General features: G+C 41.5%; 2 protein-coding genes across 3 annotated transcripts; one reads left to right on the forward strand and one right to left on the reverse strand.

The window, feature by feature from the left end:
- Positions 1–5,882: 5,882 nt before the first annotated feature.
- Positions 5,883–22,208, reverse strand: LOC112103131 (trifunctional nucleotide phosphoesterase protein YfkN-like). The gene is made up of 9 exons (XM_024194750.1): positions 22,018–22,208; positions 14,943–15,094; positions 11,776–12,382; positions 10,611–10,680; positions 9,950–10,097; positions 7,795–7,960; positions 6,815–6,962; positions 6,046–6,229; positions 5,883–5,923 (listed from the first exon to the last, which is right to left on the reverse strand). The coding sequence occupies exons 1-9, from the start codon at positions 22,206–22,208 to the stop codon at positions 5,883–5,885; spliced, it is 1,707 nt and encodes a 568-aa protein (XP_024050518.1).
- A 19,469-nt stretch (positions 22,209–41,677) lies between these two features.
- Positions 41,678–121,375, forward strand: RGS7BP (regulator of G protein signaling 7 binding protein). 2 transcript variants are annotated; one of them, XM_024194756.1, is made up of 6 exons: positions 41,678–42,420; positions 45,133–45,299; positions 85,258–85,388; positions 111,171–111,318; positions 113,189–113,259; positions 120,402–121,375. In XM_024194756.1, the coding sequence occupies exons 1-6, from the start codon at positions 42,262–42,264 to the stop codon at positions 120,491–120,493; spliced, it is 768 nt and encodes a 255-aa protein (XP_024050524.1). In that variant the 5' UTR covers positions 41,678–42,261; the 3' UTR covers positions 120,494–121,375. The 2 variants fall into 2 exon arrangements, with proteins under 2 accessions (XP_024050524.1, XP_026504896.1); XM_026649111.1 differs by lacking the exon at positions 120,402–121,375 and having other exon boundaries at positions 113,191–113,263.
- Positions 121,376–127,131: the final 5,756 nt, after the last annotated feature.

Here is a 127,131-nt window from a genome sequence, read left to right on the forward strand (position 1 = left end):
AATGACGGCTTCCCCCATCTTGCCTTTTGGGTCCAATCTGGTAGGTGTGGTCAGAGCCCCTCTAAAACAGCCCAAGTAGGTGGTCGCATGCTTTCCACTTTTAGCTGGCTGGTTAGAGCGCTCATCCAGGATGTAGGCAGCAAGGGTCAATTCCCCCCTCTGCATGCTGTCAAGTAGAGCATTGAATTTAGCTCTCCCACCTCCCAGAACAGTGCCCTAACCATTGCTGGCACTGCTCAACTGTATCAATAGGTACATTTGGGCAGAAAGAGTGAGAATGACTGTATAACCTAGTGGTTAGGGCACTGCCCTAAGAAGTGGAATAGACAAGTTCCAGGGCCCTTGCTCCAATGGGCTAAAGATTATACATGGGACTCCTCCTCCCTGTTTATTTGTGAAAAACCACTACCTGGGCTTAAGCGCCTAACTTCAGGGAAGGGTTTGTGGTTGTGAATCCTAAGTGGAAAGAGAGGTGCCTTCCTTCCTCCTTCCAGCCGAGCAGTAGGTGCCTATCTCCTCACTTTGATAGCTGGAGCTTAGGTCACACCCTCTCCACCTTTGCATTTCCTATTTGGATAACTTAGCTGGCTCCCCAATTCAACTTCCTGGTTTTAGTGAATCCCATTTTTAGGCGCTTAACTGTTCTTCTGCATTATATGGGGAACTTGGGTGCTTAGGATTCACAAAGGTATTTAGGCACCTAAATCCCACTGAAGTCAGTCAGAGTTAGGTACCTAAATCCTTTTGTGAATCCCACCCTAGGCACCTCACGTGTGGTTGTGAATGCCACTAGGCAACAAGGCTTTAAAGTTCCAGATACAGAAGATGCTCAAATCCAAAGCCAGATCATTTCAAGTGTGACCAGCTAGTACACAAGCCCAGTCTAAAGTTAATTTGGGGAATTCTGGTTTTGTACAGACCAACAAATTAGATTTTACAGATTAGCCATAACAAATCCTGCAGCTTGGCAGGGGGTTAGATGACCCTTGTGGTCCCTTCCAACCCCATGGTTTATGAACAGACTACTCCTGAAATTCATATGAGCTTTATGAGTTGCCAAAATAGAAGGCCAGATAATTGGATGCACTGGAGCAGTGCTCGGTGCACCAGAGAAGTGGGTCCGGAAAAGCTGAATTCTTGTCATCTTGGGGCTAGCAAGGGTCAGTTCCACTATGCTGGCTTTATACCACCTTTTGCTGGCTTTATACCAGCCAAGGATACCCCTTGTTTAGGGAAATCACAGCTGGCTTTTTTAAGCTAACTTTCTGTTCCTTTGACTCTGTGGGAATGGCCACAGATGGAAGGCAGAAGTGGGTTGAGACTATGGCATTGGTTTTGGATGACTACATTTGATATTAAGAAAAGGGTAAAATTGCAACATTGGAGTAAAAGTTATATCTCACCAATGTTGTATGATCCTCAGCTGGTGTAAATCACTATAGCTGATTGACATTGTTAGTTCAGGCTGTGACCCATTATCGTGGGGAGAGACAGAGGCACAAATGGCAGTTAGACACGTAATTGTCCATGAAAGTCATTGGGAGTTAGGGCTTAACTTCCATTTGTGCCTTTGAAAAGCTCCCCCTTGATTTCTAAGAGAATGTGCTCTACATTGAGCATGTGTGACAGACGTCTCAGAACCTGCTAAACGGGAAATGTAGTTAAATGCATCTGAATAAAAAAGTCTCTTTTTATAATTAAAAACAATTAATGCATTAGAGAAACATCTCAATATGTTCATCACCCCTTTGTATAAGTTTTTATTGGTTTCACAGGCTTTACAGGTAGCATGGATAATCATAGTAAAATATCAGACAAGTTAGCAACATCAGTATATTAAGGAGGGTACACAGGTTCTTCTTTATTGGTTCTAAGTGGTGATCGTACAGGGAACAACGAATATTTGACATGACACTTTCCCATTTTGTGACATTTTAGTGGCCATGCAATAGTCAGCCAAGCAGTCTATCATCATCCTTTGACCATTACTATAATCTGAGTTTTACTGTGATGCGATGGAAGCATTTTCTCTATGAATGCATTAGTTAGGCTTATGTCAGTAGACAAAAATAACTTTCAGATTTAATACTGTAAATATCATATAGCTTCACTATAAGCTAGTACTTACGGGTAGTGGACATTATAATTACAAGTAGAGCTATATGTAAAATGGCAACAATATGAAAAACATCAGTTTAACAAAGGCAACCAGAAGTTATTTCCAAAATGAACAAACATTAGTTTGTAAAATAAAATATATTATTTTAAATAAAAGAAAATGGTTGTATTACATTTTTCTTAGAGAGAGATCTGATGAATGCAAGAACTATTTTAAATTATTTCAAATGAATAAACACTCAAACCAAGGGAACATTTTAAATACAATGGAAAGGAAAAGCTAAATAATTCTAATAAATATGCAGAATACATATAACAAATGAAGTAGCAGCTCATATGGTTTCAGGTACTATATCACTGATGACATTATTTATCACTTTCCGTCAGTCAGAGTCAGAATTCTCACAGTCTTTGCTAAGTGGGGGAAATGTGTTTAGCCCTTCTTCCCTTGCCATTCTTAGTTGTCGCAAGTGTTCCTTCATTTCCTTGGAAATGTGACAGATTCTTCCTTCTATGCCAGGCACTGCAACTACTGATGTGCTTGTATCTGTTCTTGTTTCAAAGGCTTGTGGTAAATTCATGAAATGTTAGTGCTAATTAAACTAAATTCTCTTCATGTAAACAACCTAAATGCGCATCTGACTAGACTGCGAATCAGCTATTAAAATAATTAACATACTAAAAACCTGCCTTATTTATGAGTAACTGGAATTTTCTGATTGGACCTTCATAAATTCACGCTCCACAAAGCTCACCATGAGTACTCCCTTTGCAGACCCAGAGAGCTATATTTTAATACCGTGTTTCCCCGAAAGTAAGACATCCCCCGAAAATAAGACCTACTTCCAGTTTTGCCTCTCGCTGTAATATAAGGCATCCCCCGAAAATAAGACCTCCCGGATAATAAGGCCACCCCGGAATATAAGGCCCCGAAGCTCCAGGAAAAATAAGAGCTCCCCTGAAAATAAGACCTAGCGCATCTTTGGGAGCAAAAATTAATATAAGACACTGTCTTATTTTCGGGGAAACAGGGTAGTGTTAGCTCAGACATCAACAAATAAGGTAAGCACCATTCTCTTACTTGTTGAAAATACTGTATGTCAGAATCCAGGAAATAATTTTTGCAGAATGTGGGCCAATCTGCCATTATAGCTTTCTAGGTTTAAAATATATAAATCTGAGGTCAATGACTGTTCAAGGGATTAATAATGGGATGACCTACTGCCTTTCACTTTTAGTTTCCTAGTTCAAATCTTACCCAGACTCGTGGAGATTGAATGCTGGAACTATTTAGCTATTTTAGATATTTTGAATGTATCCATCACTCAAATTAAGGCTAGCGTATGTTGTGCAAAAGGGACATCACACACTACCATTCTGATAGAAGACAAAGCTAAAAGTGTGAAAAGGGAATCAGTATAGGAGCAGGATTAGAAAGAGTAGAGAGAAAAAGGATAGGTGTATGTAGGAGCCTGTAGATAAGGAAGAACAGTTTGAATGTGATGTGATAAGAGACAGGAAGCCAACATGGAATTCAAAGAGGGCAAATAACATGGTTTGAGGTGAAGGTGAGGAAGATGACTTCAGCACTGCATTTTGGACACAAAAGAGAGTTGATTGGCTGCAAGGCCACACAAGGTAAGCACCTGACCAGCTAATGGACCTGTGTTTAGCCATGGATTTAGTAAAGAGAGTGGATTTTGACAATATTAAACAGAAATGTGGTTTAATGAGAGACTGGATATGTGGGAAGAAAAAAGAAAAAGAAAAATGGCCAGATTTTCTGATGCATTGAGATTCTGCTTGCTACAGCAGAAAGGAGCCTATCAGGTTATGGCTTCCTGATTCTCTCTCCTGGACCCAAGTAGAGCAATGTGGGGTCTGCTCTACATGCACCAGCTGATAATACCTCCCAGTTTTGGATAGCCTGAGTACAGCATGCTGAAGTCATGCCTCTTCTCTGCACCCAATGCAGCTATTGTGACAGGGATGGTGGGGAAAGGAGATTAGGGAGCCAGCTATGCCACCTTTATGCCCACAGCGAGGACCCCATGCAGGAGGTAGTCCCAAAAGGGAGATAAGGCCAGGTTTTCTCCCCTTTGTGCCACCAAAATGGTGCAAAGGAAAAAGTAGGCCAGGAGGCAAGGAAAGACAGGCAATGGAGAAGAGGGATGGAAGGGGAGGAAAGGGATTAGAAGAAAAGATAAGAGGTCAAGTTTTGGAAGGTGAATCTGAAATGGTAACTGGTCATCCAAGAGGAGACATTAACAAATGCTTTTGTCAAAATGCAGGTTTCTGTTCAAAGTAGTGTTATCTTGATACCTAAATTGTTGATTGCTAACAGTAGTTTTTTAGCTTGTGTTCCTGAACAGAGTATACAGTACTTAGGTAATACAAGAGAAGCCAGGTCAAATCCAGAGACAATATTCCCATTACAGAGTTTACAGATGCTTTGTGAGATTTGAGGTTAGAAATTAGTTTCGCAGTCTTACAAATAGGGCTAATGATGCATGGAGTTTTGAGTCAGACTTTTTAGGAAATTGTTTATACTTTTTGGCATATAACTCACAGGCACATATGACAGTCTGTCCTGTCCAATTTAGAGCTATGTGGATATTTTAAAGTCCAGTTATCTTCACATTCCACAAAGTTCCCAGGATTAGATGGACTGGACAAAAAAACATATAGCAGACTGCTTAACCACAGAATGTCAAGACCATCTTCTGGAAGAGATTAAAGCATACTTGACGTTGTACCTGCTGCAAAGAGATCTAGCTAACGCATATCCTGCTTCACAAAAATGCTCTGAATGTCCTGTCTATGGAACGCTGAAGGTTCTGAATGAAAATCTGCTCTGAAATATCGTGAGGTGAATTATTATGTGTAAATAAGGCAGATTCTGGTTTCTTGGAAATAGGGAAAACTGAAAAAGACTTAAGATAGAGATTGTTAGAGGATTACTTAACTTACTCCGTTATGGATAGAGACTTTTTCTGTGCTAGGATGAAATGTACTATGGATAATGCCATTCTTTCTGGAGACTGCATGTCCCTGGCTAAAGGAAAAGTCTATTTTAATGCAGAGCTCCCTGGATTACTGACAGGATTTTACTGACTGGGCAAAATTGCCAGAAGGGAATTATACCTTTTAGGTTTCTCTTCTATACTTCAACTTTATGTCTTTTTTACTGTTATGGAGGTAAGAAGAATTTAATATTTCATCCTATTAAAGTTGCTGAATGGATGCACAAGTGTCTGGCAGATAAGGTCTACAAGTTGGAGTGGAATCAATTGAGGATGTCTCAAAAACAATACCCTCTCCTTCAGACAAGTAATTAATATTCTTAAAGAAGGCAGCTTTTGCCTAATATTCATTTGGAAGAGATTGACACTAAAAAACTGGGGATTGTGGTAAAGGACTTTAAAGAACAAAATACTGGGTGGGATTTTCAGAACTACCTAGCTAAATTAGGAATACAAATCCCTGTGGTTAAACACAGGTCCATTAGCTTGTTTAGGTTGTTCCTTCATGTTAAGTCCTCCTACTGAAGACTGACAAAGGAGACCAGAATTTCATGCTAATTTAGGGGTTTAAGCTTTTGAAGTCTGTTATGTTCCTCCTCCATCCTTCCATCCCTTCAAAAATCTCCCTCCCTCAACTTCCCTGTGCAGCCTGCTACCCCTCCCTCTGCAGAAGACAACCTTCTGGGAGAAAGTGGTCAGTCCCATTCCCATACAATGGACCATATGCCCTGATTGCTACCTTTAGCGGATAAAGAGATTATTCTTTGGTAAATCACTAAATGCTGCACAACAAATTTAGAAAGTTAGGAACAAATGCACTTAATTATTTGTAATTGCAATGGTGCCCGAAGTCCACAGTAAGGATTGTAGCCCATTGTGCCTCATATGATATATTTTAAATTACCTGTTAGTGATGCTGATTTGGACTTGGTAATTAAACTCATTCGGTGACCGGAGATGCACTTTTTGATGTCATGCACAATCTTGATAGATTCAAAGTGATTAACAACAACTGTGGAAAATATCTGTGCAGTTTCTGTATCATACATTCTAGGACAATTCTGAAACATTACATAGCCATCCTTTCCCTGAAAAGTAATAATTATATTTAATGAAGAATATCTTTAAAATATGAGCACTTAATTGTCTATTTCTAAACCATTATAAATAAGTATACATATTTGTTAGAATAGTAGCTATGTTTGATTTGATTAAAAATATTGTATTCAGTAACAGAGTAAGATTGAATGTTAGGAGACAGACTTTCAAACAACTTCCAAATTGAACACACATACATTTTGCATGTAAGTACAGTAATTGGGTCTACTGGGTGACCTACCACTTGATTTAAATATGCAGAAACAATATTTGCATGTGCAAAATTCACCAGCAGAATTTTAGTGTGTGGTCTGAAAGTTAAAGCACACTCAGAAATCAGGTCTAATATTTTGCAAGGAATGAGAAGAAGGGTGGAGAATTATAGAAATTTGTATAAGAAATAAAGACAGATAGAAACTCTGGGGGTGGACGGAATGAACAACATCTACAATGGAGTCAAATTGCAATCCCTTACAGTGTCATAATTAAGCCATCAACATAAGTCAGTATTTCTTAAAAACAACACTCTTGAAGCATGAAAAGCATTCAAAATATTTAAACACATTAGAGCTTACATAAGCTAAGTACTCCTTAATGGCAAGTTGATAGACTTTGTTCTTCTTGAGATATTGTCCTTGAATCTTTACAGAGTCTCTTATAATTCGGTGCCTTGGTTCTGCATTTGGATCAAATCCAAATTCCATTCCTGCTACTTGAGGAAACCTGGTAGTTAAAAAAAATTTTTTTTGGTATGAAGAAAGAACCAACCAAAGTACTGACTCTTCCAGAATTCTGAACAAGTACACTTCAGTAAACTGCTACATCAACTCACAATAATTCATTCAGTGTTTGAGGTATGTTTGTAATACTATGTTTCCAAAGACAGGACTTTCACTGATTACTCTATGAAATACCACACTGAAAAGGCAGCTTTTACTCTTCTTACCAGTGGCCATTGGTCCCAGGGTTAAACATCTTGGCTACCGGATTACAGAGTGAAAGGTCTGAATTCTCCAATTCTTGCACCATTGTCACAATGGTTTCCAGGTTTCATTTTTAAGAGCCAAACTGAACTTTTGGACCAACTGCTAAATCCCAACCTGTCATACTGACCCAATTAATTCATATAACCTGAACGTTCAATTAATCAATCTATTATCTGTGGAATCAAGTTAGTTCCAGAATTTAATACCTATTAGCCAGCCATATAGAGGTTTCCTCATTTTTGTTATTTTCACTATAAAAAGTAAGCTCCAAATAAGAACCACATTTATTTTGTATACGTTTTCATACATGGTGTGTGACAAAGATTTATCTGTATCCATAGGTTTTATGTTTGTACTTATATTAGTCATTTGTCTTGCTTAGAGTGGTGTATTAATATGCCCAATACAGTTATCACATAGGCTTGTGAATTCATCATTATCATTACCTGGAGCATTTGAATGTTAGCATTAAAGTGGCTACTCATAGGGACAGTGTGGAGAATTTCCACAAATGTTCAGAACAATTGGCATTTTCATATAAAAAGGGGTTGGATAAATATTCTATGTACCTTCCATCAAGAGCTGGATATCTGTAGACTCCATTTTCGAGAGCTTCCAACAGTTGTCCTCCTGTAATTCTGACTACTAGAAGTGGGTCCACAATGGAAAGGATAGTTAAAAGATCGTGCATAGTAAAATCTCCTGCAGGATGTATATGGTTTGAACGAAGAGTACCTACAATCATCATAAAAGAAAATCAAGATACTCCCTGGTCCTTTTTCTACTGTGGGAAAACAACATGATTATCTAATAAAATGATACAAGTTTTAAGGTTTGTTTTCTTGATGAGAAAGGATTTATATTGTTGTTAATGATTATTTAAATGATGTCATGGGCCCTGGTACTGCAAAGATTTATATACATGTCTAACTTTATGTGCTGTAAATAGTCCTATTGATTTAAAAAAATAAGAAAGTATGCTAATTTTAGAGACTTCAATGGGACTATTCACACTGCATAAAATTAAGCATATGTGGAAGTCTTTACAGATTGTAGACTTATTTCTCAGGGAAACACAAAGTGCTTTGCAGCTATATTAGAGTGGATGCTGGATAGCACCTACTATAGTTAAGCTTACCGAAAAGTTTCCACGAAAATTCTCTGTTTATACATATTTTTAACTTTCCAAAACCTTTTGGCCTGAAAGTTTTAATTTTAGTTCTCTGCCAAAAAGGTGAGTTTTCCTGGAACAATAATTTCAATTTTAAATTAACAAAAACCTTTCTGACAACAAATCTTGCCATTTTAAAAATGAAAAACCATGACAAATCATTTCCTTCTTAAAAACAAAACAAAACCGACAAAAAGACTCCAGCTAGCACCATCATGTTTTCAATTTTAAGACATGCAAGCAACAACTCCCTTTTAGAATTAAAAAAAGGTACATTCAACATTTTCCCTTTAAAACAAACATACAGCAAGAACCAATCAAAAGCCTAATTCTACACTGAAGAACTACTATGCTGGCAACATTCTCTTTAAAAAAAAAAAACAAAACCAAGAAGATGACAAAAATCAGAACAGAAGTAGGCATATCTTTAGACCCTGATTGTGCAAATACTTACACATATGGGACTACTCACATATGTAAATTCTTCACAAGAATGCACAACATGTGTCTCGAGGATCAGTCTTCATTTTTAAACAGAAAAACCATGCTTGTAACAACAAATAATATGTCCAATTTAAAAATAAGACCATGCACCAAGCAAAATTTCTTGTTTTAAAGGGAAACTATTTATAAAAGAATAATTGCTTACTTAGGAAAAGAGTAGCAGAGTAAGGGGGATTTTAATCCAACCAAACTAACTTTGTCCATGAAGACTTGTGGAAGGTGTTTTTTAAACAAATTTTGGAATAGGTAATAAAGGGAAGCAAATTGTTCTTTGTACCAATGTGAAGTGTTTACATGTGGAAATGAAAGGGTTTTTAAAATGCATTATTATTCTTATTTTTTTTTTATTATTTGGGAAGGAGAGGGGGAAGAATTACAAAATGGGGCCAAGATTTCACCTTAGATATTTAGTCTCATTGCGATACTGTTGTACTATAACCCCTTTGAGTCTCATTTACTACTATTACTATCATTAGTTTGTTTCCAGCAATAGTACAAACACAATAGGCATGGTTCCTACCTTGGAGAGCATATGCTTTAAGAGATAAAAGAACTAGACAAAGATGGAGGGTAGAAAAGAGTTCAGTTTTCAAATAAGGTGGTAACACATTATATCCTGATAATATAATGCTTTAATACCATTTCCATTTGTTTTGGTATGGTATATAAACTTAGCATGTACTCCAAAACCTTACCAAAATCAGCCAGTTAGTTTACTTGTTTACTTTTATGACATCCTAATATTTTGGACACATGTTATAATTGTCACATTGTCTATGAACCAATCAAATGTACCTTAATTTGTTTTCCACTAAAAATTCTCTAGTTCCTGATTTCTTCAGGGGCTTTGATCAGTGAAAGGTAACTCATTTGACCTTTTCAAATCCCTTGACTTCTTGATGTACTCTGACTCAGATGAGTGGCTGGGACCACTCCTAATTAAGTAATTAAATAATATTCCAAACATTGCTACCGTCTTTAACAAGTAAATTAATGTTAAAACATTCCAAACATTTTGGATTACAATAAATGTTTTTTAAAAGGACAACCTGAATTGAGTAATGCTACATCAGCATGAGTAGCTTCTAACATTGCATTAGTTATCAGGTTTCCCAGGTTACTCTCTGATCTTCTTACAGTAGAAACACGACCGTCTAATTCTGTGTCGATGGGACAAAGAACTTCCTCTAAAAGAGGCTAAAAAAGAGAAGGGTTTATAGCAGACTCTATTTATTTGAAACAACTATGTCCTGAAAACTAAAGGATTACACTGTAAAAACGTTTAAAATTTTGAGCAGAAAAAAAAAAAGAAAGCCAAGCCATGGAAAAATATAGTCTCTTCTCAATCCCCTGTGAATCTGAATAGATGCACAGAAGGTGATTTATTCTGGCAATGGACAAATAGCAACAATTCCAAATCCACCTGGCTTCCATTATATACCTACACTGATGAGAACTTAATATTCCATACAGACCTACAAAAATACATTTCTCTTGAGTTTGACTAGGTAGGGGAAATCCCATTCTGTCATTTCTTGCTGTTATATTGTATACAGACAGAGTGCAGATAATAGTAATCAGCAAACAACAGCAGAGATCAAGAAACCCGTTCTGAGGTTTTAATCACCATTTTTGAAACAACTTTCTGAAAAACAGTTTGTTCTTGGCTACTCTTTCAGCTAGCCGTATTCAGCACAAGTTCAAGCGTACTGGTTGACGCTCATTGTCAGAAATGGATACTTTTCCTAGCATAGAGAATCTAAAGATAGATTCAGTCATCCTGGGATTACAAACAACGTTAGAGTCAAGCTGAGTTTAACAGTTTCAAAGTCCCCCTATAATGTGTGCTAGTTTTTAGAACCCCTGTGGATACAGACCATCCAATTAAAATGTCCTTGTGCGTTTTAGTCCCTTTAGGATTGTAGAATACAGTAGTTCATAGATGCACGCTCCCACACAGACTAAAGACTGCTGCACAGGAAGCTGCCATGGACTATCAATGGTATCAATATTGCATGTCAGAGGAACCAGCTTATTTGGCATTTTAACATTTTGTCAGAAATATTTTATTCTCAGTGGAAATGTCAACAGACATAAATGAAATGTACTTAAATATAAAGCTCTAGGTTCCCAGGTGCAACAGTAATACAAATAATAGACAATAGCTGTAATAATAAAAGAAGAAAAATTCTTAATTAAGGCCAGTGGCTTTCCATTGAAATGACCTCAGCACTCATAGAATGAAGGATTCTATCACTGCTTCGTTAATTCACACGTATATAGGCACTGCAATTCTTCAGATTCACTGACAGAGGGACTTTAATGGTGTTCTTTTTTGCCATGAGAGGTTTATTATATATTGTAGGGACTATGATACAAAATGGATAAAATTGTCTATTGTTCTGAGGCTTCTGTCCTTATACTTGATCTCAAAACTAAATTTGATAAGGTGGTGTCTTTTAATAGCAATCACTCATGGATTCACTACTTTAAAGTTTAACTTTCCATTAAAAAAAAGTAAGCTGAAGCCATTAAAATGTAATGGGCCAAATTTTTTCTCGGTATACTTCCACTGAAGTCAGTGGAGTTAATTCAAGAAGGAATTTTGCCCTCAGTTTCACCTTAATGGACCTGTCAATTTTGGTAGGCTTGAAATGAAACGAGTTCTTTTATATCTGTTTGCAAAATCAATTTAATTTGTATTTGTACAAGCACAGTAATTTCACTGACATCAGTGAAGGGTCTGTGTTCTATATCGTTGAATAGAATAGAGTGGCGTTAATCCAGATTTATGTCATAATTGAGATCAGAATTTGGCTCACTGTTATCAGTCTGATCAATTACAACAACAATTATTATCTTCTTTTCCTAGAACAAAATATTTAAGGAAGTTGTACCTACCTGCAGGTTTTGAGTATAATCATCCACCACTGATTTTATAAAAGAATCTTCTTCTAGGTTCCTCAAAATGTCAATCCTCTGAAATGTATACTGAAATGATGCACCAAACTTTCTTATATTTATTTTTGAGAAATTCCTGAAATCAGACCCACTTTTGACAATCCAAGTTACATTCACCTTTTTGATTCCATAATCATGGTCATGGCCCTCCAGAACCAGATCTATTCCTTGGGTGTTCTGGGCAAGTCTGATGTCATTAATCCATTGCATGTGTGTCATAGCAATTATAAGTCCTGCTCCCTCTGCTTTAAATTCTGAAGATATTTTATTACCTACTTTGACATAATCTATGTAGTTTAGGTTTGATTTGTTAATGGTAGGCAAGGTATCCAGCCAGTCTTCTTCTACTAATCCCATTAAACCAATTTTCGTATTATTCCATTTAACTACTTTTTTTACTGAGCCATGGCCTAGTGGTTTAGAGGTAACTCTGTCATATACATTGCTGAGGAGCCATGGAAATTTCATTTGTTGTATATAATCTTCCAGAACATCAACACCAAAATCAAATTCATGGTTTCCTAAAAATACAAAAGTCCAGAAGCTAGCTTGTTAAGGTTAACAACAAAAGGTGGTCATATGAGATAATTTTAGTTTTTATATTTCATTTAGAATAGCATTAGAGATATGAAATTTTTTCTTCAAACTAAAGGACCAAATTCCTCTTTTTTACAGCACTGAAAACCGTTAGTCATTCCATTTACTTCTGTAGTTACCCCAGCTTTATACTGTAGTAAAGGACAACAATGCTTTGCCCAAAATATCCATTTTTATGCATCTACTTCTTTTTGTACATAGATTATTTAAGTTTTAGCAAGCCCAATATTTATGGCTAGAAAAAAAAAACATATGTAATACCCAGGGCAAGATTCTTGAGAGAAAAATTAAGATACATCTCTCAGTTTATCATATCATGTCTTTGGTTGGCCTTTGAAATGTAATGGGGGAAAGAAAAAGGTGCTTTCTGGTACCATGCCAAAAGCTACCAGAGATTACAAAGGTGTGCGTAAATAATTAGGCCTATTTAAGAGAGACTTTTGGTACAGACAGGATAAAACAGGTCAGTGGATCAAGTCTTGGAGCTATTATTTGTAGTATTGTATCTGACTTTCAGGAACCCTATATCTACTGTGCATTATGCCAAACAATTCTGTACGCCAAACTGCTTGAGAGGACGGTCCAAACGTTAATGTACAAAAACCCACAGGCCTGGAACAAACTCTATTAACATGCAAAAGGGGACAATTTCATGCATGAGTGTCTGTTAATATGCGCAAATACAGGTTTTTATAAACATACACGTCTCTGAAAATATGGTCCTTTATCTAGTGCTACGGTCTATATAGTGCTATACAAATGTACACTGTATATTTAGAATAGGAAGACTAGGAAAACACAAAGTTGGTGATACAGAAGAGTTTTTTGCTTTTTTTTTACTATCTACTGAGTGGCTTTTGCGCTTTGCAAAGCAGTGACCAAAAAGTAGAAAGGAAAATAAAAGACTAGCTGACCTTGCTCGTCCACTCAAATAAGTTTGCATCGGAAAAGACATTTGAAAAACCCAATATAATGAAGAATAAGTAGCTGCTTTATACATTTCTCTTCCCCCTTTTTTGCCCAGGAAGCAGCCCTGGCACTGGGCAGAATGGCACCTCGAGTGCTACTCTCGCCTTAGCTATACATATATGTCTGATTAGATATTTACCTAAGAGAACTCTAGACCCAGCTAGAGTTTGTGTTTGTTTGATTTGTTATGGTTCATAGGAACACATTCTTCTACCTGAAAAGATCAGTCAGCTTAGCTGGTCTACTGGTGCTGACATTATTGGGCCGAGGTTATTCAGAGGAGTGGGCACTTGCTCCCAGAATCAAAAAGAAAGTTGGTTTCATGTGGAGATTATATTAATCTGTTTGCTAAGTGCTGTTCCTTTTCACAAACACATTAAACACGTGCTCTATCTTTCGCACAGGCTGCCTATTGGTTTGCAGGTTGATTATAAGACAAAAACCAAAATCTTATAAAACCCTAAATAGCCAGGGACTCTAAGAGGCCTCCTCTCTCCTGTGACATATGTCATCATACTCATGAATATCAGAGGCATCTGAATTAGAGCCTGATTGGTATATAAAGAAGAAGAGGCGGCTGCTGGCAGGACATTCTTTGTTATGAGCCCTTGCCTCTAGTATTTGCTTTCCCCTTTGGTCCCCTATTTATAAATGCAAATCCTGCCACCTCCTCTATAGCTGCAGAGGGCATCCTGCAAAGGGAACCAGTGAAGTTATGCTGCACAAAAAAAGGGTGGGTTTTGGAGGGTTCTGCAGGGTGTACCCACTCCCCTGTGCATTGTGAAGCCTTGCTCCACAGAAACTCCCTTGTGCAGTAACCTGCAGGGGCAAGGCCAAAGGAGCTGCCATTATACAGATCCTGTGGTGCTTGCTCCAATGGAAGAAAAGGCACATTGCATCTGCAGAGCACTTTTCAGCTCTCAGGCTCAGGTATCTTCTGCTGAAAGGCTCCCCACCTTCCTGAGGGAGGGGACAATTTCTCTCCCACACACTTCTGCTCATCCATCAAGGCCCTGCAGCTTTCAGACTAGTTGCTGGGTTGAAGATTTGATCCATCATGCAGCAACATAAATGGTGTTTTACAAGACATAAGAACACTAGGGACACACAATCTAAGGGCAGGTCTTCACTACGGGGGGGGTCGATTTAAGATACGCAAATTCAGCTACGCGAATAGCGTAGCTGAATTCGACGTATCGCAGCCAACTTACCCCACTGTAAGGACGGCGGCAAAATCGACCTCCGCGGTTTCCCGTCGACGGCGCTTACTCCCACCTCTGCTGGTGGAGTAAGAGCGTCGATTCGGGGATCGATTGTCGCGTCCCGACGAGACGCGATAATTCGATCCCCAAGAGGTCGATTTCTACCCGCCGATTCAGGCGGGTAGTGTAGACCTAGCCTGAGTCTTTTTGTCACTATAGAGCTTACAATCTAACTGTGGGTGCGCCTGTAAAAGGTAGCTGTAAATAAACTAACAGATATTATGAACTTCATCTGTAAATAACATTTACTTACCAAAGACTGCGAAGTGTACTCCCACTGCATTTAATATAGGAATCATATGTTTTCCTTTTGTTATTGAACTTAAAGCTGATGGATTTAAGCAGTCTCCACTAAATATTGTAAGTGAATCCAGGGAACTGAACTTTTTTATAGCTGCAGCAAATCTACAAGAAAAAACACAACTTTCAGCTTGCTTTATTAGATGGTTAGAGCTGTTGGACCATCTTTATAGCTTTCTTTTCTGGATGGAATTAATTCTGTTTTAGAGTTTGTCAACTGCTTCAAACTAGGAAAACATGCTTTGACACAAAAGAAAAGTGAGGGAGTGTTCACTCCATTCTTTGAGTTTTTATAGAAGAGAATCTCTGAACAGAAAGGGAGGAAAAGAAACAGGGAGAAGTTGGAGGCAGATAATAGCAACAGCATTTTCCCCTTGGCACTATGTTAACACAAATAATAAATAACAACAATATCCCTCCTGTCTTTTCCATTTCTTCATTTCAACTTTCACGCCCCCATGCCCTTCCTCTTCTATTTCCATCTTATCTGTTTTCTTCTTTTCCAAATATTGTCTCTTATCTTTTAGCCTTCTCCCCTGTCTTGGTTTTAAACACACATTTCTAGCCCTTTCCTTTCTTTCTTCCATATTACTCTATCCCCCTCATATTTAAAACATGTTCAAATTACTGGAATATTTCATCAATGCTGATGCTGCTGCCATTAAATCACTTTACCAGTGCTCTATGTCAATCCTTCTGAGAACAGCACTTCCTGAAGCAGATTGACAATAAAGGTTGCTTTTGGGAATATTGATTCTGCAAAGTGAAAAAAGTGTGGCAGGAATGGCAAATGCAGTGGGAGAAAAGGCTCAGTATCCAAGAGTTACATGACTAGTCATAATTGAAGTGGTGTTACCCTTAAATCTAAGGTTGATTTTAAGATTCTTGGATGCTAAACTAGATAACAATATTGTGAGTCATTACATTAAAATACAAAAGAATGTAAAAAAAAAACCCTGTGCAAGTCTGTGTGTAGACGAGTCCTATGGAACAAGGAGAAACCGGAAAGCAGAAACCAACTGAAGAATATGTTTTACAGTCAGTTTCTCCTTTCCTTTGGTTAGTTGCCTTTGTCCTGAACTAAAATGTTTTTTTAATGTAGAAAAATTTATCAATAGAGTTCTCCTGTAGCAGTGAGAGGCCATCTTAAGTCAGGAGAGGGTGTATGATTGGCCAGAATTTATTAGAGGTGGAGCTCAGGAACTATAAAGCCTGCTTCAGTGCAAAGGGCCTCACTCTAGTGTGCTAATCCATTTTAGGTGATCTCAAATCCTAAAGGTGTTGTTCCAGTTTGAAAGCTTAGTCTAGGTAGAAGCCTGTGGGTCTTAATCTGGTTGGAAGTTGGCTCATGTTTAAGGAGAGCAGGAGGCTTTGTGAAAGGATGCAATTAGAGATCTTTTATGGGAAAAAATTATAAAAGGGTATTTCTTATGAAGCTGTCATGGGAACTTTAGTGATTTGAATTCTTACTTCCTATGGTATCTTAAATTAAAGATATTTTAATGGACTCCTGAGCTTTTCTGTTCCTTTTCCCTTCATTACACTGAAGTCTATGACCCAAATGGAGGTGCACATTAGTCATAGTTTGCATGCGAAGAACTGATTTGGGCCCAATAACAAAGGTCATATGTTTATGTAACTCATTGTTTGTTCCTGAAGAAAACAGAATTGGTCTGACTCTTTTTGCTGTCCTTTAAATAGGCATCAGATTTGATAACACCAGCACATCCTACTACCATCTTACAAAGCACTGTCTCCTAGCTTCAAGTTTCAATCTTATGTCTTTTCAACTAGCTGTCCAACATTCTTTGTACTTCCTTGACAGCTGATTTTTCAGATTTACATATGGAGGCACTCAGAAGGGCATGGATACTTCATGTCTGGATCACCTTTTTTTTTATCCTGTCCATTTAAACATTCAGACTAAATACTTTATTTAATAGAATCTAACAAAGTACAGTACTTTCCCATGGGGCCTGGGTAATGTTAAACAGATGACTGCTTAATACGTTCAAGCCATCTAAAATACTTCTAGTTAATGAATATAATACCCTGACACACACATTAACACTTATCAGTACCATGCCTTTCTTACTAAAGTTAGGAGATTTGTTTACATTAGACCTCAGTACATTTAATTTAATCAATCCTGCTTAAATTTCAGTGTTACCTATACAAGAGTGTGTATTCCAGTTTGTGTCAGTCATTATAGACTGGCAGTGCTTTAATTCTTTCTCTTCCTACTTTGGGTTAGATCTTCAGGGGCATCAGGTACCTGAGTTCTGCTCAATGCACCTTCGGGGGCACATAGGTGACTTTCTCCCATATTTCCAGTGAGATTCCTCCTGCCTCAATCCTGGTGCAAGATCAAACATCTGCCAGCACAAAATCACTCCTGCAACTTTCTCTAGCATGCCCCACCTAGCCCCGACAATCCCCTATCCTAGAGCATGTGGCAATAGCTATAGCTATGCATACTATATGCAATCTTGGAATTCCCCACAGTAGGACAGCTCTTCAGCACAAAGGGGCTGGGGCATGGCTAAGAACCTGGCCCTTTATGTCTACCAACAGAATAGATTCTACACCTTGTGATCAAGTTGTCTCTAACTTTTTTTTTTTCCATTTATATGTACAGATAGTATTTTGGTCAAAATCAGCTCATCATGAATTCTTCAGGATGGTGTTTCATAATCTTATCAGCTTTAGCCCCAAAGCAAGGAAAAGATGATTGAATTCTATCTTATTTGCACATCAAACATCCTAGCTCCAAAACTATCATTCTAATTCTCACTTGGATACACAAGAAAACAGAGCAATGAACACGTCCACTTGGTCTGGAAAAATACAGGAAATATAGATCAGAAAGTGTGTGAAAAAGTGAATAATGAGAAAGGAGATGGGAAAAGGGCAGGACAAAAAGAAAAATGAAAATAGTAAAATTAGAACAGGAAGACAAGTGAAATATAAAAATAGAGGAACAGTAGGAAGTATACGAAGCAAACAATGAGGAAATAAAAGGAAAGAACAGGTGACAGAAGAACAAAGAAGATGAAGAAGGAAAAATGAGGAAGAATATGCAAATGAACAAAACATTTGAAATTAACCATCTATTTTTTGCTTTTAAACTATAATTCAAATCTACATTTTAAAAGAGAAAATCCTATATTCTGAAGAAAAAAATCACAATTTTTAACTCAACCTAGACAGGGAATAAGTAGCAGCAGCTATTGACAACAACACAATACTTGTGAATTTTAAAAGCTTGTTTTAATATAAGGACGTGCTACATCTTTTTGAATCTCTGCAGGATCTCCCCACCAGCTGTCTTCAATTTCTGAATCCAGCAATCATAAAAAATTTAAGCTGTTTTCTTAAAGTGGGGGTGTGATCCTCTGGTGAAAAGGTTGATGGAAGGCCAGTGTCTATAGGGGGTTGTATTAAGGTTCTGGTGCATGGTTTCTAGTGTATTGTGGTTGTGGGTGTGGTAACAGTAATGTGCCTGTGGATGGAAGAGAAGAAGGTATAAACTGTTAGGTGGCTTACTTTTTCATATTCTTGCTTTTGTGTGAGCATGTCAGCTGTGTTATGTGTGCAGTAATCATAACTGCTTCACAATGAATTTTCTGTGTATTAATTCCTAAGATTTTATAACATTTAAGTGGGGTTTGGGACTTGGTTGAGACAGGGTGGGGGTGAACCTGGCTCAGGGAAGAAGTGCAGCTGCTCGCAGAGAAAAGTTTAGTTTGCCAGCCACAGCACACAAAACCCTTCCTCTGTTATGCCCAGTGGCACATAAAACCCTTCCACACTGTAGCATAAAAATCTGAACAAAAAAGTATAGCTCCTAATGGAGAAGGTTTTATCTGACAGAGAAAGTTTCGTGTATGCACTGGCACACAGGTGTTTATGTGCCAGTTTATATACCAGCACACACAAAAAGTTTATGCATCTGTGCCGGCACATTAACATTCAGCTATAATGAATAACAATAAAAATGACCCTAAGTACAAATTTTAAAACACCCAAACAACTACACATTGTACCACATCTACTCAGAATTTACCTCTGCACCAAATTTGGCTAGCTAGACAATACTTTTCAAAAGATATCAGTCAACAATGAAAGGTTGGATTGCCAAGGACAAATTTCAGACAAAATCCAATTTCATAGACTACTAATGGAAAAATGTATAAAGAGGTACCAAACAAAAACTACTGAGAAAACTCAGAAGTACATAAAAACTAATTTCACACAATCAGCCACCTGCTTTTAGAGCAAAACAAGAATTTATGTCCCTTTTCAGAATACAAACATAACTATGGTTCACAACCAGGTGCCACCATAGTGAGTAATATTATACATTATAAGTGTAAGCTTTCTCAAATACTATACAGGCTTGTGGTGGTTGTTGCTGATTTCTGCATCTGTTTGCCCAACCTGGGAACCATGGGCCAAATCTTGCCTCCCTATCCCTTTCCTAATATAATGGAGACAGTGGTGTAAGGCCAGATTCCTTGGTTCCATCCTCTTCCATTATTACAATGGGATTGGAGGGATAAAAGGAGGGGGCGCTTCCCTGTTCTCATACTTTTCCTGGTGGTATCCTAGGTGGGAATTAAAGGGTGGAGAATTTCCTCAGAGCACTCCTTTTCCTGGTGTCACAAAATAGCCTGAAAGGAATGGTGCCTGGTGCCTCCCTTTCTCAGTATCCAAGAATAGTGTGTGTGACAATATCATGAGGTTGTCCCCTGATTCCCTTTGGGCCTTAACCAGAGCCCACTACCATATTTTATTGTATTTTATATTTACAGTGAGTCACTACCTTCCTCTTTTGCTTCAGGGGAAGGGTACTGTAGCAGCAGCCAGTCCTACCTATTTCTGCCTTCTGCCTGTTTTTCAATCAAAGTTCAAGTAATGTACACAGGTGGGGATTTGAGTGGCAGGATGCTGAGTGAGCTCTGGAGTCAGCACACCCTGTTACGTACAGATATAGCAATTTCCTGCAATATACCTGGGAAATCCGATTGAATTAGGCTTAAGTATCTTCAGGGTCCATTGTATTAAATGAAGGGTTTATGTATTATTGGGGGCCTGGATTGTATATAACCTCTCAAGGGGGCAGATGTGACAGATGTGATACCTGGGGGTTCAAAGGACTACACTGAACAATGTGCCAGAAAAGAATGGACTCTTAGAACAAAATGTGTTAAGTAGTTTTCCTGGGGAATATCTAGGGGAAAGTGAATGCAAATTCCCCACCTTTGATTATGCAAATACCCAGCCTTTTGAAGTTTTGCCCTGAGGAGTGAGCCATTGTCTGCTGATCACCTGTTACATGAGGCCAAGATCAAAGGCCCAAGCTATATAAAGGAAAAGACTGAACATTCTTGGAGGTTCTGGTTCTGAATCTGACAAAATTATAAACTTGTAACCACAGAGAAAACCCAGTTGTGGGTTTTGAACAACTGACACCTACCAGAGCCCAAGGTTGGAGTTGCAGAGAGGGGGTGACCTCTGGGAAGATGTTTAGCATATGTGTAGGTTCTTTTTTTTTTTTTTTAAGATGTTTTCTCTGTAATGCTTTCATCTGAAAAATAAATGTTTGCTTATAAAGAGTTGTTCTATAATTGTAGGCCATTAGGCTGTTCATAGTCTTCAAAGAGAATGCAAAGTGCAGACACTAGGCTGTTTAAGCAGTCTGACTTGCTGGGAATATCTTATTTAGGCAGGGAACTGTGCAGCCTGGAGACACCCCAGTCCAAAGGAAGGGAGACTGGGGTCTCTACCCAAGAGAGGTGATGGCTGATGAGCTGGTTGGTTAGGCTGGGTGCTGTTGGTGGACCACAGAGGGGGGCGTACAGGTGCAGTTGCCCTGAACTGTGAGAGGGGGTAGGGATGAAGTTACTTTCCCTTACAGTCCACCTCTCCCACAAACATTTTATGTCAGCATGGGAGGGTGCAGGGAGAGTTATTTCCTTAGTTCCCCATCTTTCCTGGTATAACGGGGGGGGGGGGGGGGGGAATGGATATTCTTTGCATCTCATATCCCAGAAAGAGAGCGGGGAAGGGAAAGGATATTTCCTGGCTTTTACCCACCCCTAACAGCTGCCAAACTTTGTGTAGTTCTGTGTGTGACATCTTGTGCAAATTATTTAATGAAATTATTTGCAAATAACCATAAGCTTCAGTTTAGGATCCACACTCTGACCAGAAGTCACACATGAAGTAGCACAAAACTAGGCAGCTGTGGCTGGGTGGGTTTCTGGATGTGTGGGAAGACGAGGGTGCCTAGGGGTGCGTGGTAGGTGGGTGGGTGCAGGAAGGTGTCTGGGAGTGCCTGGATCAGTGGGTACTTGAGGGTGTTGTTTTGGAGTGTCTGAAGGGTGCTGAGATTGCTGTAGTGCATGGGTGCTGGAGTATCTGGGCTGAGGGTAGGGATCTAGGGTGTTTGGGGTCTGGAGGGTACATGGGGTTACGTTGGGAGTGGGTGGGATAGAAGGATGAGTAGGGGGCTTTGGGGGATCCTGAGTGCTCGTGGTGTGCTGCCGGGAGGGTTACTAGGATCTGTGTGTGGGACTGCAGTCTTGTTGGGGACTAGTAGGGGCAGCCCATGGCCTGTACTAAGCCAGCTGGCCCCTGTAGCTACTGCCTGCTTCTCCCACCTGCCCTTACCCTGCTGGGATCCAGCGGAGGAAGCAGCAACAGGAAAGGCAGAGAGGCCACTTGTAGACCAGCTCATCAGGCCCCACAGGAGCCCTGTGTGGCAGAGAGGTGGAACTACAGCCTTATGCCGGCTGCCTTCCTTCAGCCCTGCAATGTGGTCGAGGCTCCAGCCAGGGAGCGGGAATGCACGGGGCTGTCGAACATGCTCGTGCCCTGTGAGACAGGGCAGCCATGCCTGCCCTCACGCACCCCAGGAGGGACAGGGTGTTTCTTTCCCTCCCTCCCTGGGAGGGGAGTGGGGAGTGCGATTCCCTCCCACCCACACATCTTAGTATCCGGGCTGGGCCAGGAGTGGCTCCTACCTGGCAGCGCCTCCTACCGGCTCCTCCTGCCTGGACTCCACCTCATACACGTCGTAGAAGTGGAGGATGACTAGGTCACTCTGGCTCTCGTCTAGGAGCTCTGAGCAGGGGCTGGGGCTGACCTTGTCCCCAGGCCCAGCTGCAGCGGAAAAGGGGGAGCCGCCCTGCTCCTGAAGTAACAAAGGCTCCATCCCCACATCCCCAGCAGGGCAAGGTGGCGCCTGAACACCCACTCCCAGAGGGGCGGGGGAGGGGGCAGACCAAGCCCACTAGAGGGGGAAGAGAAGCTGCTGTGGCTCTCACGGAACCCCTGGTGTTTTAGCTGGAGGGCCATGAACATCTCAGGGTGCCGCCCTCATGGTTCCCCCTCACTCCCACACTCAGCCAGGTGCCTATGTGTAGCACCTCACATGGACATTATTATCCCCGCCCTGCTTCACACACAATAATAGGGGCCCAGAATTGAAGGGCCCTTCACAATGCTGATCAGAGAAAGTAGGCAATCCTCTCCCAAGCCATGGCAGCTTGACAGGAAGCCCTACCCATCTACCATGAACTAGAGCTGTGTCCTCTCTGAAACACTAGTGTCAGCACTAAAGCAGAGTGAAGATTTGATTTTTCAATTCAGAGGTTGAACAACAACCAAAAAAAACCCCCCAACATTACATTTCAGGTCAACCCAGCATGGAAATTTTTCAATTTTTCTCCACTGAAACTGTCAAGGCTGTATCCCCACTTTGAACTTTAGGGTACAAATGTAGGGGCCTGCATGAAAACTTCTAAGCTTATCTACCAGCTTAGCTCTGGTCCGTTGCCACCATCTCAAGAATTCCCTCCCTGGGAAGCCTTGGGAAACCTTTCACCAAGTCCCTGTGAATACAGATCCAAACTCCTTGGATCTTAAACAAGGAGAAATCGACCCTTCCCCCCTCCTTCCTTTCACCAGCTCCTGGTGAATACAGATCCAAACCCCCCTTGGATTTTAAAACAAGGAGAAATCAATCAGGTTATTAAAAAAGAAGGCTTTTAATTAAAGAAAAAGGTAAAAATCATCTCTGTAAAATCAGTATGGAAAATAGCTTTACAGGGTAATCAAACTTAAAGAGCTCAGAGGACCCCCCTCTGTCTTAGGTTCAAAGTACAGCAAACAAAGATAAACACTCTGGTAAAAGGTACATTTACAAGTTGAGAAAACAAAGTAAATCTAAGACGCCTTGCCTGGCTTTTTACTTACAAGTTTGAAATAGGAGAGACTTGTTTAGAAAGATGGGGAGAACCTGGATTGATGTCTGGTCCCTCTCAGTCCCCAGAGCGAACCACCCCTTAAACAAAGGGCACACACACAAACCTTTCCCCCCCCCCAAGATTTGAAAGTATCTTGTCCCCTTATTGGTCCTTTGGGTCAGGTGTCAGCTAGGTTACCCGAGCTTCTTAACCCTTTACAGGTAAAAGGATTTTGGAGTCTCTGGCCAGGAGGGATTCCATAGCACTGTACACAGGAGAGCAGCCACCCTTCCCTTTATAGTTATGACAGAAACCAAAACTGAAAAGATTTAGTTTTGAGTTAAATAAAACATTTCATTCACCCCAGGACAAGTTGGGTTTTTTTGTTTAGTTTTTGGGGTGTTTTCAACCCTCTTTTGTTTTTTAAATAAATTTAGCTAACTTGCCAAATGAAACATCATTTCTAAACAAAAAGTCTCAGAAATGGCGAAACAAAACACTTTGACCTTTTCAAATTTATTTATTCCTTTTTTTCCCAGCCCAAATTTTTAGTTGAATTTGATCCAAACTCATGACTAGTTTCGGTTGACCCAAAACTGCATTTTTCACTGAATAAACTATTCATCCAAAAAAATGTGCAGCTTTTGTCAGCACCTATGTTACCAGATTGCTGAGATCTCAATGACATTTTACACAATGAAACTTGTTGCCTCTGCAGACTGCTGTTAGTACTAACAGCGAAGGTGGCACAGATTATTTATTACTCGTGGATGCAAGTTAGATCAGGATAATTTTACCTCTCAGGAGGTATTAAGAATTAGGCATGAATACATGGAACCACTTAAAAATATCCCATTAAAATAAGATATGGTAAATGTGACTGTGATGGGGTGATCCCCCATCACCTGCAAGGCAAGAGAAAGAACCCTGAATAGTCATGCTCCACACCTGGAAGGTGACTGAACTAATTGCCACCTGGCCAAAGGAGGCAGAGCTAGACTTTATAATGAGCTGAGGGAGCTCAGTTGAGGAGGAGGCTGGCTGGAAGGTTGAGTGGCTGAGTGCTGGCTGAGTTGGCTGGACTAAGGTGGAGGCTGTTGTGGTGGCTTAGAGAGGCTGCTGGTGACTAGGCTGACTGCAGCTGGTCCCCAGCTGAAAGGAGGCTGACCACTGAAACTGACGGGTAGGGGAAGTTGCCTTGGACTATGAAAGAGAAGCAGGGGATGAGGAACGATCTCAGATCAGCAAAAAGAAAAAAAGACTCGATATCAGGATTTGAAGAAGGAATGTGTAGAAATGAAGAATGAAAATAGGATTAAAGTCAAAATTTTATAATTGTCTAGTCAGTGACAGAAGCTGTGAAAATAGGAGATGTTAACTGCCAAAAATGGCAGAATGGATAAAGCAACGTGATGGTGACATACAAACAGCTAAAACAATGCAAGGTGGAGATCTACTGATAGAATGTATGCATAATGGCCGCTTTTCTCCTCTCTCTTACTAAGTAGCCATTCAACAAACAATACTTTATATTCACCTGTATTCTTTTTGATATCATCCTCAGACAATCCTAGTCGGACTCCACACATAACCCCGCTTACTTCCATCAGGAATTTAGGCATTTGACAAGTAACTTTTATTTTCCCTAAGGTCTTTCTTGCTGCATTTCCTTAAGGATACTAGATTGAGTGGGGCGGGGGGGAGAGAAGGGACTTGCCAAAAATGAATGAACAAAGTGGCAGTCAGAGCCTCGTATGGTGAGGCTGCTGCACCAAAAAAACAAAGATAGAGACAAAGTTGAGGAGGAGAGGTGAGCTAGGGAGAGGGAACTCTCTTGCAAAGGGCCTAGAGGAAGGGCCAGTATTTTAGGATTGTCTGTGGCCAGAAAGCATTGCTGCACGAGTAGGGTTAACTCTTGTGGCAGGGCCCTAGAGTGAAGGGGAGCCCTGGGCTAGGTCTGTGAGGCTCAGGGAATGAGATAGAAGCCCACAAGGGGCCAAAGGCCAGTTTGAGTGGACTCTCGTCAGGAAAAACCGGGGGGTCAGCACCCTGACATGATGAGGTATTGAAGTTGAGCCCCAGAGAGGTGAAGGACCTTTGGTTCAGAGTTGGGCCTCAGTGCGATGAGAGATCTTTTTTTTTATGCCAACTGGGACTCTGCTACCCCAAAAGGGGACTGAACAGTTAGGTGACTTACCTGGAGGGCTGAGCCACAGAAGACTCACTCCCAGTGAGGAGTTGGGGGAAGACGCTGGCTGGAACTGGTTATCATGGCCAAGAAAGTGGCCACCAGAGGGAGATGAGAGCGGTGAAGTCCCCTGCAATGCTATGTCTGGGCAGGAGGGTGCACCCTAAAGGTAAAATAACAGGCTGTTACAGTGACCTATTTTGATAGGCCTCCTATTTCAAAGGTCTTACTATCTAGAAGCATGAGAGGATTTCTGTCCTCTCCTCTCCCCTCCCCCACAACCAGTCCCTGCCAACTAGGTTAACAAAAGAACAGTTACATGACTTTCACCATGGCACTCTACAGCGTATCCTACAGCAAAATCCTGCAATGATTGCATTCACTTTCTTATGTGGCGTGAATCTAAATAATTTCACTACCGCTCTGTGTTTATGCCTGTAGAACAAAGGGTTAGACAGAGCCGATTAAAAGAATATTTAAGCCTTCATTAAATGGCAGTGATAGTATGAAAATGGCTGTTAAAATGACTTTTTGATAATCCATATGTATTGTTCCCCAATGATATGAATATCAAATTTGCTCAGTTTACAACTAAAACCAGAAGTTGTTTAACTATCAAAATTGCAACTGAGGACTACCTTTGTTTTGAGCTATCTTAATAAAAAAAAAAAAAAAAGGTAGTATAATAAGTGCATTACACACACATACAACTGAAAAATGGCTGAACACAAATGGTACTGATTTTCTCCAGAAAATTAATCTTACAGCAGAGACCAGGCATAGAACACTTTGGTCCAAAAATTATTTGAATAAATATGAATTTGTAGTACCAGTTTTATGGCTTCATTTTGCAGTAACGTTTATCATGACACTTGTAGCCATCTGGGAGTGTAAAAAAAGACAGGTTGGAGTGAGCTGTTGCAGCATGTTTGACATATTTTACTAGTTATTGCATACATGTTAGAACAAAGGCAAAAAAAGGTTAAATTGTAGATTGTTAATCTCTAGAAATCAGAAAAATCAAGGGATATCTCATTCATTTTCACAATTTGGATACAACCATAAGCAGATGATAGTACACAAAGAAATACAGAATATTTAAGTGAAATTTACATAAATTGTTTCCCCCTTGATCAAAACTTATAGGACTTGAGCAAATTTTCTCTCTTGCATTTTAAAAGTGTGAATTTTTAGTGTTTGTGAAAATGAGAGAGTTGATAGCCCAGAAGCATAAATTCCTCAATTTGTCCTAAGAAAAGGAATTTGGAATTGATCCTGAGAAATGGGAAATCTTGGCAAGTGATCGTAACTAGTGGTGCCATTATCTCCATCAGGGTATCAAAGTCCATGACAGGAGCTGGCTCCTACAGCTTGAAGAGAAAAGAGGCCGTAGGAAGCAAGCAGCTCCCAACCAAGCTACATACATTTGCAATAACTGCCAAAGATCATGCAAATCTCAGATTGGACTATTCAGTCACATGAGACATTGGAAACCATCTACATCATAGGCTGCGATTCTCACCGTCTCTCATAGATGAAGATGCCAACCGTCCTAAGAAAAGATACAGCATAGACACCAGCAGTGCATGATTTCCCAATGTTGACATTAAGAGTTGTATGCTTTCACTAGAACTACTCATGGTGGTAAAGTTTAGCATGTGTGTAAGTGTTTGCAGGATGGGAGCCCAAGCCTCTTTATAAGAAGTTCACGGAACACTTGACTCAGCCCACAAGACAGTCTCAATGTAGTAATCAGCAACGTTGCCTTTCCCACGTACAAAAGACAGATTGGGCTGGTATTTGTGGTGTGCTGTAGCGACACTTTTATGGAGGCCACATCAGTTTCTGCAGGATTTAAGTTTTTATTTAAAAAATAAAATTCTTTAGTCTTCATGGTTAAGAAAATAAACTTCTAAGTGTGAAAAATAATTGAGTGATCAGACTAACAGCCCAAAACAATAACTCTAAGAGGGATATGATCTGTTCTATTCATCTCAATGGAGTATTAACTCAGAAGCATACTAACAATTTATATGTAAACATTAACTCTATCTTATCTGATCATTTTAACAGAAATATACATTGGTATTGTGGGTAAAGCTTGTTTACAGTACCACTCATCTCCACTCGTAGCCAGTGTATAGCTAGCTAGTGTTTTTCACTGACTATATGCAGGAGAGCACAAATTTGATAAAGCCTCGACAGACAGATCCACAAAAGCCAAACTCAGTTGGCAGGCAGAGGAGGGTTCAGAATGGTTTCCAAAGCCTTGATGATACATGCAGGGGTGAAAGTAAGGCGGTACGGGCCAGCGTACCGGTAGAAAAGTGGCCGCCAGTACCAGCCCGTACCGCTGACTTTAAAGTCGCTGCCCCTTTTGCGCCCCCTCATCGACGGCCCTGCCAGGTCCCCCCAGCAATGACCTGGGCTGCGGTAGCAGCAGCAGCAGCCGGAGCCGTGGACCCTTTAAAGTGCCGCTGGAGCCGTGGGCGGCGCAGGCCAGGCAGCACAGATGGGCTGGCTGGGGGACGCTGACCCTAAGCCCTGCCCCTTCCACCCAAGGTCCCGCCCCTTCCGGGGGGGGGGCAGAGTCGGCCCCGTACCAGCTCAATTTTACTTTCATCCCTGGATACATGGTGACTTAATTAATTTTGAGATGTTCATTCATCTCCTTATCAGGAGAATGTAAAATTTTGTCAAAGCCTTTGCATCCTCTTTCTTGAGTTATTTCCCAGGTTACCTCCTGGTCACTACCTTTCAGTTTTCTTTTAAGTCTTCTTTACAATAGCAAAATCATATTTGCTTAACTACACTAAACACACTCTGTCACATTTCAATGTCCTTGATTTACTTTTGAGCCTGCCTTATCCTTTAGTAAACTTTGGCAAGGTTTACTGTAGCTTAGTTTATTTAAGACACAAATGTACAACTGAAATATTACATACATTCCCTCTCTAAATTATTATATAACATTCATATATGCATCAATGGTGTGAATGGCAATTCACAGAGAGATGTTTTTATCCCAGTACTTTGCAATATAAAATTCTTAGAAAAATAATTTGTTAGCAGGAATCAGCAGTAGGAACTTTAAAACATTTCTCTATTTTGTATAACAAAGTTTAATTACTTTTTTTAGTCTATTAGCTCACTTAAGCTGAATACCTTGTATTAAATTGTTAGTAAGGTCCATATCCATACAAGGAATTATGCACCTAAATCCCAGTTTTTGGCACCACTGCAACCCACAAAATCCCCTCTTGGCTGCTTCCTAACACTGTAGGAACCTAAATTGTTGCTGCAAAAGTTACCAAGGCACAATGCTTCCTCACTCTAAGCCCTATCTCCCACATAAACCTGAGCACAATACACAAACCAGGGAAAGATAGGTGGAGGAACACCTATCTCACCTATGGGGTCTGACCTGGTAGTTGTGCTCAATCGCTCCTGTTGAAGCTGTTCCACTGTGTATAAATAAGAGTCATTGGGCCAGAAAGAGAGAAAATGAGTGACTTTGTACCTGGGTGGTTAGGCCAGCATCTGGAAGGTAGGAGACTTGGGGCTTGTCTACACTTACCGGGGGACCAACGAGCGGCAATCAATGCATCAGTGGTCTATTTAGTGGGTCTAGTGAAGACCTGCTAAATTGACCATATATCGCTCTTCCATTGACTCCTGTACTCCACTGGATCAAGAAGAGTAGGGGGACTCGACAGGAGAGCATCTCCCGTCGATATCGCGTAGTGTGGACCCCGTGGTAAGTAGATCTAGTCATGTAACTCAAATTGTGTAGCTTTGATCAAATTTCCCCTGTAGTGTAGACAAGGCCTCAGAGTACATTCTTCCAGGTCCAACTCTTTAATTATTTATACACAGTGGAGCAGTTTCAACAGGAGAGATGGAGAGAGGCTCACATAAGAATATCCCATAGCTCAGTGGGCAGAACACCTCTCCTGAGAGATGAAAGACCCGTGTGCAACTCCTTTCTTTCCCTTTTCCTGAGCGGGGAATGGAGCCTAGGCGAGTGCTCGAATCACTGGCTTAAAACCTCTAAGGAAGGCACCAGCACCTCCTCCTCCACTCGTTTTGTGTGAAGGGGGTGTGGGGCAAGCTCATTCTCCCAAGAAACTACTTAGGTGTCTAGACTGCCTGATTCTAGGAGAGGGTTCCCAGCTGTGGCTCACAAGAAGAGACATATGCACCCAACTTTGAGAGGGGCAGAGCTCAGGACACAGCCCTTTCATGGGCATCTCCCATTGTCTAGTTCAGGCACCCTCTGCCTAGTTGCTGGCTTTTGGGAATCCCATTCTTAGGCACCTATCTCTCCCCATGCATTGTATAGGGAATCTAGGTGCCTAACTCAGGCTTTGTGGCTCCTATAGTTTTTCCTGTGATTTTCTAGGAACATACAAGTCAGGCTTGCAATGCTGATTGTTGCCATGCCTCATTCCCTTTGTGGCTCTGGGCCTAAGTCCATTTTCCTCATATGAGGAGGTTATGTTCCCACCTTGCTGTAACCAGTCTTTAATGCTATATAAGATCACACTTAGGCTACGTCCTCACTACGGGGGGAGGGGGGGTGTCGATTTAAGATACGCGAATTCAGCTACGTGACTAGCGTAGCTGAATTCGATGTATCCGAGCCGACTTATCCCGCTGTGAGGACGGCGGCAAATCGACCTCCGCGGCTCCCCCGTCGATGGCGCTTACTCCTACCTGCGCTGGTGGAGTACAAGCGTCGATTCGGGGATCGATTGTCACGTCCCTACGAGATGCGATAATTCGATCCCCGAGAGATCGATTTCTACCCGCCGATTCAGGCGGGTAGTGTAGACGTAGCCTTAGCTTTTCCTGGATTTTGGCTGCATTGGTAATTCATATATTAGCCAAACACAAATTTCAGCTTAAGCTTTTCCACAAGCCTGGCTCTTCTGAGGGATTTCTGAAGGATTCCCTTTTCTCTTTTTGTAGTTCCCTATGGTCAAGAGGATAATGCCCTCCTCTCATATCCTTGGCAAGTTAAGAAGCCACACTTGCCACAATCAGTGATCAGAACTTACTCAGCAATTTTGTGCAGAGTTCTACTTCTGTCGACAGGGTGGGTAAACACCAGAAGAGCCCTGAATGGCTCCTGCACATGCTGATGTATCTTGCTGCCTGTTAGACTTCTCCTTTAAGATTAAACTTGAGGGGGGAAATTAAACCCCAGTTTTAAAAAAAATTTCTAAATGTTTTCTTTCTTTACAAGTTCACTGTCAAAGGGTATGTTCACAGAGCTCCTTATAGATCCTTGGGCATCTGAATAGACTTTGTGTCAACAGCACTCATTCAACAGCTTTGGATTGCGTCTTTTCCCAGTCCATTTCCAAGTGCTATGGGATTTTCATGGCTTCATTTAGCAGTGGCTCCTACTTGGCATCTCTGGTCTGCAGATCTCAGCAGCACTGTTCCATTGTTGTCTATGTCAAAGCTAATGTGTCTTGAATCCTGGTTACTTGAGAGACCACCCCTCTCCATGAGTAGCCACTTCAATAGAAGACATTTGAAGCACTTAAACTAGCAATTCCTGGATTGTAACATCAAAGTATTGGTGCTTGGGTGTTCTCAGTGGAGGGCCTTTGACTCTGGAATTGCTTTCTTTGGCCTGGTCCACAATAACCCCCCACTTCGAACTAAGATACGCAACTTCAGCTACGTGAATAACGTAGCTGAAGTCGAACTACCTTAGTTCGAACTTACCGCGGGTCCAGACGCAGCAGGCAGGCTCCCCCGTCGACTCCGCATACTCCTCTCGCGGAGCAGGAGTACCGGCGTTGACGGCGAGCACTTCCGGGATCGATCCGGGATCGATTTATCGCGTCTAGACAAGACGCGATAAATCAATCCCAGAAGATCGATTGCTTACCGCCGGACCCGGAGGTAAGCATAGACGTACCCTTAGCTGGTTCAGAGCATAACCTTATTTTCCTTTAGGGTATAGTGCAAAGCCCACATCTTACCCCAGACATTTTTCTGAAAAGAGTAGGTGGGAGAAAGATTGGTTTGGGATTTAGACATTATTGTTTTGCTTCTGAAAAGTGGCAGGCTTGCATGTGTTTTTATAAATTAAGTACATGTACCCTGAACTGTACAGAGGGTGCAATTCATACCTGTAATACATAAAACTATTTACTCTAGATGGCCACCAAACAATCTGCCAGTACAACACAGCCAAAACACTGCATTCTCTGAGTAGGCTTCCATCAGTATGTTTAAAAAATATTAATTTAACAAACATTTTTTTGGCCAGAGCTGTATTCGCCCACACTTCTGTCCAACTGCTGCATCACAAAACCATCACTTTTCACACTTATTTCATTATTTGTTCTATTCTATTCAGATTCTTACACTGCTCTTGTTGATTCTGTTATTGCCCCTTTGAAAGTTTAATCATCGCTGCTCTGTAAGCAATGTACAGATTTATTGCACTGCCGTATTTCTTTTCATATTTTATTGACAACTACCCATGATTGCTTAAATGAAATATGTCACTAGATATATCAGTCATCAGGATCTGACAGAACCTAAAACTAACTAATTAATTGTTAGCTTTTAAAATGCGTCTAAGTCCTTAAACTGAAAATGAGATACATGAAAAACTATAGTTTGAAACCACTGGATTCTGTTTTTGTTCTGTGAATGTTATGAAATTCTTATATGTAAGGTCTAATTTTGCCAGATTGTATTATATATAAATTAACATGGAAGTTTATCTGTACTACATTTTAATTTTTATACACAGTTTTATTTTCTCTTTGATTAATTTTTTATCGTATAAAAGGGGAAGTAGTGATAAATTCATATCTAATTAGTGTAAGCACATGCAGTTCCATTGACTACTGTAGAGTTATACCTTGGGCTAAACTGGGCTCCTATGGTCTACTTTCCTCCCTGCTGATTATTTCATAATAAACTGATCTTGACAGAAATAATTTTCAATTTCTACTTTTTAAAGATTTGTAATGCTGGAACTTTTTTTCCCCCAACACTAGAAACTTCTGGATTTTTCCTTCTTTTGACCTCTCAGTGCACCATAATCAGTAAGTTTTGATGATGGTGCCGATTTTTGATAAATGAAATGGTCAAATTACATTTACACAGTTTGAAAGTAGAGAATATGTGGTTTTATTGCCATTTTCTGGGATTTCACTGATATTATAGAGTTCTATATGTTGATGGCCAAATTTTCAGAAGCTCGCAGACCTGCATACAACTCTACTTATGGGTGTTTATTTTGGGACACAAGGGAGAAATGGGAGGATATTGGAGGCTGGGTGTACCCACAGCCTGAGACCACCAAAGGATGGGTGTGCACAAACAGGCTGGCTTGAGGGTGGGTCACTAAAATAGACTTCCACAGCCTATCTTCAGAATCATGTGGGATTTGGCCAAGCCATCTTTGGTATATGCAGATTAATTGTGGTTCAATTAACTTGGAGGTACAAGACAATATGGTCTTCATTCAGTCCTCTCACGGCTCCTATACAAAAGTAGTAGCAGCTGCCAGGGAGGAAGTCAAGGAACAAGCAAAAAAGGTGAGATAGTGGATAATGCAGGAATCTATTGTGTGTTATTGTTCCCATCTGTTCTGGATCCAGTGGTTAGTATGCATGTTTTGCTGTGAGCACCCAGGATGCATAATGTGGCCTGCAAGAAAATAGGAAATCCACTCATTTTATGAGTATGGTGACTGGTTGCAGTGCCAGAAAGGTTTTTGCTGCTATGTGGACCTATTCCCAGGTTCCTGTCCTAACGCCTTAATCCTAGGACACTCAGAACTTTCCAGGGCTCTTTGTTGATGGTACGGTCCTGGTAGGTTGGCTGCTCCTTGAGGGCTGCCAAAGGCATGTTATACATAAATCTATATATATTGATATAATACCACAATGTGTAACAAGGGTAAAATCCTTTAATTTATAGTTTACCCAGGCACATCTGGCTCATGACCTCTGTAACCCATTCTCTGACTCTAGCGGAGAAGTAGTGCAACAAGATAAGTACCAGAAAGAGTCTTTGGCATCCTCAAGACATGACTGAGGTGTCTTTAACAGTCTCTTGAGAGACATTTACATAGCCTGGAAAGGGAAAGATGACATTTTTGCCAGCCTAAGCATGATGCTGCAAACTATCATGATCTGTACTGGGATGATTTCCATAGTCACTATCAATTTGCATATGCTAATATGACAGGTTAGCCAGCCTCAGTAATGACCACATTTTGAAAATATCAAGTGACTACAGTGGTGCATGAATTTCCACTATTGCAGCTTTTCCTACAACAAGCTTTCTATCTTCCACCTGTACTTTCTATCCTTTTACCTCTTTGCTCCATCACATGGGCATTAGCTTTGCTGAATACTCTTACTGATGTTAACCTCTGAGGATAGAAAAAGAAGCAATGGGCTTAAATTGCAGCAAGGGAGGTTTAGGTTGGACATTAGGAAAAACTTCCTAATTATCAGGGTGGTTAAGCACTGGAATAAATTACCTAGGGAGGTTGTGGAATCTCCATCATTGGAGATTTTTAAGATCAGGTTAGACAAACACCTATCAGGAATACTCTAAATCATACTTAGTCCTGCCATGAGTGCAGGGAACTGGACTAGATGACCTCTCAAGGTCCCTTCCAGTCCTATGAGTCTATGTTGCTCCTGTAGCTTCTCCATTACCCCCATCTAATATCTTTATACACAGTCAATGAGGCTTGGCCAAAGTTTGTTACAATTTCCATATGATTGTGGCCTGCTGCATCCTGCATAACATGTGCAAAGCTAAAAGTGAGTATTCTCACATGGAGTGGTCTCAAGATGCTGCTGATTTGCAGGCCTGGTACAGGCAACCATAAACTGCCTCTAGTATCACTCAGGCTGGGTCCAGGTGGGCATGGGAAATAAGGAATGCCCTGTGTGCCTGCATTCTTTGCATTCTGGGTGACATGCATGAGGAGATGTGATGCTGCAATAGCAGCCTGTAATGCAGTAATGGTTTGAACTGTATTAATCATTTTGTACTGATTGTAGCAAGACCCCCACTTCCAAAGCAACCCCAAATAGCAAGGGATGATGCTGCAGGTGCACACATACTCTTCAGTTCTGTCCTGAGTCTTCCTGTAATTTTCCACAGTCTAAATATTTAAAACATGATTCCCTTTCTGGGATCTAATTTGCTGAATCTTTAGATGATTTCCAGTGGCCCTCCAGGACCAAATCCTTCCCTCTTGGCTAAGGGATCACACAGAACCCCCTTTCCACAACTTGTGTTGTGCTTCTGCCTAATCCTTTAAATTGCCCTCTGCTGGTTCCAGCCAGGCAGGAAACAAAGCCTTTCAAGACACAGAACTTAAAACAAAACCTTCATAACAGTAGCCCTTCCTCCAGGGCATCTCTACTAGGCTGCAGTCTTCCAGCCTTCCCTATCTGGAGGCCAGGTCACATCACATCACCTCAGTCCTTTTTTCCACTAGACTGTCTCCTCTGGTGTCTTAGGGTTTCCTGCAGGAGCCTTTTTGCTCCCTGAAGCTCCTCTGGCTCAGACCTCTGCTCCTTCCTAAGTCTCTCCCAAGCCTTTCTTCCTTATCTACTCCAGAGGCCTGACTGGGTCATATGACCTTCATTTTCCCCATCTGGGTAGGAGAGTTGGCTGTATCACAGGTGGGGCTCAGACCCATCTCTCCTTCAAGGACCAGCCACCCTGTGACAAGACTGTATTATACTACTATACAACTGTCAGTTTGTTATAGGTTTTATGTGACTGTAGGTTTAATGTGATTTTTAGGATTTATGTGATTGTGAGATTTTGCAACATTATTAAAAGCTTAGGACACAACTTCCTGGCTCTTCATTCCTTTGCAAACTCCCACACAACAACCTATTGTACAACCAAACCAATCTGTTAACAACACCAACAGAACTAAAAGGGAAAAAAATGTTACAAAGCCATTACAGGCATACCAGCTGCTTATTCACAAATAAGAATTAACTAGTGTGTAGCGTGAACTAAAGTGTGTGTGTGTGTGTGTGTGTGTGTGTGTAAAACATTGAAAACCAGTGCAGAACAGTGAAACTATATGAACCCCAAACTCCAAGCTTCTGTCTGTCTGTCTCAATGGTAGTGGAAGACGATATCTGAAGTGCTCCTCCTGTTCACCTTCCCCCGGCAGAACAGGTTATTCTGTACAGTGTGTGCACGTTGTACTGGGGTGGAGTCCACAGAGCACACCTGTCCACTCCAGTTCATGGAGATGTCCATTGCCCAGCCAACCCCAGCATTTTCCAGTGCCTGCAGTACTTCAGATGGTCATCACTCCATATTGCCAAATATCTCAACCTTGGCTCTCATCCATTTCCTCCATTGATGGATAGTCCTGACCGTAGGAGTCTTGGATGTGGGGTAGGTCCATCTAAGACGGAAATGCTCCAAGACAATGAAAGCACGTATTTTTTTTGTCCTGGGGAGAAAAAGGAAAAAAATTCCCCACTCTACATTCTGCATCAACACAAGGACATAGTTTGATTTTTTTTTATCTTTCTGGAATGCTTTCATTACTCCTTTATGAATTGTTCTGTTCAGAATCTCCTGCTAACATTGGCACTCCACAGACATATTGTGGTAAGAACTATATATTCATTTCATTTAAAAAAATTAACAATTTGGATCTAGCAGAGGGAGGGTGAAGAGAAGTCTTAACAAGGGCAGCGTTACCATTATTTCAGGCGGGGAAAGCCCTAGAAGATATAAATCTCTTGGAAGTACCAGATGGGAAAAGGAAGTAGTTTCCTAGGCCAGTGGTGGAATTCCATCTATCCATGCAAAGGAGAATTTTTTTGGTGTCTGGTAACTGAACAGCACATCAGTGAGTGGAGAAGATTAGTAAGTTACCAGGGTGGTGCTAGCAAGTTTTCCCTGCCCAGAAATCTGACCAAATAAATATAGGTCCTGCAGCAAGAAAAATTGTCAAGCAGCACTTGCCAGGAGTGGATGAAAATGAGGGTGAACATTAACAGGATTCTGAACTAGGATGCAGAGGTTTACTAGCAATGGAATGGATTCTGCCCTCCTTTGCCCTGCTCAAGCCCAGGCAGCATGTCACAAACTGACAAAACAAGAAGGACAAGCACTGAGTCCCAAAAAGACTCTACCACTTTGAACAGCCCAGAGGATTTATAATCCATGCCATCAGGGACAATGCTTTGCTAGCCAAGTTCAAATATATAACATTACATCCATGTGACAGAGTTACTAAAGAGTACTCTTCGCAAAGATCCTTACCAAGTTTGTAACCCTGGTAACCCTGGGGGGTTTTTTTGGGGGGGGGGAAGGGAGGCTGCAAAGAATAATTGCAAAGGTCGTATAAAAAAGTCACTAGTTGTATGTTTAACTCCTCCTCCTAAGCACTATGGTAATACAAATAATAAACTAGAAGGCTGACACTTTGTAACTTCTGAAGTTTGAGCTCATTGTACACACCAGGGTCTTCTTGCATTCTTTCATCTATTTCAGGACTCCATATAACACCCTTAATGGGGTTCTGTACACCTCTCATTTCCTCCTCTTCCCATAACAAGGAAACATTTGTTTCTGTATAATTTCAGAAAAAACATGTTGCTGCAAATATACTTCCTTTACTCAGGAGACGATTTTGTTTCCTTTTGGTAGGAATTTCAAGTAGATCCTCGTTTTCTTTTATTCAGAGGCAGTCTTTGATCGTGTATTTTGGAATTCTTCCCCAAAGACTTTGAGAATCAAGAAGCTGTACAGAACTGACTGTTTTTTCTTCATTTCAGAATTACTTGTTCTCTGTCTTTCCTGCTACTCCTAAGTAACCTTTCTGATGTCATGAAATCCTGAACTTTCCACGATGATCTCAAAAGTCTGCTGCAAGGATAAACCAAGAAAAACTGACAATTGCAAAATCAGCATTTTTATACATGGCCAGAAAACAACAGAATTCATATACATTCCACAATGGGGACATTTTGAAAATATAAGCCATCAGGTACGAATGACTCATAGATTGTGGGGAGTTGAAGGTTGGGCCAAATATATGTTAAAATGTAAAGTCTCATTTGATTTATTACTTCAGTTTCATATGGTGAAAATTTCCATGAGTGAAATCCTGAGCCTATTGAAGTCAATGGGAGTTTTACCATTGACTTCAGTGGGGCCAGGATTTCACCCTATATACGAAATATACAATCAAACAAAAATGCACTCTTTCTTGGATTTGCTGTTATTATCATTATTTTGTTATTTGTGTTATGGCAGCTTCTAGACACTCCAAACAGGACTAGAGTACTTTGTGCTAGGTGATGTATGAACTAAGAGTAAAAGACAGTCCCTGTCTCAAAAAGTTAAAATATAATTTAAAACAAGATGCCAATTATTGGGTGCAACAAAAAATAGGAAGAAACAATAGAGGGAGGATGTGAGAAAGAGCAATAAAAACATGTGTTTGCATAAGCCAAATACGTGCATGCCTAGATGGTTATAAACTGGTAAATATTTTTTTTTAATTATGACAAATAAGATAAATATCAGAAGTCCCTGGCCATTTATCTAGCCACTATCTAGAATGTCATTTTGCATCAATTCAGTGGTTCAAATTCATCCTTGATGTAGTCCCGATGACATCAGTTGGTTTACACTAGGGGTTCATTTGGTCCAGTAAGTAGAACTCATTAATTTCTAATGATTTATTTACACTGGATATACCAACTTTTCAGACACGCAATTCCAATAGCTGAAACTAAGTTCCTTAGAAAAGATAAGTATTTTTTGTTCTGCAAGGGCAATGTAGGACGGTGTACCCATTGGTGAGTGAAAAATTAGTCATCTGTGCTTTGCCGGTGATATTGATCCGATTGAAACATTGCAAGAATAAGTGCAAAAATTGCTAGAAAGAGTAGTGGTGGAAGCAGAGAAGTTAGGTTCAAAGATAACGTTGACATCTTAGTCTGTTGAAAAGATATTCCTACCCAAATCTGAGGAGGCATTGGAGTGCACTGAGCACTTCAAATAGCTGGGTAGCATGACTACAAGGGATGCTAAACATCACTGAGAGATCTGAAATAGAACTGGATTTGCAAATACTGCTCTAGCAACACTGAGCCACATTTGGAGCAGTAAAGGTATTACTGTGACATGTAAAATGAAATTATGGCAGTCTCTTGCTATATGCATGTGAGGCATGGATGCTAAGGAAATAGGACATTAAGAGGCTTTCTGCCTTCGAATTGAAATGCCACAGGCAATTATTGTGCTTTAGCTATACGTTGCATGCAAATAATGAAGAGATAAGTGCACAAACTTACAACATAACCGGGATGATACCTGATATCATCTAGACCAGTGATTCTCAAACTTTTGTACTGGTGACCCCTTTCACATAGCAAGTCTCTGAGTGTGACCCCCCTTATAAATTAAAAACACTTTTTAATATACACCTCTACCCCGATATAACGTGACCCAATATAACATGAATTCGGATATAATGCGGTAAAGCAGTGCTCTGGGGGGGGCGGGGCTGCGCACTCCGGCGGATCAAAGCAAGTTCGATATAACGCGGTTTCACCTATAACGCAGTAAGATTTTTTGGCTCCCGAGGACAGCATTATTTCGGGGTAGAGGTGTATTTAACACCATTATAAATGCTGGATGCAAAGCGGGGTCTGGGGTTGGGGCTGACGGCTCATGACCCCCCATGTAGTAACCTCACGACCCCCTGAGGAGTCCCGACCCACAGTTTGAGAACCCCTGATCTAGACGACAAGAGGAAGAAAACTTGAGCTTGTGGGACAAGTGAGTCAGATGAGCAGAGGAAGAGTGACAAAGCAAGTTTTGCAGGCTCTGGTGCTGGGGCAAGGGGTACTCTCGGCAAGTGTGATTAGATGATGGGGCTGACTGGACAGGATGCGGTATGCTGCACTTCTCAAAGCTGCGTGAAGACTGTAAATTGTGTAGGAAGGCTGCTGGCCAGTGACTCCCAGGTGGTGTGTTTACTGTTCATTGTGATGTGATTTAATGGTGCTTTGTACTATGAAAGTGTAACAAATAAATAAATAAACAAACAATGACAGTGTGAGGAGAAATTGCCTTCATATCTTTGCTGTCTAGAGAAGAAGTGTAGTCCCATGGCTAAAGGCACAGAAGCCTGGACGTTTATGTTTTTTCTGGCTCTGCCCAATGAATCAATGTGTGGTCTTGAGCAAATCATTCACATCTTTCCAGGCTTCACTCTTCCCATCTGTAAAATGGTGATAAGGATATTTGCCCACTTCTGTAAAGCACTGAGATATACCAATGAAAAGCACTATAAGTACCAAGTACTGTATTATTATTATTATTACTACTACATAGGGGTTGAGCTATGGTACTTAAACTCCTGTGAAACATAAATTCATAGGCCTGCAACGCTGACTCAGCCCTGTATCCCCAGCAGTATATTATGCAGTTTACTGTGAAAAGGGAAATGGGCTGTCTTTCAAATGGCACTTGTAAATAGAGATCCTCTCGGCTCTGTCTGGCTGTTGAAGATCCCATGGCACTTCTTGTAAAAAAAAAAAGTAAGGTTTTGGCCCGGTGTCCTTGGCCAGTGGTTCGCTGCTGCCCTCCATCCTAGACCGTATCTACTTTAGAGTGGTTTCCCCCCCCCCTAAAAATTTTCCACCACTGCTGCAACTACTGCAACTCCACCAGTGATAGTAACATTGGTAGTGTGCCAAAATAGACTGGCCACCAGCATTATAATCACAATGTCATCAAACCCTGCTCAGAGCAGTGGCTACAACAATGGGGACCACTGATACCCAGTCTATACTAACACTTCCACTGTTGCTCCCACTGACAGGAGCACTGGTGGGAAGTTTTAAGAAAACAATCTGAATGTAGACAAGGTTATAAAGGTGTCTGCATTCCATTCTGTGTATCCTGGAAACAGGTCTGCAGTCTTGTCCCTTAGAGTGCTTGAATCTCCATGTGCATCTTCAGAGGCAGATTGAGCTCAGAGTTTGTAACGTGCGCCTTTGGTCTTAAAGATGCTATATATGTAAAATATCCCACATTGTACTATGAAAAATTCTCTGTTTCATGCTGTAGAGAAAGTTATCGTGCAATACCTCAAGTGAGGCAAATTCAGAAGTGACCATTACTGCATTACTACTAACAGGGATGGCGGGGCATAGATTTGTAGTCAGGCCCGGCACCTGAGGTATTGGGTTAGAGCAGTAGCCTGATGAATCAGGGATGTGCTATGTCTGACTAGACTTGGAGAAAGTGGCTGATGACTTGAGCCAATCTTACCACAGCATAGCAGTGTTCTCCTTCTGAGAAGGAAAGTGCATTCGCTCCCTGGGGTGTTTCATGCTTCACCCCATTGTACAGGAATATTATGGGATTCAAGAAGTGTAGAGGAAAGGAGAAGAAATGTATATATAATGCTTTCTACCCTCCAGGAAGAAGGTCTGTTGTGACTGTTGTTTGAGGGTTGAGTCTTTGTGTTGTGCACTGCAGAATCTCCCCTCCCTAACCTCAGATAAGAGCATTTTCTCTGATGTGCAAAATTCCATAAAAAGAATATTTGTTTTTGTATTCTAGGGACCCATTTTTGATCAAGGAATCAATGATTGTTTAAAAAGAAAAGCCCTTCCTCTAAATAAGTCATGTGATTGTTGATTAGCTCAGGAGCTTTGCAAAAAATCCGATGTGGAACTGCGCTAATTAAGGTAAAGGAGGATACTTTTGATAGTACTGTAATTGGCGTCAGTTAGCTCCAAGGAGCTATGCACTTACTACAATTCTATCAAAGGGAAAGGGATAACTTTTTGTGTAAGATTGCTCACCGTGCAAATTGCTCAGCGTTTGTAAGCTGTGACTCTTACAAGTTTTAAGGGAGTAGCTATTAAAGCTATCAAATTTTTGCCTCTGACCTGGACAACTAGACAATTCAGGTCATAAACACTTCGCTTGAAATATGGGCAGGGGGTAAGGGGTTCACTCTGACACTTCTGCTTTCTAATAATAGAGCCGATGAAGTAATACTGCAAGTGCTGCTCTTTGCGGATGGGATTGGGTTAATGTATACACTGTAGGGGGAGTTGCATGGATGGATCACATTAGTATTCCCGCCCTATCAATGTGCTATGTTGCTCACCACGTCAGTCTGCCCGATTCCCTACGTCTAACCAGTCCCACCAAAGGGTTCAGACGGGATCTTCAGCGAGGCGAGCCCTTGGAGACCGGATCAAGGCGAACGCTTAGAGTCCAGGGCGGCGCAGGTCCGCACGCACACACGCCGCCCTTCTCTCCCGGGGGATGAAGAAGCTGGCGCTGCTCTGGGAAGACACCAGGAGAGCCAGCCCCGGCAGCAGCGCAGGTTTTGAAGGCTGAATTCCCTCCTGAATGGCAGCTGCCAGCTGCCAGCCCCGGCTGCCTCTGCCCGACCTGCAAATCGATGCCGAAGGGAGGAGGGCTCAGCGCGCCAGCACGGGGCTCTTTCTGCAGGGGCTGACATGCTGCTGAGCCAGAGAAGTTGACGAGCCCGCTCCCCTGCCTGGCTGTAGTAGGAAGGATGCTGCCGGGCCCCGCGCTCGCTACCCCAGCCCTCCAGCACGCTGAAGGTGACCAGCCGCCGCTGCCGCATTGTAGTCTGTGACTGGAGAGGTGTGGGGAGAGAAAAGTGACTCTGGATCCCTCCTCGGACTCATCATCGCCGAGCTGCTGCCGCTGGTGGTGGGGGAAACATTGGCCCGCCCCTGCTGGAACCAGTGCAGCTGCTTTTGCTTGGTGGATGCGTATGCATGAGTTCTGCACCGAATGGGCGCAAGAAGCGCCCCAGGACCGCTGGCTCTATCTTCCAGATCAGCAAGCCGCCCCTGCCCGGCAGGGACGGGGAACGCCGGGGCAGCGGCTCTGAGAGCTCCTACAAAACCCAGAGAGCCCTGGAGGACTGCAAGATGGTGGGTAAAACAAAGGGCTTTTTTTCCCCCCAATGCATTTTTGTAGTTTGCGGTCGTGCCACTCCCCCTCCAGCTTGTCTATTCCGATCACGTGCAGCTGCACTATTTTTAAAACTGCAGCCCCCGGTTAAGTTGACACCCTTTCGCCCGGGTCGTAATGGCTAAAGACAGACCATGTGCCGCGAGAGGGGGGAAACTCCTGATGGAGCCTGCAGATTTTTGACCCTCAACCCCCCAAATTGTATTAGCAAAATAGAAAACAAGGGTAGCAGCGGCTAGTGCACCAAAATAATCCAGATCCATTGCAGCCCATTGCAAAAACCCGGCGCCGGCACTCTCCACTCCCCCCCACCCCAATCCAGCCCAATTTTGGTCCCACCCGCCCAAATTCTAATGCCTTGCCTAGAAAGATCACAAGTGTAGCTACTCCAACTGCACTAATAAAATCTGTATCCTGATTCATCTCAGCCTAGCAATCCTGCAAAAACCAGGATCTGGCACCTAGATTCTGCTGAATTCTGTCAATTTTGGCCCCCAACCCCTTAAAATCCACCATTTAAATAGATAACAAGTAGAGGTGCTTTTAGTATGCCAAAAATGTCTGGACTTCAACACACCTTAGCAGTGCAAAATACTAGATTAAAGCACCAGGATCTTACTGGATCCATCTAATTTTTGGCCCCCCAATGTAACAGCACACAATTTCTTCACTAAGGTAGTCACTTAGTTTAGCCCTAAATATTTGGACCCCAGCATGTTCCAGCAAAACAACAGCACAAAATCCCTGTCCCTGGCACCGGAATCCAGTTGGACCTCAGCCATATTGGGCCCCAACTCAGCAAATTAGAGACTCTAACTAGAAAACAGGTGGAGCTGATGCTATTTTTCATTCAAAATCTGAACCCTGAATATCAGCCCTCTATCATTAGAACATACACTGGGGTACCTGGATCCTGCCAGATCCTGCCAATTTTTGGCCCTAATACTCCAAATTCAACTGTCTAAATAGAGGGAGAAATGTAGCAGCTCCGAGTACACCAAAAAAGTCCGGACCCTATTGCAAGTTGTCACGGCGGCACTATAAATACATATATCTAGCAACATTTTTTCATTCTAATCCCCCAAATTTGAACAGCTTAATAGAGAAGAAGTGGAATTGGAGAAGCTGCACTGTTTAGCTGGTAAAATGTTTAGATTTGAGATTAAAAAAACAAAAGTTTGGGACCAAAAATTGCCAAGACCCAGCAGCATTCAGGTGCTGAATCCAGCTTTTTGTGCTCTTGCTGTTCCCAGATGCACAAGGGTCCAGATGTTTTGGTGGCATAGTAGCACTACCATTGTACTCTATTTAGGCAGTGGCTTTGGGGTGATAACTGCCAACATTTGGCTGTCTTCACCAGAATCCGGGTGCCAGATTTCAGATTTTTATGGAACTTTGCACTCCAATGGACTGAGGTCCAGATTTTTTTTTTATTATTATTATTTTGTGCACCAGCATCTACACTTGTTCTCCTTTTAGGCCATGGGACTTGGAGGCTTGAGGCCAAATTTAGCAGGATCCATATGCTGCATCTGTTTTTTAGCAGATGTATAAGGATGCATTAGGGTCTGGATTGTTTTGGTGCACTAGAAGCAGCTAAACCAGTTCTCTTATTAATGCTAGGGAATTTGGGGAGGAAGGGACAAAATTGTCAGGATCCAGGTACAGGAGCTGGGTTTTTACACAACCCTTGCACAGGGATGCATTGGGGCCCGACCCAGAATTTCTTGGTGCAATATGAGCAGCTACCCTTGCTCTCTATTTAGGCATTAGAATTTGAGGGTTGTCTCCAAAATTTGGCTGGATCTGGTAGGATCCAGGTAAATCCAGATTTTTATCTCCTTCTTCCCAACTACAAGTGGCCTTTATTCGTGCTTTTATCTCTTGCAGATCATGATTGCATTGAAAGTCAACATACATTTTGTTTCTTTAAAATAAAAAGAATGCACATTGTAGATTAATGGAACAAAATAATAATCTTTCCAATGTTGTGAATATAAAGATTTATCCAATAGTGTCCAAATGTGTCTGGTAGTGTGATGCCGGGTTGGAGTATTTCTGTGGCAAGGCTGAGAGGTTTATCTATTTCTTTGTTTGTTTATTTCTCACTGGCCAAAGGCTTTCTGGAATACTAAGTGGAAAGTGCCTTTCTAGTACATCTTATCAGCCAACAACTTCAGATCAATTTCAAGTCTGAAACCTGGGTTAGAGGCCAGTGACAGGAAGGAAATCATTACAAAATAAATTAGCAAAGGCTCCAGTGCATAAATGAATGGTACTTTCCACTCCCTAAATGTGTTGCTAATCAGAAACCAGAGGGAGTGAAGGAAATCATCTCTGGAGACATTTTCGTCTTTCATTATGATAAAAAATAATCTCGTGCTACCAGGAGAAGAAAAGCTGTTATTTATGTCTGCATAATATTTAAGATTAACTACCCAAACACATTCAGAGGTTTAGTTGGAATATTACTTTCCTGCAAGAGAATATTTATGGTACATATAAGGTAGCTCACATGAAGGCCCTACGTATTTACTATATGTTAAGGACTTGATCCCATTCTCTGTGAAGTCAATAGGAGCAGGCCTTGAAGTAGGAATGTTTTTATAAATGCCCCATTATTTTATCAGTGTACTTAAATGTTTCATGTAAGTAAACACTCTGTTTTTCAGCTTGTTCAGGAGTTCAATACCCTGGTGGCTCTATACCGGGAGTTAGTCATTTCCATTGGGGACGTCTCCGTCAATTGTCCGTCTCTACATGCTGAAATGCAAAAGACTAGAACCAAAGGATGTGAGATGGCCTATCAGGCGCACCAAAAACTAGCAGCGATCTCTGGGTAAGAGTCTTCTTGTATTTCTTCCATTCAAGCAAGTACATCATAATATTCAAGTTTCTGGTTGCTAAACAGTATTTCAAGGGAGCTTTGGGCAAAGGCACCAAACTATTATACTACCAGTCTATGCAGAAATCAGTGTTAGGATTTAAACTAAGAGATGTATGGTCTTGGATTTTACGGAGTGTACAAACCCTTATCACAGCATCATTTTGGGCCAAATCATGCTGCTGATAGGAATTTGGCACTGATGATAGTATCCTATTCATTTCATTGAGACTTTTCTGTAAAGTGAGAAGGGTATGGCCTTTAATTGGCAGTTACAATGCAAAATGATCAAAAGAATATAATCCGTGGTTGAGCTTCCAGGGTGAAATTCCATGGGCCTGATCCTGCAGTTCTAACACAATGCCCCATCAGTGGGAATATTACATGACTAAAGACTGCAGGAACGGGCCTTAAGATAATATGGTTTTATAAATAGCTAAATAGCCTGTGCAGGGAGAGAAATCACCAATTTGATCACTAAGCAGTTGCAATTTACATTTGTAAAATTTACACCTGCATCTGCTAATACTCTGCTTTACACCTACAGTTGATTTTGCATGTACAAAATAGGGAGACTAAACTTCTGCCCTTATGGCTATTTACCCCTAGATCAGCAGTTCCCAAAGTTTACCCTAGCATGGATCACATCTTAAAGGAAATATTGTCTTGTGGACCATCTCCTTTCTCATTTGCTTCTGTGTGACACCCCTGTGGGAACTACAGCTGTTGCTTACAACAAAAAGACATAGAGGGGAAATATTTATGTATTTTCATTTCTCTTTAATGTAATGAGTATTTTGTCCTTTTTGAAAAAAAGTTAATCACAACATCTCTTCATTTCGTCTTCCCTTCTCATCTGTTCTGTTTCTCTCAGCTGAAAACAAGGATGAGAAAAAACAAGCTCTCTACGGACCACCAGCAAGTGCTCCTCAGACCATAAGTGGTCCATAGACCACAATTTTAGGAGCTATTGCCTTAGATATTTTAAGTTTGGATCCTGCAAGTTGCCTAGTGCCTCCTGTGATTTAAAGAACCGCCTTGTTGTACACTTCAATGGGACTTGAACTAACTCAGCATCTTGCAGGATCAAGCCCTTGAAGTGGGACATACTTTAAAATACATAGAACTTAAACATAAATCATTTCCATAATTTACATCTGTATTCACCTATCACATTTGCCTATATTAAATCATCTTTCTTATGTCTGCTAACTCTCTCATCTATTTGTATTGAAATGTGGGCTACAGCCTCCCAGACCATCTTTCCCTATTTGAGTCTGCAGTAAAGCCATATTACTAAATTTGTGACACCACATCCTTGTCATGGTAACAGAATGTGTCATCACAAACTCAGGATTATGGCTATTGCAGGATAAATGAAGAGAAAAAGTGGATCTCTCAAATAAGGGTAAAATCCCCGCCACCTTCATACAGCCTGAGTATTTGGGTTCTGTGCAGGTGAAGTGCACAGGTATTGAGAGGTGAAATCCACTTGCCAATTAGTGGTTGCTGCATAGCACTCCTGCTTCTGCTGCTTCAGCCTATAAACTGTAGTAGCGGCCCCCAGTACTTCAACATCAGCCATGCAGGGTGTTAGGGCCACTGCATCAACATAAACGTATATCTCCCTTAGCTCGTCATAGCCTTCTGTGCCTGCCTGTGAAGATCCAACATGGAGATGCTTTCTGTGGCACACAGATGATGCACTGAGATTCCTGTGTGGCTGCTCTGCCCATGATTTCCCCAAGCCAGCCCCTATCGGGCTTAAGTGAGATGGAGAGCCGTATATTGGCCTTCCGTACCACTGGTGAATCTCACTCCAAAACCAAAACACTGCCCAAGCACAGTGCTTTTGGTATAATTTTCTTCAGATTTGATTTTGTGCAAAATTCTCTTTTAAATAGACACTGTTCACTCTGACTTGTTCCCCAAGCAAAAGACAAGCTCTTACAAAACTTAGGTCTGACAGCACTAAAAATACCCCCCAAAAAATAGCTGCTATTTTTAAAATTCATTCCATTTAGGTGTCGTATCAAAGGTAAGGAAATATGCTTGTTTCAAAAGATATGATTTTAACATGTTCATGTCTCAGATAGAAATCTGATGCACTCACAGAGATGTCCTGCAGGTGCTATGAAATTGACATTGTAACTCATCTAAGACTGTATTAAACAACTGTAAATAATGTGATATCCATAACAACTGGTAAGTATTAAAAACCCAACAGTTCACTATAAATTGCTTATTTTGTCCAGTAGGCATTTCACAAGATGTGCTTCGCATGTTTAACCTCCTTCACCTGAATAATGAGAGCAACAGTGACAGCCTAATTAACTTGTTTCATGCAGTGTTTGAGGACTGGATTAAGACGGCCAGGTCAGGGAAGGTTGGGGATACAATGAGGATTCAGAGTGGAAAAGAAATAGAGATGGCAACAGACATGGAGTATCGGTCCCTAATTCTGTAAGAAGAATGATGTATTGCACATGGTTTGGGGTCTGGACTGAGATAGGATAAGACAGACTGGAGGGGGAAACGCATTAGGGATGGTAACCTAATAGAAAGGAAAGAAGCGGGAGTAGAGATTTTTGAGGACTAGAATGCACTGGTAAGGAGGCAGCAGCACAAGGAGAGGGAAAAGGTGCACCTGAGGAGGAGGGAAGTTAGCAAAGGAAAGGGAGGGATGGGTGTTTTCTGTAGCCTTTAAAAATAAATGAGACTGAGAGAGACATAAGAAGAAAGACAAAAAACAAGAGCAGGAAAAGTGTTGCTTTGGCACTGAGTTTGTTGTGGGGACACAGCCCTGGGTGGCCCTGCTAAATAAAGACAATGAAGAGAAAAATTTAAAAGATCAGTGGTTTTTTTAAATTAAACTACAATTATTGGTTAAAATCAAGACCAAGAATAATGTCTAACATTGCCTCTGTGGCAGCTAGCACCACTTAAAATATATTGTACCCAAGTTAAAGGAATAAGAAACAGCTGAAAATATTAAGTAGCCATAAACATGTTTAATCAAAACTGCATGTTCTGTTCATACACTGAATACCACGGGAGTCTCTGTGTCCTGCACGTATAGTTCCCGAAAATTCTGATACAGCATCCAAAGTTACAGTAGTCCTGGTGTGATGTTTTGTCAGCTGGGCAAAGCCTCCTCCCCAACTCTCTTGCCTTCTCTTATGGACCCGGTTTAGGGGTTCACACAAGAGAGAGGGCAGAGACTGGTCAGGTCAGGGGTGAGGAGCGAGCATACAGAAGCAGGGCCAGAGCTAGTGCAGAGCCAGAGCTGGACTATGGGAATTCTCCATTTTTCTGGATGGAGCCCTCTGGGCTATCACATGGAGGCACCGTTCCACAACTTAAAGATGTGGGAGGAACTCCATAGTAGCTAGTGTATGAAGTAATATATTGATATTGCCTCAAACCAACACTATTATGACTTTTGGGGAATAACAAATATAAATAAAAACATTTGAAGTAGAAACTTTCCAACTTTATATCTTAATTTAGCAGCAATGGAAATACAAGGAAATCCTTTCTAATGGTGCTTGTGCCTTACCACATGAGGTCAAATCCTGCTCACCTCTCCCTCAAGAATCGCATTAACTTAAAGAGATTATTTTCAAGAATAAGGTGAATAGGATTTGGCTCTTGAGCTGAATTATTGCAGTTGATTATGGTATCAGAAGCTAGAAACGTCAATGGAATTCTACTTCATATTATATGCATGTGTAGGATCACAGGTTATGGTCAAAGCAGCAGAGACTACAGCAGCAATAGAAAATGAGTCAGCAGGATTTTCTTCAAAGATAGAGTTCAGAGGAAGATTTAAAAATGGGAAAGGCATCTGGGTGAGGATGAAGGAAAAAGTACTGAGGAGGTACAATTCTTTTTTGGAAGAGGATCTGGTCTATAGGAAGGTAAGGGACTGGGCAGGTGCAGTGATTGGCAAGGGAGCAAGAGTGAAGAGCTGGGTTTGTGGGCAAAGTACATTATTATTTTGGGGCATAAACAAGGACAGAAAGAACCCAGGGCTGGAATTTCAAACACAGGTATGCACCACTGCACGCACACTTTTGCAAATGCCTAATTTATTACTCAGATAACTGATATGCATGTATAGTTCATATGCTGTGTGTGCACATAGCCAACTAAACATCTAACTGGCCATGTCTATGTGCTAATGGCTGGTTTACATGTGAATATTGGCTCTTTTTGCATGGAACTTGGTCATGCAAACGTGTGTGCGCGCATGCAGTTGTGTGCATCTAACTTTGAAAACCTGGCCTTATTGTTCAGACAGAGAGCTGTATTTTTGAGGGATTATCCAGACTTTACAGAACTGTGCAGAACCTTTGGATATTTCCTGCTTGATACTATATTTTTAGTAACCTGTAAAATTACTCAAGGTTTGCTTCTCGAAACCTTGATAATATAACTGAGTATCCTAGTGTCTTTCTTGATAGAGAGCCAGTAATAGTTAAGTGATTATGTAACAGAACAAGGAAAAGTTCCCATCAAGTGGTTATGGTGACATTATAAGCTATTGTAGTGAATCTTGTCATGAGAATTCCAAGATGAAGTTTCCTTACATTGCACTATGGTATATTTATTATTTTTATAATAAAGTCAATGCAAATACTAAGGCAGCATAGTTTTAAAAAAATCATAAACACTCAGGAAGAACAAAAGTTAAGGCTCCCACAGCAACTTTACTTTGACCACATTGCATTCCACTCCTGACATCACACAGAAACATTGAATATGGTCTTGCTTGAACTATGTAATATTTATTTAATTTTATTGTTGTTTTTTCCTTGTGGTTTTCAATACATTTATATTGTTTTCTGGACCAACAGAGGATCACTCCTCTCTGGCTTATTTAATACCCAGAAATTGCCATGGCTGTAACAAAAAGCTGAATTCAAACCCATTTGTGGTTGTGTTTTTATTAAAATTTCTATGAACTTCTCCCAAATCAAAGTTTTCTAAGCAAACAAAATAAATAAATAAATTGTATCTTGGTCCAAATATTACACATGTTGAAAAAGCCAAGTTAAAAAAAAGGACAATTCAGGCTTGTAGCCATGTGAAAGCTATATTAAGACAGACATTATAGAAAAAGTTTTAACCATTGCCCTTGTGAAATTAAAGAAGGCACTGCAAGAATAAGGATGGCTCAGGAGAAACATAACATGGCACCAGTCAGTAAGGGCTGGTCAGTAGGAGAGAATTTTTATAATCAGGAGTCAAAGTGAGGTAATGTAAACAAAAGAACAACAAACCAGAGCTCTCACCACGCAGAACATGAAACTCTACCCTCCCTGACTAGTTTCACTGCAGCTGCCATTTCAGTCCTTTCCCAGAGCACTCGCGCAAGGGGAGAGTGATGTTGGCCTTAATTCCTTGAGTCTTGGGGACCAAGTGGTGCCTCTGTATCCTGCCATGGTTTATGGCTGGGGTATTTTTATGGCCAAACTTGCCTTTTGCTAACTTAGCTTTTTCACATAGGAAATGTTTGGGATCAGAGATAATATAAATATTGAATCTAGAATAGAATATCAGGGTTGGAAGGGACCTCAGGAGGTCATCTAGTCCAACCCCCTGCTCAAAGCAGGACCAATCCCCAGACAGATTTTTGCCCCCGATCCCTAAATGGCCCCCTCAACGATTGAACTCACAACTCTAGCAGGCCAATGCTCAAACCACTGAGCTATCCCTCCCTTCACCTTGCTGTAGCAGAATCTGGCCCATCATGTATGTATAATTTTAATTAAATAGAAAAAAAGTGGTCAGAGAAAAGGCTTTAAATGCATTTTCAATGCAGTGTTTTATTATAGTAAATGGTATATCTAAGGACTCAGCTATTCCTACATTAATCTGCTATTGCCCAAGTATTGCAAAGGTTTTTAGAATGGCAGAAGGGTGGATGTTTTATGGTGGATCTGACTCGATTCAGTAAAAACAACAACAACAACAGCAACAAATGTCTGGCTTTGCAGTACAGCTTCTGCTACTCTAAATTATGTGGAGTAATACCTTACTTGGCAAGAAGTCCTATTTATTTTATAAGGACTAATCACTGAATAAGATACTATTAAACATGAGTGAAGGTAGCAAAATCCAGCTCCAACTGAACAAGTGCTTGCAAGATCCAGCCCATGTTTGTTATAAACATTCCCATTCCATTATAAATAAGGCGTGATATACAGCGTGTGTGTGTGTGTGTGTGTGCGCGGGCGCAGCTTCTGTTAACATTTACTATAGCCCCTTTAAATGCTTACAAAAAATCTGTTATTTAGTGGGAGTACGTAACGTTATGGAGCCACATTCTAATTTCATTTGCACAATTTTAAATGTGGAGGTTCATTGATTTCTCACTTATGGAATTATTCCAGATTTATACTGCTGTAGCAGAGAACAAAACTTGGCCCACAGCAACTGAACCAAAATACAATGTGCTTGACCACTATATATTTAAAAATGACGTAAAGGGACACTGCCAATGTGAAAGCTAGTCAATTTTTTAAAAAAGACTTAAAAATAGTTTCAGTAATTACACATATTCTCGTGTCCCTTTCCTGACTTTTGCTGTTTGACAATCAGGGTTTTCTATTTAATAAAATGTTTTTCTCTCCCCTGTTGCTGTGTGATAGATCCATACAAAGAACAGAAAAATATAACAAAGGTTGAAGCTCACCCTTGTGAAGAGAGCCAGCCTCAGTCTATGCACCAATTAAGTACCAGTTAAGCCCTCAAAAAAGGACTTACATGGCTCATAAGAGTTATTACCATTTATTTTTTGCATTACCCTAGTTCCTAGAAATCCAATCAAGATCATGTGCCACTGTGCTAGGCACTGTACAAAAATATAGTAAAGAGACAGTCCCTGCCCCAAACGGATTTCATTATAACTCAATGAACCAATTTCATCCCTGGTGCAACTATGTGGAGGTCAGTGGAGTTTCACCAGGGACGAATTTGACCCGGTGTGCTGGCAAATGCACAAAAGATCAAATTTATCCTCAGGCAGAAAACCAGCACATGACCCAGGTACCATGTAAGCCCTGTTTTGAGCACTTAAGTGGATCATTAGCCTTTGCTGCCTCTCCGCACGGGGTTGCATATGCTGGGTTGCAGCAAATAAAAACCTTAACTAATTGCTTGATGTTGTTATAGCATATTATTGATTTGTTTTAGATAAGAACATTGAAATCCTAAAATTTAAATCCTTAGGAAGCTGGATTCTTAAAAACCATCAGTCAGAATCTGCCTTACTTCATGAATAGTTCCACTGATTTCAATGGGATTTCTTGTGGAGTGAGGTACTAGTCAGAATGAATAAAGGTGCCAGAATTTGACTCACAATTATGTATTATGGAAGTACTGGGTGGAGCACTAGTTTCTAAGGTGCCTTTTATTGATTACTTTATATAGCTTCTCATGTGCAAGATTATTTTGAAATAAAGGCACCTGTTGTATCAAAGCATATGCAGATACATTCAGCAGAAAAGTAAAAACAGCAGCAGAATATATAGCAGTGAGTTTAACCTGTGACTGCACCCTCAGATAAAGGAGGCATACTCAAGCCTACCTAGAACTGTAGAAGAAAACAGCTGTATCCTCTCCCCCCCACCCCCCCAGCAGGTTTGATCCTGTATTCCGTACACCTCATGTGCCCCCAACTTTGGAAGTTTGGGGTGTTCAAGGAATGCAATATCAGTCCAAAGACAGTAGGAGGAGCCCAGTTATCCTGCCAGTAGTGCATCACTCCCCTTGGTTTCAATGGAAGTTGTCCATGTCAACTGATGGAATAATCAGGCCTTGAATTTATTAAAATACGAGAAGATTGCATCTCACTTAGTCCATCTGTTTGGGTCTTGTTTATGGTATGCTAATACTGTGACCTCTCTGATTATCACAGAACACAGAATGACAAAATACTTTACAGCAATATGTATACTGGATTCAAAGATGCAAAACCCTATTTTCCAAGGAATCAGTATATACCAGCGGTTCTCAAACTGTGGGCCGGGACCCCAAAGTGGGGTCACCAGGACTGGCTTAGACTTGCTGGGGCCCATGGCTGAAGCCAAATCTTGAGCCCCACTGTCCGAGGCGAAAGCTGAAGCCCGGGGCCGAAGCCAAAGCCGAAGGGTTTCAGCCCTTGGTGTCGGGGCTCAGGTTACAGGCCCCTTGCCTGGGGCTGAAGCCCTTGGGCTTTGCCTTCCTCCCTGCCCGGGCTGGTGGGGTTCGGGCAGGCTCAGGTTCAATACCCCCTCCTGGGGTCATGTAGTAATTTTTGTTGTCAGAAGGGGGTCATGGTGCAATAAAGTTTGAGAACCCCTGGTATGTACAATAAACCACCCTCAGAACCAGACATCCTTTTAGTCCATTTATTCCACAAATTGCCACATTGCAGAGGAATTTTAATACTGTGCCTTCTTAATGGATGTATTTACTGTAGAATTGAAATAGAACTAGTTCATGTGGCTCATTTGTTTAGGCACAATCTGAACAGGAGAATTATATTTACTATTCAAGCAGGGAAACTGCTGCTTCCCTTAGAATTCTAGTAAGGGCAGGTTTTCAAAACCTTGTGAGGGATTTAGGAGCTCAAGTTCCATAGAATGCAACTTAAATCCCATGGGGGCTTTTGAAAAACTCCCTCTAAATGGAGAAACATGAGGCCCACAGTAAGACCCCAAAATCCCACTGATTTCAGTGGGAATTTAGTGTATGCAAGGAACACCAGTGTTCTGATTTATCTTCATTGAAGTCAGTAGCAAAATTCCCAGTGGCAGCAATGGGAGTAGGATTGGGCTCTGAAAGCAAGAATGGGCCTTAAATTTGTATCTGTTCTTTGTATTCTTTCAGATTTCTAAATCACCTGCTACTGTCAAATGGGAATGATGTGAAACATGCCAATAATTGCTATGCTGCAAACATGCACTGATTCCTTTTTGTTTCTATGGAGTTTAAAAAGAAGATTGACTTAATTATGGAAAACTAATTAATTTTAATACATTTAAATTATATTCTGAACTATCCTTAGACTCACAGTGATATTTCTTTGGATACGCTTCCATGAAAGGGTGTTATTTATTTGTATCAATAAGTTAAATTGTTTGGAAAGATGTCTTTTTTTATTATTACAGTTTGATATATTGTACAGGAAAAGCAGAGTAATGACAAATATCCAATTTGCCGATAATGTCAGAGCAAATTGTATGACATTTGGGCAACTGTGCATTTTGTCAGCATGTATGTACGCAGAACAGTGCAAGCCCTTGTTCACTTTATTTTAGAGTATGTTGACCTTGGGTTCATAGGCAACTCATATAGATGAAATACACCCTTGTACAAAGGGCCTGGATTATAAAGGTTATAAACCAATTAAACCCATATTTAAGGGCTTGAGTGGGGCTTTCATTGTGCACATGCCTTATGCTGGACCTCTGCACGGGGTGAATTTCAGTCATAATGTTTAATCCTGCAATGCCTACCCAAGGGAGCAGCCCCATTGACTTCAATGATACTACCCATGATTAGGGATTACTCACGTGAATAAGGGTGGCAGGAGCCAGCCCTTAATTTGGTTTTAAAAGTTTTAAAGCCAAATTCTGTGAAGTTCTGAGCATCTTATGGTTGGTGCTAAGCATCCTCAAATCCTATTAATGTTAACAGGAGTTGAACTCAATTACCACCTTGCAGGACAGGGCCCTTACTCTATATTGTCCACCCCAAGCATTTAAAAATTATAAATCAGGTTCCCCAGAATAATGAGATAAAATTGTGGGGTTCTTTTCATCTGCCTTCTGCTTTTTGAATCTGAAGGGTTGATGTTTTCAAGGTTTCCTCCACAACTAGGAGGGCTAGAAATTTGCTTTGTTTGTTTAATGAAAGAAAGATGTGTCTCATTAATCACGAGACCCAGGAACTGGGGTTTAAGAAAAAACACCGAATATTGCACAACTCACGATAAAATCATGATTTGCTGTCACATAGGGGAAATGGAGTTTAATATGCAGTTGCTACAACACACAGTACTTCACATTATGACAGTGTATTAAGTGGAAGTTGTGGGTGCTCCAAGTCACTGAAAGTTAGGCCACTTATTTAGATGCCCAAATTCTGGATTTAGTGCCTAACTGAACATTTTGGCCTCACTCTGTAATACTCTAATTTCCTGACTCCAAAGTCTGTGTGTTAAAGAAAGAGACAGCTTATTTCAGATTGCATCAATAGCACTGTATTTCTGCTGCCTCGTGGTGTCACCATTTATATTATAAACCCTTACTTAGATGGGTTTATGATTCAGTCTTGAAAATTTGCTCTGGACTAAAACGTGATTTGCAGACACTCATTTAATCCCTTTTAAAATACAAATTGTGAATGAAATCAGTTTAGTCAGTTTTAAGTCACAGGGAAAAAAAACAAACAAAAATAATCATTTGTGATTCCAGACACTTGTAATGGCTAATCTCCAAGAGTGGAATCGAGGGAAGCAATTAATGGAGGAGAAAACAAGGTTATTTACTAAAACTGGCATTCTCAAAATATCTTGCCTCCACAGATTTACCGTTCTTTTGTCCCTACTTGCCTTTGGAGAGTTGCTCTGGGTAGGCTGCTGGATATTGAAGATGCAAAGCATAAATGCCTCCCTCTATAGATTTGTTTTTAACAACTTAAGGCAGGGGTAGTCAATTATTTTTTGTCAAGGTCCAAATTTCTTGGGCAAGGTATAGTCAAGGTCCAGATTCCAGAGAAACATTTTTCACACTGTAATAACAATAATGCTAATAATAAGTAAATAAGTATTCAAGCATCTGGTATTCCAGATTTGGCCCCCAGTCCACTATTGACTACCCCTGACTTAAGGTATATCTCCACTGCAGTCACGGGATATGATTGCAGCTTGCGTAGACATGCCCACGCTAGCTTTAATCTACCAAGCTCAGGTACTGGTGTAGTGAAGCTGCAGCAGTTTGTGCTTCAGCACTGGCTGTACAAGCCCACCCAGAACCCTGGGTAATTAGTTGCACTGCTAGCCCAAGCTGCCATGGCTCCACTTCTCTGACACCCAAGCTTAAAGCTAGCTCATTTATGTCTACACAAGCTGCAGTGACACCCCAAGACTGTAGTGTAAATATGCCCTTAGTGTGCATGTGTCCAGGCATTCCACTCACTTAGGCTCTACCTTTTTTCACGGCTCTGAATGTGTTTGACACCCAGAATGTGGAGGTGTGTCAGCAATATGTTATGGGTACTCCAGTTATGGGTAAATAAATGTAGCTGTAGCATTACAGCAGCAACGCTGAGTATGGGGTTGAAATAGCCATTTGGTTTTAAGCTATTTCTAGCTAAACAAAACCTTTTTAAATCACAAGTTTGGAGGGGAAAAGGTGACTTACTTACTGATGGGATATGGAAACAAATATATTTTTAAAACCACAACCAAATGTGGGGTTTAAATTAGGTTGTCAGTGTCCCTTTAACGATGGTGTAGTATCAGAATACACTGATATAGTTAGACAATACAACATGGTTGCAACCTCTGTCATGCTCCCCGTATGCTCTGGTTCACAACCTACCAGTTTTTGAGATTTCACTGAGCTTCAGAAAAGAGCCTCCAGAAGAGATGGTTTAGGTGGTAGAAACCAAGCACGATAAAATAATGTGTTTTCAGCTTGTTTAACAGCAAAAGTGTGTTCAGTAGTTAGAACTCAGCACCTTGAGCTGGAACATCTGTGTTTTCTGCCTGGCTCTGCTACTAGTCACTTAGGCCATGATTTTCAAAGGTGGGCTAATGATTTTGGGTGCCGCAAGTTTTGGGTGCCCAACTGGAGACACCTTAAAGCAGTGTTTCCCAAACAGGGAGCCAAAAGCATTCATGGGAGAGCCATCAGGGTTGGGGGTGGGGGGGAGATTTTCTCAATATGCCCATTGTTTTTTTCTTTCTAAATGAGAAACTATTAAACTAGCCTTAATAATCAACTGTGTATTATCCACATATCTGGCGGAGTGGAGGGCAAAGAGAGGCTCCAATGGCCAGCAGCGGCAGCACCGGCACTAGCAGATAAGGGAAGGGGGCTGAGAGAGACACAGATGTGTCTTGTCTTTCTAATGGAACAGTTTTTACCAAGTGCTATGCCTACATGAGCAAACGCTCGGCTGCAGAAAATGATTATTTTAATTAAGTTAAACAGAAAAGTAGACAATACGATGATAGGTTACATTAATTTGTATTTTCATGTCTCAGTATTACTGCAGAAAGTCCACAGCCACAACGTGTCATTTGTTTTTGAGTGTAAGTAAATGACAGTGTGAGGCATGGGGAAGTACAGAGACATTTAGTAACTCCAGAATTCATAAACAAGAGATGATTTTTTTTTCCTTCTGAAACAAGAAGAATTAAAACAATAACAAAAAAGTCCCTTCTAGAGAAGTAACTGTTCTTCAAAAAGCTTAGAAGCATCTATTGTTGTGGCCACGGACTTGCAAAACACAAACAACCATACCCCAATAAACAAGCACATACCATTGGTGAGATGCTCTACTAGCCACCAGAGGCGTGGAGAATTATGACTGGGGAGCAAGCAGCCATGACACTGAAAACCATTCCTGTGTCAAATAATACCATCTGCCGCCTCACTGATGACTTGTAGAAAACATCCAGGACCAGGTGGTAGAACAAGTTAAGAAAAGTCAATATTTTGCACTGCATCTTGATGAATAGCTAGCGTGGCTCAGCTTCTGTGTCATGTGAGATTTGACAAAGCAGGTTCAATAGCTGAAGAATTTTTATTTTGCAAAGCAATCCCAACCTGAACGATTGATGAGGAAATAGTCAAGATCCTCGATAAATGGTCTTAACTGCGGCTGTGCACTGGTGGGGCAGCAGCAATGACCAGAAACAACAGTTTCTGCAGCATGAGAAAAGTTGCAAAATCCTCCGAACTCTAGTGTCCCTCTTGAACGTAGTGTCCTGAGTTGGTTAAAAAATTATGGCATTTGGTTGTTGGGAGCCACCAAGTCTTAAAATACCTGTAAGGAAGCCTCGGTACTACAAAAATTGGGAACCACAGCCTTCAAGAGCTTCGACTTCGAGAAAATGCTGAGCACTTGCCCTGTGAAAAATCAGTCCCTTTTAAGATGTCTCAGGTTTGGCTCTCAAAAATTGAAGCACCCATAATCACTAGTCATCTCTGAAAAACCTTGGTTGTAGTCCAAAGTTTTCAATTGTTGGCACCTAAATCCCTGTTTAAGCACTTAAATAAAAGGGGCCTGATTTTCATTGTGCTGAGCAACCATAGCTTCTATTTAGATGCCTAAAAATTGATTACACACACACACACACACACACACACACACACACAAAGTTTTAAAATGTTGGGTTTAACCTCTCTCAGTGCCTTAGGTTAATCATCTGCTAGGTGTGTAATAATACATACCTACCTCCCAGGGGCATTGTGAAAATTATTTAATACTTTTAAATCACATCTCAATCCTTTGAGGAAAGTCTTAATAGCAATGCTAAGTACTTCCATTTTGCTGTTATATCACTTCCTAAATAGGGCAAGTAAAGATGACATTTTTATAATAACCTTTTTCCTGAAGTGGCAATTTGGATGTATCAGTTTAGTGGGTTTTTTTCCCCTGTAAAACAATTACTGCAAGTTTAGGGCCAAGTGCTTGAAGAGCTGAGCACCTCCCATTAAGTTCTTAGTATGTCACAGGATGAAGCCCTTTCTGAGTAAAATATTCCCATACAAACCCTTCATTGATATAGATTTAAATAAATAATACTTTTAAATGGGAAGAGGACCAGATTTTTAAAGGTCTTGAGGCACCGAAAGATACACAAAGGTAGCTCCCTGAATACCTATAGAACCTAACAGGAAGCAGAATGACTGCAGGTATAGTAAACTGCTCTCTAAACAACATTGTCTCCTTTAAACCATAACTTAGGACACTGTATATTTCTGGCATTTCTGTTTTGTCAGGCCAGAATAAGATACAGTTCTCAAAGGAAAGCTCTGCTTACAGTCATGGGTTAGCATAATGGCAAGCCAATCAGATTGGTTAGCTTCCCCACCCTGTTTTTTATAAACAACTTCAATTTATATAGTGTTTTATCATGCCAGAACATTTTCCTCTGCAGTGTCATTACAGTTCCAGGAATAATAATTGCTAGATAATGAGACTAATGTTGCTTGGCCAGCAGAGGGAGCACAAAATATTTAGGTAAATTTTTAGTGTGATGCACCAAAGAGTTGCATGATTCATTAATGCTAACAGTTGCATGACAAAATCCATACACATATTGTCTAAAGTTTACCCCAATATGGTTTTTTGAATTCTGCAAAAATAGAAGCTAGTGGATTTTGTTATTTTTGCTTTGATTTCTTATTGATGGCAGGGTTTTTTAAATAACTTTTTGAAGTTAGGAGTACTTTCCCAATCAGAATAATTTAATTTACTAGAAGAGTCTTATATCATGACCTGGGGTTCATTTGCAGCTGATTGAAAAAATTGAATTCCCGACCTGTTGGACATGCCAATATTTCAAAATAGGAACACTTTTTGCAGAAAAATTTCAATTATGAAATGTCTCAACGTTTTTCAAAATTTAAAAAAAAATTAAGTTTCAACATTCCCTAAACTGAAACATTTCATTTCTCGAAAGTAATCTATATCTGCCTACGTTGCCTTGTGGTCTCTTGGGAGTTGTAGTTTCGGTGCCTCATACCCATATGGGCAAGGGCTCCCTGGCTGACTACATTTCCCATGATAACCTGCAGTATCTCCCACTGGGTTAGCTGCCAAGTTGCATCATGGGAGAGGTGGTCCGGCCAAAGGGCCCAGTCCATAGAGGATAATGGAACATGAAACTCAAACTACAACTCCCATGAGACACCACGGCAGCATAGGCAGATACAGATTAATGCAACCTGAAAAAAAACATTTCATTTCAAAATTTCAGATGGATTTTTTTTTAAATGGCAAAATGTTGATTTTACAGAAACTACATCCTCTGTCAGAAAAAAAACCCCAAACACATTTGGACTGACACCTCCTAACCAGTTTTCTATTATATATAGGTTTTTACATCACATTTATTGCTGCAGTGTCTGAGTGCCTTCCAGAAGTGCATAAGCAATGTGACTACACCTCTGTCACATATTGTTTGTATTCTCATCCTTTCCTCAGAGTGAGACAGATGTGGAGGAGATGGTCTTGTTTTGGTAGGGTAGTGGTGGTGGTTGTTAAATATTCCTGTTGCTATATGTTTAGATCAGAGAAGGCAGGATCAAAGAAATGTGCCCTGCACTTTAAGCAGAAAGTGGTGAGGTTTGTGGTAGTCCTTAGTTCCTGGGGGAGTTCATTCCATAGTGGTTGACCAGCACCTGAGGAGGTTCTGTCTCCTGCACAAATGAGCTTTACTTTTATTGCTGAGAATTTCATTGTGCCCGAGGAGGAAGTTGTCGACCACAGTCTTCATCCTGGAGCTTTAGATGGTCTTTTAGGCAGGGCCGGCTTTAGGAAGTGCGGCCCAATTCGAACATTTTCGGCGGGGCCCCGGCAGGGATGACTAAAAAAAAAAAACCATGTAAAAAAAAGCCTTTCATTTCTTAGCAACCAGTTCCCTATAAAAAGTTCTGATTTAAGGGATGTGCACAGTATGTATTTTTTGTACCAGTAGGGTTACCATACGTCCGTATTTTCCCGGGAGGAATTTTTAAATTTTAAAAATTCCTCCCGGGACGGTGATTTAAGAACCAAAAAGCCTGACATGTCCGGGAAAATACAGATGTATGTTAACCCTACCTAAAGTTCTTTTTTAAAAAGATGGGCCTGAACTAGAAATGAGCTCCGTTTCACATGTGTGGCTCCCCGCCACTCCCTGGGGGTGCGTGCACATGTGTGGGTCCCAGCTGCTCCCTGCCCCCCTCATTGAAGCAGGTGTGCACGGTTACTGCCCTAGGAACTGCAGGGCACCACTGGACATGGGGCTGGCTGGAGGCAGGGCAGGGGCTGACTGGAGGTAGGGGCTGGCTGCAGGCAGGGAAAGGGGTGCGGGTCTGGCTGGAGACAGGGGTGTGTGGGGTGGGCTGGCTGGCTTCAGACAGGGCCGCAGGGGGGTGCGGCATGGGTTGGCTGGAGACAGGGCAGGGGGTGCAGCGCTGGCTACAGGCAGGGAAGGGGTTGCGGGGCTGGTGTGGGCAGGGGGTGCAGGCCCTTTAAATAGCCCCCAGAACCCTGGGGTAACGGGGGACTCAGGGGCTATTTAAAGGGCCCGGGGCTCCCCTGCTTCTCCCGCCCCGGCCCTTTAAATAGCCGCGGGAGCCCTGGGGAAGTGATGGGGCTCCAGTGGCTATTTAAAGGGCCGGGGCGGTAGAAGCAACGGGAGCCCCAGACTTTTTAAATAGCCCCCAGAGCTCCAGCAGTGGGGCTTTGGTGGCAATTTAAAAGTCCTGGGGCTCCAGCCCCTGCTGGGAGCCCCAGGCCCTTTAAATTGCCCCCTGGGGAAGCCGAGCCACCCCAGTACCGGGGCTTGGGCGCGGGGCCCTCTTAGGGGTGGGGCCCGATTCAGGGGAATTGGTTGAATTGGCCTAAAGCTGGCCCTGTTTTTAGGTATCCTGAGCCCAGGCTATGGAGCACTTTGACGATAAGGACCAAAACCTTGAACTTGATTCCAAATTCTGTGGAGTCTACTGGATTTAGAGCAGCCTCAGAGGCTGGGCTGGGCCAGGAGCAGATGGGCACAAACAGCATCTTTGTGCCCTCTATTCCCAGTGCTTTATGGGCCTGATTCACCAGTGTATTATTCTAATGTCATGTCATACCGCTCCACTGAAATACAGCCTTGGGCATAGCTTAGAATCCAGCCCAGTATTTTTAGTTCCTCTTTGCAGAAGATCACTTTCTGAAACTTTGCTTACATTTAGAAATTCCATGTTACTAGAACTTCGAGAGTTAGAAGTTCCACTTATATTGGTTCTGTGTTGCTTTCATTCCATTGACTTCAATAGAATTATTCCTTTTATCTTACCTACTCTGTTGTAAATATTTTTTGAATTTGAAAGTGGATGGGACAGAGACAATACACAGAATTAGCAGAAAGTGAGAGAATTAGTGAGAGTGATTAACAGATAGCTGGAGAGAGGGAGAGGAAAAGAGATCAGTTTGTAAATGGATTAAAATAAGCTTTTTAAAAAAAGAATTTCAGATTCTTTCCGAATAATGAACAGCATTAAACTGAATTATTATACCAAACTTCATCATCTGATACAAATGCAAATGAAAACCACTCACCATTTTGTTTTATTTTAAAATAATAAGTTTAGATAATCACCTTTTGCAGCAACTACTGATGAACTTCTAAGGTCATTGTATGACTTTTATAGTTTGTTCAGTAATATTGTTCAATAGGGTCGTTCATAATTTATCCTGGAAGCTTAGCTGTCTGTGCCCACTGAGGAGTGGGCAGGATTTGGGGGATATCTGAATGAGAAGTTGGCATTCTCTCTCAGATCCCTGCAGTACCACACTTGTAACCCCTTTCCCCGGAAAAGAATGCATATATGTCTACCCTTATCACATTTCCTCAAGCTTATTTTAAGTCAGGGAGCTAACTTTCTTTTTATCTGCTTACCTGTGCACCTTGGACATTATTAACCTTTGATGTGAAACTTTGTCAAATGCTGCTGAAAATCAAAGTATTTGATAGCCTCTTTTCCTTTTCTACTTTGCCATTAATATCCTCAAAGAATTCCCAGAAGTCAGTGAAGCATGACCTTCCTCTTCTGCAAGAGTGCTGGCTAATTTTATCAGACTATATTTTTTAAAGTAGCACTATTTGCAAAGCCTTTTCCCCCTCGGCTGATGGTTGTCTAACTGAGATATATAGTCGGATGTCTCATTGATCTTTCTCAAATAATATCATACTTGCAGTGGGCGGGGGTGGGGGGGGAGGTTTATTTTGTTTTTTAAGATTGACCTTTTTTAAAAATTCAACTAAAGGTTTCTCCATTTTAAGCACTCTTGGGTATACAGTATGTTATCTGATCCTGGCATCTGGTATTTTATTGATCCTTCTGTAACTACATTGAGTGTTACTCATTCATTGACACCAATAAGTTCTCTTCCATTAATATGATTTTTCAGCTTGGCCCTCTTTATTTGTAAATACAGATTAAAAACTAAGGCTGACATTTTCAGAAGTGGTCACTGATTTTGTGTTCCTCATTTTTTGGATAACTGACTTGAAATATCTTATGCCTGATAAAATCAGAGATGCTAAGTTTCCACAACACTCATTGCACTTCAGAGTTAGTGCCACTACTTTGGCTTTATTTATCTATCTCCTCCTGCAAAAAAATTACGCAAATGTTTAAACTCATGCACCACACTACTCATGCTGAGTAAAGTTAAATATGCATGAAAAAATCCTTACAGGATTCGAGCCTAAGATTCAACTGTTACACACATATTCAGTTGTTTGATGCAATAAATATGTCTGTAAATAAGTAGCAATCAGACACAAAAGTGGACCAGTCTATCTAAAAAAGGCTTTGTGTGGTGTCTGTATAAAGGAGTAGACACTTGGGATGATGTTGTGATTATGTCATATTTCCCAGGAAGAGCAGAATCTTTTTAGTTCAGATTAAAGTTGTGTGTCTGTTCTTGCTTTGTTCTTTTATATGATATCAGTAGGTCTGCTAGGTTCCATTTCTCCTCCAACTGGTTCTGGGATTATCAAATTCAGGCTGTAATTTGTTCCCTATGTCATATTTCTTGTATTTAGTCTGGCCCACATCTTAGTTGTGAAACCATCTTTTTTAAGCTACAGCAAGGTACCATATTTATTTTAATGTGTTTGGTTGTGCATTGCTTTGAGAAATGAAATGGATATTTCCCCAATACATACTTGACGAGATTTTTTTAATTTGAGGATTTTTGCAGGCTGATCAGAAATTTTGGATCTGATCACAACATGTGTGTGAGGGGACCTACCTGCCTGCAACCTCTCAGGCAGAACCTGTTTGAGTTCACTTTGCCTGATGCAAAGGCATTGAAATCCTTGGAAAGACTCCCGTTGACTTCAGTGGGCTTTGGACCAGGCTGTTAATGGCAGCTGTTCACACAGTTGAGTTAATGATAATTAGTGTGTACTGTAGATGAAATGTAGCTGTTTTCCATTTGGATTTGTTCCAAGATTGCGAGGAGGTGGTGGCATGAGCCACTGCGAGGATACCTGTGCAAATATCTTTTTCTATGGGATTTTACAGTTCTAATCCCCACCTTTCTTTTAGATGCAGTGATTTGTCTCTTTCTGTGCCATTTAAGGCTGCTTAAAATCTGACTATTAGTCCTTTAATTCTTCCCAGTTGGCTAAACCTTCTCAATTCAGTTTCAAATTTAGAACGCAAATGATGCATTTTCCTACTCAGAACTGGTACTAAGGTGGCCCAGCAGTTAAGGGTATTTATGAAAATCTGACCTTTCAAGCTGGTATAATTGTGTCAATGCTCCACATTATTTTAATCTGGAAAAACTTGGGCTAGGTGAGTCAAACTGTTCTTCCTTCTACTGGTTCTGCCAGTCCGGAGGCCAGCATATAGTCTGAGATATGAGAGCTGTGCATGAGTTAGAATAAGTGAGTCAATCTTTGGCTCTTTAATTCCATGTTTATACTGGCTCTCACTTTATTTATTTAATTTTTAAATAATGTACCCAACTCTTCCTGTTATCCCAAACATTTCTGTTCATTCTTGGGAGCTCTTGTGCTGTTTTCTGAAACAGATTGCCTCTGATTAGCAGGGTTGGCAGCAATCTCTGACTGAAAAAAATTAGGTCTGATCCTGCACCCCAACTCAGGCAGTATTTTCATTGAAGTCAGCAGGAGTGGTGCCTGAGGAAGATCTGCAGGGTAAGGCTCATAGATTATATTCTTCTTGATTCATGTACTGCCATACCCTTTGCCTTGGTAGGCTTTCTGTACAGTAATCTAAGCAAAGGCTTCTTATTTCTAGTGACTTCAAGACTTCATAGTGTCTGTTACCCTTTGCTGCCCCGAGACCTGATCCTATAAGATACCATGCATCTCCTGAGAAGTGCTGTGTCCCCAGCTGCAAGATCAGCAACTTGTAAGATCTGGTTCCAGCTGAACAAGAGCCCAATCCTACCAGCCTTACTCAGACAAAACTCCCACTGAATTAAAGTTCTCCTTAAGGTCTGCAGAAGCAATCCTCGAGTTTATTTTCTTGTGATTCTATTTCCTAATAATCAATTCTCAGTTTTCCAGCTAGTATAGTCTCAATTCAGCAAAGCACTTAAGCATGTGCTTAAAGTTAAGCGTGAGGCATTCCAGTGAAGGCAATGAGACAAGTCATATGCTTAAAGTTATACACAAGTTTAAGTGCTTTGCTGAATTGATGCTTATAACTGTATCATATTTCTCTTTAACTGTGCATTTGTAGAGCTGCAGTTAGATTTTGTGTGTTATTTGAACTCAGAAATAATACACACCGCTATTTGTACAGGAACATCTTATTTTCAGTAGCCCTCTCCCCCCGCCCCCAGCTTTGTTCCATTTTTCTGCATGCTATTCTTATCTTCCTTATTTTGAATACTTTCTGCATGCCAGCAGATTTATGTACGACAGTCCCAGTGCTGTCATTTTATATTAAATGATGTGTTCAAAGTTGTTGAAGAAAGTGCCTTCCCCTTAGCAAAGGAAAATGAGTTTGTATTTATTGGGTGAGCACAGAAAAGCTGACACTTCACAACTGTTTACCTTGGCAAGATTCAGATTATAATTCAGGATGGTTGCCGGTCCACTGGTGTTTGAAATAGTGGAGCGTGTTGTGTAAAGAGAGTTGGCATTTATACCACAACGCAACCCTGCTCTGAATAAGATTAGACAACACAGTGGTAAAAATACTTAAGTCTCTACACTTACCACTGCCAATACAGCTGTGAAGGGATGCAGCCCTGAAGCCATGATAGCCCCGGCTGCTCCTGCAACCTCACTTCACAGGAGAGCAAATAGCTGGTGCATCCATGCAGATGTTAATTCGATGGAGAAATTCAGACTGGAAATGAGGCATACATTTTTAACAGTGAGAGTTTTCACCATTGGAACAGCTTATCACAGGCCGTGGTGGATTCTCAATCACTGACAACTTTTAAATGTTCTTATGTCTTAAATCAAGATTGGATGTTTTCCCAAAAGCTATACTCTAGGAATTATTTTGGGGAAGTTCTATGTCCTGTGGTATAAAGGAGGTCAGACTAGATGATCACAGTGGTGCCTTCTGGCTTTGAAATCTATGCATCCAGGTCCTATGCTCAGAGGTTGGGCCCATACAAGATCCTAGATAGATTCTTCTCTGCCCCTGCTCTGCTTCCAGCAACGCTAGGCAGTGCAGTGAGCAGGAGCTACAGTAGTTCCACTAAAAACAGATCCCTCAGTGCCAATGGAGAGCAAGGCAGGATTTAAAGGATCTAAGCAATGTATTGCTATAGTTTTGGCACCCATACGGTAGATACAGGTTAGTATGAACCATTTCCTGTAGTAAAGCATGGCTGACGATCCACACTTCATACTCAACAAAATGTACCTCCTCTTACTACTCCTTTTCTTTAGCTTCATTATCACTCTCTCTCTCATCTACAGTTGTTTTCCCCCCTCACATTTGATTGTGGTGCTGTAATATTTTAAGTGCATAAATCCATGATATCCTCCTCTGAGGGCCAGATTGTGACTTGCCCTAATGCTGTTGTGCAGGGGAATACAGGGGAGAAACCCCCTGCAGAGCCACATTAGGGCTCCCCCATGATGGTTCCAGGTTTCAGGATGACAGCAGGGTCTGTTGGCCTGATACTTCCCACATGAACAGGTGGGTTGGGTGTGGGCAGAAATAGATGGGGAGTGAGCAGAGCTCTGTCCACCAACACTCCAGCCACTGCAGTTAAGCTCCAGCTAGGAGGAAAGTAAACTGCATTCTTTTAAAGGTTGCAGATTACTGTCAGAATCACTATTCCTTCTCAGGCTTACTGATACTCCCAAGTGACACAGCTGTGTGCCATCCAGTAGTCAGGGCTGAGCCTGGTGGCTCAAACTAACCCAGTAATTCTTTCTGCAGAAAAGAGATAACTTTTAATTATTAAAATATTATGTCAAGACATTTCGAGTGACTTATATCTGTGGCAGTCTACCAGAGAATAAAAAGGAGAGAAAACTCAACCACATCAAATTAAGGGGAAAATGTATATACATTTCCCATATCTAGCTAAATAAAAATAAAACTAAATCACGGTGCTAAAAGTACGTGATGTAGCATAATCCATCTCATATTATTTCCCACAAAGGGAAAAAAAAATCAAAACAATCAAATTAAATCCCAGGATTTATGGTCCAAGAAATGAGGATTTTCATTAATTGTCATTAAGATCAATCTTCTTTTAAATTTATTTTGGAGCAAACATTTATCATAAATAATTCTAAATTACGTGGGGTAAAATATTGCTGCCTGGGCACTTATTTTATCAACATCTTGTTTTAAGGGTCTAAATCTCTATATATGGGTTTCAAGGTTCCATGTAACTAATCTTTTTCTTTCTGACACATGTTCAAGTTTCTTCACAGTCTCTCAGTTCTGATTTTTAACTTAGCTGCCAATAGAGATTTCTTCAGTGAAGCATCTGCTAGTGCTATCTCAGGCTTCCAAGGGCTGATACTGAGTACATATTTCTTTATCCTTCTGAAGACTAATATGGGCAGGTATTGAATTTTTTCATTGAAAAAGAAAATTCCAGAGCTCACCGGTTACATAAGAATATAATTGAAAACAGCATTTTATTTATCTGAGTTCCCAAACTTTTCCTCACTGTGACCCACCAGTTAATAAAGATACTGTTTTATGACGTCCTCCCTTCCCATTTGGAATTATGCAAACACAACATTTGTTTATATGGAAAACTAATATTGGGAAAATGTTCATATATTTTAAGCTGTTTTTTAATGCAATGTGGGTCTGATCCAAAATCCGGTGCAGTTAATCGGAGGTTTTCCATTGACTTCAATGGTATTTGGATCAGACCTCAAGCATTTCATCCTGTTTATAAGTAGGTAATCAAACTGTCTGCTGTTGCTCTTCATTTCATCTTTTCTTCACATCTGTGTGATTTCTCAGCTTGAAACAAGACATGTCAGCGACACACGACTAGCTAGGTGTCCACAGACTACCAGTTAGTGCTTTATGGATCATCATTAGTAGTGCACAGGCTACAGTTTGGGAACCACTGTAAAGCACAGAGGGGAAAATATAGGAACAAAAGAGTTACTATAACTATAACTATACACCAGTGGTTCTCAAACTTTTGTACTGGTGACCCCTTTCACATATCAAGCCTCTGAGTGCGACCCCTCCACCCTTATAAATTAAAAACACTTTTAAAATATATTTAACACCATTATCAATGCTGGAGGCAAAGCACGGTTTGGGGTGGAGGTTGACAGCTTGTGACCCCCCCCCCATGTAATAACCTCACGACCCCCTGAGGGGTCCCAACCCCCAGTTTGAGAACCCCTGCTATACACTATAGATACTTATCCCAATGAACCAGGATGAATATTGGGTCTGAGCCTGCAACCCTTACTCATGTGAGTAATCCTTATTCATGTGACCAGTCCCATTTAATGGCCCTCACTGTACACCCTCACGACCATAATGTTCCCTTCCTCAAGGTTATCTACTCAGAGGAGCAGCTTTCCATTACTGATGGGCAGAGGCAGATTAAGGTTTCTTGGGGCCCTTGACCAGAGCAAGTGGGGGGCCCCTCCCCACCCTTTCCGCCTGCGGTCCTGCCCCCATTCTGCCCGTTTCACATGTGGCCCCGCCCATGGACCCACCCTGTTCTGCCCCTTCCTCCCATGGCCCCACCCCTGTTCCACCCACAGTCCCGCCCCATTCCACCTCCCCACTGCGGCCCGCAACCCATTTGCTCCTATCTGCTCCCCCAAGACCAAAGAAGCTCTGTTCCCCCCGCCATGGCCCTGGGGCTGCAGTGGGGAGTGAGAGTTCCCCCAGCCCTGTGGCCATGGCAGGAAGCGAGAGCTCCTCCAGTCCCAGGGCCACAGCCAGGGCCGGCTCCAGCATTTCTGCCGCCCCAAGCAAAAAAAAAAAAAGCCACGATTGGCGGCGGCAGTTCAGTGGCAGGTCCTTCGCTCCTAGAGGGAGTGAGGGACCTGTCGCCCCTGAATTGCCGCAGGTGCTGCCCCTCTCCCTTGGCCGCCCCAAGCACCTTCTTGTTAAGCTGGTGCCTGGAGCCGGCCCTGGCCACAGCCAAGCGCTTCTGCTGGGGTGTGGGATCAGGGCACTGGGGCTTCCCTCACCCCACCCGTCCGGCATTTCTGTCGGGGAGTGGCGTTGGGGTTAGGGGGCTTCCCCTGTCCTGTGCTTACATATTATTTAACAGTGTGTAATCATGTTATTAAAGAGAAGAGACTTGGCCTGACCAAGCTATTTTAGCAATGCTGATCTGAAACACATCCAAAGATTCCCCCTGACTAACTTGACACCACCCTACCATGTAGGGTGTGTGTCAGGGGCAGGAAGGACTGCACAGTGCTCTGCTGATCCTGGGCCAGTGCAGAGGACCATATGGTTTGGTTTAAATTATGACCAAGGCTGTTTTAGACCCCAGGCAATCCAAGATCAGAGGAAGAGAAAGGTGGCTAAGAGTTACCTTCATGCCCAGTCCCAACTCTCCACACCTGGGACTTAGACCCTGTGTTTATTGTTTTTAACTTTTGATATACTAGGGAGCAGAGCTAAGGTTCAATGTACACATTTACTTTGACTTTTGAGTGGTTAGAAGTGCCACTTTAACATCCTTTTGATATAGGGTTGTTGGGGGTTTTTTTTAATTAATTTCCCCAGGGGGCTTTTATTTTATTTCATTTGCTTTTAAGAAAAAAAAGATAACTTCACAATGTAATGCTATTTGGCTGGATACGGCTCAGACTCCTTATCCCATGCACCTTATGAGGTCTGCAGAAGGGAACCTCCCTTATGCAACTTAAGGCTTTTCTACATGGGGAAGTTATTCTGACGTAAGGTAGGATGTGAATTGAAAGAGTTAGTGGTATTCCTGAATAATTCCCATGTGGACACACCCATTCTGGAATAAGAGTTGGGGATTGGTCCTACTTTGAGCAGGGGGTTGGACTAGATGACCTCCTGAGGTCCCTTCCAACCCTGATATTCTATGATATTCTATGATAAGAGGGTCCACACAGGGAGCTATTCCAGTCAATTTCCCTGTATAGACAAGCCCTTAGGAGGTCTGCTGGAGAGCATCCCATCTAGTTATTCCAGGAGCTGTGCAACTTTTACCTTATAAGATGCACAGTGAATGAGTTAACTTAGTCAATAAAATTCAGCTTTGGGGAGAAACCAAGCTTGGAAAATTCCAGCCAGAAATTTTCAGAATGTCAGAAAGTTATCTGAAAAGCATCTGAAAATGCCCAGCAGAGAGAAGCGTAAAGTGTTAACACTTATGCAACCTTAACTATACTGGTTAATACTGACTTGCTGCCTCAGTAATAAAGGTCACGGGTGTGAAAGAATTATTGAAACCTAAGTCTGTACCGACCACAGCAAGGGTTTTTTTAAAGGCATTTTAAAGGCAAGGTTACCATTTCTGCAGCAACTGTCTCATATAATGAGCTTCCTAAAGAACTTTAAAACCTCTATAGAAAACTTAGATGACTAGAATAAAATAAGTGATACTGTAATTTTTTTCATTGGAGGGTAGTTCTGGAGGAGTGAAGCTAGAAAACTGAATTTTGAAAGACTGATATCTTCAAAGTCAGCCTACAATTTAAGGACCGTATAACGCTCGTGACTTACAAGTGAGCTTCTACTGAAATCAATGGGAGTGGATCAAGGAAAGCAGATAACCTATTAGGTGAAACTGTAGCTACCTTGAACTGTTTAGCATTGGAAGAGCTAAAATTCCACTAAATCAGTCATTATAGTTACAGTATCTCTATAATAAAAGCAAATCCCATGAGGCCAGATTCTGCTCTCTGTTGCAGCAGTGTAAATCCTGAGTCACTCCATTGGCTTCAACAGAGTAACTACAGATTTAGTAAAGGAGCACTCAAGAAAGACATGATCATTGCAGAGAAGCTAAATGAATTCTTTGCATTGGTCTTCACTGCAGCGGATGTGAGGAAAATTCCCACACCTGAGCCATTCTTTTTAGGTGACAGATCTGAGGAACTGTTCCAAATTGAGGTGTTGATAGAGAAGTTTTGGAATAAATTGATAAATTAAACAGTAATAAGTCACCAGGACCAGATGGTATTCACCCAAGAGTTCTGAATGAACTCAGATACAAAACTGCAGAACTACTAACTGTGATACGTAACCTATCGCTTAAATCAGCCTCTGTACCAGGTGACTGGAAGATGGCTAATGTAATGCCGATTTTTTAAAAAAGGCTCCGGAGGCCTTTTTCTTTAACTTCAACACCAGGCAAATCGGCTGAAAGTATAGTAAAGCACAGAATTATCAAACACATAGATGAACATGATATATTATGAACATGATATGTTGGGGAAGAGTCAACACAGCTTTTGTATAGGAAAATCATACCTCACCAATCTATTAGAATTCTCTGAGGGTGTCAACAAACATGTGGACAAGGGCAATCCAGAAGATATAGTGAACTTGGACTTTCAGAAAGCCTTTGACAAAGTCCCACACCAAAGGGCTCTTATGCAAAGTAAACAGACGGGATAAGAGGAAAGTTGTTCTCATAGATCAAGAGATAGTTAAAAGATAGGAAAAAAGGGTAGAAATAGATGGTCAGTTTTCAGAATGGAGAGAGGTAAATAGTGGGGTCCCCCAAGGATCTGTACTGGGGCCTGTACTGTTCAACATATTCATAAATGATGTGGAAAGGGGGATAAACAGTGAGGTGTCAAAGTTTGCAGGTGATACAAAATTACTCGAAATAGCTGATTGTAAGAAGTTACATATCCAGAGTACAAAGCTGATTGTAAGGAGTTACATATCCAGAGTACACTCACACCTTGAATACTGCATGCAGTTCTGGTCACCCCATCACAGAAAAGATATTAGAATTGGAAAAAGTACAGAGAAGGGCAACATGATAGAAGTCTATAAAATCATAAGTGTTGTGGACAATGTGAATAAGGAAGTGTCATTTACCTCTTCACATAACACACAAACACAAGAACCAGGGGTCACGCAATGAAATTAATAGGCCACAGATTTAAAACAAACATAAGGAAATACTTCTGTACACAACACACAGTCAACCTGTGGAACTGATTGCCTGAGAATGTTGTGAAGGCCAGAAGTATAACTGGGTTCATGCTCTGGGTGTCTCTAACCTCTGACTGTCAGAAGCTGGGACTGGAGAATAAGGGACAGATCACTCAATAAATTGCCCTGTTCTATTCATTCCTTATGAAGCATCTGGCACCAGCCACTGTCGGAAGACAGGATACTGGGCTAGATGGACCTTTGGTCTGACCCAGTATGGCCATTCTTATTTTACTGAGAGCTGGTTCCATGTTCCTCTAATTTCTAACAACAAGGATTGCTATTTAATTTCAGGAAGCAAGAGTGAAAATCTTAATTCTCAAAACTGAGGTTAAAAAAAACTTGCTTTTTTTTTTCTGTACATGCCAGTGAAACTGAACATGTTTTTTGTTATTTAGTAAGCACTGCAGAGCTGATACAGTTTACCAGCATAACACCTTTAAAACAGAGATATGATTTAAGAAATGAGTTTTCCAGCCACATAAACACAAGTCCTTTAAATTATCCCTGCTTTTTAGTATGTTATCTGTCTACCGGAAGGAGCTTAGTCTGTTCTCTTGCTATTGTCTAGGATGCAGCACTGTTCTGTTGTATCACATCTAACATCACTAAAGATTCATTACATTGCATTAGCATAGAATTAAAAACAACACGATATATGGAAACATGATAACAATTTCTAGGAAAAGGCATGTATTTTAGAAATGAGTACCCTTTGTCAGTATCCAATCTGAAATGACTGTAGCAGATGGGAACAGAACAAACAAGTATGTTTTCTCAGTATCCACTTAGAAGAGAACATTGCAGTTTGATCACTTTTATAGTTATATTCAAAATAGTTCACCATATCCCTCATTATCATTTTAAAAGATGAACTGTAAAGCTGTGAAAGAAGCAAACAACGTGTTTAAGGTATCAATACAAAATCAGAATGTTTTCTTACACTTGAAAATTTCAGATAAATACATTTCAAAATAAAACACTTTTTTGAAGTTCTTCTTTCACTTACCATCTTTATAAGTTCGGAATTCAGTATTTCTTGGTTCTCCTGCAGTAGCTGGTGATGGGTCAGATTCTGAAATGATGTGTAAAGTGGCTTAAGTTAGACACTTAAAATGTTAGACTCCTTTAGACCTACTTACACCCATTCTGCCAATGTATAGGGGAATCTAAATAGTGTGACTAACATGGTAAGGTGCAGAAAAAGTATAAGAAGTCATAGGTTAAGTACGGTAGGAGGTGTTTGTGTTTAGTGAAGAGAGAAGTACCAATCTGAATATTCTATCATGGCATAGTTCTTGTTGGGTTTTCTTGCACCTTTTCCCTGCATTTGACACTACACTTCACTTCAAGCTCCTAAATTTGTGATATGCTGCTGCTTCTGAATCCAAGAACTGGGTGAAAGTTATAGACATTTTGCACTTGGTGGACCTGATTCTCCTCTTGCATCAGTTTAAATCGGGAGTAATGCCACTGAAGTCAATGGAACTAGAGCAGTGGCATACTGATGTAAGTGAGAAGAAAATCAGGCCCTTAGCATCTACAGGGAATAAACAAATTTCCTGTGCAATAAGTCTAGCATTTCTCAGCCTCTGGGAAACGTCATAAATTCTGAGCTAACATCTACATCCAACTCATTCCCATGGCATTTTATTTTACAGCTCCTATACCTTGCTAGAGGGTTTTCTAAGTTGCAGGGCAGAATGTGAGCTATAGAGTGATTTTTCCTTAGTCTATCAAGCCAATTTACAATTTCCTGATAATTCAGAAATACCCATTTCCTTTGTTTATATTGCTTCAATTCACTCCTGCTTTTTAAACCAACTTCTGTAAGTATAATTGCTCACTTATCTTTAACTCCTGTGGAGTATGGTTGAGATTTTCAAAGCAGTCTAGGGGTTTTAGACAGTCTTCCATTAAAATTAATCTACTTTGAAAATCTCAACCTGCATATGTAAATATCTAACAACAGTAGGCCATATTCAGGATTGCAATACATATTTGTAACTCTCATTCACTTTTTACTTGTGTATTACCAATACTTTAGTTTCCCTTTATTATTGTACATCTTAAATATATATATTTGCATCATTAAATACATTGATATTTGCAAGTGTGCCATATTGGCTTAGATTGTACTGTTTTAAAACTGTTCATATTGTTCACAAAATACTTTCCCTACAATTAACCCCAGGCTTCATCAAAAAGAAACTTTAAAAATAAAAGCTCATATCAAGCTCCCTAAATGACTTGGCTTTCCTATCCTTATAACTACATATAATACATCACTATGTATTTTTAAACATTGTTGATACAATGTACAGCCTAGAACTGCACTATCCATTGTTAATGCCTGGCTACAATTTTCTGGTTGAAATAAGAAAATTAGGCCTGATTTTCCTCTCGCTTTTACCAGAACTACACTGGTGAAATTTACATTGATTTCAATGGAGCTACTCCTGTTTGACACCAGGGTGAGTTTTGGAATAGCCTGTACAGTGTTTTCCAATTTGAATAATCATCCTAAAAATTTGTAAAGGGAACATAATAAAATTAATTATCCATAAACTATTATGAAATATTTACAGCTTAAGAAGTTTGTTTTGAGTTAAAAAGCAATAGCCATTTTCATATTTAATATTATTTTTGATTTCTAAGGAGGGGTAACTGATCCCTGCATATTCGTCTCGGTTTTAAACTGATTATCTGGATGCTGGACACAGAGTTCTCGTTTCTGCTGTACAGAAAAGATAATGGTATAAGAGCTCCCTCTATGGGCAATATATTAAATGTCTTAGCAGTCAGTTATTCACAAAGACAGGCATATTCTATGTATTATCATGCTCCATAAATCTATTTAGTTCAACTAATGTTAACAGGTGTATTTTTTTAAAGAAGCCCTAAGAAAAGAAAATTACTGAAGTACTCAATGCCCAAAGTATAAAAGCTACACAGTGTTGCTGATTACTCTTAAAATTATAAATATGATTCAAAGAATAACCTGAAAAAATACAGAATTTGAACTACTGGTATAATATGAATAAAACACTGATAGAAATATGTTTTATGTGGCGCAAACTACAGAATGTTTAACCTTACTGTGAAATTGTTCTTAATAGGCAATATCAAAAACACACTAAATTTGTCTGCTAACATGTCAAAGTATTAGTTTCTGAGATAGTAAATAAACAGTAAGGCAAAGTGATCTCCATATGGACAGAAGCATGAAACTTTTGCAATTAATTCAAGTTTTTAACACAAGAATCGTGAAATGTAGCATGTCAGATTTTTTTCCTCTTTTGCAACCACATTTTAGCACTCCTAAATATTGGGGTTCTCAAACTCTGCATAGGGCATACCACATCTTAAAAGTGTCTATGGACCAACTGTCTTCCTGCTCATGACTATATAACATCCCTATGACAAGCACAGCATCGGTGTGCAGGGGAAATTATGAAAGTGTTTAACGCATTTTTTGCTAACTTTCAATGTGATTTAGCAGAGGGAAAATGAGGAAATGTAAAGCTACATGACCAGCTCCAAGGATCACCAGCAAGAGTTCATACTGCTCTATTATTTATCGTGCAATAAGCCTTAGTATAGTTGAAGCCACTAACGGTTACCACAGGTATAGTGAAACTCCATTCACAGTGAAGTCAGAGCAGAGTTAAAGTCCTGAATTTTTTCCTTGTATCTCAAATGGAATTTCACTCTACATATTATATAGATACATACATAAATGCTTGCACCTATTTTTAGACATATGTACAAAACTAGACAAAAATGAGATGTTTAATTTTTTTTTAATCTGAAGATATCAGAGATACCTAAATCAATATAAATTATAAACTCGCCCACCAGTTTATCTTGGGGATGATCCTCTTAAGGAATTTGAATTGCATTTAAACATAATATTAAAAAATCAAGTTAGGTAGCAGTTTGACCATGACTGTCTAGTCAGTATAGTCAAGAAACAAGTCATGCTCAGCATCAGGTCTGTTAATCATGGGTAAATCCTGGGCCCAGTCCTTGCTGACATGACTTGTCCTTGACTATATTGCCGAGTCACCAACATGGCAGCTAACTGAATTGTTAAAATAAGGCTTAAACATGATTAAGGCTGGCATTTTTCAAAGGAAATCTAAGAAAGATAGGTGCCCGACTCCAATTGAAATTCAATACAATTTAGGTTCAATTCCCTTAAACTCCTTTGAAAATCCAAGTTTAAATTTCCTCATGAAGACGAGGCTCAGACAAAGCTCTCCCCTGTGCAGAGGGCCAGCACAAGGCCTGTATATTACTTAAACCACAATTAAGTATCCTAAATAAGTCTAAACAGGTATTAAGTTGTGCACATGCCTTGTGCTGATCCTCTTGGTGAATTTCACCTCCCGGTTTGGACTGACCATTACCATCTGCTCTAGCATATTTACCCCTCAACTCATCCCGTCTCAAAAACCTGAGAGAACAGATAGGCCTCGAGCATGTCCTGAACATCAACAGACTAGGCTTTATCAGACTAAGGGAATTCCACAAATTACTCCCTCCAGTCCCCTAGGTGTACATTGCACAGCTCTAGTTCCTTGGACTGGAGCAATGATCACCTACCAGATATGTTTTTAAGTGCTGTGTTCCCATGAGATTATCTGTACCCTCTCCTCATCTGCTTTGGGTGAGTAAAGAAATTGCCACTGCCCATGGGGGCAGGAGTTAATAACTATTCCTGGCTCCCACCTGTGTTGCAGTAGATCACAGCAAGGAGCAAAGAGGAGCTGTTTTTTTGTCTCATTGGGAAAGAAATCCTGCCAGTGTTCCTACAGCAAAAAGATACTAATGTTGGCTTCTCTTACTGCGTAACTCCACTAACAACAAGCTTTCTGATAGTAATATCCATTGAATTATAAGAGAGCTCCCTTGGATATTAAAATGGCCTTCAAGGAGAAAATAGCCAAACCGGAAGCTGAAAAGTTGGTGGCTAACATTTATGTGGTGATAGTTTAAATTAATGAGATTATTACTACCATTTAAACAAAGACCAGATTACTATATATTTATTCATTGATACAATTGTATAATGGATTTTACAGCTATCCTTAGTTGTTAAACATCTCTTAAATGATCAGTATGTGTAAGTTACACTATGTACCTATCTTCTCTTACAGCATACGCTTTTATAGTGAGTGTAAGGGGAAAACCAAAGGCTTGTGTCCCTTGACCTCATGGCAATGCCAAAGAAGATTGCTGTGAGAAACCAAACTGAGCTGACTACATTGAAGAGGGTTTTTAAGTACAATACAAAGGATGAATCATGAAACTGGATTACAGTGAAACAATCAGGGATAGCAAAGAACCTTTTTTACAAGTTGGAATCTGAGGGTCAAATTCGGCCCTTGGGTCTGTGGCTTCCATTGAAGTAAATGGGAGCTACATACATGCATTTGAGAGCAGACTGTGGCTGAAAATAAGTGGAATCCTTTCAGAGACACTGTATAATAGAGCATTACAGTAATTGGTCAACAGAACAGTGTGAGACTGAGTCAACAGGGGTCATAGTGTGGAGATAATTAGATGTTACTGTAGAAACGGGGCCAAATTATGATCTTGGATGTCACTGCTAGTACTCTGGACTTGTATGGGTGTAAATAAGAGCAGAATTTGGCCTTTGATCTAACAACACATGAATAATATTGTTCAAAGGACAGTTTTCGGTCAGAAAGGACCATTCAATCATTTTTCTATATACGGTGGCTCTTTTCAGAATAATATTTTTTTGCACTTCTCAGGCACTTAAGCATTTATAAGAGCAAAAAGTGTCAGTTAAGACTTCTGTAATTGCTTTTTCTCATTTCTGTTGTAGCTTGTGGATGTACAGAAAGCCATTTAGATGTGGTACTTCAGTTAGCTGAAAAGTGTCCTTTCTTGTCAATAATTATTTAAATTGTAATATGCACAATTTTAAACTTCTACCCTTATCAGAATTATAAATAAGATCAGTTTTAAGGGTGGTTATTCAACATCTCCCCTTCTCAGAAACCAGACACTCTATGAGAAATATACCATTTTCTCATCCAATCTTCAGTTCCTCACTTTTTTTTTTAGTGACAGCCATGAAGAAAGTGAGACACACTGATTATTGTAAGTATAGTTTCCATAGCAACTATGACCCAAAAAAAGTTAGGTACAGTACTCCTCTTACTCATTTACACTTTCTAACACTTGGAAAGAAACAGAAGCACTGGATGGTAATCATCTATTTTATCTAAAATCGCTGCAATAAAAATGATCATCTCTCAAGAGTGATTATTCTGGTAACAAATATTCCAACGCACCCAGGAATAACTTCTTCAGGCAGCCAACTCAAGGGGGAAAAGGCAAGACCAGCAGTACCTGCTTACTTCGGGGCTGTCTCCATAGTGGTTTTCTAGAAGTCCTTCTGGCTGGGTAGCTGAATCAGGCTCGCTCTGTCAGGCTTACCCTGGGAGTTCCCTGCACTCCCCACAGGATTGGGTGTGGAGGTCTCCTGGATGGGAGTTCCCCTTGTGGCTTCAGGAGTCACTCCAGCCCTTTTCTGCTCAGGGTGATTGCTCCCCCTAGCTGACTGTAGTTTCCTCCATTTTAAAGGCCTCCTCCACACCATACATGATTGACAGGGCTGGAGAAGTGGGGCTAGCCCCACACACAGAGCCTCTCTGGCCATAGGCACCAACTCCGTGGGTGCTCTGGGGCTGGAGCACCCACGGGGAAGCCCCCCTGTCAGCTCCCCCCCCAACCCCCCAGCGCCTCCCTCCACCGGCGGGCCCCACCGATCAGCACCTTCCTCTCCCTTCCCACGCCTTCTGCCCACCGCAATCAGCTGTTTCGCGGCGTGCAGGAGGCTGGAAGGGAGGGGAGAGGAGCGAGGACACGGTGCACTTGGGAGAGGGGTGGGAAGAGGGGCAGGGGTGGAGAGGGGGCAGGAAGAGGCAGGGCAGGGGTGGGGCCAAGGGGGAAGAGGTGGAGTGGGGGGTGGGGCCTAGGGCAGAGCTCGGGGTCGAGCACCCCCCAGCACTTTGGAAAGTCGGCGCCTGTGTCTCTGGCACCTTCCTCATCTCTGTGGGGTCTATTAATCCCATCACAAAGTGGCTCAAAGGATATTAACAGGGAGCAGCCTGTGTGCAGTCAGGAAAGTACAGGGACTGCAATTGTGGGAGGTGAAATGAGGGAAATCACCTAGTGCCCCATCCAGTGGTGCTGGAACTGGGGGTGCTGCCGAACCCCCTGTCTTGAAGTAGTAATAATAAACACCAAATACATGGTTTCCATCATCAGCACCACCACTATAAAAATTGTTCCAGCACCCCTGTCCCCATCCTATCTTTGCAAATTCATGCAAAGGCTAGGCACAGTCCTTCCCACAGTGTTGCATCATCAACATTCCATGCAGTATTACACATGAGAATGTAGATGGCATAAAAGAAAATGAGAGCACTAGTGTCTAAACTAAAAGTCGGAACAAATTAGGACAGTGAAGGCCTCTGGAAAATCTAAACAAATACCAATTGACTATTATTAAACATATTTATCAAAGGGAAAAAACAATTGTGTGAGAATGACCCAAGGTACAGGAATAAAAAAAATGTTGCAAAGTCAGAAACTCTGCAGTGCTACATTTCAGAATTAAGTAAATTGGATTAGATGACCCAGGAGGTCCTTTCCATTCAGCCTACCTAGACTGTATTCTTCAGTAAAGCATATAAGAATCAAATGCTGCTCTTGGATCATACTTAGTTCCCATTGTCACTTTGAGTCCACTCCTGTAACTGCACCTTGCACACAACTTTTAAATCGCTGAGAGTTTTACATTCAGAGCAGCTACAAATTTACAGTCGATGCTGATCTCATTTACACTGGTATAAATCAGGAGTAACCATTTACTTCAGTGGAGCTGTTCCTCATTTGCACCAGAGTAATGAAGATCAGCATCTGGCCTCTATGTTTTATCTAGTCTACTTTGGGCAACTCAAGTATGATTACATCAATAATCCTTCTCAGCAACTGCCAACTAAAAATGGTAATATTGTTAAATTTAACAACAGTATGGCAATCGTTATACTGGGGAAAGAGAAGAGTACATTTCAGATTACTAAGGGTTCATAGGACATATGGTTGCAGGTCACCTAATATTTAGATTGTTTAAAAATGGAAGAAATTGTGAACATGCATAACTGCCAAGGACTTTAGGCTTAGATGTTCTTAGGATAATGCAAGATACTATTGTGATGAGTGCATTAGATAGATTATAAAATATTGTAGTATATGTAGTAGAATCAAACATTGCCGGAAGAGCCATTATTAAGTGCATTTTTTAAAATTAAAACTTGTGGTTCTCGCACCATATTTTTTCGTTTATGTTCCCATAGTGCTGTGAGACTACTTCTAAGCAGTGCCTTCAGCTCTAATTAGCGCTCGGTATTAAGCTATCCTCCTGACTGAGAATTACTTAAACCTTCTGCACAAAGCCCTATTGTTTGAAAAGACAGCGAAGCTAGAACAAGAACAAATATATGTTGACATTCATATAGTCACAGAATTTTTTTAAGGGAATTGACTAAGAATTGAATCTGAGGTCAAACAGTGAATTTTTCGGGAAGCATGTGGATTTAAGCCCTTCATAAATACTTTCAGAATGCATAGTAACTTATAAGTTATGGCCAGTGTCTGAAAAGAAAAGATATTTGGTCTTTAAGATACTGAGGATGGGGAAGTGGGAGACGATTGTGTCAGCATAGCCTTACTCAGTCAATGCCAAGATGCAGTAAATACGGTACGTATATAACATGATTTCTGAGGAAATGTACCCTTCACATTGAAAGCAGAAACCATAACATATAAAAGGCAGAAGTGAGTGAGCAGAAATGCAGATACTGTACTGTACCAGAGGGATAAGAAGGTATCTGGAATAATCAAGACTATTTCCCTGAATATAAGATGAAATTGGTCCTGAGAAGAGAACAAACCACAATAATTTTATTAATTATGCCAGCAATTCCCAGAAATTTTCTGATGGGCCCTGCCTTGCAATGGACTGGCAAATGGGAGGCATCTTCCTGTGTCCTCTTTCACCATATTTCAGGACAGGTTCTCTGTCCAATACTTAGGTCCTTTTTTACATTTTTCTTGCTTTGTCCTGTTTCCTTTGTGGGTTCTCCCATCCCCCCTTCTTTGTTCTCTTGTGTTGTGGCTCCTACTCCTTGTTCCACACTCACCAATTGGTGGTTCCATGGGCCTGGGACACATGTGCTGTTGCAATTGAACTGAGTGCTGTCGGAGCAGAGAGGAGACGCTTGAGCTGGCAGCCGGGGCCTAAGCCTGCAGCCCTGTATGTATCAGCTATAGGAGCAAGAATGGATGGTGCATGTCTTTCAAGAAGTCACTTGCTATTTTCCCCACAGCATCAAGTGTACCCTTCCTGTGGAACTGGGACAGATCCAGAGCCATGCAGTGTCTTCCCCCTTTGTTCTTTTCCTTTGCCTGTGCCTCCCCTAAACTAGTTTGAGGCCTCTATAGCCCGGCCTGTCCACCAGGTGGGAAAACACTTGACTCAAGCAGTACTCAGTGCAAGATATTTCAAACCTCCATTTCTAAAATAAATTTTGAAGGAGGAATGAAAACATTAAGACTAAACACAACAACATGCGTTATGTATTCACAAGCCTGCTATGGGAGCTGGATTGCCTTATAATCATAGGTGCAGACTCTGGTGCTCCAGGGCTGTGATATGAAGCTTTGATGGGCCATGGAGATAGCATTCCCTGTGCTTCCTCAGGGCAGGAACTCCAGTTGCCTGGTCTTTGCAGAGGGTATTCCCTTGAGACATTCCTCCAATGCATATATGCGTAAAGATCATGGCCAGTCACAGTCTGGCCCTCTATCTTTGGCCCAGAATGCATGTGTGCATAAGTCCCATTGACATCAATGAAGTCAATGGGAGAAAAGCACATGGAATTTGCTTTTAACTTGTTAGAACTGACAGGAAATCCCAAATTGCAATTAGAGAGTTCACTGAAAAACTGTAACATGCATGTACAGTGGCCTGGGGGAATGGCTGTTACTCGTAGCGCTAGAGGATTTCAAGGTTCAAATCCCACAGAAACTCTGGCTAAGAGAGTGAAAGGTTATTTTTCCCCCCTCAGGAAGGAGGTTGATAAATTGGAGACCATTCAGAGAAGAGTTATGAGAATGATTAAAGGATTGGGAAACAAGCCTTGGTGACTGAACTCCTTGAGTCTGTCTATTTAGGTTAACAAAGAAAAGGTTAAGGGATGACTTGGTTGTAGTCTACAAGTACCTCTATGGGGAACAAAACTTTGATAATGGGCTCTTCATTGTAGCATACAAAGGTATAACAAGATCCAGTGTCTGAAAGTTGAAGCTAGACAAATTCAGACTGGAAATAAGGTGGTTTTTTTTTTAACAGTGAGACTAATTAGCCATTGTAACAACTTACTTAGGGCGGTGGTGGATTTTCCATCATTGGCAATTATTAAATCAAGAATGGATGTTATTCTAAAAGTCATGCTCTAGTTCAAGCAGTAATTAATTCAAAGAATTCTTATGGCCTGTGTTATACAGCAGGTCAGACTAGATGATCTTGTCTACTAATCTATAAATCAATGTTAATTTGAACTGAACTTGTTGGTATGAAATCAGTGCAAACTGCTGGGATTTTGCTTAGAAGTTTTAAACCTTTCTGCTGACAGCAAAAAAATGAAGTTAACCTTTCACCCATCCCACAGTTAGACAAGCATCAGTGACGGCTTAGCCTCTTGCCATAGAGTACCCATTTGACTGGGTTAAATGAGCGTTGTTTGCTGTAGGTCTCAAAACACTTCACTCTTGATTGATGTTAAGAAATTATTTGAGCCTAATACCAGAAGTAACAGAGTAGAGTTGTTGCAAATCATTTATCAAGTTAGTTGCTTCAGTTCCCTTGAGAAAGCCCACAAGTCTAATTTTATTTCAACATAAGAGGCTCTGTAGAATTATCAATTTAGCTGCAGGAAATTACACATCTTTAAACAATGCTGGCAAATCTTTTTGTTGGTAAAACTTCATTTATAATATCCCTGCTCTAGAAATCTAGAGACATGCTATGAAATTTATCCAGCCCCATATTACTGCTGCTCAAGATGCCTTTAGGTTCAACATTTATTCAGTAAAGCAAGTGTTTATATCTGTTTTATAATCCAGTTTTCTATTTTATTTGTCTTTCTTTTGCTGAAATCCTAAATCCTTGAATTGAACAACAACTGTATAATTAAAAATGCTACTGGCAAAGGTGATTGTGAGCCCACCTTTTAAACTTGGCTGGACAAATCTTTTCTTTGGATACTCAAATGAACAGCTAGGCTTGTAAAATAAACATTTTTATGCCTAAGTGCTATTTTGAGCCTACAAATGTGGGATTTAGATGTCCAATTTGGCACCCAGGTTTGAAAAATGGACCCTGTATGTGGCAAAATTATTTTATCTGTGTTCTAAACAGTCAATTAGAGATTACGCTCAGTCTGAAAATTAGTGAATGGATTTTTTTAGTCCTTGTCCTTCTTTCTACAATTATTATGACAAAGATGCTGCTCAAAAAGAACCTCTTCCAAAAGTCCTATAAGCCCCAGACTTCCCCACACTGTAGTGTTGGCTAATCAGATGACTAACATTTTAAACACAGAGAATAACAATTGAAAAAGAAATTCATACAGAAGTCATGAAACTAAAAAATTGTACCCTCAACTTCATCATTCAACCACTCCAGCCTATCCTATCCCCAGGCTTGGTTTGAGTGCTGTGTTTTTAGATTGTATATTGTTAGGGCAGGGACCTTGTCTTCCTACTTTTCTGTGAAGTACTTAACACACTGGTGGATCATATTCATTATTAGGTTTCATGTATTAATGCTGTAACAATAACATCTAAGCAATACAAAACAAGAAGTTATAACCAAAGACCCTACTAGATTACAGAAATCGTGTGCCTGACCCTGAATTTGTGCCTCTACATAGTACATTACACTAGGACTACATGAGTCTACCACCGCCACCAAAGTTATACTCCCCCAGCGCACATGGAGAAGGAACAAATGCTCAGACTTTGCAGGTTACAAATTAATTTTTCTGCTTTTGTCAAAAAAAAATGTGCAGGGGGAAGTAAGGACTATACACGCTAGAAGAGACTTCCCACAGTTCAGAGAAAGCTTGTGAGAGAATGAGTAAAACTTACAAAGTAATAAAGAATAAAACACCTCCTGGATCTTGATATTAGAGGGAAATACAGAATTTGTTATCACTTAAATTGTTTTAAATATTTAAACACTTCATGGATGACAGGAGGGGGAGAAGTTAAATTGAATGTTTTGTAAAATATGTCTAACGTTTAGATGACTAAAGACTTATTTTAAATAAAATTCTCTAGAAATAACAAGTTTTCCATATATTTTACAGACAGTTAGTTGAAGGCTGTATTAAACAAGTATATTTTAAGTACAGTCTTCCTCTTTTTTGTTGCAGCCCAGAAGATGGAGAGATTCATCCTGAAATCTGTAGACTATACATTCAGTTGCAATGTTGCTTAGAAATGTACACAACAGAGATGCTCAAGTCCATATGTCTGCTAGGATCCCTCCAGTTTCATCGGAAAGGTATTGAATTACACAAACACATCACAGACACTAACCTTCAAAACTGACCTTTTTTTAGTTTTCCTTGGGTAGACATATAGTATGTATAGCAATAAATTCCTGAATGGTCTGTACAATAGAAGGATTCACATAAGCGGTGGTTCTACGATGATGTCACCATCCTTATAAAAGTGTGTCACATCAGGTGTGCCTATCTAATGTATTACTGTGATTTAAGAGCCTGGAATTGGAATAATGTTTGACCCAAAATGGGAAGTTTAGCTTCCAGTACCAGTTATTCAGATTCCACTGAACAAGATATGCTGTACATTTGCTGGAATAAATAAGGCAGAATGTTGGGTTCTGAAAATTTTTGATTCAAAAGTATCAAAACATTACATTTCAGGCTACCTTGACATTAAATTGCAACAGCCTGAGCTGCCACGATGCCTCGTGGGAGTTGTAGTTCAGGTGCTTTATTCCCCCAGTTGCCTCCATAAGCTGGACTTCATCTCCCATCATGGTCATGAGACTCCCATGATGCACCACAGCTGTTCAACCAGAGGGTTTCATGGGAGATTTAGTTCAGCCAGAACCCAGCCAATAGAGGAGAATGGGCACATAAGGCACCCAAACAACAACTCCCATGAGGCACAGGCAGACACGTTGTTGTTGAACTGACCCTAAACTAGACATTTTGATTCTGTTCAACATGCCAAAATGTTTAGATTACAGGTTGACCCAACTCAAAATGAAATACTTTGTTTTGATTTTCCTGATGATTTAAAAAAAAACATTTTTGGGGCAAAATCAAAATTTTCTTATTTAAAATTTTGTTTTTATGGAAATTGCATTTTCTCTTAAAAAAAAAAAAAAACATTAGCTGGAAAATTCTTGACCAGCTCTGCAATTCAACAAGATGATGGAAGCAAAGGAGCTTGTGCTGCTAGCAGCTGGGCTGACAGGAACTCCCTCCTGCATATCTCATGAGGAATTTAGTACAGGAACCATGAGCGGTATTTGTGAGGTGATCCTTATGACAGCTTCAGTTCTCGCTTTACTCCAAGGTCACCTGTTCTGCATACTCAGATAAAGCAGTACTACAGTATGGCTATAGGAAAATCATGATATAATATTATATATCCTCCTTGCATTAGTACCACTATACCCTAATTGCGCCCTGGCATACCGGTGAGTGCTGATTTATTTTGGGGTAGAGAGGTTTACTCATATTGCTGAGCACTGTGCATTTCTCTGTGCAATGGGGCCCAACTGTGTATTTCCTACACACTGATGAGCACTTACTCATGCAAATAGGCCTATTAACTTGAAAGGCATGAATGAATGTTCACAGTTGTGAACAACAGTTGCACAGTCACAAAACTAAAGGAGAACTTTAAAACTCTAAGACCTATAGTTAACACCTAACACTTCCCATTACCAGTCCCTATTTTCAGGCACTTGTAACTTTGTCAAACATCCGTCATTCAAGCTAATTTTCCATGTTTGCTCTTTGATTTGTTTTAAAAAAAAAAAGTTTCAATAAAATCAGTTTTGTCATTTCCAAGAATGAAGTTTGGCAAATTAGCTAATTTTTCCTACGTTAAATATTTTCCCAGACGTTTCTTTGAAGAGCTCTAGTCCCTCCATTGCTTTGGAGCACGGATATGACTTTGGTAGGGGGACTGTGCTGGGATCAGATCAGAGCCTTTTACTTTCACCAGGAAAATCCACGCAAATATGGCCAAGTTATAAGCCTCTGAAAATCATTATTTGCACATACTCAGCAGAGCTTTGTAAGAGGCTTTCTGCTCGAATCACCACACATTCCATCTGCACCGAACATACTCCAGCCCCACACAACTCCGACATGCCAACAACACTGAGCATGTTCCAAAGTCTCATTCAAACTCCTTCACAATAAGTACAGACCTATAGCTCCAGACACAGCAGTACCCCATCCACTTTGTCCTAAGGAGGGTGTGCTAGGCTGGAAGCCAGCAGAAGACCTTCCACTGTCTAGTGTTAATAAGGTTTATTTCACAGCCCTTATTACTGAGCAAGGCCTTACATCTCTTACTACAAGAGACAGTCAAGAGTCATTGCCCAGTCTCACAAATGGGCTGGCAGTTTGTACAAGGTGATTGCTGGCAGAGATAGCTGTGGCAACCTGTCTCCACTATGGCAGATCCACATATCATCCACGTAAGCTAAACCACCCCTCAGGCTGCACAGAGAAGATCTAGATGCTTGGCTGTGCTGTCTTTAATTACTAAATGCCACCCCCCTCCAGACCCAGGAATAGAAGCCAGTAATCCTGATTCTCGCCTTTCTACTGCTGTCTAGTAAATGTCTGGAAGTTGAAGCTTGACAAATTCAGAATGAAAATAGGGCATAGTTTTTTAACAGTGAGGGTGATTTACTATTAGGACAAATTTACCCAGGGTCAAGGTGGATTTTCCATCACTGACCAAGACTGGATTTTTTCTAAAAACTATGCTTCAGGAATTATTTCGGGAAGTTGTGTCAGGCTGGGTGATCACAGTGGTCACTTTTGGCCTTGGAATCTATGAAAACAGTTGTGTAAACCACTGGCAAAGCACATGCATTCTGTCCCTATGTTTCTGTTGGGCCACAGAGTATAACAATGTATTGAGATACCCCAGTTACTCCTTTAGTACAAGTGTTAGATCTCTTCAAAACGTACAGATACATTTTGACTACTTTGATAGCTGGATCCGCTGGTATCAGAAAGTTTTTACCTACGAGAGACCCACCAAAGTAAATACGAACTTATCACCCTGATCACAAAGACCACATCTAGGGATTTGTTGGTTTTGCCCAACGTGGGTTGTGCAAACTGACAAAGTTTAGTAATACATTGATTTTTCACTATCCCTGTTTATATTAAGCCACATGCTTTGTAGCTAAGACTGTTATAGTAAGTGTTCCTGGATGGGTTTATTAAGCTTTTTAAACTACAGGCTGAGATTTTTCCAGGAATGAAGGTTCTTATACCCCTCAGAGATGTTCTTCTTCTAGTGAAAGTTAGGTCTGATTTCCTGAATGATTTCATATTTGTTTAACCATCCACTGAATGTAATGTAACTATAAATAATAGTTTATATGTTCATGTAGCCTGGCAGATTTGCTCGATGGTCACAGGCGGCTGGTTGGTTTGGACCATATTTGTGCTAGCTAGCCTGGAAAAAAAGAAGCCACAACCTCTCCTCAAAATATACTAACATTCTTTTCAAGGCAAGATAGAAATTCCATCATTATTAGCATTTTAATGCTAGATATTTGCATCAAAAGGATTGTCCATGTCTAATTACAGGAGGTAGCTAAAGTGGAAATCCTTTTTATTCACTCACAATCAGAGTAAGAGATTTGTGATTGGTGAATAGCTTATTTTTAGATATATGGATATTCATAAAATATTGCACTCTAGAAATAACTAAAGCCTCTTCTGTAGTTTGTACATACAGTAACTCCTCACTTAATGTCCTCCTGCTTAACGTTGTTTCAAAGTTACATCGCTGCTCCATTAGGAAACATACTCGTTTAAAGTTGTGCAATGCTCCCTTATAACGTCGTTTGGCTAACTTTACAAGGGAGCATTGCACAAGTTCCTCTTCTCCGCCTCCTCCCCCTCCCTTCCTCCCTCCCTCCCAGCACTTCCCCCCCACCCCCCTGCACCAAACAGCTGTTTGGCGGCGCTTAGGACTTTCTGGGAGGGAGGGAGAGAGCGGGGAAGGCCCTGGGCTAAGGGGGCCCCAAGGCCCTGGCCTGCAGCTCTAAAGCCCCTTTCGGAATGCGGCCCTGCGAGCATGGGCCGGAGGACTCAGGAGGAGCAGGGGCAGCCGTGCAGCCAGCGGCCGGAGAGAAGCGGCGCTTTCCCCTTCAAAATCGCGGCGCTTAGCCCAGGGCCCTGCAGCCCCTAAAGCCCCTGCGTTCCGGGTGGCCCTGCCTGCCGGGGCAGGGGGCAGCTCCCAGAATCGCGGCCATGGGGGCGGTGCTGTGCTGCGCAGAGCCACCTGCACACCCCCTGCACCAAACAGGAGCTGCCCCAAGTAAGTGCTCTGCACCTCCTGCCTGCCCCAGCCCTGAGCCTCCTCCCGCACCCTAACTCCCTCCCAGACCCTGCACCCTCACCCTGAGCGCCCTCCCATACCCTAACTCCCTCCCAGACCCTGCACCCCCAGCCCTGAGCCCCAGGGGTAAGCCAGGGGCACCTCTCCACCACAGTACAGTACAGTACAGTACTGTACAGTATATAATGCCTTTTGTCTGCCCCCAAAAAATTTCCTTGGAACCTAACCCCCCGCATTTATTCATAGATTCATAGATTCTAGGACTGGAAGGGACTTCGAGAGGTCATCGAGTCCAGTCCCCTGCCCGCATGGCAGGACCAAATAGTGTCTAGACCATCCCTGATAGACATTTATTACATTAAATCTTATGGGAAAATTGGATTTGTTTAACGTCGTTTTACTTAAAGTTGCATTTTCAGGAACATAACTGCAACGTTAAGTGAGGAGTTACTGTACTTTTGCACCACTGATATTTAGGAGTAAGCAATGGGGGAGCTTCTCAAACTGAAAGATACCTATTCCCACCCCAAAAGAAGCAGCATGAACAGTCCGAGTTACAGGATTAATAGAGTCATAGTGTACGATAGCTACTAAAACATGTTTTTCTTAAAGCTACCTGACAGATTGCACTGTACCTCCCAATAGCGGTCATTAATAGTTTATTCAGGGGACTTACCAGCCTAGGGAGATAGTCAGCTGTTGAATGCAGCCATTTTTTGTACTGTAGTGGTTATCATTTTAAAGTCAGCATTTACCAAGTTACTACATAGTGGTATTTGAGTTAGTGCAGTTATGTCCTAATCTAAGCATAGGGAAAATCATATTTCAAGTGTCATTGCCATAGGCCGTAAGTTTGTCATGTACTGACTTAACAGTGACCACAATCATTTGTCTCCAAGCATCTAGAGCAAGTATTGGAAGAATCTTTAATAAACAAAATGTTTCTTATAATTATGTCTGGGGGAGGTGGAGAGTGAGATGTTTGGTATTAACCAATAAAATATGTTGTTCTTATATAGAGAATACTTACCTTGCATCCTAGATTCTAAGGCAATATAAAGAGGTAGATAAGTATCATCTCAGTTTTACAAATAGAGAAACAACAGGTTTAATAACTTGCACAAGATCACACATGAAGTCAATGGTTGAACTCAGAATAGAACCTGAGTTTCCCAGTTCCCACTCCCCAGTAGACAACACTACACAGAGGAGAGAGTTTTCTGTCATTGCTTAAATGTTTAAATCCTGTCACACCTGCTGAAAGTTTCCAAATGTGATCTGGGCAGCCAGTAGGGATTCCATAATTTACCAGAAATCTTAATAACACAAACTAAGATGATCCATCCTACACAGTACTTTTTTAACATTGTGCAAGTGGATCAGACAATTTTCGTCACTATTTTTCAGAAATAGCTTCTTGTTTCCAGAGGGCTTAGCACAACTTGTCAGTTGTTTGACATCTTAAAAATGTATTTATACCTGACCACTAGACCAGCAGTGTAACTAGCATTATGAATGACAGCAGTAAGAGACTTAACTTTAACACTGTTGTGGGACAGAAGAGATAATCAAGATAGGTGTATTCACTCTTCATAGAAAAGGCAAAGAAAATAGTTCATTTTTCTGTTATGTCTCTATTTTAGTCTCTTAGGGTATGTCTACACTATGAGGGTAGTTCGATTTCACTTAAATCGAATATGTGGAATCGATATTACAAAGTCGAACTTGTGTGTCCACACTAAGGACAGTAATTCGACTGTGTGAGTCCACACTAACGGGGCAAGCGTCGACATTGGAAGCGATGCACTGTGGGCAGCTATCCCACAGTTCCCGCAGTCCCCGCTGCCCATTGGAATTCTGGGTCGAGCCGCCAATGCCTTCTGGGTAAAAAAATGTGTCGAGGGTGCTTTTGGGTAACTGTCGTCATCCGTCCGTCACTACCGCCCTTCCTCCCTCCCTCCATCCTTGAAAGCGCCGGCAGGAAATCAGTTCGCGCACTTTTCTGATCTGTGACAGCGCGGACGCCACAGCACTGCGAGCATGGATCCCGCTGCTACCATCGCTGCAGTTGTGGCCATTCTCAACGCCTCGCAGCTTATCATACACCTTTCCCTGAGGCAGATGCAGAGAAATGAGGAGAGGAGGCTACGGCACCGCCGTGAGGGCCTGAAGTCGGAGAGTAGCACAGAGCTGTCAGATACCACGAGACCCAGCGCCCAGGACATCACGGTTGCAATGGGTCATGTTGATGCTGTGGAACGGCGATTCTGGGCCCGGGAAACAAGCACGGACTGGTGGGACTGCATAGTGCTGCAGGTCTGGGATGAATCCCAGTGGCTGCGAAACTTTCGCACGCGGAAGGGGACTTTCCTTGAACTTTGTGAGTTGCTGTCCCCTGCCCTGAAGCGCAATGACACCCGGATGCGAGCAGCCCTGACTGTCCAGAAGCGAGTGGCCATAGCCCTCTGGAAGCTTGCAACGCCGGACAGCTACCGGTCAGTCGCGAACCACTTTGGTGTGGGCAAATCTACCGTGGGGGTTGTTGTGATGCAAGTAGCCAACGCAATCGTTGAGCTACTGCTCTCAAAGGTAGTGACCCTGGGAAACGTGGAGGTCATCATAGATGGCTTCGCCGCGATGGGATTCCCAAACTGCGGTGGGGCTATAGATGGGACTCACATCCCTATCCTGGGACCGGACCACCAGGCCAGCCAGTACATCAACCGAAAGGGCTACTTTTCAATGGTGCTGCAAGCACTGGTGGACCATAGGGGACGTTTTACGAACATCAACGTTGGATGGCCGGGCAAGGTTCATGACGCTCGCGTGTTCAGGAACTCTGGTCTGTTTAGACGGCTGCAGGAAGGTATTTACTTCCCGGACTACAAAATAACTCTTGGGGATGTGGAGATGCCTACAGTGATCCTCGGGGACCCAGCCTACCTGCTAATGCCCTGGCTCATGAAGCCCTATACTGGGGCCCTGGACACAGAAAAAGAACTGTTCAACTACCGGCTGAGCAAGTGCAGAATGGTGGTGGAGTGTGCTTTTGGCCGTCTCAAGGGGAGATGGAGAAGCTTACTGACTCGCTGTGATCTCAGCAAAACCAATATCCCCATTGTTATTGCAGCTTGCTGTGTGCTCCACAATCTCTGTGAGAGCAAGGGGGAGACCTTTATGGCGGGGTGGGAGGTTGAGGCAAATAGCCTGGCTTCTGATTACGCACAGCCAGACAGCCGGGCGATTAGAAGATCTCAGCGGGACGCGCTGTGCATCCGGGAGGCTTTGAAAGCTAGGTTCCTCAGTGAGCAGGGTAACCTGTGACTATTAACTTTGTTTAAAGAGAAGCTGAACCTGCCCCCGTTTCTTTACCCAGTTTATGTTGACTATCCTCTCCAGCTACATACCCCCTTCACCCCCTTCCCAAAAAATAAAATCTGTTCTGTTTTGTTGTTAATGAACACCGTTGTCTTTATTACTGTTTTCGCGGAAATGTTTTAAACCGGGGCGCAGACTGTGGCGGGGGGCGGGTTTAGTGTTGTGATGCAAATGATGCTTCTAAACTCCCGGAATGATAGGCTCCGCACTGGTGGACTGGTTGTCTCAACGGAGCCTGCCAGCACTCCTGGGCGGGACTGCGTGTATGTGTCGGATATGTGACTTTCTGGCAGGGGGAGGAGGGTTACAGATCCCCTGCTGCATGGCTCTGTGATCCAGGATAAGGACCGCTGCATAAGATCTGTAACTGCCCTCCCCCGCCACAAAGTCACAGAGCTCCCCCCCCCACAGAACATGAAAACCACCTCCCAGACTGAGCAGGGCAAGTAGTGACTGCACTGTGTATGTATCCTGATGCTGGACCTGCCCCCGCCTCTGTACCCTGCTAAAGGTGACTGTCCTGTCCAATTACCAAGCCCCTTCCCCCCCTTCAGACAGACTCTCCTCCCAAAGAAAATCATGGAAACAGTAATTAACAGAAACGAATATTTTATTATGAACCACACATGAAACGAGGGGTGGTGAAACTTGGACAGGGGCTTGTGTGAGGTGAGTAGGAAAGGACTTTTCAAATTTTGGGGAATGAGAGCCCAACAGTGCTAGAGCAGTCTGCACTGGTTGACTGAAAGTTTTAACGGCCCTTGCCGCCCCTCCTTCTTTGGACTTTGGGTGAAGGGGGTGTGGGACTTGGTGGCGGGGGAGGGCGGTTAGAGATAGACCGCAGCGGGGCTCTGTCCTCCTGCCTCCGGACTTGCAGAACATCAACAAGGCGCCGGAGCGTGTCCTTTTGCTCCCTCATTAGTCCAAGGAGTGTTTGAGTCGCCTGTTGGTCTTCCTAACGCCACCTCTCCTCCCGTTCCACGATTGCTCGGTGCATTTCGGACAAGTTCTCCCTCCACTGTGTCTGCTGGGCTGCCTGTGCTCGGGTGCAGGACATTAGTTCTGAGAACATGTCCTCACGCGTCTTCTTCTTCCTCCGCCTAATCTGCGCTAGCCTCTGTGAGTGTGATGCCAGGCTGGGTTGGGAGACAGTCGCAGATGTGTCTGTGGGAATGGGAAAAAGGGAGTGAATTCCTGAGACAGATAAATGAAGTTCTGAACAAAGAACATAGTCTTTCTCTGTGAACAAGACCATGCACTGCACCTCTCACATGCGCACTCAGGACAAGGTCGAATTTTCGGACCTCGCCTTCAGTGCCTGGGGTCTTGCAGTGGCGATCTGAGAAGCGGGGCAGGACACCTCAACTTGTGTAGCAGGCAAACATGGTAAGCCGTAGACTTGTGGCTGCTTAAAACTTTAATAGTAGCACTGGCCTCCTTTCACATTGAAAGCAAAGCCAGTCTCTGCTGCCAGCAATCCGGCAAGCATGAACTCTGCCCCTGTCCCACCCCCTCGCGGCTCTCCCAGGGAAAGATCCCTGTATGCTGCCCCTCTCCCACCTCCACCGCGTCGCTGTAAAGCAGTCCCAATACTAACATTCCCCTCCCTAATTCAAAGCAGGGCATCATGAGCGACATCACCCTGATGAGGATCTCGGACAGCGAGAAGGAACGCATGCTTAGGGAAAGCATGCAAAAACCAGGGCCGTATGCCGCCATGCTTTGCCGTGCAATGATCCCTGAGTATTTGATTGTCTCCTGGCGAGGAAACGTCTCGTACCATGGAGGACCCAATAAAATCGCTCTCCCCAGGAACCTGATGACCAGGCTTGAACATTACCTGCAGGAGACCTATGTTGAGATCTCACATGAGGATTTCGTCTCTATCCCCGGACATATAGACCGGATTTTGGTGTAGCTGCACTGGCAGGGACTAAAGAGTGGAGCGTCTTGGGCAGCATAATCATGAAAAACCGGACATTGTTAGATTTTTTTTAAATAGTTGGGACTAAAAATTTTAAGGCAAAGAAATCATGAAAAACCCATTGTTAATATTATAAATATTCCAGTTCTGTTAAAAATAAAAGTTTAGACGTTTAAATCACTTCAGGAAAAACCCATTGTTAATATTTTAAATATTCCAGTTCTGTTAAAAATAAAAGTTTAGATGTTTAAAGCACTTACTGCTTGATCCTTCCCCTGATTCTGTGTCCGGGGTAACGGCTGGGGACGGTTGGTAGGGGATCTCGGTAAGGGTGATGAAGAGCTCTTGGCTGTCGGGGAAATCAGCGGTGCAAGCGCTGTCGACTGCCTCGTCCTCCTCATCTCCTTCCTCATCTTCCCCGTCCACTAACATGTCCGACGAGGAACCGGCTGCGGACAATATCCCATCCTCAGAGTCCACGGTCACGGGTGGGGTAGTGGTGGCGGCCGCACCTAGGATGGAATGCAGTGCCTGGTAGAAACGGGATGTGTGGGGCTGGGATCCGGAGCGTCCGTTTGCCTCTTTGGTTTTTTGGTAGCCTTGTCTCAGCTCCTTGATTTTCACGCGGCACTGCGTTGCATCCCGGCTGTATCCTCTCTCTGCCATGGCTTTCGAGATCTTCTCGTAGATCTTTGCATTCCTTCTTTTGGAGCGCAGCTCTGAAAGCACGGACTCATCGCCCCACACAGCGATGAGATCCAAGACTTCCCGATTAGTCCATGCTGGGGCCCTCTTTCTAGTCTGCGATTGCACGGCCATCTCTGCTGGAGAGCTCTGCATCGTTGCCAGTGCTGCTGAGCTCGCCACAATGTCCAAACAGGAAATGAGATTCAAACTGCCCAGACAGGAAAGGGAATTCAAATTTTCCCAGGGCTTTTCCTGTGTGGCTGGTCAGAGCATCCGAGCTCTGACCGCTGTCCAGAGCGTCAACAGAGTGGTGCACTGTGGGATAGCTCCCGGAGCTATTACCGTTGATTTCCATCCACACCTAGCCTAATGCGATATGGCCATTTCGAATTTAGCGCTACTCCTCTCGTTGGGGAGGAGTACAGAAGTCGAATTTAAGAGAGCTCTATGTCGAACTAAATAGCTTCGTGGTGTGGACTGGTGCAGAGTTAATTCGATGTTACGGCGCCAAATTCGACATAAAAGCCTAGTGTAGACCAGGCCTTAGACACTGAGGTCTGCCTTGCTGGAGTCAGTACTGTGGCTGCCGTATTTTAACCAACAATCTTTCCGCACATGTTGAATCCTAAAACATGTATTGTTTCTCATCATACCAACTTTTCCATCTAACAGAATTAAACTTTTGTGCCCACTTCTTTAAATTCATTCCTTAAGGAAAAGGTTTATACACTTGGGCCTGCATTATAATACTTATATCTGGGGACAAATAGACCCTTTGATCATTACAGAGTGCTTTGTGTTGTTTTCTATTCTAGCTTTTTTAAGCTTTTCAACAGCATCTAAGTAGTAATGTTGAGAATACACATCCAATTAATTTTTCTTATCTACTAGGCGTAATACCCATAGAAATAGTAAATGATTCCAGTATTTACTAATATTGTTAAAATGTGTGTATATGTCTGACCTTTTCCCCACTGCTAGCAGGTATATAATTACTTGGCAGGTCTTGTGGCTCATTTTTGAATTGCAATAATATATTTTCCATTTTCTGTTCCTCTAACCTGTCAGGGAAGTTTTAAAAATCTCTCTTGAGACTTCAACAATTTCTGTTCTTATTTTGGAGCCAGCAGCTTCAAGTAGAATAACATGCAGACTGTTCACACCAACCTGCGGCTAATAAATTATAATCCGGGTTCTTGTACATTGACCAGACATAGCCAAGCAAGCTGCAGATTTGACAAGAGCATGAAAGCTGAGGCTGTCTGCTTCTTATGATGCTCTTTCCCCAGGGGACCCCAGCCAGCTCTTTCATAGAGGGCCTAGCAGGAGATAGATGCTTTTCTGGAGATTAATGGAACATCAGACCACAAGTTGAAGTGCCAGGATTCAAGTACTTTTTTTCCTTCCATCCCCAAACTTCCCCATCTCTCTCTATTGTTGAATAAACATTCCTACATTGACAGTACAGAATACAAGGCTTCCTGTAGAGTGATTTCCTGCATACTTACAATCTTCAAGACAACTTCACTGCTGCCATACAGCCTCTGTTAGAAAAGACAGACGCCAATATCCATTACTTCTTTGTATAGCTATAACACACACAGTCACAGCGAGGCCAACAGCCAAAAATATGTCCAGTTTTGCTATGTAGCAAGTACGCTGAGGGAAGGGGTTCTTTGTCAGTTTATTTCTATAGTACACACAAAAAGCTATGTCAAAAGACCATTATTAAGGTGCCAAAGTCAAGAACTCAGAAATTGGGAAATACCAGAATTAAGATGGTCTGTGCCATTTGTACTATCTTAGCAGTGTCTAGTTATCTTCCCTTTTGCCTGCTCCAAATACCTTTCCAATGCAAATCCTTTGTCCTGGAGGGAAGGCAAAGCTGGAAACTATTAAGTATCAATTAGAAAAAAAATGCATGACTTCGGAGGGTTCTCTGTAGTGTGGGGGAGCAGATTCCTTGAACTCCAGAGCCAGCCACTAATATCCATTTCCATCTGGAGTACAGCACCACTATTGACCCCCCCCCCCCCAGTAAAAGAACAGGTACCCGAAAAATCTCTGGAATGTCAGCAGGCAAAGATTTGTCTACTGGAAGCTCTATAAGTAGCTGAAAAACAAGGAGAATGCAGGTCTCCCAGCCCCCGGACAAGAGAGCTGCTGCTGAGGGCACTGAGTGTATGATGGCTGTGGTGAAGAAAGTTGCTGCAGACACAGTAGATATCCAGGTCACGACACCTCAATTAACTCTTCCCTGCAAGTATTGACAGGACAGGTGAAGGAAGCAGAAGGGAGAAAATGGAAGATCAGGTACAAGGGAGCTCAGTCCAGGTGCAGAGAAGCCTCACCAAGTTATCTTCTCTTAAATCTAAAGTGGCAGATATTGAGGGAAGGTCTTAATGCAATAATTTAAGAATTATAGGAGTACCTGAGTGAGCAGAGAAAGGCAACCCCCTAGAATTTGTTTCCTGGCTTCTTTCAGAAGTGCTCAGTCTGCCATCTGATTTTAAATTTGATTTAGAGAGAGCACATAGATCCCTGGCTCCTAAGTCGGCCTCAGATGCCAAACCTCGTGCACTGATTGTCAAATTTATCAGATTTACTGTAAAAGAAGACATAATGCAGCTAGCTTGTGGAAAAAAACTATTTTGGGGGATGCCACAAAATGAGATAATGATTATTCAAGACTTTGCAAAAAGACACGGTTAAACAGAGATCAGCTTTAGAAGAGCAAGGGAACTTGCCAAGCACTGGGTGCACAAATATTTTATAAAGTTTCCAGCTCAGTTTCATGTCAAGGCTAGTAAGGAAGTACATCTGTTCCAAAAGCCACGAGAAGCAGAAAGTTTCTTAAATAGCCTGCAGTAAATTGAGTACCTGTTCTGTTTTATACCAAGTTTACTTCCCAGTTGTTATGTCTGCCCTACCTGCACTTATGAGCTTATCCAGTTACCATGACTCATTCACTTATTTGGGTTCTATCTCCTGCTTCAAGCTGATACTTTAACAACTTTTGGGACATGTATATCAATTCTCATCAAATGGCTAAATGCGAAGCAGGGGAGTTAAGGAAACACCTCATCCCAAATTGATCTCATGGGAGTGAGCTGACTGAGGAAAGGGTGGATTTAAATTGCGTATTAACAATATTAATTACCTTTGCTTCTGCATTTGTGCTGGGGAATCAATGAAACATTTGACAACATCCCTAAATGAACATCAACATGAATGATTTGTTTGTGATCATTACAGGCCTATGTGTTAGCTGAGCACTGATGTACACCAAAGAGATCACTAGGGGGCAAATTTGAGGGCTCCAATGCCACTTTTTAAAATTGGTGCCAGTGGGAGACCCTGCTGTATCCTTACTGCTGGGGGTCCTCAAAGCCCAGCAGCTTGGGCTGGAAATCTGAGAGACAGCTCTCCTCCCTGCAAGACGTCATGGAAAACTGCACAGGGCTGAGCAATGTAGTTGTACCCCCTATGGAACAACAGAGCAAAGGAGAAGACCAATGCAGGTTGCTGAGCTATATGGACAGTGATTTCTGCCCTCCCTATCACCTGCTACTTCCTCCCTCTCACCCTGCTCACCCCTTTTCCCCAGTCCGCTAACTTTCTCTCCCCGATGTCCTCCCTCCACCCCCCTACTTCCCCAGTCTCTTTCCCCTTGTTGCCACTTCCCCCACCTTCTATAAGCTCAACTCCATGTACATGAACGTGAAGTATAAAATTAATATAGATGAGTCACTTGTTCAGTTGGAGTATTTGTTGTATTCTTTGGTGCAGTTATGTACAGTTTGTGGGAGTAGTTAGATTTCTCCCCTGTTAGCTGTATGTTTACTTAATGTGGGGAAGGGAAACTGAATGTTTGGTTGTAAACTAAAAGGGGGAGGGGCTATGTGGCCATGAGAAAGTGATCCTCAAAATATACAGTGTCTCATTCAGTGCAGCAAGCTCTATTACCCATACTCTGGTGTTTGGTTCAGCAAACTGAAAAGATTACAAATTAGGGGATAATAATATCCTTGACATATCAGGTTAAGAAATATTACATTTGTGAAATGTTCGCTCCCTTTCTAGTGCCTTATAATATAGGTACTAATTTGTGGGATGGGAATAATAGGATGCCTGTTAAAAATAATAATTTAAATAGTGGATATTGGTGGAGCCTCTTGCCTGGATGGTGCGTCTTCCCAGCCCGCCTCTACTGAATTGGTTTCGTTTTGTTTATAGTGTTAGATGTTGGATAATTGTTGCAAATACATTGTGCTCTACTATGCTTGGTAATAAGTAATAGTGGTAATATGTATGTTTTGTGTTTTTATGTTTTTGCTTTAACTTGTCTTTTTGTGCTCTTCCCTCCCCCTCTCCGGAGCCCTCTCCTCCCTATTCCCTGGAAGTCTGGCAAGTGGCAAGCATCTGGCAAGGTAATCCAAAATATCTAGAATAAGCATCTGAGACATTTCATCCATAGACTTCCCCCCTCATGGGTTTCTGTATGGGGAGTAGGATGGGATGTAATAGAGCAAATAATACAAACATTCCATTACCTCCATTTGTAAGAGTACTTATACAAAAACAATTCTTAACACAGCCAAATGGCCCTGAATCTTAATTCTATTTCCTAGAATGTGAAGGGTCTCAACACTCCAATGAAAAAGAACAAAAGTGTACTCATTTTTAATGAAAGCAAAGGAAGACACTGCTTTTGAAGGAGACACACTTGACCACAAATGAGGCTGCTAAATTAGAGCATGACTGGGTAGGAAAAGCAACGTCTTGTGGTTTCTCATCCAGGTCCAGAGGCGGAGCCAACCTCTTCCATAAAGCACTAGCAATAACAATTTCTGAGTGAATTTCAGATGCTCAGGGCAGATTTTTAATCCTTAAAGTCACCTAGTCACTGCTTATATTAATGGGCCTAAGCTTAATGATCCTGAAACCTAGGTTTTTTACTAAGTTATATGGAGAACCCCATATTCCTACTGTGATTGCTGGGGATTTTAATTATCCTTTTATGGACAAATCTTGGCATAAGCCAGCAAAACTAGAATGGCTCTGGAGTTGCACTTTAAAGATCTGGGACCATGTGATGTCTGGAGACTTATACTTCCAATGAGTAGGAACTATTCATACTTTTCTCCAGTACATGGGTCCTATCCTCCTATAGATTGTTTTGCTCTCCAGTGACATGGTTAATTCTGTAACTGACTCCTCCATTAATACAACTGCTGACTTTGTTCATGCCCCTGTAATTAGCAACAGACCCGGGTGAGAAACAGCCAGGTAAATAGAGATTTAATTCTTCACATTCATTAGATCCTCACTTCAAAATATTTATTGAAAAGGGGAAGTTGGAGACAAACCAACCTTCAACATCTTCTAGCAGGTTAATGTGGGAGATACTCAAGGCCTATTTGAGAGGTAGAATTATAAGTTTTGCATCAACCAAGAAGAGACAGAAAATATGAGAAAAAAGTAAAAGAGCTTGATTTGTCTTAAGCCTTAGCCCCATTTCCAGATTTGCTTAAATCCCTGATTAATTGTAGATCTGAACTCAGTAAGATGTACTCAGCGCAGGCTCAGTTTCCCTATTTCTACTCAGGCAGGACTTCTGTGAATTGGGTAGAAAACTTGACAAGCTGCAGGCGTACCACCCAAGACAAAATAACTCTGCATGTAGAATCATGGTCTTCCATGATAACCATGGTAAATTATGTACATCACCTAAAGAACTCTTTATTAATATCATTAATTTCTATGAAGATCTGTACAAATTGGACACAAAGTCCCCCACAGGTGCTTTGGATGAATTATTTTAAAATACTATATTACTGCAGCTCAGTGTAGAAACCTTGACACACCACTAACAGAGGATGAGTTAATTGAGGCCATTAAGAATAAGAAAGCAAGGAAAGCCCCCAGGCCAGATGGCTTCTCTGCCAAATTCTATAGACACTTCCTTGACCTCCTGTCTGACAAAATGCTTAAGATGTTTCATGAGTCACTCCCAGAGTGCACCCTTCCCCCTACGCTGTGGGAAGCCCTAATATCAGTTATTACTAAACCAGGAAGAGACACTACACTTTGTTCCAATTATAAGCCAATTTCACTTATTAATAGTGATGTCAACATATTGGTAAAAGTTCTGGCAATGAGATTGGAGAAGGTTTGGGGATCTATTGTACACCAATCAAGTGGGATTTGTCAGAAGCTATCATGGCTCTGATAACCTTTGACAACTTATTGATGTAATAGTAGTGAAATATGATGACCCCGAACCCTAAGCCATATAAGCCTTAGATGCAGAAAAGGCTTTTGATAGAGTGGATGGAGGTATGTTTTATACCTTACAAAAATTTGTATTTGGGCACATCTTTATTTCCTGGATTCAATGGTTATATTCTCACCCAACCGCTCACATCACAACCAACAACGTGACGTCAGATATCATCAGCCTCTTCCAGGTTACTCAGCAAGGGTGCCCACTGTTGCCATTACTTTTTGATTTGGCTCTTGAGCCCCAGCAGTAGGTATATGGGCTCATGCAGTTTTCTGAGGCATTCAGGTTGGTTCCATGGAGTATAAATTGATGTTATAAACAGACAAGGCCCTTTTGTATATATCCAGCCAGAAACCACTATTCCAGCCTTCCTATTACTAATTCAAAACAATATTTGGTGGTGGCTATCATAGCTAAGAGGTGCCAATTTCATCCTCAGTGTCATGCAAGAGGACCTCTCTAGGATAGCCCAAACTGGGGGCAGGAGGGAAACTGTAATTTATAAGAATTGACTGAGCAAGGGCATCATATGGATTTCCTAATTAGTCAAGGATGAGGGCTGTGTCTTATTTCTAACACTAAAGCAACATGGTGACCTGATCTCAGCGGAGTGGCAGTACTTACAACTAAAACACTTACTAATATATCAATTTGGTCCAGATGCTGTAGGACTGCCAGAGTACGTCTACACACATATGGGGGTAGACGTTGTGGCTTGGCCTAGAGCTTGGGCTCTGAAGACTAAGGAGGTGATTGAAGTTGCAGCTCAGGCTTTGAAGCCCAAAGTGCTATCTACACAGCTAGGTTTAGCGTGGTGATCTGAGCCCTGTGACCCTGAGTTTGTCCACCTGGCTGGGAGGCTGACTGCCACTGACAGTGTAAACATACCCCTAGAACTATTGGTAACCTTGGAAATGCTTCATAAAGTGTGGAAAGGGGACTTCACACAGCCATTAAAGGAACCCCAATGGCAGCACACGTTACAGAATGTTAAAAATGCTTCTGTGGATCTGAGGCTACGCCTGATACAGCAAAAGATTCTATTTAATATATATTGGACACCACACAGGTTGTACAAGAGGTGGGTCCTGTCCTTTGATGTTTGTTGCCGCTGTAATAAAGAAAAAACTCCCTTGATACACATGTTATGGGACTATCCAACAGGCAGCTGTTGAAAGAGATGGACATGAATGAAAACAATGCTTGGCTTCAGCAACTCAACCTCAGCTGAAAATGATATCTTAGGTTATGTATCTACTATGCTGGTTCTTGAGGGCCTCAGTGATTACCAAGTACATGATTTTACAAAAATGGAAGAGTAGGCTTATACCCAGAATAGAGCAGGGGTGTTCAGATCTGTCTGAGTTGGCAGCAAAAGAAAAAATAGCTTATCAACATAGAGAAAAATTATATGAATTCAAAGAAATTTGAACCCTGTTTCTTGATACATTTGGATAAGGAATGCTGAGATAGCTCAAATAATGCCAGACTTCCATTCTAACTGTTCGTTCTGCTTTTTCCCCTCCCGCTTCCCTCCCCTAGGCTCCTCCTTCCCTTTTTTTTTTTTTTGGCCTACTTGTGTATGTCTTTTTTTATTATTGTTGTTGCTCCCAACCCAACATGTTATGTCTGTGTAATATTGTCTGGTTTTGTATTGTCCAGTCTTGCAGCTTTGACAAGTCGTAAAGATGCATGATTTTATTGGCGATCCTGTGAAATGCGTGGGTTTTGGTAACATTATATACGCTCTAAGACCTTTTTGTATTTTAGATTCTTGATTTCTTTATGAAAATTAATTTTTAAAAAAATCACTTAAGAGTGCACGAATTTAGCAACATAACTCACTAAGTTAAACAGGTTAATGCCTTTGAAGGCAGCACCGTCTAGCAAATAAAGCACTGGACTGGGTCAGGAGTCCTGGGTCCTATTCCTACCTCTCTCGTGGACTTGCTGTGTAACTTTGGTCAAGTCACTTCATTTCTGTTTGATCAACCATATCTTTGTCTATTTAGACTGCAAGCTCTTTGGGGCAAACGTGTAGAACTATACCACAATGTAGGGCCTGCTCTCGGTTGGAATCTCTAGCTACTGCTCTGATATAAATAATAACCCTAAAGCAGTGAACTGAAATTTCTTTGCGAGCTGATTTAGTAAGAAACACAGGAACAAACATTGTATGCCTCTTATAAAGATCATCTCTAAAGACCTCAGGGAATACTGTCAAACCCAGGCCTCAGGCATGAGAGCCTGTCTTAATGATAGTTTAGTGGGAAGCTAAGTAATGTGGAGATACTCAGGGCTAGCTTAGGAACTGCTCTGCAGCATTTACAAAATTCACATCAGCTTCCTGTAAACAAAAAAGGCCTCATTTTACTAATCTCTCTGCATGTTTTATTGACCCTGCAAATGATGCTTTGTAATAATTTCTGCCAAGTGTGAGCAGATCTCGAGTTAGTCAATTAACCACTAGAAGGTGCTGTAGAAATAGTTTGCTTCTGAGACACTCCAGTCAGATCATTTGGAGTGATGGCTGTTTGTACATGAATATTGACTGTATTCAAATCCACTAGTAATTAAACCAATCATTATCATTAAATTATAACACTTTGTCAAATGTCAGTGAATTCTGTCACAAATATTTGTTGTTTGCAATGTTGTTGCTCCCAGGATATTAGAGAGACAAGGTGCATGAAGTAATATCTTTTACTGGACCAACTTCTGTTAATGAGAGAGACAAGCTTTCGAGCTACACTGAGCTAGTCTTCAGGTCTGGGAAAGGTAGTCTGAGGCCAGTTCTACACTAGGAAATTGAATCGGTATAACTACAGGTTTCAGAGTAGCAGCCGTGTTAGTCTGTATCCTCTTATAAAGATCCACACCCCTGAGCAACGCAGTTAAACCAACCTAGATTGACGGGAGAATTCTCCCATTGGCGTAGGTACTCCACCTCCTTGAGAGGCGGTAGCTACGCTGACAGAGAAGCCCTCTCATCTGCATAGATAGCCTCTTCAGTGAAGCGCTACAGTGGCACAGCTGCTTGCTGTACTGTCTTAAGGGTAGACCTGCCCAGAGGGTCACAGCTAAATACAAGGTGGAACAGATTGCTTAGCATAAGGAGTTGAAACATGTTTCAAGAGATCATTTGTGGTGAAATGGGGAGTTAACACACCTGCAGTCATACGACAAAGGAGGGTTAGTGGATTTATACAATCTGTTCTATCTTGTATTTAGCTGTAACACTGAGTGCCTTTCCCAGACCTGAAGATGAGCTCTGTGTAAGCTTAAAAGCTTGTCTCTTTCACCTACAGAAGTTGGTCCAATAAAAGAGCTCACCCACATTGTCTCACAAATATTTGTTAGCATCCCAGAGTATGAACAGATACACTGAAATCCTGTAGGTTGTATCAACAGCAAATAATTTTTAAATTGATTTGGGACTATAATAGTGACTGATAAAATAAAATAGTTCTGCTGACTCACATTTTCATAGTAATAAGTCCAATGACAAGTAAGGATGCTAGGTGATTTTATTACATTTAAATACTAGTTGCACAGTGATGGGGTTACTTGGAAATCATGTTAATGAATGAAATAATTTTTAGTCTCTGCAATCTCAATTAGATCATTTTTAGTCACCGAGCGCGAGAGTCATTATTTTACACTGGAGTTTCAGATTGGTGTGACATTTTATAAAATCAGCTACATTTATAACGAGAAATATTTGCCCTTTTTGTGGCAATTCATAGAAAGCAAACTCTCATTCTTTCATCACTTTGTCCATAGATGTTCACCGGAACATAGAACTGTGGTTGAACCACAGTTCTGCTAATAAAACGTTCTTCCCATGTATTTTATCTTAACCTTGTTCAGAATCAAATTGATCTAAATAAGTGAGGATCCTCTTGCACCAAGCAACTGTGAAAAAAGTGTTATAACTATTGAATTGACAGATTCTGAACTGTGGAAGTTTATAGATGGATCACCAAAGTTTAAATGCCCAAATACCTAATCTACACAGAAACCAATAATTCCATGGTACCATCTGCAGATCTTAATTGCCAGTTTGGTAACATTGTTACTTATATTAGTAAACTATTAGATCCTGGACACGTGGGATTAATGATAGGAATGTGTTTTACATCACAGAATGTTGTCATGCTTGTATACTGTGCATCACTGGAGCAAGCTAGCTCTTCTTATACAAGTGTTGGGTAAAGATGCTTGCAGGAAATCAAAGAGGAAATGAGGCAGGAGTTTTGGAGGGCAAAACAGAGGGAAGGGTTTTTCCCCATAGTCTAATACACACTACATTGAAAGCCACTGTGTCAAGGAGTTCAAAGCTCCCTTTTCAGTTGTCATAAATTTATACTGAAACTAAACTAAAATGTCACTGTTAATGGTAGGAAAATATCATACGAGCTATTGGCCTGATCCATAGCCCTTTGAAGTCAGTGGGCTGTGGATCAGACACAAACTGCAGCATGTTGACAGGTAAACATTCTGTGCATCTCTTCCATTATAGCATTCCACTTTATTTGTAAAGATTGTAAAGGTTAGGTAACATGTAAACTTAGAGTTAGTGGGACCCCCTGGACAAAAGAACACATCATACCGCATGCACTACAGTGCAAGAAGTTGAGTAAAGGGGCTGTGGCCATCCTAACTCAGACATTATGTGCCTTCATGGGTTTTCTTTCATGAAGTGCTTTGTCTTTAATAGTTACTGCAGTTAATACTGGTCAGACTGGGCATGGGACTTGTACATTGGATTTGTCCAACTTTTCAAAAAAAAAAAAAAAAAAAAGTATAATCATGCAGGGTTAAACTCTGCCCTCAGATACTCACACACAACTCCCCCTTGATTTCAGTGGGAATTCTGTATGAGTATCAGAGGTTAATATTTGGCCTGTTTCAAGGTGCACTATGCTGTCTTGCAAAATACATATACATACAAAAGGGTCCAATTCAAGTTGGGAGTCGAAGGGGAGTCTTTCATTTTTGTTTTTTCCCCCTCCAAAGTGAAATTTTATTCAATTTGCAATTTCTTAAAATGAAATGGGAATATTTTACAGCTTGTCATTATTTTAAAATGTATCCTTAACAAAAGTCTATTGACATGACCTAAGGAAAGAGTGAATTAGATTCACAGAGTTACCTCTCTAATTAAGATTGCAGTGTGCCCCAGTGGAATAGTACAGGCGAAGCAAGGGTAGAATCAGCACTCCATGTCTGTACTACAGACTTCTGCCAGCTATATTGGTAAGGGGTCTGAAGAGGTGTAGACAGGCTCTTATGATACTAGTCTGCTAGCCACTTCAAGAAATACCATAGAATAGATATTTGGATTAAAAAGGAAAGAATTGAGCCTAGTGCAAGAATTGTGTGCATGCATCATGGAGCAAATACACCACAAGCTAAAGTGATGTAAATTCAGAGTGATCTAGTTACTGTATTGTATGTGCATCACAATAATAAAAATTCTAAATTACAGGTAAGTGTGTACCATGCACAGTACAAGAGCCTTACACATTGAACAATCCTGGCATAATTATTTTACCATCATGCATTTTGTATTAATAACAAATATCTTAAAATAGTACATGAAAGCCTTTGATAGCTTATAATTTAGTTTAAAAAAACCTCACTGAAATCATGGTGTCTTTTTCTGTGTAAACTGTATTTCACTTCAAGTTTTAGGAGCATTGGAAGGATAGATTACTTAACTGATGTGCTATGATCTCATTACCATTACCCTATGTCAGTGGTTTTCAACCTGTGGTCCACGGACCCCGAGGAGTCCGCAGACTATGTCTAAGATTTCTAAATGGGTCCGCACCTCTATTTGAAAATTTTTAGTGGTCCGCAAATGAAAAAAGGTTGAAAACCACTGCTCTATTTGAAAACTGGTATGAGAAAGAAGGACAAACTGTGAGAGAAAAGAGAAGTGCAATACATGTGAGGAGAAATAAGCACTTTAATATACTGAACTCTCCTTGGGAAAGAAGAGAGAACGGGTCAAAGGCAAGTTTGGAAGGGGAGCATATGATCCCCACTCTAGCCCTATGGAAATTCCTTAGAAAACAACCGTTTTTACTGTTTTTTCCTAATTATTGTTTCCATTGAGACACCCACTCATTCTTCAGAGATCCAGGGGCAGCCACAGCCAAGGGAGTCCCTGGCATTGCATCATAGGGTCATGGTACTAGGGAACAGGAGTTTGGAAGGAGTGGTAGGCCAGCACAGAGCCTCCACCATATTCCAAGGCTATGCTGGATTTGGGGGTAGACCCAAGGGCCTAACTCACAGGTTTAAGCCTATGACCAAGACGTTCCTCAGAGGCTTTATTATTAACAGACTCCCAGTTATTTTTCAAGTGATTGAGCAGGCACCCTGAATTTCAAGGAGGTCTTCATGAATCAGTTACGATCCAACAATATTACTAGTGAACAGATCCTTCCAGCCAAAGAGAGCTTGGTACGTACCATTCATACTGCCAAAACTCTACAAGACTGCCTTTGTGCTGAAAAAAAAAAAAAAAACATTACAGGCACTGCACGTCTGTCCTTTGGAAGAGGAAATAATAATCCCTGTTTTAAAACCATAGCACTTTAAAGTAATGGTAAAATTAATCAGCACCAAATTATAACACTACTTTGCATTTCTATAGCACCAGTGACAAGTTGGATCGCTTTCAAGAGCAATCCTATTTCATAGAAAGGTGATAAGTGTGTGGCATGAAAGCTGTGTATTGTGTAATGGGCTGGTATAACTCACTGCTCTTTCCAGTACAGCAAGTAAAATAGCCAAGAGGACGAGACAGATAAGCAATTAAGGTTTCACACTGAGGTCTCTGATAAGACAATGACAAATGATCTGGAAAAATGGGTAAACAGCGAGATGGCAAAGTTTGCCAATGATATAAAATTACTCAAGACAGTTAAGTCCAAAGCAGACTGTGTAGTGTTACAACAGGATCTCACAAAACTGAGTAACAAAATGGCAGAGGAAATTCAAGACTGATCAATGCAAAGTAATGCATATTGGGTAACTATACATACAAATAATGGGGTCTAAATTAACTGTTACCACTCAAGAAAGATCTTGGAGGCATTGTGGACAGTTCTCTGAAAACATCCGCTCAATGTGCAGCGGCAGTAAAAAAAAAAAAACTAATAATGTTAGGAACCAATAGGAAAAGGATAGATAAGTAAATATCATAATGCCACTATATAAATCCATGGTATGCCCACACCTTGAATACTGCATGCAGTTCTGGCCACCCCATCTCAAAAAAGATACATTAGAAATGGAAAAGGTACAGAGAAGGGCAACAAAAATGATTTAGGGTATGGAAGTTTCCATATGAGGAGAGATTAAAAAGACTGGGACTTTTCAGCTTGGAAAGAAACAACTAAGGAGGTATATGAGAGAGGTCTATAAAATCATGACTGGTGTGGAAAAAGTGAATAAGAAAGTCTTATTTACCCCTTCATTAACACAAGAACCATGGGTCACCCAATGAAATTAATAGGCAGCAGGTTTAAAAACAAACCAAAGGAAGTACTTCACACAGCCAACCTGTGGGGCTTGTTGCCAGGGATGTTGTGAAAGGTAAAACTAGAACAGGGTTTAAAAAACTAATTAAAAAAATTCATGGAGGATAGGTCCATCAACGGCTATTAGCCAAGATGGTCAGGGATGCAACCCCATGCTCTGGGTGTCCTAAAGCCTCTGACTGCCAGAAGCTGGGAGTGGATGACAAGAGATGGATCACTTGATAACTGCCCTGTTCTTGTCATTCCCTCTGAAGCACCTCGCATTGGCCACTGTCAAAGACAGGATACTGGGCTAGATGGACCATTGGTCTGACCCAGTGTGGCCGTTCTTATGTTCTAACTGTGATGTATAATTGGGAGGAGGTGATACTAAAGCTCAAGCACAGAAGGAGATCACACAGGAGGAGGGTTTGATTGACTCTTTGTTAAGCGGCGGGTGAGGAGGGGAGACAGAGATGGAGCAGCACTTTAGTCTGGAGTTCAAAAGGAGACTCCGTGAGAGATGAGAAGTGGAGCTGTTCCCTGTGGTCAAGGATACCTGAGGTGAGTGAGAGGTTTAAAAAAAAAAAAATATATGGAAGTTTGATTCCAGGATCTCTAGCAGACTGCCAGGCTCAGAACATGCAAACAGCTCTGATGACCTGAGAGGCTGGATGATGGAAATAAACAAGCAGTTTCTTCTATACTGTAATTACACAGATCAGGTTTAGCTAGGTGATTTCTGGCCAAGTTTAAAGATTAGATAGGCATTCAGACCACAGATTTTGTTTTTAATATTAATTTCTCTCTATTTGTAATAAACCTTGCTTAATAAGAGCTTTTTGGTCATAGATTGTTTGGGCAAATTCATGAGGTCCATCCAGAAAGGTAAACAAACTTGAACCTCTAAGGAAGGTGTCTGGAACCCAACTCTGAAATTTCTCAGTTCAGATGGCACACACAAAAGAAATCCATCCCATCAGATGCCTAGTGCCAGGGCTACACTGGTTACCACAGAGTAGAGTGACCAGATAGTAAGTGTGAAAAATCAGGACAGGGGGCTGGGGGTGGGGGAAATAGGCACCTATATAAAACAAAGCCCCAAATATCGGGACTGTCCCTATAAAATTGGGACATCTAGTCACCCTACCACAGAGGAATCGCCCAAGGGCCATGGACTAGAACCTTGTCAGGGCACCAGCTAATCCCATCAACCCTAATTCCTTTGCAGTCACCATCACCATGGTCCAGGCCCAACATCTCCTTCTCTCCCACACAAATGCCCTTAGGACCTGGCTATCAGCCCTCAACCACTCAGCTCTAACACCTCCTTTTATTTCCTTGTAGTAAGTATGAATCACAAACTTGGTGCAGATTTGGAATCTGCTGCATTTTGGGTTGTGAATGTTGGCAGATGTGTAGTGCTATTAAAACTTGTCAAGTACAGAACTTCACATTTTGTCCTACTTTTTCAGCACAGCATTCTACTACTAACTAGGATACGTGCATTGTGCTGTCCATTGATGTGAGAGTTTTTGAAGTCAGTTTCAGTAGATGCACTACAGTTCACTGGTTTTTGTTCCATGTTGCCCTTTGGACCCTGACACAGATTTTATACAATTAAGCAAAATGTTTAGCTCCACACTCCTCTCTTTGACCTCACTCCTGCAGTTGCTGCTTGGCATAAGTAATGCAGTGGCCAAGCAGCAGAGCTCTCATTAGCAGATGGACAAGTTGCCATCCATTCCCTGTCCTGCTCGCTTTTCACGTGGAGTTTGGGTTCATAACTCTCTGCACTGGTGCTGTGCATGATCAGGTCCAAAACACCACATTTCAGTCTTTGTATAAGCTGTGTTTAAATAACAGGGATATGTTTTGTTTTGTCTTAACATTTTAAAGGAAAAGAGCCGTGTGCAACACCCAAGATCCTAGACAATAAAATGGAGGAGAGTTCAGAAGTACCTATTTTAGAAGACACATCATCTTCACCAATAGATATTCAACAGCATTCATGGCAGGTTTCCACCTATATTGAAAACACTGAAAGGTATGTGTAGCCTTTATTCCTAAATACTGGAATTTGGGCCTAATGCTTTATTCAGCCTTTTCCACATAGGCAATCAACATTGTTACTTGTATCAGTACATTAAAAAGGCATTTTAACATTTCTTCAGAACAATGTACATGACAGTAACTTCTAAATCAGTGGGTACAGTGGTGGGCCAGGAATGAAATATTTGATTTAGCTGAGTACCACTGGATGCCACTGTCAAAGCACAAAGAAACTACAGAGATAAATGGTCCTATTTGCAGAACAGAGATAATAAGACTGATTTTCATTCTAATTTTAACCAGGCCTCTGCTTTTGTATTCCAAATTACCTGGTCTCCATTTTTGCACTTGCAAGTCAGGTATTTAGACATCCAATTGACATCAGTTGTGCCTGCCAATAATTCTGAATGTGTAGAAATAAACAAGTATATACCAAACTGAACTCCTTTAATCCTCTGGCTATGCAGGTGCAAGTTGAAGCTTTTATGGCCCTTTAAAAAAAATAAGTAAGAGATAAACCTGGTGGCCATTTCCGTTCTTACTAAAACTGATCTATTATCTAAGGCTTTGTGTGAGTTACCACTGAGAGCCTGAGGGCTACCATATTTCCTTGTATATAACCAAATTCTGTTCTATTAAAAGAGGAGCTGAATAAAACTGAACAATAGGAAAGACAGTTGCACTGCTCTGTTTAGGAACCATATTGTAGTATCAGGGGTATCCAAATGAATGAGGCAAGATCACACTGTCTTTCAAACCAAAAACCCTTTAGTGCAGCCTGAGCCCTCACACAGTTTCTCTTTCACTTTACAAACCATGAGCCACTTTCAAAACACACACCTGTAACCTTGCTATGGGAGAGAGGAAACCCATTATAATATCAGTGGGGATTATTTAGTCTGTTTTCTCCCCTTTAACATTTTGGGCAAATCCCATGCACTTGAGAGGGGTCAGGTTGACAGGCTGGATGAAATGTTCTCTTCATCCACAAAATGGGAACTGATACAGTACACGTGGTCCCTACAGTCATTTATTTATTACTTTTTAAACACTGCCTTTGTGCTTGGTACTGTCCAAGATACAAAACACAGTCACTGTCCCAAAGAACTTACAGTCTAAGGGCTGGGGCGGGGGATCGATATAGGAAACGCAACTTCAGCTACGAGAATAGCGTAGCTGAAGTCGACGTTTCCTATATCGAACTAAAAGTACTTACTTCGGGTCCACGTGGCGCAGGCAGGCTCCCCCGTCAACAGCGCTTCCTCCTCTCGGCGAGCAGGAGTTCCGCAGTCGACGGGGGAGCGCTTCTGGGATCGATCTATCGCGTCCAGATGAGACGCGATAAATCGATCCCAGAAGATCGATCTCTACCCGCCGAATTAGGCGGGTAGTGTGGACCAGCCCTAAGTGTTCGCCATCTAGGGGCAAAAGGGTAGTGCAGCCAACACTGGTGCTGATAAATGCCAGTTGTGCTACGTATGGTGCATCTCTCTCCACTAGGAATTGGACTGAGCCCACCAACTCATTTTACAAAGACCATTCAACATCCAGGAAGTGGTAATTATGTCACCATCCTAGGATAAATTTGAACCAGAAAGCTGCCAATTACAATCAAATCAACCCTCCAGTTCCTCATTAAATCTAAGGGCATATTCCTCTTGTAACAAAAATAAAGAATTAGACTGGCTTTTATATTGGAGCCAACTACTTGTCCATTAGATAGATCCAAAAAAGCTTGTTCGTCCCACTTTGAGTTTATTATCTTTCGTTATTTCAGTGTATTGTACTATTCCTACAACCCCCAAAAGCAGAAAATAGGTTATTTAAAGTCTCCTCTCTATCTATTTTACTTTTAATTTCCACAGAGACATGAGAGAAATGAAAAACCTTTTAAGCAAACTCAGGGAGACTATGCCTTTACCATTGAAAAATCAAGGTGAGTCTTGCTTTTTCTGTATCTAATGTAAATTAAGGCATTCAAGTGTTTTGGCTCAGTTTATATCAGAAAAATCTACATTTTTTCTAGATATTATTAAAAAAATATTCTGGGTAAGTCCTGGCCCCACTGATGTCAATGACAGAACTCCCAATGACATCCATAGGGCGAGGATTTCACTCAATAGGGTTAGTCCAGCATCCTCTAACGCTAGTATATTTTGGGAATTAAAAGCTAAGTTATGTCTCTGCTGAGCAGAGCTGTACTGGAGGAAGGGAAGTGGCATAATAAAATTTTATTATAAAATTTGCAAATGACAAGAAGCTCAGAGGGGTTGCAAGTGCTTAGGAGGGAAGGATTAGAATTCAAAATGACTGAGAAATTGGAGAACTGGTCTAAATTCAACAAGATGAAATTCAGTATAGACAAGTACAAAGTTCTTCACTTAGGAAGGAAAATGCACAGCTACAAAAATGGGGAGTAAATGGCTATTGGTAGTACTTCTGAAAAAGGATCTGGGTTAATAATGGATCACAAATTGAATACTGGTCAACAATGCGATGCAGCTATGAAAAAGTTTAATAGCATTCTAGGTGTATTAACAGGAGTGTTGTATGTAAGACATGAGAGGTAATTGACCTGCTCTACTCAGCACTGGTGAGGCCTCAGCTGGAGTTCTGTGTCTAATTCTGGGAGCCACACTTCAGGAAAGATGAAGATAAACCGGAGAGAGTCCAAAAGGAGAGCAACAAAAATGAAAAAAGGTTTATAAAACCTGACCTGTGGGGAAAGGTTAAAAAAACTGGGCATGATTAGTTTTGAGAAAAAAAAGACTGAGGGGGGACCTGATAACAGTCTTTAAATATGTTAAGGGCTGCTATAAAGAGGACTGTGATCGTTTGTGCCATGTCCACTGAAGACAGAACAAGAAGTAATGGACTTAATCTGTAGCAAAGGAGATTTAGGTTAGATATTAGGAAGAACTTTATAACAATAAGGGTAGTTGAGCTTTGGAATAGGCTTCCAACGGAGGTTGTGGAATCCCCATCTTTGGAGGTTTTTAAAAATGGGCTGGACAAATACCTGTCAGGGGATGGTCTCTAGACTCTCTCCAATTTGTCCTAAAAAATTAAAAGCTAGGCGTATTCTTTATCATATATTAGTATTTCTATAATGCTGTCAGTGTACATGGCAGCATACAACAAATAAAGTATGCTAAGCATAACAGGTCCTTGTCCCAAGGAGCTAACAGTCTAAAGGACAGCAGTTGTGAGAGAAACACAGAATGGGGAGAATACATTGCACTCCTGAAGTTTCATGGAATGGAGGGGATTGCAAAGGGTTTGGAAGGAGGGGAGGAAGAAATCTCTTTGTGCATTATATAGAAGGTCATTCCAGGTAAACAGGACAGATGGTAAAAAGGTACAAAGTCTGGAATGGGGCACAAAGAGAAAGAAGGAGGGGAACATAGCAAAGGAAAGACCTAGGCTGCGGAAGAGGAGAAACTTGAACTCAGTGCAGAATAGAGGAAGACAGTTCAGAGTTCCAGGGGGTGAATCCTTCCTCTGCATTCTGGCCCTTTTATATTGCTCTGGTAATCCTTCTGACAGGTGGAGTCAGGAGCAACAAGGGCCAGGTTCAATGTCTAGGGATTTCTCTTACCACCACAAAATAAAAGCGGCTCAAGTCCCCACCTAGTAATCTGGGAAAACTAAACACCACCACCTCAAAGGCAGTCCTTCCCCACGCAGAAGCACTGAGTCTGTGTAAAACAAAATAAAACTTTTATTAAAAGGGACCCAACGTTAATTTGGGAAAACATCAGAACCACAAATCAAAAGCATGCGACCATAGGCAAACATCCACCCCACAGTGTGTTGGGCAGTGTCCTTGGCCTCAGTTTCTCACTTTGCGGTGTGAAAATCCAACAAACAAATGTCCCTTAACACACCACTCCCCTCACCTGCCACTGTACCCTACTCACTGTTGGCTGTCCTTGGTTAGCGAAGACCCAGAGTTCAGAGGTACATTCACATGGTTCATCTCCCACCCCTGGGGGCAGGAGATATCGAGCAATGTCTCTGCTGCTGCTTGCAACTGGCTCATAGCTGTCACTCTCTCTGCCACTGCCACTGGCCACCACTGCTGCACCCACAACGTCACGTTCTGAGATTCTGCCACTTAACCCATCTCTTAATGATTTCAGCAGGTAATGGGGAACCTCACAGCCAATTCAGTCTCTGTATTGTCTTTCCCTGACCACAACAATGTCTAGGGTTTAGCCCCTAGACCTGTTCAGCAACATCATCATCTCTAGGAATTACCAGCCAGAAACAAGGACTCTCAATTGAGACCAATCAGCTCTATCGTTAAATGCTAGATTCTTGGCAGCATCCACACCACCACATAGAAACACCTATCTCCACTCTCTCATCTTCATGGGGATGTGGCATCCCTACCCCATTCTTAGCAAGTGAGGTTCAGTTTAGGGTGACCCCCTCAATCAGGGGGGTCACATGGTAAGCACAGTTCTGCTGCCTTTTACTCATACAATAAGGTTAACACTTCATCTTCATTACCCCTGCATTGAAATCCTCGAGTGATTTGTAACCCCAAACCAACCCAAATTGATCATTTTGGCAAAGCAGCTCCATCTGCTGCACACGTAGGCAGAGTAGGCATGTCTGCAAATATGGTCTGCTCCTGAAGTCGTTTCCCCCAGCTCATCACAGGGGAGAGCTCATTCAGATTCTCCTTACACTCTGCATAGATGTCCTGAAGATCTTTGGTAAATGCACCAGAGGCTTTTAGGGCTGTGCATCAGGCAGACATACTTTTAAGTAGCCCAGAGGCTGCTCTAAACTATGTTGGGGGCCAGCACCAAGATCAAGGAGGTACAAACGGCTCTTTTGCTGCTCCCACAAATATACACCATCTATGTTCAGAGCTTACTGCCCACTTCTGGGAACTGAGGTCTCAAGAGGGGACGATAGTACTGATATAGGACTTTACATCTTCAAAGTATTCTAAGATCTTTAATTAAAACTGCATTTTGAATTCATCAAAGAGGAAAAATAAGGGAGAGAAGAAGACCCAAAAGGAGGAGATTTAGTTAATTACCAGGGTACGAGCTAATAACTTTAATGATTAGATGTGAAATTAAGAGCATGGTTGTAAAAAAAAGTTGTGAGATGATTTGATAATGTTGAATGAATGAATCCTTACAGGACCTGAGCCTGCTCTCAGTGAAATCAATGAGAGTTTTGCCGCTGAATTCACTGAAATCAGAGTGGGCTCACAATCACTAGTCTTTTCAAGCTTAGTATAAGGCTACTAAACTTGCAGCTTTGCTTGCAGACTCATTGAAGAAGTGTTCAGATTCCCAAATTTACTGTGCATGTGCAGTGGGTGAAATTTAAGAAGAAAGAGAATGTATTCTCTCAAAGGAATCATACATGCAAGACAAAGTCCATTTCTTACCCTTGTTATTACAGCTGCATATGCAGCACTCTCCCTGCAACTGGCATGTGTAATATGATCATTCTCTTCTGAGGTGGATATCAATGCTGCCCTTTGGATCACCTACCAGGCGATCCAGAAATATTTTGGACAGCAACCTATCCCCTTCCCTGCCAGGACACCTCCATTATGCACTCAGGCCCCCAAAGGGGCTTAGGCACTGCAACACCTAGCCTAACTTTTAGGTGCCTTGCCACCCAGGAGAATCCACAATCCCCGAGGTAGGCAACCAGGCTCCCTATGCAATGCCTGGGGAGAGTTAGACACCGAAGAGAGGGGGCCACAAAAGCCAGCATGCTAGGTGGGGAGCCACTTAAGCTAGCCAATTGAAGATGCCAAAGAAGAGCTGTGTCTTAAGCTTCACCCCATTCAGTGAGGTAGACCCCTAAGTATGTGATGGAGGGAGGCACCTATCTCCACTTGGGATTCAAAGCTGTGAAACTTCTCCTGGAGACAGGTGCCTAAGGAGTTTCTTGCAAGAATCCTCTCGTATGCAGACATAAGAGCTAGATGTCCAGGTACGGTAACCAGGGGATAGACTCTGTATCCAGGGAGGTGAGGCATGGTAAGCAGCCCTCCAGATGTTGAGATGGGCACTTGTTCAATAGATGAGTTATTGTCTGCAACACTGCCCAACCATCACAATCTGGAGAGGAAACCAAGCCCTGCTGGGCCCCAACGATAGCAACTCTGTACGATCCTGAGAGTAGCCAGTCAAGCCTGGTCCAGGATCTACAATCAAGTGGACAAGGGTGCAGATGCAGCAACAGGCTCCTCAATTTACTTAACGTGTTAGATTCTCTTGCAGAGTGGAGGCATCAATGGGAAAGATAGTCATTTTCAGCTCCCTTCTGGTGCTGATTGTCCAGCTTGGGGAGCAAGTCTACTGCCTTCATGTGGCACCCCCTGTCAGTAGCAAAAAGCAAAGCAAAAGTAGACAAAATGCAAAAAAACCTGAGCTCTTACAAGAACAATAGCACACACCTAGCTCCACACGGAACAGCCAGGAGAGGGGGTAGAAAGGAGAGGGCAGCAGGAGTGACCTTTCTTGTAACCTTTAGCCCAGTAGTTAGGGAACTCACCCAGGAGGTGGGGAGCCCTAGTTCAATTCTCCCATGTGCCTGATGTGGAGAAGACAGGTGAATGCCCTAACCACTGGACCATAGAGTCATTCTTTCTCTCTGGTCCAATGCGTATTTATTTATACACCATGGAACAGCTTTCAACAGGAGCGCACCATATCAGGGTATCCCATAGTGCAGTGGCTGGCACCCTCATCTGTGAGGTGGGACACTCAGGTTCAAATCCCTTCTCCACATCATGCAGAGGAGGGAATTGAACTGGGGTTTCCCATGTTCTGAGTGAGTACCCTAACCAATGGGCGAAAGGTTATAAGGAAGGCTGCTGCTGCTTCTGCTTCTCTCCACTCCACCAGACTATTTTGTGTGGAGTTAGGTGTGCTCATATCACACCAGCCCCCACAGGGCAGATAGACATTCATAAGAATGGCCATACTGGGTCAGACCAAAGATCCATCTAGCCCAGTATCCTGTCTTCTGACAGTGGCCAATGCCAGGTGCCCCAGAGGGAATGAACAGAACAGGTAATCATCCAGTGATCCATCCCCTGTCACCCATTCCCAGCTTCTGGCAAACAGAGGCTAGGGACACCATCCCTGCCCATCCTGGTTAATAGCCATTGAATAGCCATTCCCCCACTTATCTCACCTGGTTTGAGGAGTAGGGCTTAGGAGCAGCCCGACACCAGCTGTCAGGACTGACGCGGCAGTGCATGGGCCCAGAAGTAGAAACATAGGGCACTTTAATGGCAGAAATTTAAGCTCTGAGGGATGTTAGATGCCTCCAGGTTTAGGCAGCAATGTGGTAGGAGTTTTGAGAATCTCAGTGGCACCTAAATTTTGGACTTAGGCAACTGAAATCGGAGTTGGACACTTAAGTCCTTATGTGGCTCAGGGCATCACTCTGTATTGGTCTGGTCAAAGTCAGTCCTGAAACCAGGTGTCTAAATGTAGCATTATGTTTTTCCAATTTTGGAAACACTCTTCTTAAAACCCTTTTCATAGTTAGCAAGCATTTATTATTCATGTTTTTCTTCGAGCTGTGAAACTGTTATTTTTACAAACAAATATAAAAATGCTGGGTGGATGGGGGAATAGGTCTTTTATCTTATCAAGGAAAAGCTTGGATTATCAAGGAATGTTGCCTAAAGTTCGGATCTTGAATCCATATAAAAATAGCTTTCATTTAGGTTCCTAAATATGGATTTAGGAGCCTAACTTTAGGCAACCAAGTTTGAAAATTTTGCCCTGTCTCCAGAGATGAAAGGGTAATTCCTTTCAAGTTGCATCTGAAGAAGTGGGTTTTTTACCCACAAAAGCTTACGCCCAAATAAATCTGATAGTCTTTAAGGTGCCACCAGATTCCTTGTTGTTTTTGTAGATACAGACTAACAAGGCTACCCCTCTGATCTCAAGTTCAGTGATTGAACCACTATGCCACCTGCCAGGATTTCTGTCTTTCTTCCTCTACCTTTTTTAGTTATCCAGAACTGATATTCTGAAACACTATATGTTGTTATGGAGCAATGGCCATAACTCTGTAATTAGCATTTTAAGACTCAATATATAAAACACAACTACATTAGTGGAATAAAATTGGCATAGGGCAGAGTTACTACAGAGCTGCATCATCATAATTAAAGCTATGATTTTGTCAAGGATATTTTTAGTAAAAGTCATGGACAGGTCACAGGCAATATATAAAAAATCATGGAAGCCGTGATCTGTCCTTGACTTTTTTACTAAAAACATCCCTGACAAAATGGGGACAAAATGGCTGGGAGGGGTCCCCCTGCCACCCTGTGGGGCTGGGAACCGCGGGGGGGGGTCCCCTGCCCCCCACAATGGCAGGGGAGCTGTGGGGGGCTCCTGCCAGTGGTGGCAGCTGGGGAGTTGTGGGGGGCCCCTGGCCACTGAGCAGCTCTGGGGTCCCTTTGCCGCTGCCACCAGCAGCTGGAAGCAGTGGAGGCCCCCCCGCCTGTGGCCACTGAGTAGCTCCGGGGTCCCTCTGCCGCTGCCAGCTGGGAGCTGCGGGAGCCGAGGGCAGCTGCTCGCGGCAGCAGAGCCGCTGGGCAGCTCAGGGGTTGCCGCCAGTGGCAGCAGCTGGTCAGTTGCAGGGGTCCCGCCACTCCCAGCTGCTAGGCAGCTGTGAGAGGGTCCCCCGCTTCCCCGGGGAGGCTGAGCTGCTGCTGGGTCCCCCGCTGCTGGCAGCAGCTGGTCAGCTGCCAGGGCCCCCAATGTCATGGAGATCACTAGAAATCATAGATTCCGTGACTTCCACAACCTCCGTGACATAATCTTAGCCTTAATCATAATTCATAGTGTACGGACATGCTCTTTAGAAAAAGGTCTGAACTTAGATACATTTAGATTGTAAACTCTTTGGGGAAAAGACCATCTTTTTAGCCTGAGTTTGTACCGTGCCTAGTACAATGGGGCCCTGGTCCACTACTGAGGCTCCCAGGTGCTACTGGAATACAAATAAGTAAGTGGTTTCTTTTTTATATACCTAATTGTATTACATTTTGTACTTCTTTCATTACAGATGATAGCAGCCTCCTAAACCTGACTCCTTATCCATTAGTGAGAAGACCGAAGCGACGATTCTTTGGACTGTGCTGCCTTGTCTCAAGCTAAAAAAAGTCAGTACAGAAACACCAAGAAAACCATAACTTTCTTGAAACCAATAGTATTTGACCTTTGAAAGGATAAACCTTACTGCTCTTGATTATATAGCGTTTTCTACACTGCCCTATTCCTTCTCCTACCGCCCTTTTCAAAAAGGAGTTTTACAGTTCAAAGTTGTTGCTCTCAAGTACCAGAAAGAGAATAGATTTAACATTATGGTGATTTTTTTTTTAAAGATTTTGTAATGACATTCCACATGTCTACTTTAAACCATTCAGTGACTAGATGCAGGAATTATGGTTACTAGCTCATCCTAAAGCTTTTTTATTATACAAACTACAAAAGAAATTTTGTGTACAGTACAAAACTAGGACTATAGCTCTTACTAGGATCACATTAATAGAATATGATCAAATATTGTAAACAATCTTTAAACATAGAAAACTCTTTCAAACATCAAAACGTGTTAAACTTCTAATATTAAAAACAAACTATTGTAACAGAACATGCACAAACTCTCCTATTGCTTTTTGTGCTCTCATTCATATTTAGTCTTCCACTATATCTCAATTTAGCAAAGAACACCACAGTAAAATCTCTTAATTTATCATACTCAAAATCATATGAAAAATATTCATATTTGTAAATACAAAGTAATCATAATATCTACATACTGTACAGTACATTTCCTTTTAAGCCAATAGTGTCTATTTCAACTTTTGGAAGAAAGGGGCAATGGAGTTAAAAGATGGTGTAGTACAATATACAATTACCCTTTAACATAAAGCAGAAAATACTTTGTTTCCATTAAAAGTTGAAGCATGGTGTCTGCACATCAACTTAGTGTTAACTCTTATAGGGCATGCCAGAATTAGCTCAGACTGTAAAATATTAGGCATTTTACATTGTTAATAAAGTTTTTTAGGTAAACTAAAAATTGTCTGCTTTCTAATTATTATATCACTAGGAAGTCGATTGACTATAATGTCTCAGTAATAGTATTCGCTCCATTTTCAAGACTGCTATTATCAGAGGAAGACAACAAACTACAATCAGCCCACATATATTATTTAGACTGACAACTAGTGGCAATGTTCTGTATTGCAGGACATAGATATCTGGGAATTATTGTCTCAGACACTGAGGGAAGACAGACAAGACACCAAGAATGTGGTTTAACTAGGCTGCAACTTTATTAAGTAACATATCTGGGAACTATCCAGCAATAACTATTCCAGGGCAGGTCATCCTTCCTTTGCAATCTGTAACACCTGGTGGAGGGCTGGTATCAGCCCCATACCACACCATACCTCCCAACAGTCCCAAGTTTGTGGAATTGTCCTACTTTGACCCCTGAAACCCTCTGTCCCAGTTAAAGTGGCTCCTGTGGGGCTGGCTGGGCTCAGCTCTCCCCTCCAGGCACTGTGACTTGGCCCTTGCTGCATGGGAAGACAGTGATGCTCAGGTTTGGCCCACCCCCTTCCCCACTGAGGGTAGGACTTGAACCTCACCTTGGTCCCCGACCCCCTTGGGGACAGGTCCCATCCCACTTCAGCCACTGAAAATGTTGGGAATTATGCCACCCCTCCACAGCATTAAACAGGTTCCATCACTGTTGCTGGGACCCCCCCTCCCATCACCCTCTTCTCATATGAGGGTGGGGAAAGGGTGTTGTCTTTTCACTGCTGTGGGCATTAGGAGTCCATACCACCTTTCCCCATCTTCTCTGGGAGATGCCTCGTCCTAATCTGTTTCCAACTGTGCTTTATCAGGAAGCTGCCCCCAGTCAAATGAATGTCTGCACTGGGCACCTGCTAATGCAACAAATGCATTTTACTGTCAAATCTACCCATTGGGACCCTGGGCTTCTGAGAGGAATTTAAAAAAAGATAATAATAATAATAAAGAAAGAACAACCCACATTGCCCACACCTATCTGGCAGTGCAGGAAAGATTGCTTGCCAGACTTAAAAAGGTGACTAGCATGATGCCCACCAGCATGATGCCCACCAAAATCTCAAGGGAGTGGGAAGGGGTGGAGCTTTTCTTCCCATTGCAGAATGGAGTCTCCAGGTAGGGGAAGATCTTGTTTTGGTATGCAGGTTTATCCTGCACCCTTTAGTCCAAAGGATCAGCTACAGGGCCCCACTCTGACCCACAAAAAGGCTGAGTGCCTGCAAAGAGGGGAGAGAGGGAGCAATCCTTAAAGGGGCCAAAGCTTTTCTTTCCCCTGGTGGCCCATACAATCTCCCCACCTCTGAGGCTGGGGACTGGGGAGGAAGGTGTTCTTTGGCTACATAGCATATCCATTCACAAAATGACATGGTTGAAAACTGTGACCTGATCTGATTTTCAACCCAGATAATTATCTCCCAACAAACATATTTATGGGACTCTAAGGGCTTGATTCCACTCCTATTAAAGTCAATAGTAATTAGTCCATTGAGTACATTAGCGAGGGATGACACCTTAGGTGTCATCTTAGAAAAGAGATGACTAAGGGGGGGAATATGAGAGAGGTCTGTAAAATCATGAATGGAGTGGAGACAGTGAATAAGGAAGTCTTGTTTACCCATACATATAACACAAGAACCACGGGTCATGCAATGAAATTAATAGGCAGCAGGTTTAAAACAAACATAAGGAAATACTTCTGTACACAACTCACAGTCAACCTGTGGATCTGATTGCCTGGGGTTGGTGTGAAGGCCAAAAGTATAACTGGGTTCAAATATGAATTAGATAAGTTCATGGAGGATAGGTCCAACAATGGCTATTAGTCAAGATGGTCAGGGACACAACCCCATGCTCTGGGTGTCCCTAAACCTCTGACTGTCAGAAACTGGGACTGCACAATGTGGGACTGACCACTTGATAAATTGCCCTGTTCTGTTCAGTCCCTCTGAAGCACCTGGCATTGGCCACTGTTGGAAGACAGGATACTGGGCTAGATGGACCATTGGTCTGATCCAGTATGACCGTTCTTATGTTCAATCTGATATCACAAAAATTAAATTCATATTACAAAATCCATTCAAAAGTTAAATATATTAAATTAAGATGTCTACTTTTAGCTAGATTATAAATGTTCCTTCTCTGATATTTTATAATGAGGGAAGGCAGATCCTTAAATAAAAATTCTTTAAAAAAAAACAAAAAAAACCAAGCATTTCTGCTTACATATACTGCTCCCACCAGCTGAGTAGACAGATGTGAGAGTTAATAATGAAGATTCTGCCATAGGCTGATCTCTGGCAACACACATGGCAAGTACTGGGTGTAGGATGTTACCTCTATATCTCTGTCAAGGTATTTATATGTTCCCTGCCAACATGGTGTCTAAGCTGCTGAAGAACTTCTGAGGAAACTGAGACAAGCAAGACTGATTTTCCCTAATGCAGAAAAAGTTGATGTAACTCCTGTCGTACATGGATTTGACAAGATCCCAATCCTGTGTACTAGATCCCACCCCATTCTATTTTGGGGAACAGAAACATGTAATAATGAAAAGAAATATGGAAAAAGTAACCAATAAATGTTTGCAAATCTCAGAAATGTTTGCAACAAGTTTGTCTGTGTTTCGGACAAAGGTTCAGACTGAAGAGGGTGAGGACTATTTTTATCTGAACTAGTTTTACCAGTCCTACACATTTCTCCTTTTTAATTGTCTTGGATTCTGTAACAGTTATTATTGTGGGGTTGTGTTATTGTTTATTTTTTTTGTTCAGAAGGTGTTTGGAATTTTCACTATGTTTGTGAGTAGAACAGTGACGTTCATATTGCACCTATAATTTTCATTGTTACGAATTAGCTTATCATCACTTTTGTGAAAGCTCAGGTCTTAATGACTGTAAAAATGTTATCTTCCTACTCATTTGCTCTCTGTGTATTTGGAGTAATATCTACTGACTATTGACAAAGTCGTTTTTATCGGCTTTATACTCTTGCTGACAATGCAGATCCAATATAGCTAAGAGTGAAAAGAATTATATTTTTTCTGCATCATCAAAAGAATTGCTTACTAAATTCCATTAATTTAAGCCTGCACAAACAAAGCAAAGCTAATGGGCTTGCACGGATGTCACTGAAACCATGAACTCTTCAGTAGGAATGGCACAGGTGTAACCAGGGCCGGCTCCAGGCACCAGCTTACCAAGCAGGTGCTTGGGGCAGCCACTTCAGAGAGGGGCAGCACGTCCTGCTGTTCGGCGGCAATTCGGCGGATGGTCCCTCACTCCTGCTCAGAGCGAAGGACCTCCCGCCGAATTGCCGCCGCAGATCGCAATCGCGGCTTTTTTTGTTTGTTTGTTTTTTGTTTCGTTTTTTGTTTGGCTGCTTGTGGCGGCCAAAACCCTGGAGCCGGCCCTGGGTGTAACTGAGGGAGTTCTTCGGTATGAGAGACTTTGGCCACTGTTGGAAGACAGGATACTGGGCTAGATGGACCTTTGGTCTGACCCAGTATGGCCGTTCTTATATTACTGGTGCTGATTTGCAACCACAAAAGAAGCCAGCTCGATTCTCAGATCCCACATTGGGTTTGCAGGGCTAAAAGTTATTTAAAAAAAAAAATCTTTTTACTTTAAAATGCAACATGGCAGTGACTGTGAAACCTGACAATACCATATTTACAATTACTGTTCAGAACTGCTCTTTAAGTGATCCAATATGGTTCTGAAAAGTCCATTTTTAAAAGGATAATTGGAAAAAAAGACAAATGCATTACAAAAGCTATTACTGGGTTTCCATGAATTATACTGTACTTACTGAAGTATGCATTATAGTGAAACCTTTGTAATTATTTTTATATGTAGTCTTTTTATATGCATGACAGTTTTTGTTCAGTTTATATAGCATATTTGACATAGGACCGTCAATGCATTATGAAACCTTAAACCTCACTTTAAAAAAAAACATCTCCCCTTCTCATCCTCTTCCCCCAAAAATCAAGTCATGTAAACTAAAAATGACCTTCAGACAAGCTCTAACATGCAGTCTGCCTGATCTGCTATTTTATTTTAGTATAGTGCAAACGAGTTACCACAGCAACCTCTTCAGCCCTTATCAATATGCTGCCAGTACAGGCTGTACAAATCACATACATACTAAAGTTGCAAAGTGAAATTCTGGAGCTCTTACTTCTGCAAATACAATGCTCTACAGCACACGTACATTGGATAAATAACACATTGTAAAAACATTTTTTGATCTACAGAGTACGTCTGGGAAAACGTCCATATGGACTGCTGGAATGTGCCTGATGTGGCAACTGTCTCTTTTTGCCATGGGCAAATGAAAGCAGTTGACTTTTTAAATACCTTATTATACTCTAAGGCATAAAAGACAGAACAAGGCAAGAAGTAGAAAAGATCAAGAGGCAGTTTTATCATGCAGGAGGTCAGAGTAGATGATCATAATTGTCCCTTCTATCCTTTAAAAATCTATTAATCTAATTGAAACCAAATAACCTACTGCCATAGTTTTGCATCTTAGCATCTATAAAACACTATGTCATACTGCACTGTCACAGGGATTGAATACTTACTAAAAGATATTACGATGTTGCCAACTCTCATGATTTATCAGGAGTCTCACATTATTTGGTGTTTTTCTTAACGCCCCAACTCCTATAGGCAAGTGATTACAGGAGAATCTGAGCTCTCATCTCACAACCAGTTTCAAACCTTTATAGGTGCAGAGAAAAGCCTGGAAACCCTGCCATGAGGCCACTCTAAAGGCTCTGAAACCAGAAGAGAAATAAAAAGAACCCAAAATTTATTTTAAAAGAAAACCCTGATTGTTTGGAGTGGGGGCTTGACTTATGATTTTTGAACATCTTGGGTTGGCAATATTGGAGATAATATATATATATATATGGTTGTGACTGCTTTATGGCAACTGCCAGAGGGCACGGGGGTACATAGGGATACGGGATCCCCAAAAGATTCACCAAAAGACTATCATGCAAGGTCTCTAATAACAGCCTGTGTCACACTGGTCATCAAAGTCATTGCAAGATGTATGGATAGAAAATGTGAGGAGTTATGTATGTATACTAAAAACTATGTTATCTAGATCTGTGAGTTAAGGCAGGTCACTCAAAAGTAATCCACATACTCCTAGCAGGTGGGAGGGAAATAGACACTTATCTCATGCTGGCTGGTCATATGCAAATTGAGTATTGTATCATTCACAATTAATGCCCATTTACAGTCTGAGCAGGATGCTGGTCAATAGATTGTAGGGGCTGGAGGAAAAAATAAAATCAGCAGGAGTTACTCTGTTTAAAGGTGAGACAATGAACTTTTGAAACTGTATCTGGGGTACAGATAAAGCTTGAGTATTCCTTCAGTTTCTGAGGACAAGCTGCCAGCAGGCTTGTTTTTTACCGGAAGGGGTCTCAACCAAATTGGTTGAAAATACTGGGGGAGAAAACCTGGGGTAAGCTATCTTGTAGGAGACGGGGGAAGGCCTTGTTAATTAACATGCTTTCTAGAGACTAAAGTTATGATTTTGTTTTATATGTAACCATTTTTTTCCACTATTCTTACTCACTGTCACTTGGATATTTGTTTTGATAATAAACGGATTCTTTTGTTTCCACTATATACACCTCTACCCCGATATAACACTGTCCTCAGGAGCCAAAA

The sequence above is a fragment of the Terrapene carolina genome, unplaced genomic scaffold (assembly GCF_002925995.2).
Source record: "Terrapene carolina triunguis isolate 2854851 unplaced genomic scaffold, T_m_triunguis-2.0 Scaffold69, whole genome shotgun sequence".
In the NCBI taxonomy this organism is placed as follows: Eukaryota; Metazoa; Chordata; order Testudines; family Emydidae; genus Terrapene; species Terrapene triunguis.

What these genes read in the sequence shown, in the direction of transcription:
- LOC112103131 (XM_024194750.1), bottom strand. Translation starts at nt 22,208, where the DNA reads ATGGAGCCTTTGTTACTTCAGGAGCAGGGCGGCTCCCCCTTTTCCGCT. An exon ending in TATCCAGCTCTTGATGGAAG is followed by an intron (nt 6,963 to 7,794) that starts GTACATAGAATA and finishes TTTAACTACCAG; the next exon opens with GTTTCCTCAAGTAGCAGGAA. An exon ending in CAAATCAGCATCACTAACAG is followed by an intron (nt 5,924 to 6,045) that starts GTAATTTAAAAT and finishes TTTGTTGTGCAG; the next exon opens with CATTTAGTGATTTACCAAAG.
- RGS7BP (XM_024194756.1), top strand. Translation starts at nt 42,262, where the DNA reads ATGAGTTCTGCACCGAATGGGCGCAAGAAGCGCCCCAGGACCGCTGGC. An exon ending in CCCTGGAGGACTGCAAGATG is followed by an intron (nt 42,421 to 45,132) that starts GTGGGTAAAACA and finishes TCTGTTTTTCAG; the next exon opens with CTTGTTCAGGAGTTCAATAC. An exon ending in TATATTGAAAACACTGAAAG is followed by an intron (nt 111,319 to 113,188) that starts GTATGTGTAGCC and finishes TAATTTCCACAG; the next exon opens with AGACATGAGAGAAATGAAAA.